General features: G+C 39.3%; 4 protein-coding genes across 8 annotated transcripts; 2 read left to right on the top strand and 2 right to left on the bottom strand.

The window, feature by feature from the left end:
• The first annotated feature begins 872 nt into the window (after positions 1–872).
• Positions 873–62,384, top strand: LOC139938473 (uncharacterized). 4 transcript variants are annotated; one of them, XM_071934025.1, is made up of 5 exons: positions 873–1,005; positions 53,778–54,651; positions 55,723–57,144; positions 57,612–57,744; positions 59,640–62,377. In XM_071934025.1, the coding sequence occupies exons 1-5, from the start codon at positions 939–941 to the stop codon at positions 59,811–59,813; spliced, it is 2,670 nt and encodes an 889-aa protein (XP_071790126.1). In that variant the 5' UTR covers positions 873–938; the 3' UTR covers positions 59,814–62,377. The 4 variants fall into 4 exon arrangements, with proteins under 4 accessions (XP_071790126.1, XP_071790127.1, XP_071790128.1 ...); XM_071934026.1 differs by lacking the exon at positions 873–1,005 and adding an exon at positions 30,020–30,419 and having other exon boundaries at positions 59,640–62,380; XM_071934027.1 differs by lacking the exon at positions 873–1,005 and adding an exon at positions 34,673–34,711 and having other exon boundaries at positions 59,640–62,380.
• A 7,046-nt stretch (positions 62,385–69,430) lies between these two features.
• Positions 69,431–76,196, bottom strand: LOC139939018 (derlin-2-like). Its single transcript, XM_071934728.1, has 7 exons — positions 76,084–76,196; positions 74,933–75,078; positions 73,817–73,882; positions 72,906–73,073; positions 72,253–72,448; positions 71,508–71,598; positions 69,431–70,698 (listed from the first exon to the last, which is right to left on the bottom strand). Exons 2-7 carry the CDS (start codon positions 75,023–75,025, stop codon positions 70,554–70,556), a joined length of 759 nt encoding a protein of 252 aa, XP_071790829.1. The 5' UTR covers positions 75,026–75,078; positions 76,084–76,196; the 3' UTR covers positions 69,431–70,553.
• A 308-nt stretch (positions 76,197–76,504) lies between these two features.
• LOC139938895 (sin3 histone deacetylase corepressor complex component SDS3-like) lies at positions 76,505–91,602 on the top strand. Of its 2 annotated transcripts, none has more exons than XM_071934548.1 (10): positions 76,505–76,720; positions 82,066–82,132; positions 83,600–83,747; positions 85,254–85,313; positions 85,717–85,813; positions 86,225–86,326; positions 86,635–86,696; positions 87,166–87,199; positions 88,545–88,777; positions 89,211–91,602. In XM_071934548.1, exons 1-10 carry the CDS (start codon positions 76,594–76,596, stop codon positions 89,304–89,306), a joined length of 1,026 nt encoding a protein of 341 aa, XP_071790649.1. In that variant the 5' UTR covers positions 76,505–76,593; the 3' UTR covers positions 89,307–91,602. The 2 variants fall into 2 exon arrangements, with proteins under 2 accessions (XP_071790649.1, XP_071790648.1); XM_071934547.1 differs by having other exon boundaries at positions 86,213–86,326.
• Positions 91,603–99,386: 7,784 nt separating this feature from the next.
• LOC139939014 (THO complex subunit 5 homolog A-like) lies at positions 99,387–111,008 on the bottom strand. Its single transcript, XM_071934724.1, has 16 exons — positions 110,540–111,008; positions 110,118–110,264; positions 109,260–109,471; positions 108,306–108,452; positions 107,719–107,833; positions 106,960–107,092; positions 106,121–106,239; positions 105,389–105,488; positions 104,749–104,857; positions 103,990–104,091; positions 103,585–103,793; positions 103,011–103,114; positions 102,501–102,588; positions 102,066–102,181; positions 101,035–101,225; positions 99,387–100,445 (listed from the first exon to the last, which is right to left on the bottom strand). Exons 1-16 carry the CDS (start codon positions 110,663–110,665, stop codon positions 100,382–100,384), a joined length of 2,082 nt encoding a protein of 693 aa, XP_071790825.1. The 5' UTR covers positions 110,666–111,008; the 3' UTR covers positions 99,387–100,381.
• Positions 111,009–121,896: the final 10,888 nt, after the last annotated feature.

The following is a 121,896-nucleotide window of genomic DNA, read 5'->3' as shown; positions in this document are numbered from 1 at the left end:
CATTACACACAACTTTAAATCACCAATAAAGTGGCACTAATGTATTTCACATAAGTGTCCATACGAACCACACCACAAACAATAGAATCATTACCCCTCACCACCTGAAATTGAAATGGGGGCGCCCTTGTAAATGCTCGAGCTGTGGGTGGGGAGGGGGTCAAATTCCTATGTTCTACATTAATATTATTTAAAAAAATTAAAAAAATCCATAAAACTTAGTGTACAAACAGTAAAAGAAAGTTACATTAATGTTGCAAATTTTAAAGCTACATGCCAATTAATTTATTTAGTTTCACCATAAAATGAGGTTTCATCCTCTACCCATTCTATCGTCAAAAATGTAACTTATGTAAAACCATATGGAGGTAGAAATAGTAAAACGTAAAAAGTTGGGCCGAAAAAGAAAACCTCAAACCTTGTAAGTTTACCTTGCGTATAACCATGGAGCAATAAACTAGTTTATTGCTCCATGGTATAACACACAACTTTAAATCACCAATAAAGTGGCTTCCCTGAATTCCATTCAAACATGAAATACTGCGTTTTATTCGACCAGAACAAATTAATAAAAGTTCACCGTTTTTAAGGTCAATATAGAAAATTTGAGAACTTTATTTGAAGAAAAAAAAAGTTCACATGGAAAGTGTACACGGCCGGCACAGTAAAGTTGGGAGGACGTCCCGTGCGTAGTTGTTGCAGGCCGCCTATTGATTCCGTACCACTCAGTTTGTACACGGGCAATGCGAGGGCTTTTCCCATTGGTTACTCTCGAGATGTCTATTGCTTAAACGTAGAAATATGACGACGGGTACCAGTGTCATGAGAAGTGTACTAAACTCGGATATAAACAACATACAACGCAACCGGCTGTGGAGGGAGGTGAAGTTACAAATGGACGGGCCACAAAATCCCTGGTTTTCCCCCATAAATTAAGGATGGAACAAGACGAGTTAGTATTCCCAATCGAAGAGGACAATCAAGCAGACATGGGAGACCCAAAAGGTGAGAATTTCCTTTACGGTTTAAGAATCTGGGGGTACTTTTGGTGGGGGACAAAACAGATGTTCAGCGGTGACCCCTGTCACTCCGTTAACTAGTGTGTGTTTCTCCCCGGCCGTCGTCCGTGTGTAACGCAGTGTGGGCCGGGGGGAAAGGCCGTTTCGACCCGGGGGATTGTCGCTACGTCATACCCCATCATGAGAAAGTATCAAATTCGCTGAACAAAGTCATCTCTAATCCCTTTGTGTCCTTTTTGTCCCGTATAAAATCGTTTGTTAAATATTATTATTGATGTCGTTGTCAGTTTGTCTGTTATTTGTTAAGTGTTGAACTTTGGTTTATGGAGAAAAGGACACTGCATGCTTTGCACTTGCACTGACAGTGACAGGATTGTTATTAATTGTCTAAAAAATCAAAAAGTTAATTGGTTCAGTATGGTTTCGTTTGGTCTGAAAGCTCAGGATTCTCAGAGAAAATTATCTGTAAAGAATAACAATACATGGTGTAATCCAGCACATGTTTAGGTATTGTATTTTGTACACATATTAATTATTTTATAATTCAGCCTGGTGTATGAACCTAACCAAGTCAGCATAGTTTTTATGGGGTTTATTATAACCAGTGCAAAAGTGAAGGATGGGTTCTGTGTATTTTCAATGTTTTGTCTGATACTGTAATGCAATAGTCAAAGAAATAGCACTTGAGGAACCGTTGCTTATTTTGATTGCCACAATTAATATTTGTAAGCCTGATAGTATGACTGAGGTTCTATCATCTCCGTCTCCGCAGCTGGAGACGATAGCGGAATGAACCTCAGAGTTCTAGGAGCCGAGTATCTACATGTACTTAGATACTCGGTATGCGTTCAATTGTACAATAATGTTGCTTTCTTCATAACATACTTGACCATCGATCGTCGTCTCATGAAACTTTCACAGGGTCGGCTATGAAAAAGTGAATTGTATGTGAACCACAAAATGACACCTAATGTAACTATGCATTCACTATGGATGAAGCTTCCTCTGTTTAACCGTCATACATTATGTACAAGCGAGGTTCCTTGTTTTAACAGAAATTAATGTAAGTTTACAGTCTGAACAAAGTCAGTACTGAACTTTGTACACTCGTCAGGTGTTTGATTTCTGATTTTTTTTTCCTGATTTCGTGATGTTCTCAAACCTCCTAGAGCCTTCAAAATATCTTGAAAGAAGTACAGCCAATGTCATCCAATGAGTCGCCAAAGGGATAACGAAATACATGTAGTCTTCATCGTTGTGTCCAAACCTGTAGTTTTGTATTTCTTGTGATGCACAGTCTGTAAACCTACGCTCTGAATTGTAACATCTGGGAGGTTCTGGGTCTAGTACAAGGGGGCAGCCCAATCCAGCAAGGCGCATTTCAATAATTTGTACATTCATCAAGTGTCATCCTAGCCCAGACACTTACATGTGGTTAGTTTGTAGAATTTTTTTTTCCCCTTCTGCATAGCTCTGTAATTCTTAGTAGGAACAAATTGTGCGATTGCAACCAGGTTACACTTTGACCTGATGCTAACAGAAAGGGAAATAAGGTTAGAACAACAAATCAGTGACCAACCATTACCTCGTTGTAGTGAAAGTTCTTCAACATGTTTTTGTGTGTTTTTGTAAAACTTCATATTCCCTCTATATATTATGTATTGTTGTACATTTGTACAGTACATGGTACTGGTAGGTCTACAATGTGCTAGACATTATGGTGAAACATGTTTGAAATTAATAAATTGTTTTGAGTCTGATTTTAGTGCTCTGTAAAAATGTGTATTTTCTTATTGTAAACAAATAAATAAACATGAGATCCTCTTAAAAATAACTCTTTTGCAATACATTTGACTTAGTTCAAGTTGGTATCAATATCATTTGTATTGATGGACGTTGTTTGCATATAGGCTTTGTTAAAGCAAAAGTTTAAAAAAAATCATACGTGGCATAACAGGTTACATAACATTAAAAGAACTATTCTTCTTGCTTCAAGTTCATGTCCGTACAGTGCTGATGTTTGATTTGCACTACAGTTTATTATGTATACGTGTAGTCCCACAATGTTATGTATTGGCCTGTGTTAATACTGTGTACAATAGTCTTAGTGGTCTAGCATAGTAAGTTAGTGGTCTAGTGGTAAAACTTACTGCTCCAGAGTGACTGGAATTGTGGGTTTGAATCACACTTGAGTCGTTTTTCCGTAGATTTGTTTCCTATAGGACTTGGGAAGGGGAGTGTGGATTTTTAATTATTTTTTAATTTTCATAAATTATTGCACTCAAAAAGTGTTAATTTATCAGTAGTACACAACAATTTTAGATTTTAAAATTAAAGTTAATAGTTTTAGAATTATAAAACTTAATGCAGTAAACTACGGTAAATTAATCCTCTCAAACACTGCGGCACACCCAAAAAGGCCACCTTAAGTTGAAACCTTTGTATAAGGATGCCAGTTCATAGTTTGTGCCGCAAAATATAATCCTACCCCCCAAAAACGTGACTAGCAATTTTTATAATAACACTAACAATTCTCTCAAGTGGAGATGAGTAATAACCTTTAGAAATATTCATCGTGTGTTATGATTGCTTGGATACTTTCTCCCTGCCCTCTTCAAAAAAAGAAAAGAAAAGAAAGAGCGCCTGTATGGTCAAGGGGCGCATGTCCTTCCTTCCTGGTTTAGGGGCTCCGTAGTGTGTAGAGTCGGCCATCCATTCCTTTCCAAAATAGAATGACACAATGCCACTACAATAACTGTATTTAACTATTGCATCCCACACTCTCACCTCCTAACTCGACCTTGGCCTGAATGGCAGGGATAATATGCAAATGTTGTCCTTGTTCAAAGCCGTTATCTTTTTCTTTTCTTCTCCCATGTGTAGCACTTCTTGTACCCCCACTGAGTGTACATATTGGCTGTGGGACCAATGCTATGGGAGTCTTTAGTAGTGTGTGTGACCAGCCAGCCAGTGCAGGGCTGGCTGCAATACCCTCCTGTTGACCCTGATTGGACTGGGTGGGGGAGAAACAGCCTTTGGTAGGCCCTGGGTCACAGGGTCATTTTGTGTATTTTTAGGTTGGTCTCATATTCCAACATTTAGTTTCCCTTCACCACCTAAAGGAAGATTTAGTGGCACATAATTATTGTAAAAAAAAATGGACCATGGGTATGAGTAACATTTTGGGTAATAGGCTATGATTATGAATGCTGGTCTGTATGACTGCCTTAATTTGATAACAGCTGTGTATTTGTGCACAAATGCAATCTAAGTCTAGTTTGATTTACTCATGGAAGTAGAAAGTATGGAAATAGATGTTGTATTGAGTTGAATTGAATTCGTACACATGAAACCACAATTTAAAACCCACTTTTGAACTTTAAATGTAGGCTTACCAATGAGTCGGGGATACAAATTTACCACTAACAGGGTGGATGTTATAAATACAATCAGGGTTTGTCCACAACTGTTTCAGTGACTAGCCAGTAGGACCAGTTAGCTTTTCATTAGAACGATTCCGTCAGCTTTTGAACGTGTCCATATTTCATACTCAATTAGGGATGCTTTTCAACACTGAACTAGCCAGCCGGACCACGTGGAGTGAATTTTGACTTGTCCTCGGGTGTTTCAACTGGCAAGAAGAGAGTAAGACCCCTGTTTCCAGTTACTTGTAAATATTTAAAAACATTTTGCCCAACTGACGTTGACGTTACCATTAGGCCTAAACCTTAATGCAAAGTTTGAACAAAATTGGGGTGATTCACAAATGAAAAAATGTAAATCCCCTTCCCAAGTTTTGATCTTGAAATTGTTTTTCAAGATTTGATTTCGTAGAATGCTAATTTTATAGTCTAATGTAATGTTTGAGTTTTTTTTGTGTTCGCTACATGAGACTCGCCTCGCACCTTGTCTAAATAGACTGGGAAGTTCCTTTACCATTGTTCATACATTTATATCTGTTTTATTGCAATTTGAGCTACCGTGTAGACAACTTTCTTTCTTTGGTGTTTAGTTTGCAAACTACCTTCCTGGGGGTTTATCTTTATCTCATCTTCACAGAAAGAGTTCAGGAAGGGAAGTTCAGGAAATGGTAGGGAAACCGAAAGAAGGACTTCGCAGTGTCACCTGTGTATACAGGCCTCCACGATTGTACAACCAGTAAATGAGTTACTTATTTAGTGGATGGTACCCAATGTTTTTAGGGATGCTGTAATTTGAAGCCGTGGATCCGGTGATTCGTAAAATGATGTAAAATGATCGAGGCAGTAGAACTGTTTGAAACAAACTTGTTGTTACACTTTATAGAGACATGTTCACTTCTGGACAATCAGTACAATAATTTGTACAGATACTTTCCTAGTATGGGTGTTATTATTGATTTGAGGTGTACATCTTAACTATTTCAGTAGAAAGGTCATAAAAAAAGGAAATACAAAACAGAATTTTCACTTTTATTTTAGAAAGTGTATATTTATTTTGGAAACACTGGAATATATCAATTCAGAATTAAGCTTGGGCGATATCACGATATTATCGAATATCGCGATATTAATTTGAAACGATTTTGATATCGGATGGATTTGGTTTTAATCGAAATATCGATATATCGCGATATATCCCGATAATCCCGATAATCGCGATATATCGCGATATCGATTAAATATCGCGATGTATTTGCTAGCTGAGACATCTTGCACCCCATAGGATTGGAGTAAAACCAGAAGAATAGGTCATTAGAACACCTCTCTTAAGCTATGACTGTCTCTTCTACAACTTTCACTTGGAGTTTGAAGACTGATGATGTCAAATTTAATTAATCGCGATTATATCGAATATCGCGATATATTGTCGGCGATATATCGTGAATAAAATAAATCGATATCGCCCAAGCTTATTCAGAATTCGACCTTCACTTTGACTTTTTGGTTTGAGTAGGAGTAGGTCATCTCTTGCAACCATTACATCTGGGGGATGTGTGCAATACTGTACATGTTACGGTACAACTAGAAGACGCATCGGCCTCTGTTAGGCCTAAAAGTACATGAGGACTGGCGCTTCAATGCATACATTGTTGGAAAGCTTGCTCATTCTTCTGGGGTCCAAATTCATAGATTTGCTCTCGCAGGAAATTGGGCTGAATTGTTTTCTGTCAAGCAAAAATGTGCAGGAAACCAGTCACAAATAGTACGTGTGGAGTGGCATTTGGCTGGTAACCTTTTTAGTCTGGTAAAGCGATATTGTTTTGTTCTAAGCTACTTTTTGTTCTGAAGCAGCTCTAGGATTCTATGAAGTTGGATCCAGGATTCAAAGGACAATGCATGATGTGTTACATTCATGTTTTCATCATGGTACTGGTAGGGATGAGGGCCAGAATTTAAAGCTAGTTCTAAAACAGAATTCTCCGCATATAAACAACTATCTGCTAAGCAAAGATCCATCAGAAAAAACAGTCACAGATGGTACATTTGGGCTGGATAACTCATTCTAGGAAGCAGAAATGTTCTGTGCTTGGCTAAATTGGTTTTGCTTTTTAAAAAAGCAGCTCTGGAATTGGGCTAAATAAGTATGGTTTGCCCTTTACTCTTTTTAGTGACTGAGTAGCAGAACCAGTTTAGCTTCTTACCATAGAGAAAGGACCACTACGATTTGACTAGCCCCCATAACGTTTTTCACTGGCCCATATTTCACTTTGAAATATGGAGGCTTTTCAACACTGAATTTTGACTTGTCCTCTGGTTTATTACATGTACACGTAACTGTTCATTGGACCACTGAAGAAAGAACGCAGTCTAGTAAATTTGTAAAAAAAGGGCACCTTAGTTTAGGTAGAATTTCAAATCATCAGTTAGAAAATTTATTGCGGTGCATGTGAATTCAAGGGCAGTAGAGTCACTGTTTCCTATTTCCTTTGGAAGTTCCTGGCCTCTACCAGGCTCTGTCAGTCCAGGAACTGTTTTTTTGTTTTCCCTGAAAGTTCCCAGGAGCTATATTTTGAGGAGGTAAGTTACAGGTGAAACTGGAAACTTAAAATATTTGCAAGCGTATAATGTCCAGTGTTGTTCTACTTGTACAAAATTGATTATATTTCATTTGGGGTTTACAATTTTGAAGTTGTAAAACCAGTGAACCCAAGATGTTTTCCCCTTGTTTGTTTGTTTGCCCTTTTGTTTGTGGGTTATTAGCTTCCAGTTTAGCCCCTTTTTATGATGTCCAGTGTTGGTCTTCTTGTATAATAACATATTTCATTTCAGGGTTTATAGTGTTGAAGTTGTAAAACCAGTGAACCCAAGTTATTTCCCCTTGTTTGTTTGTTTGCCCTTTTGTTTGTGGGTTTTTAGCTTCCAGTTCCCCCTTTTTTTATCGGACCCAGATAAAGGTCATATTTCCTGCGCCCACACCACAAGTAGCCTTGGATGAATTATGCATGCACGCCTTTTATAATGTGGCTAAAGTTCAGGTATTCAGGAATTGACATCGTACATGTTGCGGCATACAGTGAATAACGGTTTTGTAAGTTTCCAGCAAGGGGGCGTCGGTCTGGGTGTTTGGGGCCAAACCTGATAACATGTTTTGTAGGTGTGGGTGGGTCAGGAGTTGCAGGGGGGTGGGGGGGGGGGTAACATTCCATGGCAGCATACATTTTTTGAGGGATAGGTTTTTGACATTAGATTTTTCCTCATAAATTCATTTTCGTTAAAAATACTTGAGCTCTCAACATTTAAGTTTAATGTTTTCTAAACATTTCTGCAGACCTTTAAAGGCACTGGACACTGTTGGTTATTACTCAAAATAATTGTTAGCATTAAACCTTACTTGGTAACAAGTAATGGAGAGCTGTTAATAGTATGTGAGAAACGTCTCCCTCTAAAGTAACGTAGTTTTCGAGAGGTAATTTTCCATAAATTTGATTTTGATACCTCAGAATTAGATTTTGAAGTCTCGAAATCAAGCATCTGAAAGCACACAACTTTGTGTATCAAGGGTGTTTTTTCTTTCATTATTATCTAGCAACTTCAGCGACCAGTTGAGCTCAAATTTTCACAGGTTTGGTCTTCTCACTTGGTGTATCTCAACATGTGCACAAAATAACAAACCTGTGAAAATTTGAACTCAATTGCTTGTTGAAGTTGTGAGATAATAATGGAAGAAAAAAACACTCTTGTCATACAAAGTTTTGTGCTTTCAGATGCTTGATTTCGGGATCTCAAAATCTAATTCTGAGGTCTCGAAATCAAACTCGTGTGAAAATTACTTCTTTTTTGAAAACTACGTACGTTACTTCAGAGGGAGCCGTTTCTCACAATGTTTTAAACTATCAACAGCTCTTTGTGCTTGTTACCAAGTAAGTTTTTATTCTAACAATTATTTTGATTAATTACCAATAGTGTCCAGTGCTCTGAAACTTTTCCGCTCCAGAATGGGACCCTCATAACCAAGACAACGCTGTTATTGTATTATACGAAGAGGCCTGAAGGTCTAGCCTGTCAACTATTTATTGTTTGCATTGTGTTGATTCATAAGTGCACATTGTGTTGAAGAAATATGATTTTATGCTCGATTGTCTGTTGATTCAGTTATATTTATTGTATTCAGTGGAGCGTCACATGACAGTCATTCATCGCGACTCTGCTCGGATAATGTACAATACACATGGTGCTTATGGGCTCCCATGTCAGTCATTCTGTCAGTCTGTCAATCAATTCTCTAAATATACCTAAGACAGTACATGTACATGTCTATGTGAATCATCACTTTGCAAGATGCGCAATCTATATGTTGATCGTACAGCGCCCTCCCTTAGCTATTTAAAACTTGGTTAGGGTTAGGGTTGGGGGATTAGGGTAAGGGTTAGGGTTAGGGTTATGGTAAGGTGTAGGTTTTTTCTTGCTAATAATTATGGGCCCAATTTTGAAGGGCTGCTTTTAAAAGCACAAGGAACTAAGCACAACAAAATTATGCTGTACCAGATTAAGTTTACCAGCCAAGGTATCATGTCATGTGTTCAATCTGCGACTGGTATCCTGTTTAGCTTTTGCTTAAAAGCAGCTGTGTTAAATTGAGTGCTGCTGGGTCAAATTTTATGAACTGTACAAGTTCTTAGCAGAATTGATTATTTTTCTGGCACTTTTATTCGTAAATCAGAAGTAGAGTGTCCTTTTTACGTGGCATTTTATCTGTAACCAGGTTTTTGTTTTAAAAGGAAGATTTTTCTATTGTTGTCAAATACGTACTGGTCAACAAAATGGACAAATAATAAAAAGTTTGAGTAATTTGTTGCAATTAGCAGTCAATTTAAATCCCACACTCTGTTGCACTGTGCTGCATTTAGCAGGGTTATACATGGCCTTGACATGTCTATGCTTTGCGCAATCAGAGTCCCTGGCAAACTTCAGTGCATTCTGCTCAAGGTAAATGGGCCTAGTACCAAGGCTGGTGGCGTGAACCAGTTCACTTCACAATGCAAGAAAATCTTCTGTTGCATTTTGCTGCATTTACATGTAGCTGTGTTGCATTTTGATTGCATTCAGTTTGGTGCCTAGAATATAATGCCTGGTTCTTTGCTTACTACAGCCAATATAACCATGCGCTTTACAAGGTGCTGTAAGCGCAGAATTATGTGGTAAGCAGTGCCATGAAATGGGGTCCTGGGCCTGTTTTCAAATAGCTGCTTTTGAAGCAGTAAATATTGCTTAACTTTTTTTCTCGATCAGGGCCTAGTTTCATGGCTCTGCTTATCGCTGAATTCTGTGCTTACGATCACCATTCTCCACATACTGGGCGAGCACCACATTTCTGCGTTAGCTGTGTTAGCAAAGAACTGAATGGCTAGTTACGTGGATCACACATAAAAATTCCATGCTTCATGTAACTCTGAAATACGCTTGACGTTGGCACGGAATTTCCTGCTTCTGTAAGTGCAGTTGTTTTGCTAACAGTAAGCAGAGCAATTTGGCCCTGTGTAGTTAATGTACTAAAGGCTTAGTAGTTGTGTAGATTTGATTGAGAAACGGAAAAAAAAAAGATGACTGCGCTATAAACTGATCATAATACAGGAAACCCAACTCGTAACGAGACAAAACTTGATATGTTTTTTGCTGAATGTCGCATCTTTGTTGATTCAATTGCCATCAATTATTAACGACAGTTTGATGGGTCCGTGTGCAATCGGAACCCCCCTAATCCGCTTGATGATAATAATAAGCCGTCCATATTGCTTATAATATTTCATCGCCAGCGAGATTTCATACGGCCGCCTTCGTCAAAGCCCCAATTTACAAGCTTTTTTTCTCTTTTTTTTTTGGGGTGTCTCCCTCTCGTCTTTCTTTCCTCTCCTCCTTCACACTGTCATGAGCAAGCCCGTCTCAAATTTATGCCTTTCCGTATACTCCGACACCTGCCCAAAGTCATCTGAAGCCCAAACGGGGCCGTGGTCCTACTTGGGAAACGGAACAACGAGGCATCATTCATTTGTCTCAGTGTGTCAGCAAGCATCACTTTCATTACTAGCAAAGTCATATCGGTTACTGCAGTTTGCCATCCCCTGTCTCGTTTCACCGAAAGTATCGGAAAACAAAAAAAATAATATAGAAGTGTAAAGAAAAATGCATGTGCTGCGAATCTCCCAAGTGACCAAGTGAAGGGTTCATTTAGTGTAAAAGAAGAAAAGGAAAATGGAACAATTTGGTGATTGGATCTCCCTCTGTAGTAGAACCTAAATGCCCTGGAAACATTTTTAGTTCATGTAATATTGAATTCTGTTTGATCTCATTGATGCTCACTTTCTGAAGATATCGCTTAACAAGAATATTGTTGTGTTGATGGGAAGGTAAAAAGTATACTGTACCAGAGACAGCATGTGGTTTAGTGCACTCCAATGTCATGATTAATGTTTGAAATGTACTTTTGATTGTAAACAAGTCTTGTGTAACTTGTTGCATCGTTTAAATTGACTGTCCAATGTCGACCGTTTCTCTTTTTGATAAAAATGCTGTCGCCTTGTTCAAGCTGACTGCTTTATGGTTACCATTTTGTGCAGCAATTGTTTTTTTCTCCAAAACAGCTGCTGGATGACAGCAGTCTGGTTCTTTTTTGTGATATTGGAATTGAAACGGTTATTGACTTTGTGTATACTGGGTGCCTGGCAGCATTCTATTCTAATCATTAAACAAATGTTTGATCTGTAGGGTGATGTATAAGTGACTCAAATTGTTTCCCTTCCTTAATTTTTGGGGTGGGTGGGGTGGGTGGGGGATGAGTGGGTGGGGTCAGTGTTTGGGAACCCCCTCTTCCAGGTAGTCTCGTAGATGGACGGTCAGATGGTACAAGTAGATATTGATTGCGTCTGTCAAATTAAGAATTGAGACTAAGATTGGAACAGGAAGTAACAATTAGTATGGTACATCCTGTATGACTGAGAAAACAGTTCATTGAATTCACAAGGCAAGGTACCAGTCCAAGATGGTGCCAGTGTGACAAAGGTTTATTGCACTCCGTCATCAACTTGCAACCAATCAACAATAGACCAGCCCCTCCTCATCACCCTCCAGGCAGTAAGCTGATAGCTTTATTACTGTGGTCATATTTCATCAAAACACCTCAGATTGTGGATAATTGAAGAGGCAGGTTCCTAGGTAGTTCAACACTTGTTCAGTGTAGTCCTATGCGGATTCATGTAATGTCAGTCAGACTGCCCAGGAATCAGTCTTGTGTTACAAGTTGCAGTCCAGGGCCCAATTTCATAGAGCTGCTTTTTAAAAGCAGAACATACTGCTTAAAAGTTGCTTTGCTAAGCAAAAATTGAGTAGTACACCAGCCACAACATTGTTATTTATACACTTTAGTTTGGGCTGGTAACCCGTTTTTGTTAAGCAATATTTCCTGTGCTTAGCAAGTTTTTGTGCTTACAGAATTTCGTTATTAATGAAATTGAGCCTAAGTCTCTGTGTTGAGTCAATAGTGCATATGTTCACACTGCTAAGCAAAAAGAAGCAGGATGGAGTCGTAGATGGTATGTGACATGGTATTTTTGGCCGATAACCCTGTTCTGGTAAGCATCTTTTTGTTGTGCTTGGCTATTTTTTGTGCCTTTAAAGCAACTCTATGACTCTGGTGTTGTACTGGGACATTTGCAGGCATGTGATCCATCGACACTTGTCTAATTCTTTTAAAAAAAAAAAAAAAAAAAAGAGGCAACGAGGGTCATTGCCTCTAAGTCATTGCCTTGGTGCGCTTTAAATGCTTTAATAGAAATATATAATTTCCTCATCTATGTAGTTATTGCCCTTTACCAAGGAGAAAATACCTTGGTGCCCTTGCCGTTTCAAAAATTGAAGCATACAGGCCTGTGTATGTGCTAGAGTTGCCCCATCAGGGAAAGTGGCCTTGCCCATGAAAACTAAGCTGTCTTTAGTGAAGAGAATGTGGGGTTGTGGTTGTTAGCCGTTCACACACATACATGTAGTACGTGTTTGTCCCCGCTCACCTCTGTGCACATCGCAACCAGTATATCAAATAACAACAGTCCGAGTGCGCACATCATTTTGCTCTTGACGTACATTTATAGACCTATACAAAGCATGAACTCTTCGTGTATCTCTGTGCTTTTTGGGTTATGCTTTTTTATCTTGGCAACTTAGATGAGCCCCCCATATAGTGGTTGTCATTTATCAATGACGGGGCAAATAGCAAGAAATGATGAAATCCTTCCTTCAGTGTTGGGGAGCTGGCTCCCCGTGTAAGCGGAGACCAGTGTAATTCTGCGTCTGATTAGGGAGATGGTTGAGAGTGGTTCGGGGCAGGTGAGACTCTGATGGTGATTTATGGTCCGGTGTCTCATGTCTGACTATCAAATTTTGAGTGGAATGATCCTACATGGACTATGTACATGTAGAGGTGGGGGGGGGGGGAGTTAGGGGAAATGTGTAGTCTTGGGAAGGAGGTTGTTGTTGGGATCCCTGCCGGTCCACATAATGGTCTTAGCATTGCACTGCCCATATACATCGAGGGGAAAACGTGGGGTCTGACTATCAAATTTGGAGCGGGATGAATGGGAAGTGGACTATGTAATGGGAAGTGGGCTATGTATGTAGTTGGGGGTTTGAAGGACTTTCGGAGGAGGCTGTTATTAGGATCTTGGCTGGTCAACATAATTGCACTGCCCCTAGACATCACGGGGGAAGGGTGGGGTTTGGGAGGATGGGAGGTACATGTGTTATTTTTAGGCTTGTGATGGGGTGGGACAGGGGGTTTATTAAAATGGGTGTTTTTTTGCTTTTGCACCCATTGGGTGTGTGCACAATATTTCAACCCAAACGTTATTTAATTTAAGTTGGGTAAAGTATGCAACAGGCATGTTTTGTTTGTGAATGAGACTACTCTGATTCGTTCTATTCTTCTGCTCCCCCCTTTTGGAGTTGCAGGCCTAGAACTTCATCTATTGAGAGGGCAAGGCCATTTTTCAATTTTGCGTAGGGCATATCGTTTGGAAAACCTCTGTAGGGAAACTAAGCTTAAGACCAGGGGCATTAGAGATGGCCTCCGTGGTCACCATGTAGTTCCGGGCCTGCAGCATTCTCCCTCTCCGCCGGCCAAATGCCAGTTAAAACACCTGAGGACCAGTCAGAACGCTCATTTGAAACATGGACTACTGAAAAAGCAGACGGACCAGTGAAATGACAAGCTTACTGGTGCTGCTGGCTAGCCAAGTTAAGGGCAAACCCTGGCCATTAAGTCATAAATCCGAGGTGCAAAACTTGCGTCAAGGTTATAATACCGAAAACCCAAACTAAGATTGTATTATAATACACTGAAAAAAAAAGGCTACACCACACAAGTGTGCCTTTTATCTGTACAGGTTATCAACATTAAGCACCAAGTTTATTGACTTATATGTGAACTCCGTACTGTTAAACTTTTTTTTCTTCAGTTGGGTGGGTTGAGTGTGGTTTACACGTTAATCCACAGAGGGCAAGAACCTTTTCCATCAAAGTGTTGACGACGTCCAAATTATTAAATGACACCGTGCAGAACAAGCTAGCCAGGATTTAGGGATCGTTCCATCTTTTTTATCTAAACCTGTTAATTCCGATCCGAGGCGAGATGGTTAAAAAAAAAAGGAGGAAAACACGAAGTGGAACAGAGCATGGCTGTGTCTTCTGGGACAAGATATGACACCGACTGTAATTTTCAGGCATCTGCAATGCGATATGACAAAGCTTCCCAATATCATAAACTACAGCCATACTATACATCATGTAGCATTACTCTATAGACTCTCTAGCGAGGGGGGGGGGAGAGAATGCACAATATGTATTTTCATTGACAGGTAGAATTCTACCTTTGTTTTGGCTGTTCTCTGTCTAGTTTACCTGTAGTTGTGTACGTGTACGTGCACATGTACACGTACATGGTTTAAATGCACTGTGGATTGATAAATCTGTAAATACTCAAAATAATTGTTAGCATAAGAAATTATCTGTTAATGAGCAATGGAGTACTGTTGAAATTTCAAAAACCTGTGGGAACAGCTCCCTCTGAAATGATGTGACTGTTGAGAAGGAGGTACACGTAATTTGTTACTCAAATATTAAAAGACTTCAGGCCTGAATCCATTTATTAGGCATCTGAAAGGATACATGTACAAATGTGCAACAAGGGTGTTTTTTCCTTCATTATTCTCTTGCAACCTCAATGACCAATTAAGTCCAAATTTTCACAGATTTGTTATTTAAAGGCAGTGGACACTCTTGGTAATTACTCAAAAAAATTGTTAGCATAAAACCTTACTTGGTAACGAGTAATGGAGCTGTTGATAGTATAAAACATTGTGAGAAACGGCTCCCTCTGAAGTAACAAAGTTTTTGAGAAAGAAGTAATTTTCCACGAAGTTGATTTCGAGACCTCAGATTTAGAATTTGAGGTCTCAAAATCGACCATCTAAAAGCACATAACTTCGTGTGACAAGGGTGCTTTTTTCTTTCATTATTATCTCGCAACTTTGACGACCAATTGGGCTCAAATTTTCACAGGTTTGTTATTTTATGCATCTGTTGAGATACACCAAGTGAGAAGACTAGTCTCTGACAACTACCAATAGTGTCCAGTGTCTTTAATGCATAACGGGATACACCAACCAATAATACTGGTCTTTGACAATTACTAACAGTGTCCAGTGCCTAAGAGAAGCATTTATTATTATGTAGAGTGTCATGTAGAGTGTCATGGCCGAGTGGTTAAGAGCATCGAATTCAAGTTCTGGTGCTAATTCACCGAGTGTGGGTTCGAATCCCGGTCGTGACACTTGTGTCCTTGAGCAAGATACTTTACTATAATTGCTTCTCTTCACCCAGGGGTATAAATGGGTACCTGCGAGGGTAGAGGTTGATATTGTGAATGAAAAGCTTTCAGAGCGCCACGGCAGCTCGGGGCTGTATACTCCCTAATGGGAGCTGAGAAAGATTAAAGGGATGTTTATTGGCCCAATGACCAGGGGACTAATGTAAAGCGCATTGATACAGTTTATTGTGAAATGCGCTATATAAGAACTTGTTATTATTATTATTATTATTATTATGCGTACAGCATGGCTGTTGAGTGAGGGTGTGGGTGCTTAGGTTGGGGTTCGGTTGTGGGTGCTTAGGTTGGGGTTCGGTTGTGGGTGCTTAGGTTGGGGTTCGGTTGTGGTTGTGGTTATAATTGGGTAGGGGTGTAGGGTAGAGGGGATTTAGAGGCAGCTTTTATGAGTATTTTAAGCTAAATGATGTCTCAAATTTCATCTTTGAGAGGATTGGAGGCCAGCAGTATTCAATTGCCCCTTTTGCAAAGGGCAGTTCCATTGGAAAATTAGAAGCTTTATGGTAAACTTGTTAAAATGTGTATACGGTAGTTCTGTCACAGATCCCCCCTGCCTACTATGTAGATGTACATGTATCAACATGTCATATTTTCCCCCCTTCGAAATTGATGATCAGGCACTCTGTTTATTTTGTATACTAATAAATATTTGGGGCATTAGGCAATGCAAAAATAAATTAAGGACTGCGTCCTACCTGTAGCTTGTAATTAATGGCTGTAACATGTACTTGAGTAGACCTTGGACTTGTTTTTAAAATCGCAAACAAATACAGTCATGCGTTGTGATCATTTAGCTCATTTGTCAAGTTTACAGACCTTCATTTTCCAAAAGAATTGGGAACATTCATTTGTGAATCAGGGAATGTATGGATATATTTTTTAAGAGTCGCCCACTGAAGGGAAAGAGCAAGACAAGAAGCTATAGTCATGATGGCATGTGAAATTCAAGCCCTATGGTTGTGGTTTTTCTCATAATTTACTGCTAAACCACTCAGGGTTTGATACTGTACATCAAACTTTGATTGGCGGAGGTACAGTGTACTTGTTCATACGTACACTACATGTATATAATTGAAATTTTTCCAGTTTGCTCTAGTCTGCTCTTGTCTGCTCCACTCAGCTCCAGTCTGTTCCAGTCTGCTCCAGTCAGCTCCAGTCAGCTCCAGTCTGCTACAGTCCTCTCAAGTTTGTTTCAATCTGTTTCAATCTGTTCCAATCTGTTCCAGTCTGTACCACCAGTATGATGTAGTCTGCTCCAGTCAGCTCCAGCCTGTTACTACAGTCTGTTCCAGCCTGTTACTACAGTCTGTTCCAGTCTGGTCTAGTCAGCTCCAGTCTGTTCCAGTCTGATCTAGTCTGCTCTAGTCTGCTCCATCTGCTTTGGTCTGTTCTACGTACATGTACATGTACATGTAGTCTGTTCTAGCATAGAGGTCAGCTCTAGTCAACTCCAGTTTGCTCCAGTCTGCTCTAGTCTGCTTTAGTCAGCTCCAGTCTATTCCAGTCTGCTCTAGTCTACTCAAATCTGCTTTGGTCTGCTCTACATTGTACATGTAGTCTGTTCTAGTCACTATGGTGATACTGAAAGTTTGTCTTGCAATGAATTTTATTGCTTTGAGAAATCGCACCCAGGCTAGGAATTTACCTGCACGATCGGTCGAACGCGCGAAACCATTTCTGCATGATCGGTCGATCGCGCAAACCCATTCCCGCACGATTGGTAGATCGCGCAAAGCCTTTCCTGCGCGATCGGCTGATAACTGGAAAAAATACTCGTAGCGCGATCAGTCAATCGCGCAAAGATGTTCAATGCGCGATCGCCGGATTGTTGCGCGATCGACCGATTGTTGCAAGATCGACCGATTGCTGCGCAACCAATTGATCTTAATTCATTTTTTAATAGCGCAGCGCGATCCGGTTGATCGCGCAGATTGACCGATTGCGCCCAACATATACTTTTATACACATAGATTGTGAAACTTTGTATGGTGGAAAACAATCTTTAACACCAAAATCTTTACTTTTAGGCTGTGGTACATGTAGTTACTGAAAAGAACTAATGATGTAGAATTTGAATTGTCTTCAGGAGAAAACATTGGTTTCAAGGGAATAGTACATAATCGATGTTGGAAGCTTTGCATGGTGTTGATTATGAGCCAAAATCTGGTAGGGAACTTGCGGGTGCAATCATGTTTTTAACTCTTTTTTAGGGGAAGAGTTTGTTCTGAGAAGAACCGATGTGGTCTCAACCACAACACTGACACACTCCAGTGCACACATCCAGCCAGCTATAACAATAACATTGATAATATTGAAGTCTTATATAGCGCGCAGGTATCTACCAAACAAGGTACTCAAGGCGATATACAAACTTACAGAAAGATAGGTTATTGCAGTGATGAGTTCTGAGACCCAATTATGTAGCACCTTTTAAGGGTTTACAAGTTGCTGCGGCACATACAGCAGCCACAGCCAGGAACACCTGGGCGAACCCCTTCTCTTTTCGATAAGTGCACTGGGTTCTTTTACATGCGTTTACACAACACACGTCCCATCCCATGCGAGGGACGAAGCAATGGTTAAGTGTCTTGCTTAAGGACACAAGTGTCACGGCTGGGGATTCGAACCCACACTCGAGTTTGAATTTGGTGCACTTAACAATTAAATGCATGTTTACAGCGCTTACAATTACATATAGTAAAAAAAAAAGCTCTTAGTTTTGTTTGTTTATAAAATTAAATCAGGTCCAAAATGTCTCGAAGATTGTCACAGTCTCTCAGGATACTATTGCCAACTTTATAACTAAGATTTTAGAAAGTTTTGAGAATCTTACGACTGATCTCACTAGCATGCAGTGCTTTTTTTCACAGGGTGTATCAGTGCACACCATTAATGGTTGATGCAAGCCAAAAATTCTTTGCCAAAATAAAAACACACGGACACCACTACTTTGCACAGTACAGGTGAGAGCCACTGACGAGCGGCCCCTGAAATATTATCTCCCCTAATCTCATACTAGCTCCTTGGTTTGGGAGTGAGGGGGCAATAGGGGACATTTTTGGCATATCGGGCTTCATGGTGAGAACCCGCAGGGCTGCCACATATTTTTTGAGGTCAGCAGAGGTCTGTGGTTTCAAAAGAAAAAAAAAAAGCAAAAAAAAAGAAAACGGAAAAAAGAAAGAAGTGAAAATGAGAAGGTGTTTTTTCTCTAGGGACGATGAAATGTCTGGGTGCAGTAAGGGGGTAAGGGGAGAATCCTGTCATGTTTCGGTTATGCTCTGTTTGTAAGGTTAGATTTCAAGCCTGTGTATGGTTTTTATGGGAGTTGATATGGGAGGAAAATCTCATTGGAAAGTGTAATGCACAATTCAAGAAGTCTGTACAATCTATAGACCCCCTTGCAGCGGCGGCTATCGCCGAGGTCAAACAATAAGCCTTTTTGAGATATGGCGGACACAATGCTACAACACTATAAGGTTTGGGTAAATTTGTGTGTATACACCCAAACCAAACAGTACACTCCTATCACGTCCGCCGTACCTCAAAAAGGCTTAAGGAAACTAGCTGCTTTGTTTTTGCAAAGGCAAGGGCACCAAGGCATTTTTTCCCTGGTAAAGGGCACCCTGTTAGGAAGTTGTACTTGAGCATTTCAAGGGCACAAAGTCTTTGACCAGGGGGCATGGAGGCAATTGCCTTTTTTGCCTCCGTGAAGCATAAGGCCTGCTGCACGCATTGTACGCACCCCGCACACGTCTCAGGCAATGGTACATTTTCCTTTGACCTCAGTGAGGGCGCTGTTTGGGCTTGTGAAGTCATTATATAATGCTTTGTGGTCTATTGATTCTGACACCCAATCTTCATACTCCCTTCTCACAAATGTATACTACACATTGGTTGTGCTGGCAACATTAACATGCCTTCATTGTTCTTTTGCGTGGGTGTATTTCAGGCTGTGTTCTTTGAAAAATGTTGCTGGATGTTTGCATTGTCTGCATCGTAGTCCCCATGGGTGAGGTGTGGGGGAGGAAAGAGGGAAGGTAAAGAGGAGAGGGGGGGGGAGGGGGATGACTGTCCCATTCCAAGAGTAAATTAAAACCTTGCAACTAATTTTGTTTGTGAGTGGGCAGTCCTTTTTCACAGTTCTCGCCAGAATTGCGCGTGCTCAGACCTACGCACGCAATACTGAGCACATGCACGCACGCTCAGAGCCGAAAAAAAAGGATGTCTGCTGCTGCCAGCATCTCAAAAGTCTCCCATTGTTTATTCCAGAAAGTACTGAGATACGTGTATACAGAGGAGAGCTTACTGTATGGGTACACCAAATAGTATACAAATCCCCAATGTAAATTTGACATCTAGTATTTTGTGGTTACTTAAAACCTGACGGACAAGTAAAAGAATCTGTTTTGTAAATGTGCAGGGATTGTCAGTCACAATCTGATTACAGTAAGTCACGTGGATAGTTTTACAAAGTCGTCTACATTTTGAAATAATCCGTCTGCGTATGATGAGTTTGGTGTTGGGCTACATCATCTCTCAATTCAACAATGCATGCTAAACTATCCCCTAGTCAACTAGAGTAATATTAACAATTGTAATGATTAAAGGGAATGGGAAAGGGAAAGGGATCACTCTTGAAATATATGGCAATACAAACTTTTTGTCAGAAGCCTACAGCGGCTTTCGATAAAGCATTTTTTTTTAAATATTTGACTTGAAAGTAATTTGATTAAAGCTATTATACACTTTCGGAACAGAATTTTTTTTTAAAGTTCACAGATTTACAAATAACTTACAGGGTTTACAGAAGGTAATGGTGAAAGACTTCTCTTGAAATATTATTCCATGAAATGCTTTACTTTTTGAGAAAACGTAAACACATGTCATGACACGGCAAAATTTGCGGAAACATGGGTGGGTTTTCCCGTTGTTTTCTCCCGACTCCGATGACTGATTGAGCCTAAATTTTCACAGGATTGTTATTTTATATAAGTTGTGATACACCAAGTGTGGGCCTTGGACAATACTGTTTACCGAAAGTGTCCAATGGCTTTAATGTAAAAAGATCAGTTGTTATGCCCCAAAACCCAATTTCTTAATTTTGGTAAAATCAAATCAAAATCTACATACAAAGTTTGAACTGTTTCAACATCATGTTGAGTTCTCTAAAATATGATTTCAAAAATAATTTTGATAACATTTTCACCTGATTGATTTTGTGCTAACTGTTGATTGAAAAAGCTGGAGCGGAATCTACTCTTTGAGAAAACCAAATGAAAATAGCCTCAAAAACAAAGTATGCCTTTTGTTTTTGGATGTAGATCCTAGCATACAACAAAACTAATCTAAAATTTTCATGGTCGCATTTTTGAGATATCGCCGAAAATTCAGATCAGTTATTTCCATGCAGGAAGAATAATCCCCAATAGGAATACACAATCTGAGAAACTTTTTTACTACACCGTAAGGCTTCTCAAATTAAATTTTGGGGCATGTAAAAACTTATGTTGTTGTACCTAAACCACATTCCACGCAGTACAATATTTCTCAAAATGCTTTTAAAATACTATCAAAAGCTGCTGTAAGCTTTTAAAGGGTTTTGATACTTTTTTGCAGATCAAGTTTTTGGCCATGACATGAATCCCTACTCACTGTAACTGATGATGAATTTAATTTAATTTACCTCTAGAAGTTTCAGCTTCATTTGCGAAAGGTTTTGAGAGAAAAAAGGAAAAAATCACGCAATATTTTCAAGAGAATCGCATTAATAGCCTACATTGTACATGATAAATTTTTCATGACATTTAAAAAAAAAAAAAAAAAACTACAGCAGCTCAGCAAGCAATATTTTAGTGGGAAGCTTACAACCATCAGTATTTTTAAACCATGTATAAAATTTAGAGTAAATCTGTAGACATTGTGTTTTGTGTCTTACAAAAAGTACCCAAACCGTAAATACCTTCCCTTTTAAAGGAACACACTGCCTTGGATCGGTCGAGTTGGTCTTTGAAAAGCGTTTGTAACCGTTTTTTATAAAATGCATATGGGTAGAAAGATGTTGAAAAAGTAGAATACAATGATCCACACAAACATGCCTAGAAATTGCGTGGTTTTCCTTTTACCTCGTCGACTAACACGTCAGCCATTTATGGGGGTCAAAATTTTGACTCCCATAAATGGCCGACCATGTTAGTTCGCACAGTAGAAGGAAAACCACGCAATTTCGTGTGGCAAACTTGTGTGGATCATTGTATTCTACTTTTAAAACATCTTTCCAACCATATGCATTTTATAGAACGGTTACAAACGCTTTTGTTTTGACCAACTCGTTCGATCCAAGGCAACGTGTTCCTTTAAAAACGTGGGGGTTCTTGTGAGATGATTCATGCCACACCGTGGTATAATTTTCTCGTCACACCCAGCACAAGTACATGTACTCAGTACAACCATGGAGGTAGACTGGGTTCATAGGAAAACAATGTGTCCTCCAGTCAGTCAGGAGGCATAAAAAGGGGAGTGTGCTACTACCACCGTTCTAGGAACGCTGACAATTGCAACGACCTTTGTATTAAAATATGAGGTGTCCATGACCTGGGGACCCAAGTACTGAGCGTGAAGATAGGGGGGCCTTGCATTGTTCGGCAACAGGATACCGTTTCTGTGTTGTGTTAAGGGTTTGCCGGCTTGTTGACGTGGGGGTTTGTGTAGTTTGTTTGGGATGGTGGTGTCATGGTTTGGGTTGTAGGAGTGGTTTCGCTCCTGGTCACACAGGCAAGGGGGGGGGGAGTGAGGTGGTAGTTTGGTTTTGAAGATTCATTGGGAAAGAATTTGATTTGCAGGGACGTGTAGAGACCATGTAGTGAGGGCACACTGAAATCAAAATATTTTGTGTGTGTATAATAAATATGAATTATACTGCTTATAGTATTGTTATCATTCAACTGGAAAGAAACCCAAGTAATCCAATATTCAGTAGCTTTGCTAAATAAACCTTACTTTTTTAAATGTCCCAGGGTGAAATACAAAATTGGTAACAATAAAAAAAGAATTTCGGCACTTCTCTTCTAATGTTTGGAGTACTATTTTTTTCAGAATTTTTTAAAGTAAGCCGGGCAATTTGAACTACTTGCTTTTATTATTTGAATCAGCCTATAAATAGGCAAATCTGTTATCCTACACTTTTTGGGTGACAATTAATCCAGCCAAAATACCATTCAACCTGTGTACCAATTGAGACTGGTATCTTGCTAATTTTTGCTTAGCAGAAAATAAGTTGTTCAGCAATATTTTCTGCTTTAAAATCACCTGTATGAAATTGGGTACAAGACCTAATTTAATAGAGCTGATTTTAAAGCAGAAAATATTGCTGAACAATTTCCTGCTTAGCAATTAAAAATTAGCAGGATACCAGTCACAAAATGGTACAGGATAAATGGTACTTTAGCTGATAACCTTATTCTGGCAAGTAAAATTTTGTTGTGCCTATAGCTGTAAAGCTGCTTGTTTTGCTTTGTAAGCAGCTCTATGAAATTGGGGCTAGGTGACTGGTACGGTATACGGGTGAAGCACTCACAATGAAAAGTTGTGGTTTTCCTCATGTGCACACGTGCGTACGGTACATTGTTTGTATTGTAGAAGTTAATAAGTGTATTGTGTATTGGGTGGGCGGCCTGTGGGTGGAGGCTTAGCTAACGTTATAGAAATATTGTATAGTGTTGCGTGAATGGGTTAAATATGGGGTAAAAATGTGGTAGCACTGGAGGCGTCCCCATTGAATCACTGTTGGGGTGCATTACATAAACAGGCTGTGTAGTGCATGAACATGTACTAAATAGTTCGGTGGTTTTGTTGGCGGACTACATTTCATACACTTAAACCATACGCTAAGTTGTGTCACAGACTGTAACATGGGGGTAACTGAAATATGCTGGTCATGAATATCATACAATACCAAGCACAGCACTAAGACTATAACAACAATCGTGGCTGATTATGATGGGGGGATATTATGAAGCGGAGAAGAAGTGTTTGTCCAAACTGTTTGCCCACCATAGTTCACCCACTCCACAGCCCAATCCTATCCATGTCACCCCGGCGTGAAACAAAAACCCCACAAGTCCACACAACTCGGGCCCAGTAAGGGTACACCCGATACACAAGCCAAAAAGATACGCCTCGGATGCCTTCCTGTCATAAGAGGGTCGATACCGTGGTGTGGTGCAGATCCAACAACGGTCTCTGGTATCTGAGCACCGATGAAACGAACACCGTAAAACGATACACAGAAGCCTCTTACCAGCGCTTGTTGCGACGGAAAAGCGAGACTCGCGAAGCGTGCAAGGGTACACCGGCTAGTGAGAGCCCGTAAATTTGTGCTGGCTCCCACGTGTGTGCTCGCTAGTATTAGGTTTTGTCAGGGGCATTAGTCATTAACCTAGATATATCGGTGTTGTGGAGAAGGGGATCTGTGGTGTTGGACAGATTTCAAATTTTTAGGAGAGCAGAGGCGGCTCCCCAATTAATGTCAGAACAGTGGGGGGAGAAGAAACTGGAACAGAATTTCCTAATTTGGAAAATTTTCTTCTGAACTCTTCGTGGAGTTCAGAACTGATTGAGTGTTGACTATTTAGAGGGCTATTATACCACCAGGCACCAGGACGAGTTTGTGTTGTCACTGAAGAAAGAGCACCTTGTGTGTATACACAGACAATCTATATTGTGTAAACTGTAGACCGTGCTTAATAATGGGTCATCGTGAAGGCTGTTTGACAAACCCAGACGCTCTGTGGTAAATCTATACAGATACACCTCAGAGACGCCTTTTTTATTCCCTGTACAAAGTAATGGAACCAAATTGAGGCTTGATGGACAAATAGTCTGGTCACTGTTTCAGAGGTGGCGATATAGAAGTACGATTGTCATTGTGGATATACAGGGTACTGTACTTTTTGAAGATGCATGATTATAAAGGTCATGGTGCAGAGCTCTCAGACTGTAAACTTTTAGACTGTGGCTATAAAAATCAACTACAGAACCAGGAGTCTTTTGGAAGATGAAGTTTCACTGGCTCTTGCTGTCCTTGACAGCTGCCAGTCATTTGTTTCAAAACCAAGTGAGCCAATTTATTAATAGCCAATATTTTAATGTTGCTTAGAAGAAATGTTTTAAAACAATTATTAAATTTTGAGGACTATTTTTGAAGGTTTGTGGTACAGTCTGGTGCATTTTGTTCGCTGGTGGTGGTTTTTAACATCATGGCTGAGCTATGTTAAAGTGCACCAATTTTTTATTTTTTATTTGGTTGTTGTTTTTTGTTGTGTGTTATTTTGGTGATGCTGGTGGGTTGTTGGTTTTTGCTGTTGTTTTGTTTGTTGGTAGAAGAGTAGAGTAGATTCTCCTCCTTCAGTTTTTATCAAAAACACCTTGCAACAAACCTGTGATAAACTTATTCCATGGTCATGTTTTTATTGAAAACAGTGAAAAATAAATTGACATTCTTTCATGGTTTTATTGCATATTTATGTCATCCTTATCTTGATTGAGACAATGACATATTAAAAGGACAATGATTACAGGGTCTGCAGAGGCCATTTCATAGACTTTGAAACTACTTCATAGACTTTGAAACCAACTGCTCGGTGCAAATAAATCTTTCTCATAGACCTGAAACTTCATGAAGGCAATGAAGACATTTGCCTTTACATTGACATTTGAAAACAAAATAATTGTTGTAAGTTTATTGGCTTTTGCTAAAATTGCTGGCCTGGGGTCTTGCATCCAGTATAAAATATTTCAGCTCTGCATCCATACCTCCCCCCTCCCCTCTCCTGGTCCTAACAGATTGTTAGTAGGTAGAAACGTTTATCTTTGAGTAATTTATGAGACATGTGACAGGAATTTCAACCTGGAAGGGGCAAGGCCACATTTCCTGAATAAAAGGAACTGCCATTGGAATATTAGAGTGACCTTTTGTGTTGGGTACCAAGGGTGCACCTTAGTACATAACGTACATAAACCCACACAGTGCAATATATATTCAAAAATACATCACAATACTTAGAAGTTTCACAACTTTTTTACAGTACGGGAAAATTTTTCCAATGAATCTTGAACTTTGATCCTCTTTGATATGGGGAGTTGCGAGGACTGGTGAGTTATTCTCCCTCCAAATAATAACACCCCTACAATAGTTCAAAAGTCCAAGAATCGATCTTCAAAAAAGGCCCAACACTTCTGGTCAAATAATGTAGGACCACTTTTATCAGGGTCTGTGCCATAAAAAATACATGTATGTCAAGTTTGAAGTCGACGTGAATTATTCTCCCTCCAAATAATAACACCCCTACAAAAGTCCAAGAATCGATCTTCAAAAAAGGCCCAACACTTCTGGTCAAATAATGTAGGACCACTTTTATCAGGGTCTGTGCCATAAAAAATACATGTATGTCAAGTTTGAAGTCGACGTGAATTATTCTCCCTCCAAATAATAACACCCCTACAAAAGTCCGAGAATCGATCTTCAAAAAAGGCCCAACACTTCTGGTCAAATAATGTAGGACGTTTTTTTTTTATCAGAGTCCATGTCATACAAAATACATGTATCTCAAGTTTGAAGTCAACAACCCCCAGGTCACAATTAGTACATGTAGGCAAAATTTGTACACTAACCTCCTTTTATTGGGCTCTCAAATCTGTGTAATAGATATTTTGAGGGTCTACAAATGACTCTACTAAAGGCACTGGACACTATTGGTGTTTACTCAAAGTAATTGTCAGCATAACAACTAATTACATGTACTTGGTTACGAGCAATGTAGAGCTGTTAAAACATTATGAGAAGCGGCTCCCTCTGAAGTAACGGAGTTTGAGAAAGAGATAATTTCTCACTATGGCGTCTTTTTGAGGCTTCTGAAAGCACACAAATCTGTGCAACAAGGGTGTATTTATTTTATTTTTCTCTTGCAACTTTCAATGACCAACTGAGCCAAATTTGTTGTTATTTTGTGCATTATGTTTTGATGCACCAAGTGAGAATTCTGGTCGTGGATGATTACCAAACGGTCAACTTGCACTCGGTGCTGTCCCTATTTAGTGGGGTGAACCATGGTATTGCTCCATGGGTGAACCATATGGGTGTACATGTATACTCAATGGAGTGGCACAGGAGCACTGGCCTGCCTGGAGGTCAGGACTTCTGCCTGTGAAGGGTGTTTAATTAGGAGATAAACAATTAGAGAATAGGTTTGTGTGGGGCTTTTTGAAAGGTGGGTGATAATCATTGTCAGCTTAGCACACTTCACCTGCTTGCTTATAATGCTCTTCATGGTTATAACCCCTATAAATTTCTATTGTTATACGTGTTTCAGGCCTTGAATTCTGTTCCTTGAAGGGGCACAGCAATTTTCCTGTGGTAAAGGGTGCTTTCTATGCAGACAAGTTTAGTTTGTACTGCAACTTTGCAAAGGGCACCACGGCAAAAGCACAGGGCACCACGGCAAAAGCACAGGGCACCACATCATTTTGCTTTTTGGTGCTGTGGGTAAGCTTAGCTGTGGGTTATTTCGAGGCCTGGTGTTTACAAGAAGAAGCAGTTTGACTTGTGCGTCTATGGTCAGAGGGTGGTGTGTGTGTCATGGCTGAGTGGTCAAGCGCACAGGACTTTCGCTCTTGTGTTTCTTATCAGCATAGTGTAGGTTCGAGTCCCTCTCTTGACACTCACTTGTTTCTTAAAATGATTGTACTGCCTTCCAGGTTTTGGTTACTGTTTGGTTTAAGTTTAAATGTACTCATTATTGTAATGTGTTTGCTTAGAACTGCTACTGGCTTTCTTCAATACCCTTAGACCCACTTGTTTTTTAAATGTTTGTACTGCCTTCCAGGTTTTAGTTGCTGTTTGGTTTAAGTTGACTCAATATTGTAATTTGTTTGCTTAGATCTGCTTCTGGCTGGTCCAGGTTTTAAGGATGGTTCATTTTCAGACTTTTTAGTGTTTTTTAAAAATTGTATGCTGTTTTTTTTTAATTCTTAGGTTTGTTAATCTACGATCTGCTTCTGGCTGGTCCAGGTTTTAAAGGAACACGTTGCCTTGGATCGGTCGAGTTGGTCTTTGAAAAGCGTTTGTAACCGTTTTTTATAAAATGCATATGGGTAGAAAGATGTTGTAAAAGTAGAATACAATGATCCACACAAACATGCCTCGAAATTGCGTGTTTTTCCTTTTACTTCGTCGACTAACACGTCGGCCATTTATGGGGGTCAAAATTTTGACTCCCATAAATGGCCGACCATGTTAGTTCGCACAGTAGAAGGAACACCACGCAATTTCGAGGCAAACTTGTGTGGATCATTGTATTCTACTTTCAAAACATCTTTCCAACCATATGCATTTTATAAAAAACGGTTACAAACGCTTTTGTTTTGACCAACTCGTCCGATCCAAGGCAACGTGTTTCTTTAAGGATGGTTCATTTTCAGACTTTTTAGTTTTTTTTTTAAAAATTGTATGCTGTTTTTTTTTAATTCTTAGGTTTGTTAATGATTAATTATTTAGTTTAGTGTTTTTTAGCCTTTATTTTCTTAAATTTTTTCTCTATGAAGCGCCTTGAGTGTCTTTTAGGCGGACTTTGGCGCTATATAAGTTTTCGTTATTATTATTATATTCTTAAGCGAGACATTTATGGAACCATTATTACTTTATCTTTTGTTCGGAGGGTTTGTAAAGCTGTAGGTCCTGTGTGTTGTGTAAATGAACCCAGTACACTTATCGCTAAGAGAAAGAGTCCCCCTGGTTTTTCTGGCACTGGCTGCTGAATGTGCCGCAGTACCTTGTAAACCCTTGAGGCCGAGTCAAACTGCAGCGATAACGAAAACGATAACGATCATGACGCAAAGAGAACCATCTATTGGTTGAATGAGCGTGTGCGTATTCTGCATGGAGCAATTCAACCAATAGAATGAGTTCTCTTTGCGTCGTGATCGTTATCGTTTTCATTAATGCTGCAGTGTGACTCGGCCTTTACTAGGTGTTACGTGAGATGGTCTCATAATTCATAAACTTGAAAAGCCGGTCTGGAGATAAATAATGCTAAGCGCTTCAAACACCTCTAGATAAAGCACTATTTATATAAACACTAGAGTTATTCTTCTTATTGCTATAATTAATGAGGTCTAATCACAAATGTTATCTGCACAGCCAAAGTTTACAATTCAACTGTGAGATTTTGGGCGATAGAGTGCGAGAGTTCAAAAACCTTTTGACGACCTGTCTGGTGCATACATGTACAACATTTTTAACTTGTAGTTTCTCAGGGGGTTAAAAACCACTGTTGTTATATATGCATGACGGTAATGAATGCATTGAGTTCAGAGTGTAAAACACTCACCGAACCATTGACTTTGTTTAGCACAGGCCAGTTATTATAAATCACGGTCCAATGATAGTGTTGTTTTCCTAAAACAAGTGAAAACAAAATAAAATACAAAATATTTTGTTTACGTAAATTAGCAAGTTTACTAGTTTCACAGTGAAGTAGCTTTGACAAGTTACAAGTGATTTGCCTGTGGGTTTTTTTCCCCACAGAACTTGGGAAAGTACTAATACAGTACTCAGATTGGTGTTAGGGTAAAACCAAACTGATGTAAAAACTAACATCTAAAAGCTTTCTTGTTATAAAGTTTGTAATGGTAGGGTGCATTCTGTGAAATTGTTTTGTCTGAAATATCCCTCTTGGTTAGAAATTTGATTTTTTGTTTAAATACAAATTTGATTCTCCAATGTTGTGGACGAGCGATTAGGAGTACTGGACTCTACATGTAGCTGTGGTCTTTCTGATCAGCAGGGTGGGGGTTCTTGTCCCGGTGTTGACTCACGTGTCCTTGAGCAAGATACTTTATTACAACTTTGTCCTCCGATGGGAGTTTCGTGGCTGAGTGGTTAAGAGCACCGAATTCAAACTCTGGTGTTTCTGAGTTCGAATCCCCAGCCGTGACACTTGTGTCCTTAAGCAAGACACACAACCATTGCTTCGCCCTTCAGATGGGTTGTAGAGCCGTTGGTCCCATGTGTTGTGTTATCGAAAAGAGAAAGGGTTCGCCCCGGTGTTCCTGGCTGGATTGGCAGCATATTGTGCCACAGCACCTTGTAAACCATTACATGGTGCTTAAGGATTAGGTCTTATATCTCAAAATTCGCCCCACTCCTTGCAGTAATAATACCTGTCGCTTTGTATCCTTTGGCAAAAGACGCGTTATAAATACGGTTATTACTATTATTATTATTATTATTATTAAATAGGACATGAAGCAGTAGGTACAGTGTACTGAGATTGGTAATACTTGTAACAGAACCCAGAACACTTATTGTGAGGAGTAGGGGTTAGCCTTGGTGTTTCTGGTTCACATTGCAAGCACCCTTCTTGACAGGTTTCTTCAGGCTTACAGCTTCACTGATTAAGTTCACTTATATGGCATCCTTGTTTTCATTACCAGAAATATATAATAATCATGCAGAAAAACCCAGCTTTCGAAATCAGAAGTTTGTTGTTTCTTGAAAACATGACAACTATTTGAAGGTTGATTGTATCTAGGGTGTTTTCGAAGAACCTGTGCAGCAGATACAAACAGAACAAACAACCAGAACATATTCTTCCAAAGAAAATCAGTCAAATCCCATTTAAAAAAAATATTTCTGTGGTAGAATGTTATTCCGAATCGAGAACCGCTCCCAAAAGTGAAAGGATTCTTCATCAGAAACTGCAAAAAATGCTCGGTGAATAAACATGTAACACAAACCCCGCCATGTTTTCCTTCAGATATCATATTTTGGTTGAACAGGAAATGAAAGTCCCTGTCTGACAAAAAGCCTGAGGAAGTGGTGGCCGGGGTTAGGTGAAATTATCATATAACCCTACCCCTCACTCGGCTGTAACTTGGCTGTGGGAACAGTATCAGTTTTATAGGCATTGTATGTTTATCCGTGAAACAGTGTGCAACTACTGGTAGGATAGATGCTGAAACACTAGTGGAAGAAACTTACTGTTTGTGTTGTTGGTAAGTTTGTATACCTACATGTACCTATCCACAATTGTTACAGTCCTGGGGACCTGGGTTCTACATTACTACTAAGCTAAACCGCTGATTTCACAGTGACTAGAATAAGTATTGTCGTCTAGTTACTGATTCACAAGTTCTTGATTTGTGCAATTCATAATCATAGACGTTTAAACCAATGTTTGTATGAGAGAGATTGGCTGAAGCAGACTTGGTGTTTATATATATCCCCCTGTGGGAGTTTGCCAAGTTCCCTTGATGGGAAGATCATCTAAGTAAACAAACAAATAAACAAACTAACAAGCCTGTGTTGTTGATGGATGATTATATTGTCGGACATTATCTGCTTTTTATAATGCTTTTTTTTTTAGAAAAAGTAATTGACAAGTTACTTGAATTTGTGTGGTACAATGGCTTGGGCAATCACATGAGAAAACTCAAGTTTGAGTTCTCACTGTACACTTGTTGAACCATCATTAAAGACACTGGACAGCCTTTGGTAATTGTAAAACACCAGTTTTTCACTTTGTGTATCTCAACATACGCATAAAATAACAAACCTGTGAAAATTTGAACTCAATTGGTCGTCGAAAGTGCGAGGTAATAATGGAAGAAAAAACACCCTTGTCACACGAAGTTGTGTGCTTTCAGATGCTTGATTTCGAGACCTCAAATTCTAAATCTGAGGTCTCTAAATCAAATTCGTGGAAAATTACTACTTTTTCGAAAACTCTGTCATTTCAGAGGGAGCCGTTTATCACAATGTTTTATACTATCAACCTCTCCCCATTACTCGTTACCTTGTGATGTGATGTTTTACATGTATGCTGATAATTATTTTGAGTAATTACCAATAGTGTCCACTGCCTTTAAAGCTGCTCTATGAAACTGGACCCAGTTATTACAGTAGCTTGCTCGTTCACTGTCCACCAGCATTTCCCTGAATTTTCACTTGGCCTAATCTATCTGGAAAGTTCTTTTCTCATCCAGCCCATTATATTTTGTGTGAGATTTGAGTGTACAGCCATTCAGTTTATGTACATGTATAGAGTACATTGAGCACTTGTGTAACATGGTGTCCACGCAGTAAGCGTGGGGTAAGCTGGGTGTGTGAGACAAAAATGGACTTAATTGTTCCATCAAACCAGTGCGCCTCAATCAAGGCTAGATTTGGGTCGGCAGTGCTTATCACAGGGTCAGGTATTTCCAATCTTTTTCAAGTCCAAAAAACTTGTTGTGGATTTAGATATAGGAGAAGAGGAAATAGACGAATCTAGGCCTCACTCCGTCTGCCGACGTGGCTTGGAGGCCATGGTCTCCGGTGCCCCCAGGGTCCAATTTCATAGAGCTGCTTAAGCACAAAATTTTGCTTAAGCAAAAAAATCCTTGCCTAATAAAATCAGATTACCGGCCAAGACTCCACTCAATGGTTATGCTAAGTAAACAACAGATAAATACCAGTCACAAGCAATGTATATGGCATGAAGTTTTTGCCATTAACATAAGCGAGCTATATTTTTGCTTAAGCAGCTCTATGAAATTGGCCTAGGTGCCCCTTCAAAAAGTGTCCCATAAACCCTTAGATTGTACAATGGATGTACCCCTTGCAAAATGAAAATGGCCTTGCCCTCTCATAGTTGAAATTCCAGGCCTACCTCAGAGAAAAAAAATAACTTCAAGAAGATGTAAAAAAATGTGTTTTTTCCCCCTTGTTACTTCCTTAAAGGAACTGGATACCTTTGGTAATTGTCAAAGAACAGTATTCTCACTTGAAGGAGTATCCCAATATTGCATTAAATAACAAATCTGTGAAAATTTGGACCAAATTGGTCATTGAAGTTGCAAAAGAATAAATTAAGAACAAAACACCTTTGTTGCACAAATTTGTGTGCTTTCAGATGCCTACAATATGCTTCAGGCCTGATGTCTTTTAATATTTGAGTGAGAAATTACCTCTTTCCAAAAATTAACTATGCTACTTTAGTTTCTCACAGTTATATCAACAGCTCTCCATTGCTTGTTACCAAGTAAGTTTTTATGCTAACAATTATTTTGAGTATTTAACCAATAGTGTCCAGATTAAAGATTAGTGTAATTTGATATGGTTTATTCTCAAACTGGGTTTTCCCTTGACTAGTGTGCTCTAAAATGACATCTTTTTCCTGGCAAGGTGGAAGGCTTTTTGTGTTGTTCAAATTTTCAGAATGGTTCACCACCAAGGGCAACCAGGGTTTGATTCTGTTGTGACAAGGACCGCGTTCCCACTGGATCCACAATTGCGAGATCGGGATTCCGCAACAAGATTAGTTGCAGGCGTGAAATCGCAGTCGCGTTCCCACTTGAGTACGATCGCGCACTGATCCCCTTTTTGGGGAACGGAAGTGGGTTCAAAAGAACACTGTTCGCCAGCAAATTGCAGGGTCTGATCGCCCTTTGCGTTCCCACTAGACTTTTGATTGCCCATTAATCCACAAGGGCGATCAGATCCCGCTTTGATCTTACTCCTGAGGAGGATCAAAATTGCACGGTAAAATCCTGATGGCACTCGCGTTCCCATTGGAGCTTATTTTTTCTTTGATGGCCCTTTGATCGCCCTTTCGGGGTCTTGATCGCCCTTTTCTCGAATTGGGAGATCAATGCGGGGTCCAGTGGGAATGGGGTCAAGGAGATTTCTCCAAAATATTTGGATGGTCTTGGGTTAAACTATCTTCTTTTTGTCACTGTTACTCAAACCGCTCAACATTCTATCACAAATTGTCTAATTTTACAATTTCCTGTAAAATGAAGTTGACCAATTTAGGGTGTCAATAAAAGCAAAGTGTAAGTTAAAGGCACTGGACACTATTGGTAATTACTCAAAATAATTGTTAGCATAAAACCTCACTTGGTAATGAGTAATGGGGAGCTGTTGATAGTATAAAACATGAAAAACGGCTCCCTCTGAAGTAACGTAGTTTTCGAGAAAGAAGTAATTTTCCACTAAAATATTTGAATTTGATTTTGAGACCTCAGAATTAGAGGGTGTTTTTTCTTCCATTATTATCTCGCAACTTCGACGACCAATTGAGCTCAAATTTTCACAGGTTTGTTATTTTATGCATATGTTGGGATACACCAAGTGAGAAGACTGGTCTTTGACAATTACCAAAGGTGTCCTGTGCCTTTAACAGATGAATTATAGGGAAGGAAAACACTGCCATGTCATGTCTAGTTTTCAATTTGTTTTCACGAGCCTGACATTTGATCTATTTTTTTGTGTGTGATAATAAAACCCATCCAGCTAAACAAAGTTTTTACAAGCCCATAGGGAGTTTAACTAGTCATTTTTGTAGAGATGCTTGGCTATACAGTATAGTGGCTCTGTGTTTTTGTGAGTGATATTAATATTGTTAGCTCTTTCTGGTGAGAGCGGAGGGAGAGACGAGAATGAGGTATAAGGGCACAATCTACCGATGATGTCTTACCCCCTTTTTCCCCTCCGACGCTCAGGCCGTTTGTTGTATCGGGTTTCCGTCTGCATCTGGAGATAATTTAGATCGGTTTTCAAGTGCTTACAGCCCAGTGTTCAGTGGCTGATAGTCTTAGTTCTCCACGCCCCTGATTAATAACTCATCCAAAAGTCATACCGCTGTGACGACTTTCCCCAAGCTCTCCGAGAGGAGAGGAGGAGAGGAGAGAGCTGGGAAAATGCAGCCATGCTCCGACGGTAGTGGTCTACATATCAGTGCAGAAGTGGACACATATCCGCACCGCCCCACTTGTTACAGTATTGGCTACAGCCAGCCCTAGGCGCAACACCGGTTCTGGTTTCGCTGCACAATTCGCCAAGTACGACTCCTTCCGGCGCCCGTGGCTGCCCGGGCTGCTTTAGGAAGCACGGCGTGCGGTGTAAATGGCGTTTCGGTACCCGGGCAGAGTGGGCTCTAGTCTTTTTTGCAGCTTTTTCTCTCTTCTGCGTTGCCTCTGAGGGTTGTGTGAGGTTTGAACCACGGAGATAACATGAACGACAATCAAAAAGACTTGACATTTTCGTTCAGGATTTTTCCCCCCCATTAAAAAACACCAGTGTTTTTTTTTCTTTTCTTCCTGTGTTTTGTTCCTATTTTTTTGCGTTGTGATGATGATGGCAATGTCTTACTTAGTGGAAAAAACGCTGCATGGTTGAGATGCTCAGAGCGATGGTTTACTCATGTTATTGATTGAGACATTCAAACTCTCAGAGCCTTTCCTTATGAACATTTGAAGGTGTCCTGTGGTGTTTGAAGATCGAGAGATTTAATTCAACAGAGTCGGTGAGTTTGATGCTTGTATTTTTTACCGCTGAGTTAAATATCCTTTTGTGGTGTAAACCCATTTCTTCTTCTAATTGCCTTGAATTTTGTGTCAAATCTTTGCCTTGTGTAATTTGCGTTTGTAAATAAAATAAATGCACACATTTATAGGCCTGCTAGAAAATGTTCAACCTCAACAGAAATCTGTACATATTTTAAAATTATTTGGGTTGGGGTGGGGTGGGGTGGGGTGGGGTGGATTGAGGGGTTCATGGAGGGGGTGGATTTAAAATTTGGTCACACACATTATTTGAGAAAATAGAATTAGCTGTTGCAAGCTGCTTACAAACCAAAATTGACCTGACGATACTGTGCATGGCCAAAGCCCAATTTATGGAGCTGCTTAAGCAGCAAAATCCTTGCTTAGTAAAATCAGATTACCGGCCAAGACTACACTCAATTGTTATGCTAAGTAAACAACAGCTAAATACCAGTCACAAGCAATATATATATGTTTATATGGCATGAAATTTTTGCCAGTAACATGTGAAAAATAAGCGAGCTATTTACGTGCTGAAGCAAATGTTTTGCTGAAGCAGCTCTATGAAATTGGCCACTTATGTTTGGACCCCAGCAGAGTCTTTTTCAAAGGCCAAATTTATTTGTGTACAGTGATATACATGTCAGTTTTGAATGAGTATTTGGATACCATGGACTAGTTTTGGCGATGAGTAAGGTTCAAACAACAGTTTGAAAAAAAAAAGATGTCATTTGGACACCCCTGCTTGATCTTTATTTAGGGGAGGTTTACTACCAGTTGAGACTCACTCTGTAGCAATTGGCCTGGGGACGGTTAAAACACCTACATGTACTGCATATCACTCTGTAGCATTTAACTCCATAATGGTACGCAGCTTCACATTTTTGGTGGATGAGACAAAACAAAATGAGTAACTTTGTGCATGAAACGCTCTCTAAATCAAACCAAAGCGTTTAGCGGAGGTTTACCAGCCAGTTTCAGAGACTCACCCCATAGTATTTGGCCAGGGGACAGTTAAAACACCTACTGCATGTACATGTATAGCTTTCCAGGTTTTTAAAGATTTATTTTATATGCTCTGTAGCATTTAGCTCCATTTTGTTTCACAATTGGTTGACAGAGCGAAACAAAATGAGTAACTTTGTGCATGAAGCGCTCTCAAAGTCAACCCAAAGTTTTTAGGCAGTTAGGGGAGGTTTACCAGCTGGGGACAGTTAAAACACCTACTGCATGTATAGCATTCCAGATTTATTTTATATTTATTTTATATAACACTCTGTAGCATTTAGTGCCATGAGGTTTACCAGTTAGTTTTAGAAACTCACACTTTCCGAGCTTTATGATGGGTACACAGCTTCACAATTTGGTTGACGTGACATAACAAAATTAGTAACTTGTGGCTGAACGCTCGACAAGCAAAAATATTTAGGGGGAGGTTTACCAGTCAGTTTTAGCATGGTTTTTAGAGACTCGCCCTGTAGCAATTGGCCTGGGGACAGTTATAACACCCACTGCATATTGTATATAGCATTCCAGATTTTTTTACATTTATTTTATATGTAACTCTGTAACATTTAGCACCATGATGATACACAGCTTCACAATTTGTCAAACAAAATGAGTAATTTGTGGATGAAACGCTCTCAAACCAAAATATTCAGGAGAGGTTTACCAGTTAGTTTTAGAAACTCACACTTTCCGAGCTCCATTATGGGTACACAGGTTCTCAATTTGGTTGATGGGACAAACAAAATGAGTAACGTGTGTATAAAACTCTCTCAAACCAAAATATTCTGGGGGGAATTTATCAGTCAGTTTCAGAGACTCCATTGACTAGTTTTGGCGATGAGTAAGGTTCAAACAACAGTTTGAAAAAAAAAGGTGTCATTTGGACACCCCTGCTTGATCTTTATTTAGGGGAGGTTTACTACCAGTTGAGACTCACTCTGTAGCAATTGGCCTGGGGACAGTTAAAATACCTACTGCATGTACAATGTATTAGCGTTCCAGGTTTTTTTCCCTTTATTTTTAATATCACTCTGTAGCATTAAGTTCATGATGGTACACATCTCCCAGATTTGGTCGATGGGGCAAAACAAAATGAGTAACTTTGTGCATGAAATAATCTCAAAGTCAAACCAAAGCATTAAGGGGAGGTTTACCTGTCAGTTTCAGAAGCTCACATTTTCCGAGCTGCTCCATGATGGGAACACAGCTTCATAATTTTGTTGACGGGCCAAAACAAAATGAGTAACTTTGAGCATGAAACTAAAGTATTTAGGGAAGGTTTATACCAGTCAGTTTTAAAGACTCACTCTAGAATTTGGCCTGGGGACAGTTAAAACACCTACACGTACTGCATTCCAAGTTTTTTAAAATTTTATATATAAAATGGGTGAGCTAGCTACAATGTAGACTTTCAATTCAGGGAAAGTGCTTCTCCATTTAGCGCAGCGTGCATTCATCATTGTTGTAGCCCTGTCAGGCCCCGGGGGTGAGGGAGTTTGTAACCACTGCCGCTACCATTATTACCCTGATAATTATATCATTTGTGCATTGGCACATTGGGGAATCGCCGCATCCGCGATTACAGTTATCAATCACTAAACAATTTTACGGATGGGATCAGCTTGAACGCTTCGCCCGGGGACGGCTAGACTGAGAGTGTTGTTAGCGTCCTCCGCTGCGTGTGTGTGTCTAGCATGTGTGTTGATCACCCTGTACATTGGGGGACATCATTTATGGTGTTCGGTGAAAAAGCATCAAGTGTAATGGCACGGGGAATATCTTCCCCGGTTTAAGTCTTGTATACTTAACGCCATGGGCTGGTGAATACATTGGCTTGTCTCAGCTGATGCGAACAAATCCTGACCATTGCACTGCATTCACTGATGCAATTGTTACACAAGACAGTAATAGTGTATGAGGCCTCGCAGGCTTTGTCGGCATTTTTTTACCTGGTGGTCAGATTTTGTTTAAGTTTGTTATGAGGGTCTCGGAGACCAGATGTGATAACTTTCAAAGTACAATGTCACATACAGGTACATGTAGCCCTTCGTCCTTTACCTGTGTTGTTGAAATGCTTACCATAGCTGTGGATAATGGGTGGATGGCATTTTTGAAATGAAAAGTACAGTGATTGGCTCCAGTTAAAAGCGTTTAATTTGGTTTGAGGCAATATTTTTGTAATTGAAATGGAAATTCAACTCAGTGTAAAGCAAACTGATGCTGCGTGAGCTTTTGGCGATATATGACAGGTTTTTTCTTTTGGTCATTATATAGCATAGGTGGTCGGGGTTGGCGTTGGCGTTGGTGGTCTGGTTAGCATAGTGGTATCTTTCCTCTCCTTCCACCTCTAGGACCCTAGTTCAAACTATGTGGATTGGGTTTTCAGTTCCTACCTGACTTTGTGGGTTACAAGAGACAAGAACTGGTCTCGAACCCTGGTCTGCTGATCAGAAACACCAGACCTCGAGTTCGGTGCTCTTAACTGCTCAGCTCCGACCCATAATTTTCCCCTGGTGAGAGGCAATGCTATGCAGGGTTAGAAATTAAGTGTTCCCCCTTCCGTCAAAGCACTTTCAAGAAAAACTTTTCAAAAGTAAACTTTGTAAATAATTTTTGCAAGAGTAATATTCCGATCAATCAATTTAAAAAAATAACCCAATGTTTTGGAGTTGCTCTTATTATTCAATCAAAGTTTTCAATTTCTTTTAAAAGGCAGGTTCTAAAATCGTAGTATTTTGGGTTTTTTTAACCAAGAAGACCAAGATGCAAACCAAGGCCTTGGGAGTTGAAGAAACCAAATCTAAAAGGAAGCCTTGTAAACCACACTAAACCCCGTGACTGGTTTTAAAGTCAAAGAACACCACCAAAGATGTGTACAACACTTCAATTTGGGTATCGCTCATTTATCTGGCGTTTTAACACACCAGGCACGTACAGGGGAAAAGAAGAAAGAAAAAAAAAAAACCGAGGGGGGAAGAAAAAGAAGAAGAAGAGGGGCTGCAGGCTGAGACTTCTAGACTCTTCCTCGAAGCAAATTTGTCACTTTGATTTGTACGTACATGTAAGGGTATACACCCCTTGTACTGACCACGAGAGAGCCAGAGGGTAGTGTGTGGGATGCATCCCTTTAGTTGTAACTTGATGGTTCATTCAGACGCTATCCTCCCAGTAAGGCACGATGTCGAAAAAAGATGAAACTAGGCAAAGGACTGAGATGATCTACCTCCCTATGGCCATCGATGGATGGATACAGCCTGGAAACACCCTCGTGCGTTTACAGCCTGTCCGCTCTCTCTCTCTCTCTCTCACTGTATCGGGGCACAGGTCCTTCACGGTGTAACTTGAGGCCTGTTGGCTGTAGTTTGGTGGTTAGTGACTGGGTGGGATTATGAGTGGGGAAGATGGTGCGTGGTGAAGTACATATGTAGAGAAGGGGCAAGGATGATTTGTCATTCATGGTGTTTAGGGCGAGGCGATTTTTATACCATAGTATGAGGCACCACAGTGCGGGAATTGTACGATTGTACTGGACCATTCCAAGGGGCACCAAGGCAATGACCAGTAGGGCATTGAGGCAAGGAGAAGGGGCAAGGATGATTTGTCATTCATGGTGTTTAGGGCGGGGCGAGTTCATCCTGTAGTAAAAAGGCACCTCAGTGATGGAATGGTAAATTTGTACTGGAACATTCCAAGGGGCATCAAGGCAATGACCAGTTGGGCATTGAGGCAAAGAGAAGGTTCAAGGATGATTTGTCATTCATAGTATATAGGGCGAGGCAAGTTTGTCGCGTAGTAAAAGGCACCTTAGTGAGGGAATGTAAGTTTGTGTTGGAACATTCCAAGGGGCACCAAGGCAATGACCAATGCTGTGGCCCTTCAAGAATGAAGTTCAATTATAGAGGTATTCATTATTTAAAAAAACACAAGAACAAAGGATTTGTTTGGTTGTAAGTTTAGTGGCCTGATGCTAAAACCACTGGCCTCGGGCCGGTGGTCCAGTGTAAATTCCCAGTCCCGGTACTACATGTAAATTTGTATGCATAATACAATGCACTTTTTGGTACTGTACTTTGGAAGGAAGATTTGATGTGACTTGGTTTAAATGAATAGTTCATGACAGACAGGAGACAGAACTGTTGGGTGCCACACTGTATCATTGAGCTTCATGCAAACCTGCAGTACAATCATGCTGTCTTGTTCCCTGTCTGTTTCAGTGATAACCGATTATAGACATATCTGATTTTTCATGTATCAAAAGAGGTGGTCAGACTTTTTGCCTCAGCCTCGTTTGGGTGGTAACACTGATTTGGATTGAAAACACTACGCCTGCAATTGGAGAAAAATGTCCAGGAAATACTGTATATGGATGTAATGTATATGTCTATCAGTGTATGCCCTTAACAGTACTCCACCGGCCAAATGCCAGTTAAAACACCCGAGGACCAGGCACAAGTGGTCACTCATGCTGGCTTGTTTAGTGTTGAAAAGCATATCCGTAATTTATATGAAATATGGACTAGTGGAAACGCTAATGGACTACTGAAATGTATAGTTAACTGGTTCCCCCTGGCCATTTTGTGCTGGATACGTGGAATGGTGCACCCCTGTCCTTCGGTTGTCTTCATTGTGTTCTGGGAATCTCAGAATTTTTTGGGGGGGTTACTTCTGTACAAGAGGAAAATGGTATGTTATTATAGCATAGAGATCCTTGCTCTATGGTTATAGAGAAGGTAAGTTTGGTAATCAATGTGGAAGTGTTGTGGTTGAGCAGATAAAGACACTGGACACTAATGGTAATTGTCAAAGACTAGTCTTCACAGTTGGTGTATCTCAACATATGCATAAAGTTACAAACCTGTGCAAATTTGAGCTCAATCGGTCATCGAAGTTGCGAGATAATAATGAAAGAAAAAAACACCCTTGTCATACCAAGTTGTGTGCTTTCAAATGCTTGATTTTGAGACCTCAAATTCTAAATCTGAGGTCTCAAAATCAAATTCTTAAAAAGAATTGTATTGTATTTATCAAACGAATCCAAAAATCAATGGTATACTTTTATCAATCAATGGTATGCTTTTATTTTAAAGTATGGGAACATTGGGGGACCCCCTCTTTCACACTAGGCTATACATGTATACACTGAAAATGTCAAGGGCAAATTTAATGCCTCTGGGATGATTCAAATTTCTCAACAAGTTCTCAAGCAAACAAATGAGGTTCGACATCCAGTGTAAGGCCTTAAAGCCATTGGACCCTTTCAGTAAACAGTATTTTCCAAAGCCCACACTTCGTGTATCACAACTCCTATATCAAATAACAAACCTGTGAAAAATTGGGCTCAATCGGTCATCGGAGTCGGGAGAAAATAACGGCATAATCCACCCTTGTTTTCGCGCGTTTCGCCGTGTCATAACATGTGTTTCAAATAAATCCGTAATTCTCGTTAACGAGAATTTATATTGTTTTGCTGTTTTCTCAAAAAGTAAAGCATTTCATGGACTAATATTTCAAGGGAAGTCTTTCACCATTGCCTTCTGTAAACCCTGTAAGTTATTTGTAAATCTGTGAACTTTTTTTATTTTTGTCTGAACCGAAAGGGTCCAATGGCTTTAAAGGAACACGTTGCCTTGGATCGGTCGAGTAGGTCTTTGAAAAGCGTTTGTAACCGTTTGTTATAAAATGCATATGGGTAGAAAGATGTTTTAAAAGTAGAATACAATGATCCATACAAACATGCCACAAAATTGCACGGTTTTCCTTTTACTCCGTCGACTTACACTGTCGGCCATTTATGGGAGTCAAATTTTTGACTCCCATGCGTGTAAATGGCCGACCGTGTTAGTTCGCACAGTAAAAGGAAAACCACGCAATTTCGAGGCAAACTTGTGTGGATCATTGTATTCTACTTTTAAAACATCTTTCCAACCATATGCATTTTATAAAAAAGGGTTACAAACGCTTTTTATAGACCAACTCGTCCGATCCAAGGCAACATGTTCCTTTAAATCTTGGTCTTGAAGGGGCACTGCAATTTCCCTCTAATAAGAAGCACTTCTGTGCAGAAAATACAAAGTTTGTACTGAACTTTTGTAAAGGGCACCACGTGAAAAGTACAGGGCACCATGTTGAGTGCTGCGGTTGCCATGGGTCATTTCGAGGGCTACAGTGTATGTCTTTGCTCAAGTGTCAACAATCAAATGTACATGTACCTGGAAATGGTTTACCAGAGGAGAGGCTGTTTTTCTAAGAAGCGGCTGACTATTAAAAAAACACTTGTACTGTACTTTCACTCAATGTACATGGTCGACTGGAAGTTTATACCAAAAGGGCATTAAATGAAAAATGCGTAATAATAATAATAATAATAATAATTATAATTATAAAAATAATAAACCGCTTTTATATAGCGCCCTTAACCCCAAAAGGGCCCCGAGGCGCTTCACAGAGGTTAAAAATATTAAGCAGATACAGACCAATTAAAGGAAAAACCAATTTAAGAAAGAAAAAAAAAAAACAGATTAAAAATGCTTAAGAAAATTACAAAACGACCAAAGACAATTATTAAAAAGTTAAGCAAGTAAGAACAATGCTGGACAAATGTGAGGATTTCTTTTTGTTTAACTAAATTAGCTGCAATTCAAGTTTCTTCAGAATAATGCAAACAACTGCTTAGGAGACCACTCTTGATCAATAAACTCCATTTTACCATGAGCTCCAAAATATGCAACATTAGTTTCATGACATCCATACACTGTACATGACCCAGTTGTCCTGAGCATATGACATTCTGCATGGATGCAAATTATGACATCATTATAAAACATAAATTGAATTCAGTGGTTTTTGTTGTTGAAAACTGTGCATGTCTATAGACCATGTGAACCTTGTTTACATCAAGTATGACCATGTACATTCTTTCAGTATTCTGGCAGGCAATATACTACACTGGTCCCATGGGAAAGTTGACATTTTGTGTCGTAATTTCCACATAAAACCAAGAGTTATGAAAGTAAAAGCTGGACAAGTTTTGAGATGTGCCCCCTTTCATCATATCAAAAGTTGATAAGAATTAGACAGGGCAGTCTCCATAAAATATAAGATTTTATGTTTTCTTCTGTTGAGCTGTGTACAAATCATGCCTGCAGGAAGTCCAGGCCCTGTGGCTCTTTTGTAAACATGTGATGTCACAGGTCACATCATCTATAGGCCCTACTCTTTAACTCGTATTTAACAAATAAAAGCAATCACTCTCAGTGATCGTGTGACTGTTTAGTAACTTGATGGCGTGCAGAGTTCATGATGACCATGTACTCTGACACAACGTGGTAGACCATGGCCTGAGTGTTGCCTGGTCCTGGCCTTGACAGCCCCCTCTAAAGGCTACAGTTGCTGATTAAGAATGTCTAATTGAAGTGCCCTTTACTGGGTGGCCTTGCCCCCTTCAGGAGTTAACATTCCTGCATTGTTTGTGCCTCCAGAGTACATGTTCTACTGTACTGATCAAGAGTGCCAGCATCCCGTTTTCATTTTACAAGAAAATAATCCCATGTTTGTAGTTTATTTAAAGGCATTTGGTAATTGTCAAAGACCAGTTTTCTCACTTGGTGTACAATGTATCTCAAAATAATAAACCTGCGAAAATTTGGACTCAATTGGTAATCGAAGGTGCAAGAAAATAATGAAGAAAAAAAACCCACCCTTGTCGCACAAATTTGTGTGCTTTCAGATGCCTGAATAAAAAGCTTCAGGCCAAAAGTCTTTTTTTTTTATATTTGAGTGAGAAATTACCTCTTTCGCAAAAACTACGTTACTTAAGAGGGAGCTGTCTCTCAAAATGTTTTATACAATCAACAGCTCTCCATTGCTTGAACCAAGTAAGTCTTTATGCTCACAACTATTTTTTAGTTATTACCAATAGTGTCCAGTGTCAAATAGTGTCCAATTTAACACAGAGATTCTCCAGATTGAGTTGAGGGTTCACACTCATTTTTTCAGGCCTGAGAAATTCTCTGGATCAATGAACCTGAAACTGGCTTAATCTGGGTAAAATTTAACCGTGCCCAGGACTAGGGTAAATCCCTCGGTTTTAGTTTGGAACTGGGTTTACTTTTCTCTGGTTAGATATTGTTGTGTGAAAGGAATTTCGGGGTGAGTTTTAATCTGTGTAGAAGACTTTTTACATGGGTCGCCAATTACACGGATCAAAGGTAGTTGTGTGAAAAGGGCTTTTTGCAGAGCAAACAAACGGTTGTTGGTAGTTTGTTAAAGAGGGGATCCAATGTCAAGTTTAGTTTTGTGATCCACTCAATGACTAATTGAGTCCAAATTTTCACAGAATTGTTATTTTATGCAGGTTGGGATACACTACTCCTAGAACTATTTCGGTTTCGTCTGGCTATGGTCTCCCGTTACGGGAGACGATAGCCGGACGAAACCGAAATAGTTATAGGAGTAGGGATACACCAAGTGAGAATATTTGTCTTTGACAATTATCGAAGGTGTCGACTGACCACCTTTGGTGTCTAGTACCTTTAATGCTAGTGAGTTAGAGTGAGAGACACTTAAAGGATTTGAGTACTTTTTCAAAATGTCCATAGATTTACATTAAACTTACAGGGTTTGAAGATAATGACAGTGGAAAGCTTCCCTTCAAATATTACTTACTGAAGTGCTGTAGTTTTTGAGAAATGAGTAAAAAAATGTTATGAAAATACGTTTATTAATTTTGGTTTTTACCCATACACCGATGTGTGTTAGCACTGTATACTCAGTACTTTCCCCGAGTCCTGTGAAAAAATATCACAGGCATGTTACTCGGGTGGGATTCGAACCCACGACCCTTGCAATTCTAGAGCAGTGTCTTGCCAACTAGACTACCGAGGTTGCCGGCAGCTAGAGGCAGTTCGAATCCTATGTTTTTGGCAGCGGGTACCGCAACGATATAATAGATGTTAAATTTGCATCGGGGATAAAGAATATTAATTTTGGTTTTTACCCATACACCGATGTGTGTTAGCACTGTATACTCAGTACTTTCCCCGAGTCCTGTGAAAAAATATCACAGGCATGTTACTCGGGTGGGATTCGAACCCACGACCCTTGCAATTCTAGAGCAGTGTCTTGCCAACTAGACTACCGAGGTTGCCGGCAGCTAGAGGCAGTTCGAATCCTATGTTTTTGGCAGCGGGTACCGCAACGATATAATAGATGTTAAATTTGCATCGGGGATAAAGAATATTAATTTTGGTTTTTACCCATACACCGATGTGTGTTAGCACTGTATACTCAGTACTTTCCCCGAGTCCTGTGAAAAAATATCACAGGCATGTTACTCGGGTGGGATTCGAACCCACGACCCTTGCAATTCTAGAGCAGTGTCTTGCCAACTAGACTACCGAGGTTGCCGGCAGCTAGAGGCAGTTCGAATCCTATGTTTTTGGCAGCGGGTACCGCAACGATATAATAGATGTTAAATTTGCATCGGGGATAAAGAATATTAATTTTGGTTTTTACCCATACACCGATGTGTGTTAGCACTGTATACTCAGTACTTTCCCCCGAGTCCTGTGAAAAAATATCACAGGCATGTTACTCGGGTGGGAGTAACATGGAAAATACGTTTGTAAATGATGAAAATAATTTTCGTCTCATGAGACGAAAATTGCTTTCATGACATTATTTTACTCACTTCCCAAAAACTAAAGCACCTCAGCACGTAATATTTTCAGGGAAGCTTTCTACTATCATTATCTTCAAACTGTGTAAGTTTAGTGTAAATCTGTGGATATTGTGTTTTTTGTCCTACAAAAGTTACATAGACCCTTTATGGGTAAATTATTTTTGGACAGTAGAACAGGTTTTTCGGCACAGCATTGGTATTTACATGTATACACGATCGGAGGCTTCTGGCTGGCTTTGTATAGTTTTCAACTTGTCCTCATTGCATGGAGAGCACAATTACACATATACTGTATAGGGAAAGGGGTATGGCGGGCCAGTGGGAATGGCTGACAAATCTGTATTTCCTAACTAGACATGGAGAGCACAATTACCCATATACTGTATGGGGAAGAGGGTTTGTTTATGCATCATGTTTGGTTTACAGAATGCAGCTTGATAAAATCATGAACTTTCCACACATTATGATTTGTTAAAGTACATGCAATCCCAAGCGTTTGAGGTTGAAAGAAGTCAACTAGAATGTCTGTTTCTACCTGCAAAAAAAATTGAAAATTTGATGACCCTGAGGTACAGTAGGCCATCATATGGCTGGAGAAGATGGTACCTGCAGATACATGTATGTCCGTTTCTAATAGTGTTGACTTTGGCGAAGTGAATAAACTTCCAGTTTGGTCTTGGCAAGAATATTCCCCCCCCCCAAAAAAAAAAATTAAAAAATTCACTGGTCGAGAGAAAAACTTCCCGTGGGGCATGGCAAAATTTTGACTCTGCGCGCTCCCGGAGTGACATTACCATACAGACGTTTGTTGCGCTCTGTAAAGCGCATGATTCTATGGGCAGTAAGCGCAGAATGCTACGGTAAGCTGAAGCCATGACATTGGGTCCTGAAAGGAACACTGAATCAATGTTGATGAATGCTTATAATTTAGAGGATTGTGGTTACTAAGTCTGTGGATTTATAAGCAGAAATCTCATCACTAGCAGTGAAATATTTTGGAAGTTTTGAGATGATTCTTGTGAGTGTGGAGGAACATGGCACTTAGTTAACATAATCCTTTATATAGGAGCTTCCCAACATAATGTTTATGTAGTCTTTTATTGAAAAGTATTCAATAGATCTGTAAATGTTTTCATGGGGGATAACGAATAGTTTTGATTTTGTTGTTACCCTCACACTGATGTGTACAAGCACTGTATACTCATTAATGTCCTATAATAATATAAATGATTATATCGAAGTCATATAATGCACGTATCTAACAACAAGGTACTCAAGGTGCTTAGTATATACATTACACAGAAAGATTATTGAAAACATAGGATTCGAACTGCCTCTAGCTTCCGGGCAATCTCGGTGGTCTAGTTGGTATGACACTGCTCTAGAATTGCAAAGTTCGTGGGTTCGAATCCCACCCGAGTAAACTGCCTGTGATTTTTTCACAGGACTCTGGAAAGTACTGAGTATACAGTGCTACTCACATCGGTGTATATGGGTAAAATCCAAAAATTAATATTAAGATTATTGAAGTTATGAATTCTGAGACCCAATTATGTAGCACCTTATGCATTTAGCAGCCACAGCCAGGAACACCTGGGCGAACCCCTTCTCTTTTCGATAAGTGCACTGGGTTATTACATTTGTACACAACGCATGGGACCAATGGCTTTACGTCCCATCCGAAGGACGAAGCAATGGTTGAGTGTCTTGCTTAAGGACACAAGTGTCACGGCTGGGGATTCGAATCCACACTCTGCTGATCAGAAACACAAGAGTTTGAATTCGGTGCTCTTAACCGTTCGGCCACGACATCTTTATAAGAGAGGAACAAAAAAACTAAAAACCTAGTCTCGAGTGATTTGCCTGTCGATTTTGTTCACAGAACTCAGAAAGTACTGAGTATACTGTGCTTAATACACATTTAAAAGGTAAAAAAAAAGAAATACTTAAATATGTCGAAAAGTATTTATTCAGGACATGGGATCTTTGGAAAAAAAAAAACTTCTGCATTTCCTTTGAAGTACCTTTGAAAGATTCCCAGACTCTCTGCATTTAGTCTAGAGTAAATTAGAAATGTGTTTTCCTGTGTAGATATCTTATTCCGTGTAAATATCTCTCTTAAGATGGAAAAAGATTTGAAAGAAAGAGCCAGCTTTTTAAATTTTACATATGTGTATGCGTAGGTGTGCCCAAATATCGCATCTGTCTTACTTTTGTCCACCAGAGCTGGTTGTTTAACATTACAGCATGAACGTAATTTAAAGCACTTCCCATTTATCTTAAAAGTGTATCACATGTACAAGGAAAGTTAAAGAACATTTTTTCTCGCAAACTTGCAAAACTTGCGCTGAGTGCCAACTTAAGTTACCAATGCTATTAAACCAGTTGTCACTAAAAACCAAGCCCTGTTATTGCAGAAAAATTTAATCTGGTTAGAGCAGAACTTTGCGTTTTTTTCTTCCCTCCTCTTTCCCAGTCTCGCTCACTTTTCTTCTTATTCTTCGTTTAATGGTGATGGCTTTTCAGATGTCCGTATTGCATCCGATACGTGGCTCTCCAAATTGCCTTAATTTCCTCGACCATCGCAGGACTTTGGAGAGTTTCTTAACAGGAAGGCAAGACTAATAGCCCCTCGGGGGCCCCTACGGCTCGCTACTTTGAATGCTAAAGACAGGTATAGCATGGCACACCCTATCCCGTGCTACCATCCATACAGTGTACCTGTCTCCTCACACGCTTACCCGTATAGATCATCGGCCAGAAATTCTGCAAGTGGCCCATCCTAAAATTTCTCATCCAGTCGGGTCTTAATCATATCGCTTTACGTCAGGCGAATTTCACTGGTGAACGCGATCCTGGCAGTGATACACTCGCCAGTGAGGATATTTAGTAAAACAAGGTGGCAATTTCTTTGTTGGCCGGTTGAAGCGCACCGTGGACCACGTGACGGCAGCCGAAGACAGATTTACCTACTCGAGCTGAAATGATAGATTTGTTTGTCGCGGGCCAGGCTGTAAGATGAGCAACCCCTCGTTTGCGGAGAGCGATGATCGTAGATTTGTTTCATTTTTCGGTGTCCACGCTCCTTGCACGTATCTATATATCTCTCTCTCTTTGCCTCTGCCCTGCGTGGATCCCGGGCTTTTTGGGGGAAATGGTTGAACACGAGTGGGCTTCTAATTACGTCCTATCATCCCTTTTTCACTTTGAGTGACTGACTAGTCATTCCTTAGTGACGGCACCGTCACTGAGCATCACCGGCTAGAGACTCCCGGGGAGGTAAATCGGCGAGTGAACGACTGCATCCCAGCCCGGTGGTTACAACAGCACGGCCCTGAGTTTCTCCACGCTGCTTCAAGACAGCGGGCTTCATTCAAAACTCCAATGTGTTCCTTTTGTGGTCGCCGTCGGATCGTTTGCTGAATAGAGCTGTATGCAAACAAAACACAGAAAGACTGAATACCTCAGACTGAGCGTGATGTTTTATAAGAGACTTTGCAGAGGGTCACGTGTTGGTATGTATTTTTGTTTTGGTCGCCCTTCGCTGCTTTTGTTAGTTTTTGTGAAGTGGTTGTTAAACAATTTTTGGCATTCATTGTTGGAATTACTGGTGCGTGGAATTTTGTCGTCATGCCCTGTTAACATAGATTAATATTTGTGTGTTTGGGGAGTTTTTTTCCTGATCAAAATGTAATGTTGGGAAAGTTGGAAATGTTTTTCCCTATTTATTGAGTTAGTTACATCATGGAGGTAGGATTAGCTGTAGTCTGCTTGAAGGGTAAGCACAAATGTCTAAGATGAGTAGAATACATAACTACACAACATACTACTTTCTTATAGCACACCATGAAACACAACCTGTGAAAATTTGTTGTTCAAGGGATGCAGTTCAGTGAAAAAAAAAAAAAAAAATTGTAAATTTGTAAATTTTGCAAAGTTGTAAATCGAGCCTTGTGGCAATTAAAACAAGCATCTGTTTGTCTGTTGTCTGTCGACATAGTTTCAGAGACAGAATCATTGGCAATGAAAAGAGAAAATTGGACCCCGATTTTGATACAGTTTGAAGTTAGTGGCGTGTCATGGGTGAGAGGTCTAGTTCACCAAGCCCAAGCTTTGATGAATTGTCAGCTGCAGAAGTGTGGGTTCAAATCCCGGCCATGACACTTGTGCCCTTGAGTAAGACACTTGTCAAAATTGCCATTAAAAGTTGGGAAGGTAGCGCATTCCACTCTACCAGCCAGGCTCCTAGTGGGTGATACATGTACCTATGCCCGCATCCTTACAGACTATGAACATGGTGCAGGGCGTAACCCTGTTTCAGCCCCAGGAATAGTTGGCAACGTGGCTCTGGCATGTCTGGTGGGAGTTGATGTGGGTTGATAGCTGTCCAGCCATGTGATGTTAGGAGATGTCACATTAAAAAAAAGGATGAAAAAGAAAGTACTTTTATTGGATTGAGGAAGGACTAGGGTTAGAAATAATCCTTGAACATTCGACTATGTGTAATTTGTTGAAACAGGCAAGCAAGTTTTTCAGCTATCAGCTGGTTTCCTCTTTTTTTTTTTTTTTTTTTTAGTGCCGTAGAAAACTTAACACGGAGTTCAGTAAAATTTTATGTGGTTGGCAGTTTCCTCTAGTAAAGTTGCATGTCTACTGAAATTTCTTCAGGTGTTCGAAGTTACAATGGAATGGAAGAATGCACACATTATCTCCATTGTTTAAAACTAAATCTCATAGCTCTACATTGCTCGTTTTTCTGTCTTTATAAACCTATAGGGGGCCAATGATTGTGTGTGGTGTTATGTTTGTGTTATTTATATTCTGTTGTTTTGTTTTGTCACTTATGTTAGTGTTTTCGATCTTGGTTTATCAGAATAATAACTTTTTTACATTTGTATCTTTTCCCAAAATTGTTTTGACCTACTTTCCTACCCCAAACTTAATTTGTTTTAAAATACTGACTGATTCTTTTATTAATCCTATACACTGGAAATACCAAGTAGTGCCTGAAATGAAGCAGTAAAGTTAAAACAAATATTCACCCAGCTTGGAAGTTTTTAAATGGCTTTTCTGAGAGGCACGTAATTGCAGCTTTTAGGCACCCCAACCAATGCATGTCTGATACTTCACGGAGGCAACAAAGGCGATTGCCTCTCTTCCCCCTGGTCATTGCCTTGGTGCCCTTGAAATGCTGCAGTGGAAATTTACGATTTCCTCAAAGGGTACCCTTTACCAAGAAAAAATGCCTTGGTGCCTTTGTCCTTTCAAAAAGGATGCATACAGGCCCGCCAATGTATTGTACATTTGATCACTTCTGTATGAATTTGTGAAAAAAAATTGTCTGTTAACTTGTTGTGCCCTCAATGGCCAAGCCATTGAACAACCGTTTATCTGCTTAACAGAAGCACTAGAGCTTGAGTTCGGTGCTCTTATCCGCTCGGACCATGGCACTCCCGTAAGACCTACATCCCGCTTTTGTACTTGTGTTTATATGTTTAAATGTGTGTTTTGTTGTCGGTTAGCCTAGGTGAAAGACTACGCTAGGGTCAAAATGAAGGCCAATAACTACATGTATTGGATTTGAAACCGTACACCCATAGGTCCTTTTGGTAAGCAGTTTGCAAAAGCTAATTCTGCTTTCTCTGAATTAAAATTGAAGCAGTTATGTAGTTGTAACAGAAGCAAATCATCTCAGACTTTATTGAAGTTTACATACAACTCACATGGGTTAATGAGGAGGATGCCCTTCACTACATTGATTAGAAGGAAAATACTTCAGAAGGAATGTACTAAGCAGGGACGTTTTGTAATTAACAATTTAGGTGTACGGCTGCTCAACATGTACACTATGTAGATTATTTGTTTGGTTTCTGGTCTGTGCTCTATGGGTTTAAAGGCAATGGATACTATTGGTAATTGCTCAAAATAATTCCTAGCGACAAAACTTACTTGGTAACAAGCAACGGAGAGCTGTTGATTGTATAAAACATTGTGAGAAACAGCTCCCTCTGATGAAGTAACGTAGTTTTTGAGAAAAAGGTAAGCTGTCGCTCAAATAACAACAAACTTCAGGCCTGAAGTCTTTTTGTTTAGATGATTCTGAATGGCCCTTTTATAATGTGTCATGTACCGCACAAGCACACAATATGGGGAAAACACAGTTCCTGGAATTGATGTTGTGGTGATGTGGGGAAAGTCCTGTTCACAACCAATGTGCTAGTTGATGGTTGAATCCGCCCAATTTCATAGAGCTGCTCAAGCGGCAAATATTTATAAAGGAAAAACTGAGCAGGATACAGGCACAGTTTGATACGTTGCATGACATTGTATTTTTGCTGTTTGTTGGTGAGGATATTTTTGTTGGCCTTGGTTACTGTCTGTGCTTTAAAAGCAGCTGTGTGAAATCTGGGACTGGCTGGCTGGGCAGGCTGATATTTCTTGCTTAAAGGCAGTGGACACTATTGGTAATTACTCAAAATAATTATTAGCATAAAACCTTTCTTGGTGACGAGTAATGGGGAGAGGTTGATGGTATAAGACATCGTGAGAAACGGCTCCCTCTGAAGTGCCATAGTTTTCGAGAAAGAAGTAATTTTCCATGAATTTGATTTTGAGACCTCAGATTTCGAACTTGAGGTCTCGAAATCAACCATCTAAACGCACACAACTTTGTGTGACAAAGGTATTTTTTTCTTTCATTATTATATCGCAAGTTCGATGACCGATTGAGCTCAAATTTTTACGAGTCTGTATTTTATGCATATGTTGAGATACACCAAGTGAGAAGACTGGTCTTTGACAATTACCAATAGTGTCCACTGCCTTTAAACTTTAGGTCTAATTTCTGATTATTGTGCCCTTGGAAAAATCAGAAAATTTGTGATTAAATAGCCTGAAAAGTCCATTAAAACCGACACCATACACCATGTATATATAATGTAGACCTACTGTTAGTAAGCCCTTTTACTTGGATGAAATTTTCCTACTCCTTCATGAAGCAAATATCATGACTGCTGGTGCATGTTTGAGCATTACTTAAATGGTAGCATGTTTGTGTACTTGAATCAATGCTTGAATATCAGGGCCCAATTTCATAAAGCTGTTCAGCAGAAAATTATACTTCTCAATTTCTTTGCTAAGCAACAATTAGGTGGGGCATCAGTTGCAACAATGAAAACTTAAGGAATTTTGGCTGGAACACAGTTTTTGCCAAGCGTTGTTTTTCTGTGCTGCTGAGCACATTTTTGTCCTTACAGACTAAATGAAACTGGGCCCTGCACACATTCAATATGTATCATTTGATATCAAAGACAGAACGATTCATGGTTACATGAAGTATGCCGTTTTGATGTAAAACCTTTTGTCAACTGGAATTTGTCCTTTGTAGTGAAAACAGTTTCAATGTCAAGTGAAACCAAGATCTAGCCCAGGTAACAATCCTCTGTGTACAAAAGGGTGTGGACATAAATAAATAACTCCATGACAAAACATACAGTAACAAAATTGTTTTTGGCCCGAGGGGGAATTTACGCTCACACAAACGTATTGATTGATGAACAGATTATATAGGTTAACAACCTGAGCTTGCCTGGGGCTTGCGGAGGCTGTGTCTGGCTTGAAACTTATGCAATCTGTTCAGACACTCGTGTTGTTTTTTTAAAAGATCTTTTGGCAACAATAAGAGCAAAATGATCTTTTTATCGTTGCTTAGGTGCAGTCTTTAGTAAGGGAATAAAAGTGTAGCAATGACCCCAGTGCAAGGTTTTTAAATGGCCCTTTAAGAACGAGTCGCGTCCCTTTTTATTCCACTTCATAAATTCTTCTTCTTTTTTTTAAGTGAAAACTTTATACAATTAAACACAGTCTGTGACAATCTGTTTCTTTAGCGCATTTGTTTAATTTTTACATTAATTTTCAAAAACTTTAAAAAAAATTCTGTTTGGTGCGCTTTGGTTTGTGTATACGAGCATATACAATATAGATTACGCACTGGTGCTAATACTTAAGCTATAAGTTGTATTCTGCATTATAAGTAAATTGGCACACGAGCTTGCACACCAAACACAGAAAGCTAGCTGGTCTTAAACAGCTCCATCTATGTCTTTATCAACCGTTTAAACACCCCCACGTGACATGCCCTCCACCAATATAGTGAAACTTTTTTTTATGAATAAATCATAAAAGTTTTCAAGACGTAAGCTGCACAGTGTAGATCATGTCCAGGCCTGATACTTGGTTCTTGCAAGTGTGAGGCAGTTTTTTGGTGAAGGGGAACCTCAGGGGAATTGAGATAGTCTAGTTCACCATATTGTCTTTGATTAAATTTGTATATCTTTTTGTTCTCACTCTTCTGTGTACAGATAACGACAGTACTGCAACATTAGATGCCAAAGATATGGATTTGTCACGGACCAAAGCCAGTAACCCACCATCTCCAGGCAAAGCGCCGGGCCTGCTGGACGACTTCCGCAAATGCATCGCTGGTTACGATGACATGGAAACAATGAAAGATGAGGACTCGGACGGCAGTTTATCAGAGACGAAGACCATGAATGGCAATGGGAAGGAGACCCCCGCGGCAATGAATGGATCATCCCGGAAACGGCGACACGTGAAGGGAGACGGCGTCCGGGAGGTGACGAGGTACAACATCCTGGATGGTACGATCTCACATCACACCGAGCTGAGAGATTTCAAAGCCGCGTTGGTGCAGCAGGAATCACAGATGGCCTCCACGCCAGACGGGAACGTCCTGCGAGCGCTTCTCCAGCAGTCCGGCTCTGTGGTGCGACCGCGGACGCCGGATATCGACAGCGTCTCGACCGGCAGCCCGAGCCAGGATCCCGAATCGCCGGAGAAGTTCTACCCATGCAAAGTCTGCAAGAAGAACTACGTCAGCAAGTCCAGCCTGCGCAAACATTTCTGTATGCCGAGTGCCAACGGCAACAACAACAGCAACACCCATCATCAGCAGATCAGTGAGGATGAAACTAGCATCAGTACAGCAATACATGCCAAAGACGAACAATACTGTAACGGATCGGTGGGCTCACCAGCGATACTCACACCGGTGCCGTCTCCGTACGAAGACGCAGAGAAAGGAGATGACATGGCTGAGGATGACATCCCGACTCCTGGAGATTTGTCCATAGATACTGAGTATGGTGGAAAGAGAGTCGAAGAGGACGACATGGGACCTATCTACACCTGCCCTTTGTGTAGTATGACTTTCAGGTAGGACATTAAAGATGTTGCGGCCAAACAAACACAAATTTATGCTAGCTGAAATTAGATCTTATGAATGTATCCAGTAAGAGTGTACATAACAAAGGAATGTCCACACAGTGAAAGTAACACAGATTAATGTGTGCTGGGGTTTGTTATTTGGCTATAAACCAATATCTGTTTCAATTATTGTCCAATGAGTATTAGTAAAGGCAAGTAAACCAACAGTCATTGGTTACAACTGCAACTCCCCCTCCCCCCAGTATGTATTCATAGATGATGCACTCACCCATGAACACAAAGTATATCTCTGCACTTTGACTATCAAAATGGCACACCATGGGCAGACAGCAGCCCTGCATTGGCATCAGTGCTAGGGATCAATAGTCCCGTCTAAAACTAGACTTGATTCAAGTCCCATTCTCGTGTGAGAGGTCCCTAAGCATACATGTATACCCAAACTTACTATAACAACACGTAGCATACACAGTACAGTGCGCGCTCGCCGTCAAAATGTGGTCCCGAATGCAGAACAGGTTTGGGAATGCAGAGCATCTCAAAACAGTAGTTTCCTGGGGATGGCACGGGATTGGGACTTGAGTCAAGTCTAGTCTAAAACATGTACTCATAAAGGTGTTATTCAAAAGCTTTTCTTCTCATCTGTTTGATGAGCAAATAACCCAAGTTTTGAGTTTTGGCAGCAATTGTAATGAATACTTGAATGTTTTCCATAGCTTTTTTTGTTTGACCTTTTGCTCTCACCAGATGTCAGAACTTCTTTACATTCTGCACTACTTAGGTAGTTGTTGGTTAGTTACTTGCCCTAAGGGGGATGCACATTCGATATTTTAGCTTTCCTCAAAATTAGTTTTCAAATGTCAAGTATGTTTTTGCTGAGCAACTAGCTGCCGTACACACAGTTAAGATTCCCTCGAATAAATTGAAATCTTGAAGATTTGATATCACTTGTCTCTTGGGGAAAGGGATTCAGAAATGGATCCCTCAATTTTGAAAAGTTATTTGAAAGATGAAGTCAGGCTGGACTTGATTGGTTTTTTGTTGGTCTTTATTCACCCTCAGGCATACTAGTCAGTTACTGCGTCACCGTCGTACCCACACCAACGAGCGCCCTTTCGAGTGCGTGGACTGCCATCAAGCCTTCAGACGTAAGTGCCACCTGAAACGGCACTGGCAGCGCATACACAGCGGCGAGAAGCCCTTCAAGTGTGCCATCTGCGGGAAGGCCTTCAGTGATCGCGACCACCAACGCCAGCATGAGACGATCCACGGTCCCGAAACCTACCCGTGCTTCCATTGTAGATGTGTGTTCCCGTCCGAGACGTACCTCATACAGCACCTGTCGGAGAATCCCGAGTGCAAGGCGGCCTTCGCTAGGGACGGCGAGTCGCCGCCGAAGCGGACACGGGGTAAACACAAGGGTGCAATGACTTCGTACAAGTGCGGGTTGTGTCTGGAGCAGTTTAAGAAACTGCGACAGATCCAGACGCATCAACGAGTCCGCCACCACGATGTCTTTGAGAAGAAGTACAAGTGTAATTTGTGCGGGAAGGGGTTTGACCTCATCTCCGATCTCACGCATCATCGGAACAACCATGCAGTTCGGAGCAAGCTGGACGTTGATAAGAACGGAGATTCAGGTTACCGAGTGCCGCATCTTCACGCGCAGTCTGCCTCATCAGCAGCCACGACATCCAAGGTGGTTCAAAACAAGGCGGAGCTGCTTCAGATGCTGCAGCAGTTGGAGAAACGCATCCAGCAGCAACAGCAGCAGGTGAAGAAGATTGAGAGCCAGCAGGAGGAGATGGAGAAGGACGAGAGCGACGGAGAACCAGCCAATACCGAGAACCAGCATCCCCACAGCCAGATCCGTTACATCCTGGAGACGTCGCGGATGGCGCGTGAAGGCCACTTAACCAGGATGGACGGTGAGGGCAAAGTTTATCAAAATGGATTCGACGAACAGGCGGCTGCAGCACCCATCTCACCGCGGTCCACTCTCGGAGTGATAGATCTTTCAATGAGTCGTAGCGCCTTAGAAGGAAGCGATGAGCACCACAGTCCCCCGGTCAAAGCGTCAACCTCGGCGGCAGAAGACCTGACCAAACCGTCACCTACCTTGCTAGATCTCATGACGAACAATCGACACAAATGTGAACAGTGCGGCATCTCCTTCCTGCTGTACTCTGAATTCCGAGCCCACAGGAAGCGACACGAGAGAGCTCGTGTTGCCATCAAGCAGGAACCCATGGACACATCAGAGTATCTAGACGGCAATCCCGATGCGGACAAGAGCTTGTGTCGAGACTGCTGCAACCAGAATGATGCAGCCTCGTCACTGTCGCCTAGCACTAGCCCCAAGCACTCCCATATCAGCGGTGCTTCGTTGTGCTACCGGCATCAGCAACGGCCCGTTGCAGCCCTTAAGACGAAGGATGCTAACAGCCAAGATGACCGGTATCCCAGAACCAGACGCAGATCAAGGTAGGGTTAAAGAGAGCTTTATTTTTTTAAATGTAAACCTGAGTTTATTTTTATCCCTTAAACCTGAAATTAATTAGCTTCTTTTCCTTGTCAGTTGCTCTCTATGTAGATTTTAATAGTCCCAATTTTTGGAGGCGGTTCCGGTTTGAAACTTCCTAAACCGTTACGTTTTTTTAATCATCTTTTTAAATCTTGTTTTTTTAAATTTTGTGTTTTATATTTGATTGTTTTCTTGTATTTTGAACTTTTTGAAATGTGTGTATTTGTTTTCTTTTGTAATTTGACTGTACATCAGTCTTTTTCAAAAAGATTTCTCAAGATTGTTTCATGGAAATTCAAAGTAATCTTTATTTTCTTTCTTCATTTTTATTTGTAAGCAATATTTTTGTCTGAACAATTTTGACAAATGATGTTGTTTTAAAAAAAAACCTGCAAAAACTTTATTGGATGTTTTATGTTTGTTCAAGGTCTTGCGATCTTCAGGCGTTATCTGAGTCGATTCCGGAACAAGAAATGCAGCCCCAAGCCCTATCAACGCCACACCACGAGAGCGTACTCTGCTGTGAACAGTGTCTTCTACTCAAGAAACAGCTCCTCAAGGTAAATATTGTAAGAGGTTGGGGGCTGTTTATCGGTAGATTTTGTGCTTACTCCGCGATTTCTATTTCATAGCGCACTAACCGTAAGCAAACGAAAAAGGCATGCTAACCTTCCAATGCTTAATGTATGAAAAGATGGCCGCCTAATTTTCATGCTACATGTAACTTTTTCTGCCTCAGTTAGCACAATAATTTGCTTCCTGGTTAGCAGGGCCATGAGAGTGGGCCCTGTTTTTTTAAAACAAAGTCTTACCAATATTGAAAAGGCCTTCAAGTGGGGGCTAAGTCAGGTCAAGTAAATGTCCCAAAGTATGTACAGAACTAAGCAATGGGAGAAGAGAACAAATGTCCTGAATTTACTGGGCCGGCAAAATTTTTGTTTCGGCAGGATGTTGAGACAGCCAATGCTTTTGGTGGTCCTGTGGGAAGCATCTACATTTGTATATTTAAAACTTTATCTTTGTCAAGGTGTCAACATATTGCTAGCCATTTACGTTTTGTTATTGTGTGAGATTAATTTCTCTGTGTCAGTCCAGAAGGCTATGGCCTGTAATCGTACCCAGCTTTCTCACTCACAACAGGGAAAGTGAAACTCCTATCACTTTATACCTGGAACAAAATGTGCCTGGTGTTATATAAAGCCCTTCCCCTTTGTTCCAAAATGGTCTTGCGTTACATGGCCGTGTATATTGTTTTCGCTGTCAATAATCTATTTGTGCATTGCTTATTGTTGAGACATTTATATCCATTGCGCATTCTGTGATATATTTGATTGCATTTTTCTTTGTACTGCTATTCTATTCTATCGTATGTTATTCTCTTTGTACTTTTTACAATCTTCCACATGTGAATGTATATTATTGTCTTCATTGTCAATATTTTTATGTGCATTGCTTATTGTTGACCCATTTATACATTCAGCATTCTGTGATATATTTGATTGCATTTTTCTTTGTACTGCTTTTCTGTTCTATCGAAAGTTATACTCTCTTTGTACTTTTTACAATCTTCCGCATGATATATGTATATTTGTCTTCAATGTCAATAATCTTTTTGTGCATTGCTTATTGTTAACCCATTTATACTTTCAGCATTCTGTGATATATTTGATTGCATGTCTCTTGTACTGCTATTCTATTGTACATGTATGCTATTCTCTTTGTACTTTTTACAATCTTCCACATATATATTGTCTTCAATGCCAATAATCTATTTTTGCATTGCTTGATCCATACATTGTGTGATATATTTGATTGCATTTTTCGTTGTACTGCTATTCTATCGTATGCTACATGTATTCTCTTTTGCACTTTTTGCAATCTTCCACATGATTTATGTATATTGACTTCATTGTCTATTTTCTATTTATCATATATTCTATTTTATCATATATTATCTATTTGTGCATTGCTTATTGTTGATCCATACATTGTGTATTTTCTGTGATATATTTGATTGCATTTCTATTTGTACTGCTATTCTATTTTATGCTATTCTTTTTAGCATGATGAAAGTGATTATTTTCGTTTACTGTTTACCTGAAATCAATGTTTAGGCTAACTGTTGTTCTTTTTATGTGTGCATTTATCTCTATTTAACTATTTTAAGCTATCATATGTTGATGTATTATGCTAAAATTTACAGTTTTATTTCATAACATGACATCTTTTTATTGAAACTTATTCCATTTAATCCATAATTGTTGTTGTTGTGGGATAACATTTGAACTGTATTTAATTACTAGCAATAGGCCTATCCATAACGCTTGCCAACAATTAAAGAGGCCTAAATTTCAATTTCACACGGATTAACTGTGTGGTAGCATTCGCCCTATGATATCCTTTCATCAAATTGATGTCTTCTAATTTTTTCTAATTTTATCTGATCCCTCCTCAGGAACGCAACGACAAGAAGGCCATGCGAATAGAGATTGAGCGTCTGCGCGAGGCGTTGGTCAGCTTCGCTGAGGCTGCGGCCAATCACGCGTCACCGCTACGAAGCAGCAGCGAGTTGGTGGCGCTCTTCAGTAAGAATGGGGACCGAAGCCTGGACGGCAGGGAAATTGTATAGTGTGAGGTCCAGCCAGGGCCGGTTCGTCGAAACCAACAACCTCAGAAAATATATTTTTTATTTTTTATCATCTAGATAAAATGAGTGGGCTCGATGTGTTGATTTAAGGACGAAATCCATACACGATGAACTTTTACCATCGTTTTTAAAAATATTCTAAACATATTAAGGAGCAAGGCTAACTGCTAATCTTAGTTAACTAAAACAGTTTTGCGCTCTATACCTGTTTAAATTGCGATGGTCAGTTATGGTTATGTTGACTACTGTAGCTGTAAACCAATTGGTGGGTTTTGATTTGGTTAGGCTGGTACTCAATCATGGTTTCATCCTTTACCATAGGAAAGAACGCAGGGAACCGTGACGCTGTGGATTTAAAAATGCAGTTTTCAAAAGTACTTGTTGATAGACTTTTAACTATCCTCTAAGCAAGTACTGGATCGTTAGGCTTAGGTCAAAGGTCAACCATTACAATGCATGATGGGGCTAAACAGTTTATTAGTGTTGAATACTTTTTCATATGTTGCCTATTAAGATACAAAATAATGAATTTACACCATGAAAAGTACAAATAATATTTAAGTTAAGTTTAAAAAAATAAGAGTTCCATTTAAGGTTTGTTTCCAAAGCAATTAGTAGTACTGATGCTAAACAAGAGTTTGCCGAGAGAAATATTTTTTGAAATAAAATAAATTCTTGAAGAGTATTTTGAGAACTATAAAAAATAATAATGCTAACTTAAACAAAAAAATTAATGCTTTATAGTAACAAAGAATACAACTATAATGCATTATCTATTTAAATGCAAGTTTTTGTAATGATTGTTTTTTGTTTTGTTATTTTTACTTTGTAGATGCCAGTAAAAAAACAGAAGAAAATTGAAGAATATTCTACCAAAGACAAATGAGATTTTAAGTAGTAGTTTAAACAGTACCAACTTTGTAGAGTTATATTTTGAATTTATATCAAAGATTAAGAAATCTCAAAATTATTTTCCTCGCAAGGATGTTGTGCTTGCAATGCAGTTATAACCGAATCCCCCAGGGGAAGGGGTTCCTCATTATTATGTTGTTTTGTTAGTTCAGTTGTGGTAGGTGCTAGAGTAGAATGGTCTCTATGCTTTTTTTGGTGCTGGTTACATATACAATGCAATTTTTCGGTGGAATACGAAATGCGTCATAATGCATGGCCCATGTGTAGGTATTAATTTTGACGGGTGCCGATCCAAAGATTTGTTTGGTTTCAGGGGGACGTGATAGGTTGGGGGCTAATCCGGCATGTCCGGAGGTCGCGGGTTCATACCCTGTTCTAGTAATTTTTTCTTTGTCAATCCGAAAACTGAAACATAACATAAAACAGAACTTTGGTCTGCTTCAGAAATGTTGACCATGTGCTTTGTTAACATGCAAAACATTGGAAAAAGAAATTCAGCATATGATCTGTAATTTGACCTTTTTAGATGCATTGAAGTTGTCAACACTTTGCAGCCATTTGTGGCAGAATTGTAATGTAGGTACATGTGCTATGTTAACATGCAAAACATTGGTAAAGGAAAAAATCAGGACATGACCTTTGCTTTGACCTTTTTGGGTGCGTGGAAGGTGGCAAAATCTTGCAGCCGTATGCGGCCGCTATGGCTCTTTCGTACAAGTCGCTATGGTAACTAAAGGGTTAAGCGAACTGCATCAAGGTGCTATAGCTACGTAGGGATCATGCACTAGTGGACCCTAGTCACAAGTTGGCCATCTTTTATCTGATTCCCTGTGTACACAATGGTAACAATTGTAGTACACACTCCAAAAAAAGGGGCCAGACTACTTTATCTTCCACCCTCAGCATATGAGAAAGCACACACAAAGGCGCTGGATACCTGTCAATAAATATTTCTTCCTCGTTTTTCGTTCTTCTCATATCCAAACTAAGAAAAGAAAGTCTACAAATCCAGTCGGTATTTAAGAGTTAATTTCCAAGCTGCTTTGTCCAAGTTCTTCAGACATCAAATAGGAAAAGTTTTTAAGTTGAAAACTCTCCAATGGCGACTACGATGTCTTCTAGTGCGATACTTTATAATTTCTCGCTACAGTACTTGTATTATGTATCATAGTGTGGATTTGTATCATAAAATATATTATAAAAGATAGGTCATTATTTGTATATTAAACATCAGTACATAAGATTAAATCAGTACGTTTTATACACAAAGCTTAGGATGAGAACAGGCATTGACTGCTGGTTGGGTTCATGTATGTGGTTGGTGGCAGCAGACGGCCTGCTTCAAGTTTAATTTTTCATCTTTTTGGAAACTAGTTTTGGTTTAAGGAAGACATGCAGCCCCATGATTGCAGCATGTGATGGCTGTTGGGCTCCGGGTTGGGCTCCAGCTTGGCCGCTCAGGCTTGTGCTCTAGTTGGGGCTCCAGCTTGGACTCTGGCTTGGGCTCCAGCTTGGGCTCCTGCTTAGGCTCTGGCTTGGGCTCCGGGTTGGGCTCCAGCTTGGGCTCCGGCTTGGGCTCTGGCTTGGGCTCCGGGTTGGACTCCAGCTTGGACTCTGGCTTGGGCTCTGGCTTGGGCTCCTACTTGGACTCTGGCTTGGGCTCCGGCGTTGGCTCCTGCTTGGGCTCCTGCTTGGGCTCTGGCTTGGGCTCTGGCTTGGGCGCCAGCTTGGGCCCCAGCTTGGGCTCCGGCTTGTGCTCTAGTTGGGGCTCCAGCTTGGGCTCTGGCTTGGGCTCTAGTTGGGGCTCCAGCTTGGACTCTGGCTTGGGCTCCGGCTTGGGCTCCTGCTTGGGCTCTGGCTTGGGCTCTGGCTTGGGCTCCTGGTTGGGCTCCAGCTTGGGCTCCGGCTTGTGCTCTAGTTGGGGCTCCAGCTTGGACTCTGGCTTGGGCTCTGGCTTGGGCTCATGCTTGGACTGTGTCTTGGGCTCCGTCAGCCTTGGTGCTCCCTATCCAACAAACGAATGAAGCCTGGAGTCGGAGCCTGACAATTTGGAAAACCTTTTAGTTTTCAAAATTTTTGTTTGCGACTTCTAATTCAACTTTTGTTGTTGGTGTCAACTTCAGTATATTAAGTAAAACAAAAATATTTAAAAAAAAACCTCCTAAAACAACCCTCAAATTAACAAAATCAAATCAAAAATAAAATAAATAAATAAATAAATACAATGAAATAAATTAATAGGCAGGAAAATAAACAAATTATGAATAAATGAAACAAAAGCAAATACAAAACAAAGCCGCAACAAACTAAAACTATTATGTTTTTAAATATATTTGATAGCATGAGTCATCATGGAATTGTTTTTTTTTATCATTATGTAAGAATGATTAGTTTTAAGCCTGTTATACTTTCCGCGAAAGCAAAAGCGAATTTTCTTGCGTCACAATTGGGAAAACAGCGTGTAACATTCGTTGTGTAACCTAAATTTACTTTAAGTGAAGTGTAAACCAGGCTTAAAGGAACACGTTGCCTTGGATCGGTCGTGTTGGTCTTTGAAAAGCGTTCTGTAACTGTTTGTTATAAAATGCACATGGGTAGAAAGATGTTGTAAAAGTAGAATACAATGATCTACACAAATATGCCTCCAAATTGCGTGGTTTTCTTTTTACCTTGTACACTAAGACGGCGGCCATTTATGGGAGTCAAAATTTTGACTCCCATAAATGGCCGACCGTGATAGTTCGCGACGTAAAAGGAAAACCGTGCAATTTTGAGTGATACTTGTGTAGATCATTGTATTCTACTTTTAAAACATCTTTCTAACCATATGCATTTCATAACAAACGGTTTCAAACGCTTTTTATAGACCAACTCGTCCGATCCAAGGCAACGTGTTCCTTTAAGAACAGGATGGTATCTTTGGTTAGAAAGTCGTGTGGTATAGTTCTCTGAAATAAGGCCCATTGTACAACAATTCCTTTAATTATTAGCTCCAAGGTGCTGAGTTTATGTGTCGATCTTTAAAAGATCCAGAAGAAAATCTCTGTAACTTTGCAATTGCTGCGTTTTTGGCGATAAAACTAATTCCCCGGTTTGGATGGTTTCAGTACTAAAGTACCGACCACAGTCATGCTTGGCATGGGGTTGGTAGGGGTGGACCCTAAGGATCTGTTGTTGGGGTGTGGGGGTTGGGGTGAGGGTCATTTGCAAGGGGGGTGAGGTGGCCCATTACTCAACCCTTCAAACACCCAATAGATCCACTGGCTTGCCACTCTCATCTGCAACCTAACACTTTTTTATTGTTTGATATTCTGTAAGAGTCGATCAAAGATTTTTTTTAATGCACACAAAGTTTAGGTGTTACACTTTTACTTTGGCGCAACATTAGAGTAATCGTCAGATTTGTTTATGAAGTTTCTCCCATTAACACTAGCCGCGATTTTGAAATAATATACACATTTAGTTATTATTATTATTATTATTATTATTATTATTATTATTATTATTATTATTGTTGTTTATAAATGCTTTAAATTTACTGTACATAGATAGATTTCTATAATGCAAAAATGTAACGAGATGTGTAATTGGAGTTGGCAAAAGTTTAGATTTATTTTAGTTGATGTGGTTCTATATTTGTTCTGTTTTCTGTTTTATTTGTTGATTTTTTTTGTATTTAGTACTATTTATAGTTTGAGTTGAGGTTAATTAAGTCAAACCTGTTTGTGGTTGGAACCTGGATAATGGGGACACCTGAGTGTACTGAACTTCATGATGTGGCCAGAGTTTTAAAATCCTTAAAATAATGAAAATGTAATTTAGGGTTGTGCACTCATAAACAATGTGTACATGACTCTTTTAACAACAGTAAGCCTTAAGAACTGATCACCTTGTTCAAATATTAACTATGTGTTTTTGAGAGAAAGCACACTGCCAAAATGTATGCACTCTAGAGGTACAATTATAACCACCCCCCCCCCAAAAAAAAAAAAAGTAACCACCCCCTCCCTTATCTAGCCAAATTACACCCTTTTACATTGCAGTAGAGACTAAAATAAAAACAATGGGTTAACTCTTCTCTACACACTGACCTGGGGGATGTGGGTTGAAAATCTGCCCTATCAAAATTTGAAAAATCACCTTTCTTATAGAAAACCAAAATGGCCGCACTATTGTAAACTTCCAAATTTCCATTATGGAAATTATTAAAAACTCCTTGAACAACTCTTCCCTATGTTTTCCCCCTTCCATTTGCACAAATTTATCTATATTTTTATGAAGGTTTAAAACCAAAATAACCAAATGTGTAATTTAAATCCAAAATAATATGTAATTTAATTCAGGTGCCCCTGTCAACTGGAACCCAAAAGTCTTACCACAACAACTTGTCAATACCTTGAACATTTTATGGTGATGGTTTTGATAATTAATGAAGGAAAATGAACTAAATAATATTATGTCATATATAGAGTATTTGGTAACTTATCGTAAAATAAAATATAATTTATGACTACTTGGTTTAAAGCAGAAAGTGCTAATTGGTCTTCCTACAAAATGAGGTGCTGTTATGTGGAACCAACCAAAAACCCCTACAAATACTTTTTGCGATGGCCCAATGTCATAAAACAACTTTTGAAAAGTATTGCTTAATAAAAACAGGTTGCCAGCCAAAATTACAGCAAGTTTTTATGAATGTAACTGGTGCCCCACTCTATTTTTTCTTAGCAAAGAAATTTGTCATGCGGTATTTTTTAACTGCTTTATAAACTTGGGCAAAGTAACCAGTGTTTGTAGGCTAAAATTTGTATGTGCTTGGCAAATTTCCGTCATTAACTCGTTTCTATCTTATGTTTCCTTCCGTTGAAAAATTCATGAGGCCGGAGGTTAAATAAGAATAGTCTGTCACCTTTTGGGGGTATTATGAGAGTCTGTGTTCCTTATTGCTACTGCAAAACAGGGAACTTGACCAAAATGGTCGCAGCGTGAAATGAAGTGGACTGCGCAGTTCCCAGCCACAAAGGCTATAAAGTTTTAAATATTGTTTGCATTATTTTATTTCCAGTACTCACAATAAAGTAATTCAAATTTTTTAAATGAAAATTATGATATAAAATGTAAAAATGATTTCATCGCTTTTACTATTTCCTAGTACTTTTCTCAGTTCTTCTACAATCAAGCTAGTTTTGTTGCCTAATAAAAAATTGTACTCATTTGTTTTTCTACTAGATATTTATTTTAAATACAGCTTATCCTTTTAAGACAGATAAAAAAAAAAAAAACAGACACCATTGACTAATGCTATTTCACACTTTGAAGCAGTGCGGAGATGTTTAACAGTCAAAGACTTAGCCATTATTATGAGAATGTAATCTTTCATATGACTCATTAATATCTTTATTATTATTATTGTATGATTGTTCCAGAATGGAACAGCAAAGAGATTAAAGAAATTAGCATATTATAATCCATGTCTTTCATTTGTTTGGTGTTTGTAAAAGTCAGATTTGACGTTGAGGCATGTATTTGGTGTGGACTACAGTGGCATAACTTTGTTTTGTGTTTGTAAAAGGCACTATATAAATGGTACTTAATCAAAATAATTGTTAGCATAAAAATTTACTTTGCAACGAGCGATGGAGGGCTGGCAGTGTTTCGTGGCGGATCGGTTCAGAGCGCCGAATTCAAACTGGGTTCGAATCCCCAGCCGTGACACTTGTGTCCTTAAGCAAGACACTTAACCATTGCTTCGTCCTTCGGATGGGACGTAAAGCCGTTGGTCCCATGTGTTGTGTAACGCATGTAAAAGAACCCAGTGCACTTATCGAGAAGAGAAGGGGTTCGCCCCGGTGTTCCTGGCTGTTGCTGCTAAATGACCCCGTAGCACCTTGTAAACCATTATAAGGTGCTTCATAATTGGGTCTCATAACTTAAAACTTCAATAACCCTTCTCTCTGTTTTATGTATGTACTAAGCACCTTGAGTACCTTGTTTGGTAGATACGTGCGCTATATAAGACTTTAAAATTATTATTATTATTCTTCTTCTTATTATTAACATGGCATAGCCTAACCACTCTGCAGAATCCCCCCCCCCCCCTCCTCAATGGAATGTCTTTGCCCAACTTTACATTTTGGTTGGTAAAAAAAGGTACAGAACTTTTTATTGAGTACAAGGGCTACCCTACATGTGATGTCCTGAATCACAATTTTTCTGATTTTTCCCAAGAACAAAAAAAGTAATAAAAACATGAAATACCAAACAAGTTTAATCGGAAAGGAACAAAAATCGTGATGATCACAGATTTACATAAAACTTACACGGTCTAATTATAATGATAACAGAAAACATCCCTGTCATATTTGATGAGAAATAAATAATCTAGTTTCGCGTTTGGAGTTTATTGCTTAGTGAGCGTTTTATTCATTTTTGTTTTGGCATCGATGCACTGCAAAATGTGTAATCGTTTTTTCACTGTTCTCTCGTGACCTACATGTAGATGGCCGATCGATCTCAAACTTTGACAGGTTTGTCAGTTAATGTATAGGGTGGATTACATAAAGTGCTTACAATGCTAGCAACTGTTTTGTTAGCAAAAACCAAATCGTTAATGTTCCTTTAATCGGTTATCACAGTCACAAGAAATATTGCCTCATCATACATTGTATGTTTTCCCTGTTTTTAAACATCAGGTTTTGGACTTGCAAGATCAAAAGTATTGGTGTACTTCAAACAACTGGAAAGTTCGAAGCAAAAACGTTTCAATGCAGATTTTCCATCATTATCATCTTTATACCATGTAAGTTATGCGCAAAGCTGTGAACAATTATGTTTTCAATCTAACCAATACTGTGCACATATCCTTTAAAGACAGTGGACACTAATGGTAATTTTCAAAGACCAGTCTTCTCACTTGGTGTATCTCAGCATATGCACAAATGACAAACCTGTGGAAATTTGAGCTCAATCGGTCATCGAAGTTGCGAGATAATAATGAAAGAAAAAACACCCTGGTCACACGAAGTTGTGTGCTTTCAGATGCATGATTTCATTACCTCAAATTCTAAATCCGAGGTCTCGAAATAAAATTTGTGAAAAATTACTTCTTTCTCGATAACTACGTCACTCCAGAGAGAGCTGTTTCTCACAATGTTTTATACCATCAACCTCTCCCCTTTACTCGTTACCAAGTGAGGTTTTATGCTTATAATTATTTTGAGTAATTACCAATAGTGTCCATTGCCTTTAATCCTTGCTAAGGCCTTGTCGAACAGTTTGCCCCTGTTACTTCTTTATACACCCTGTTACTAACATCTTCTTGGAATGCATTCAGCAAACATTATAGATCCTTTCATTGATCAATAAGAGACCTTGTAAGAATTACACTCAATCACAATACACAAATATCCTTCACTAAATCTTTGCCATTTTTATTCATAAATATTCCAACAATGCCAGCAGCTTAATATTTTACACAATAGGCTTTATGGTTAGTACTCAGTAATTAGGGAGTCTTCAAGATCACTACTTCCAGTGAGTGGCAATTTGTAATAACTCTTCCGAGCGATTAAATTAGAAAAAGATTTTGCAGTAAAATGATATAACAATTTATGAACTTTAACCCCAACCCTACCAAATCCTCTTCAGGAAGTTGCCCAATTTGTGGCGTGTCATTGCCTAGCAGTTAAGAGCACCGGATTCAAGCTCTGGTGTTTGATCAGCAGAGTGTGGTTCGATTCCCGGTCACGACACTTGTGACCTTAAGCAAGACACTTAAAATAACCCTGATTGCTTCGTAAAGTTGAGGAGGTAGAGCTTTCTGCTCTACCAGCCAGGCTGTTGATTGATGATACCCAAACCCTGTTTCAGCCCAGGAGTACATGTAGATAGCCTTGAAGTGGCCTTCTGGGCCCAATTTCATAGCGCTGCTTAACGGTAAGCAAATTTGCGTGCTTACTGTAGCAGAAAAATTTGCTTAAGCCTTAGCGAATTTCACAGGTTAGCAGAAAAATTGGGCGGCCATATTGCGTGTTTACCGTGGATTTACATTGTGACGTCATTTATTTTCGTTCGGTAAGCATCGGAAGGTTAGCATACCTTTTCTTGTGCTTACGGCTAGCAGCGTTATGAAATAGAAATTGCAGAGTAAGCACAAAATCGGCCGCTAAGCAGCGCTATGAAATTGGGCCCTGGCCTTGTGTGTCTGGCGACTTGCATACACAAACTTGTTTAAAAATTGCAGAGAACTGGGGGTTGTTGGCCCAAATAACAAATACTCATCACTGGGCTGGGCATACTGGCCTTTTTATGGTAGGACAAACAATTCTACAATGATCACAGAGTGAAGGACTTGGAGGACTGGGGTTGCATGTGGGCAAGTGGGCCTTGGAAGCAAGGCTTGAGATAGTCCATCCCTGGCTTTTTGGGAGAGTAAAATCTGTTCCTCTTACTTTTAAAATTCTTATTCTTTTCCCACTTGTGGCTTAATATTAGTACTTACTTCTTTCTTTGCATGAACCTCTGTATAAAAGGGAAATGTGTTTGAACGTTTACTGCACTCGCAGCTAATTCAAGAGAAAAACTGTGGTTAAAAATAACTAACGGAGCCAAAGCTGGAACCAAAGCTGTAGTTTTGAAAATGGCTTACAAAATTTAATGCAAGAGAGACAAAATGGAAGCAAGACAAGGAGTTCATTTTTGTAATTATACCGAGTGTTTTTATTTGGCTCACTCAGTACAGACCTTTTAACCCTCTAGAAACCATTTATTTATGTGTAGTACTCACTGTACCCCAGACTTGCCAAGTTCAGTCATGGTCTAAATTCAATAAATAATTTCACGTGTGTGTACAGAGTGCTCCCTCTTGTTATATTACATGTATGTAACTTTATGCATGTATCTCGGATGTACAAACAAACCCAATGGCACCAAGGTACAACATTTTTGTGCGAGACATAACAATGTTATGAAAAAATCAAGATAGCACCTGTTCTGATGCATGACACTATTCTGCATTTAAGTGTTTTTACCAATAGAATGAAAAGGTCTTAAACAGCAGTTTGGGACCAGCAAGATTGTGGCCCTGTGATTGAAGGACCAAGTTGAAAGCTTGCAGCCTACATCTTTGTGCGTCAATACACCTATCTTTGAGCGCAAAACATTTAAATCTATGAGCACTGAATGCGCTTGATCCAGCCGCTCTTAATAACCCCCTTTAATGTCTTTATTGGTGATATAAGACCAGTAAAACACAACCATGTGATTATGTTTCGACCAATTAGAACTCATAATCTCCTTAAGGTGTTCATGAATGTCTTTTCACAAAATATACTTTCTCAAAATATGTCCAAAAGAAAATGGAGATGAAACCCATCACCTACTGCCATGTCTTAAAATGTATTAGGGAACCAGTGAAAAACTGGTCCCAGTTGTTCTTCACTTCTCACAGTTGACTGCAGAAAACCACTTTATTGATTGTTCATATGACTTCCAATTCAAGTCCCGCACAAATGGCAATGATGAAGGAAAAAGAACTTTTTTAAGTTCGGATATGGACAAGTAAAAAAAAAAGCAGACTTGTGCAACGACAAGGTAATTTGCCCTGTTGGCTTTAAGTCACTGAGGAAGGACGGGCAAATCTGACCCGATGCTTATTTCTTGGCATGTACTGTCAATGGTCAGGGGTGGATTCGAACCCCGTTGGAGTTCCATGTCTTGCAGTCTAATCACAATGCCTTGGCCCTTGAGTCCAAAGAGCAGCATACACACTTCCGGTTTGATGTCGGGTGTGGTTTGACATTCCGAATAAACAACTCATTGGTCTGGGGCAGCATTCTCATCTTCGGCTGGTTGATCTTGCGGCCGTGTCCCTTCCCCCCAATCGAATCCCCCTGGTCTATCTTCCTCGGGGAGGGGGTTATAGTTGGTGTCTTCTGGGTTGGCATCAAATATTCTTTTCCTGTCGTAAAAAAAAAAGGGATGGCAAAGTCTGATTAACTTTCTTCAGAGTAAGACTACACCACCATTTATTAACCCTCCTACTGTCTGACCATTAAATCAATTCATTAATTCTGGTTGTGAAGCCAATGATTCTCAGAGCGAACTTGATCACTATATACTAGCCAAAGAACCCCAAAGGAGAGAGGACAAGGAAGGAAGTTTAAGTTTTAATTGTGGGAAGAAAAATCCCAGGGAAAACCCACGCTGTCAGGTTGGGACTGTAACCCAATAAACCTACATGTAGTGCCCACAGGCGGGATTCGAACCAGGGTCCTAGAGATGGAAGGTGAAGAAGGATACCACTAAGCCAACTTGCGAATTGTGGTAGCACTCAAAAACCAACTACTTGCATAACAAAATTGCATAAATGGGCTTTCATAGCCACTTCATCAGATGCATGTGGTCTTGATTGACAGACCAACTTTGCCCGACTGCATACAGTGTGCAAAATGTGCAGGAAAACTGTTGCATACACAGTACACAGTCAACCCTCCTACTGTCTGACCATTCAATACCGTCTTCACCATTCAATACTATAGTTATGTATGACTTGCACTGTGCATTTAAACTTCACAATCACAGTTTATGTGCTATACACGGAATGATCTTATTATCCGCCAAAGTTATTTTTATCTTCCCTATTTTATTCCAGTAGCCCTTTCCCAAGACGGGCTTTTATATTGAATATTATTATTTTGATGTGTGTTAGGCTTGCTTGCCTTGTTTGGGGCGAACTTGCATACGAAAAGTACACATTTTGTGACTTACAGAATTCCTGGTGTTCTGATGATTTTAAAGCCTCCTTGCTGCATGGGGAATACGTCTTCCAGAAAGAAATAAACATGCCCAACGGCAATACCTGCATTCAAAATAAAATCCAATCACAGGCATTAGATTTCTGGTGACTTTGAACTTGTCAAAGGGAAGGTATACATTTGGTAAATGGCTCTTAAAATTAAAGGCAATAAAACTTTTGGTCAGAAGCCTACAGCAGCTTTCGTTAGTATAAAGTATTTTGAGGACTATTTTTTACTTTGAAAATGAGTTTATGTAAAAAAAGGTTGCAATCCCAAGGTTGTGGGTTTAAATCCTACTAAACCGCTGATTTCACAATGTCCTGTATTACTGGATCACAATTTTCTTATTTGTGCAACTCATAATCATAGACGCTAAACCAATGTTTGCATGAGAGAGATTGGCCGCTGCCAGCTCAGCGTTTATATCCCCTTGTGGGAGTTTGCCGAGTTCCCTTGACGGGAAGATCATGAAGGACAGAATTTGAACCAGGTCCACAGAGGGGAGAAGCCGGGATGACACTGATAAACCAACTTCACAGCACAACCTGTGATCGTAATTGGGTCTCAGAATTAACAATTTCAGTAACCTATCTTTTTGTAAAAATGTATAAACTAAGCGCCTTGAATACCTTGTTGGTTGATACATGCACTAAGACTTTGATATTAATATTATCATCATCACATCACCTTTAGTTTCTTTACTTAGTATGACTCACCTATGAAGTCAACTATAATTGGGTTGCCTAGTAGAAGAGAGAATGCCAGCAGCACCCAGGGTAGATTTGGTGCCTGGAAGTTCATCAACCCAAGGAAGTTCATGCGGACATATGGGTTTCTCCGACTCCAGACATAGACTAGCATTATCGTGAAGGCCTGGCCGAGAAAGACTAAGTTGACAAAGAGTGAGATGACCTGAGTTTAATAGTTTGAGTCAAGGGCAGATAACAGTCAAACCTAAACGGGAGTTATTTTGGTTTGATAATTACAACCTTAAAATGTATTTGTTTGACTTTGAAAACTCACATCATTGATTCAGCACTACATATAAATATTTCAGGCTAAAGTAATGTCAAAGTAAGAGGGGAAAATAACATTTGAATACACTTCCAAACTCATCCCGGTTTTATTTTGATAGCCACAATCAAAATAAGTGAAAACAGGACAACACATAATCAGTTTTATAGTTGTTTTCACCAAGACAATGTGACCACCTTTAGTTGATGACATTTTCAGTTTTAGAGAGGCATGTTAGATTTACTGGAAACCAGAGGCTAAAAAGTAATTTAATTTACAACTTCCATCACAGAAGGCATATTAAACTGAAACTAGTTTGTGGTAATATTTATTGGAAATCTTGATTAAAGGATACAGTCATTACAAGTCCACCAAGGAAAAACATGAAGAAGAAATCAGCAGTGCGACCTCTGAATGACCCCTCCTCCAGCATGCGGCAATATCGATATGTAAATATCATATTGAATAGAAAGTTGAATCCGATGGGACCGAAGAAGAGAAAATTGGTAACGAGTCGCCATAACTGTATGAGGTAAACACAAAATGAAAATATTTCAAACATTTGACACATGAATTGGTATTGTAAAGAAAAATTAATGAAATATTTTGAAAGCATACTTCCTCTAAATTTAAATACTACCAGTAAACCATTTTGTGAGCTCAGATTGAAAATTATCTTGCACAGTGACTCGCCCTGTCACTCCTTAAAGGAAGTGGACACTATTGGTAATTGTCACAGACTAGCCTTCACAGTTTGTGTATCTCAACATATGCATAAAATAACAAACCTGTGAAAATTTGAGCTCAATCGGTCATCGAAGTTTCGAGATAATAATGAAAGAAAAATAACCCTTGTCACACGCAGTTGTGTGCGTTTAGATGGTTGATTTCGAGACCTCAAGTTCTAAATCTGAGGTCTCGAAATCAAATTCGTGGACAATTACTTCTTTCTCGAAAACTATGGCACTTCAGAGGGAGCTGTTTCTCACAGTGTTTTATACCATCAACCTCTCCCCATTACTCGTCACCAAGAAAGGTTTTATGCCAATAATTATTTTGAGTAATTACCTATAGTGTCCACTGCCTTTAATGATCAATTTGAATTCTTCAGCAGGATGAAAGTATTGTTTTTACAAAATAATAGTAATAGTAAGCATTCAGCGCACCCCTTCTCTTAGCAATATAAGAGTAATTGGGTTCTTTTACGTGCATTAGCAACAAGTTATATTTATTGTTGTTTTGTAAAGAATGAAGATAGACTAATACCTGATACTGGTTGAAGATCAGGTCTGGATTGAAGTACAGCTGGAACGGAGTTATGATTTCCAATTGCTGTGTAGAGATCAAATTATTAGTTACATCGTCAAAGTATGAGGGGGAAAATTGCTAAGCACCATTTTCTGCTTAACACTGTATACAGCTTTATGAAATTGAGCTGTAACTGTAGAATGAGCATATATACACATCTATTGTATATTGTCATACAGCCCTCTTGTGACTAGTATTGGTTAGGTGTCACATGTAAACACTTGGTGTACATGTAAGTGGCCATCTTGGATTTAGTCTTGATACAATAAAGATCGTACTCTCAGTCAGAGTCTCTTGCCTATTATTACAGGGTGACAGCCCTGGGATAGTTCCAATGATGTTTAATTCTTTTTAGAGTGAGGAAAGATCCTAATAAATCCATTAAGGAAGATACAGGGTTTGTTGCCCTTACATCACATTGTAGCTTTTTCTGTGACTGGCCAGCAGTAGGCCTAGCAAGCAGGACCAGTTCAATTTTCATTTCACTGATCCGTCAGCTTTTGCACTTCTCCACATGGATTCGTATAAAATAGGAATGTTTTTCAATACTGAACTAGCCAGCCGGGCCATTTGGAATTGAACTTTGACGGGTCCTCAGGTAATTTAAGTGGTGTTTGGCCAGCAGACCACTTTCGAGAACGTTGAGATAGTGGTTAAAGGAACACGTTGCCTTGGATCGGTCGAGTTGGTCTTTGAAAAGCGTTTGTAACCGTTTGTTATAAAATGCATATGATTAGAAATATATTTTAAAAGTAGAATATCATGATCCACACAAGTATCACTCGAAATTGCGTGGTTTTCCTCTTACCTCGTTGACAAACATGGTCGGCCATTTATGGGAGTCAAATTTTTGACTCCCATAAATGGCCGAACGTGTTAGTTCGCAAAGTTAAAGGAAAACCACGCGATTTCGAGGCAAATATGTGTGGATCATTGTATTCTACTTTTAAATCATCTTTCCAACCTCATGCATTTTATAACAAATGGTTACAACACGCTTTTTATAGACCAACTCGTCCGATCCAAGGCAACGTGTTCCTGTAAATGTAGAAGAATCTCTACTATTATACCCACCACGGCAAGTGTTGTTAGCACGCACGATGTGCAATAAGCCCTGGTGATCGGCGGTGTTTGAATATACTCTTGTTGAAATGTCTGGAAGGCCATCGTTGCTATGAAAACTGCTTCACTAACTTGAACATCTGACTCCGTTTGCTGGCCTTTGAATAAGAATTTATCAAGACACTATTTATTTATAAATTATAAAAACACAACATAAATTGAAGAAATCTTTGTTCTGTTTTGTCCGAGTGTCAGTTAGTTATTTTGTGCACAATGGTATCATGGCAACCATGAAATATTTTATGGCAATGGACTTTATTTGAAAGTATTTCTCTGATTATCTGAAGGATTGGTAGCCTATACTATACATGAACTTTACAATTGAACCAGTGAATGAGTTTCCATTCAGAATAGCGAATGATTTGTTTTATACTGACTCCAGTTTTGTTTTTATCAATTTGAATTTGTCTAACTCTAACTCTAAATGTCTCTTTTTATATATTTTAATTTAAATTATTCATTTTTTTTACAATCATAAATTCTAATATAGTGATTACTGAGAATACAGTGAATGTTGCTGTTTAGCCCACCTTGTTGAGCTGTTAATGGCTCCGCTTTTAACATCAGTCTAATCACTGTCACCGTGACAGTGATGAGACCGATGTTAAAAGCGGATCCATTAACAGCTCAACAAGGTGGGCTAGTTGCTGGTAATGTTTTTTTTTGTTTTAACTATGTCAACAAGGCTCTGTTCTAGCATTTGTACAAGTATTAATCTTGTTGTGTATTTTAATATTTATTAAATTTCAAACATTTGAACAACATACAGTACATGTAACAAACAACAATAAAATAATAAATAACAACCTCAAGGAAAAAATTATCAAACTCATTATTGAATGATTGATCATTGATGTCTTCAAAATTGTAAAATTTTTAGTTATGACAATCAGAGTCAAATATTGATTCCTAATATTTCAAAAATATTTGTTTACTTTTGAGAAAAATTCATTCATAGAATTAAATTGATCATTTGTAATTTTTCCACTGAAAATTAAAAAACCATAAAACTAAAACAGTAAACAATCATTCATAATCACAGAAATTTAACATCACATCGAAACTACACAACAAGTAAGCTGTTTATTTCAGACAGCACTCACCTTTTTACTTTTAAAAAGAGGAAATTATTTCTCGTTGTTTCACACACAAGCATAAAATAAACAAGATTTTATTACTCAAATTGCAATGATACGTGTACTTCTCACAAGATTTCCTGAAAATGGACAAAAACAGTCTGGTACGCTGGAATATTTATACATCGTTCAACATTGTTGCATAGGGGAACCAGACTTTAAACGGAGCATCAAACTGTTAGTCTCTTACACAAGCATCTGAACACAATCTAAGTCACGAACAAACGCCTTGTGTAGAAAGACTAATTTTAGAGAGGTCAGCGTAGGGTTGATTGCGCATGACTAATCTTGTTAGTTATTGCCTGGCACCCGCCTCTTTGCTATCGAATATCCCAATGTAATAGTGTACAAATGCCTTTTTTGTTACCAGCCTAAAAAATATGTTTTGGCAAAAACTGTGAAAGACGGGGACACAACGCGCTACTACACGCTAGTGTCAGAAAGCACATAATTTTTCAGTCTTTTTTGGACCACACAATGGTGTCAACTTTAGCAAGAATGTCAGCACCTAGCATGCCTAGAGTGTTTGACCCAGCGTACGAGTATGACTTCAGTGACGGAGACGACGGCAAAGATATTTACCACGAACAAGAGTCGGACGAAGGTGAGTCAAAATTGTGTCGACTGCCATGGGAGTCCGGAGGTTTGGACAAGTCGACCTGGTCACAATAACACGACTACATCAAGCAAGTCTGACCTCCCTCCAAGTCGACCTTTTAAAAAGAAATTCAAGTTTATTTTTTTATTTAGGATTTGTGCCAAATATACCAACATTGGTGATAGTCCGAAAACCCTTTTTAAAAAAAACCTATTAATTTCATCAATGTTGTTTTATTTTATTTTTATTTTTATTTTCTTTATTTAGTTTGTTATGTTTTTGCATGGTTTTTGTTTGCTGAAAACGTCTGCCACTTTATCTAAATTCAATATCAAGTGACTACACAAACGCAGTTGCACAGCCGGTCATCTAAATCTTAATTAATAATTACGCCAGGCATGGGTTGCCCTTGACTTTTTTTTCAAACTACGGCTAGACAGCAGGACCAGCGCAGCATGACCTGTTGGCTTGATTTTATTTTTTAAATTGGTCCTGCAGGTTTTTTTATTTTTACTTGTTCGTAATTGTTTTTAAACAGATTGATACAATTACAATATCCTACACTAGGGAGTCCGGCACTTTTGAGGTTTTTCCAGAGCACCTACACAAAATTGATATCAATGGAAAGCTTGTCCCATGAGTAATGTGATAGTAAAAAAATTATTGCCGGAAAAGTTTCCGTATGGCGCCACCACTTTTTCATTCGATATGAAATAATATAGTATCTAATTTACCTCAATGAGATATCCCTTTTTGTAAAAATTAGTGAAAAAGTGGTGGCGCCATACGGAAAGTTGTCCTTATTTAGGCAGTTTCATCAAGTTGATTTTACGTGTACCAAAACACACACACACACAGCCCCGAAAAAAAGAACGAAATATATTAAATCATAACTCACATTTTGTACAACTCATAACTATGAGACTTAACAGCAGGCAGGAGCATTCTCTCCTCGTGCTTACATTTTAAAAATATTTGAAAATCGGATGAATAGTTTCGGAGATATTGTAAAAAAAAGAGAGCAACGACAAAAACAAGAGGCTTGGCCTGGCGTGCAGCGCCCATTCGTTTGTGCATGACGTCAACTTTGAACCCCGTGGACAACGGATTTCGGAAATCTTCGGAAAGCGCCGAAGAAGCCCGAAGACGGTTTTTTGCGATGCGGGAGCACATGTTTACACAAAATGAGATAACGATTACATCATCGTGTAGCCGATAAAATTCCGCACATCGTACAGCTAGTCGCATAGCTTTTACCATAAAAACCTATTTTTGTCGGCGTTTTCTATTTTTTGAATCAAGATTTCTTCCAGAGACAATCATCAAAATTGAATGCGACTTTGTCAGTGCTAATTCCCATACTTTTAAGTTAAACTTGTGAAAATTTGGTGTAATTTGATTATGTTTTCTTCTCCCGCAGAAAGGTTTTGTTAGACCACTTCTTGCAAAGTTGTCCTAAATACGCACGATTGTACATGTACGTTGTACTCGTACATATTCGTGTTTCCGTGATGTGCCACCACAAGAGGGCGTGTGTTACAATAAGTTTGATAGGCCGGGGCTCTAATAATAGAAAGCTGGAAAGCTGCCCGATCTTGTTTCTTTGATAATTTCTACGTTCTGAATTGATAATAACAGACTGCTCATCTTGAGTCAAAAGAAACTAGTATTGTAACATACTTTCAAAGGCCTATACTAATTGAAACGAAAGTTGAACAAAAAAATTGATTGTATATAGCCATTGGTTTTTAGAAATTGTCTTTGTAAATATAACAAAAATAATCGATGTATACCAATGCCTTCATCCTCAAGTTTTTTAAAGATTGTTCTAAATTTTTACTGTGTTAATGCTACAATTTTAAATCAAAGGATCAACTGATCTTAAATCTTCTTTAGAAAACACCAGTCATAAACTTTTTAATTTTATTCCATTCTGGTTAATTTAATAATGTTTTTTCTTGACATAATTAATAAAGAATATTCACACAAACACCCGCAAAACTTAACACATATTTAATTTTTATAGTTAACAATTTCCCCCACGATGCCGCTCCTCAGTTTTATTCACAAAATATCACTTTTTGCCGTTCATAAAAAATCATACTAGCGCCTCCTCAAAGCACAGTTTGTAAACCTCCCCAGTGATAGAGGGCGCTCGCCTAGTGTGCGCCCTCTATTGCCATAGGCTGTGCATTAAACTGGGCCGTGGCCGATATGAAGAAAAACATAAGAATTGAACTTGAACACGGGTACGTTTTTTTCACGATCCTCGCTCATTAAAAACGGTATATCTCTGCAACCAAACATCCGATTTCAAAATTTTAAATTGATTTTTACTTCTAAGAATACACCTTAACAGACCACATCTTGTCAGAGAAAAAATCACCTGCATTAAATTTGACTGAAACAGTCTACCTTATTGCCATAGGTTCATTATTCACAAAGTTATGCTCGTTTAAACGTTGCTTTTTTGGGGGAGGGTGTCTGTCATATATTTGAATCAATTTTTTTTTAGTGCACATACACACAATTGGTATCAATGGAAAGCTTGTCCTATTTGTAAGTTGATAGTAAAAAAAATACTGCCATAGGTTCATTATTCACAAAGTTATGCTCGTTTAAAGTTTTTTTTTTTTGGGGGGGGGGGGTGTCTTCATGTAATTCAACATTTGTTAAAACCAGGGACAAAGCACTTGACAACAAAATTGGTCGATCCATTCCTGCACGATAAGTTTCAAAATAAATAAATAAATAAATTTTAAACATGAGTCATGAGTGTTAATGATAATCTGATGTCACTTTTGAGTAATTTTGTTTGTTTTGTGTTCCCTTGAAAATAAAACCATGATAAAACACTATAAAAAAAATTTAAAAATAATAATTGACGATGTGCTTCAAGTTTAATTACTGTTTCTCCGTTGAGGATGTTCTGTGGGACCAGCAACAAAATTTAATTTTAAAGTTTAACCACGTAACCATGGCGTAATCGCTAACACGCAATTCAAAATGGAGGGGCTGTAATACTTGCCGTCAACCTGCCGTCAATTCGCTTGGTGCTGTCAACTAAGCTCTTACTGTCAACTTGCCGTTTACTCCTCCAATATTAATTTAAAATCCACAAAAGAGGCAGAGAACTGAAAATATTTGCTACAGAGAATTTTCATAAGTTTGAGGTTACATTTCAGTTCTATAATTGAGTTTTTCCCTCGCAAAAAATCTCAATCAGCAAAGCCGTTGGCCGACATCTTGCTTTTCACTTAACTTGCACAGGATGGACAACAGAGGGCGCTTTCCTGCACATGGAATAGTCTTAGCTCAAGACGTTAATGATCGTTACCGTGAATATCAACCTCGTCCCCATAGTTTACTTTTTAAACCATCTTGACAAGCACCCTTCTAGCAACCGCTCTCGACACATCCCGGGGACGAGGTTGTGTTAATCATAAAGTCGGTTGCGCGATGGTCGCGCGAGGGAAATCTTGCGCGCGATCCTAAGACTGAGGCCTAAAAACTGTGTCTTTTTATGATTGCGCAACAAGATTTCCATCGCGCGACCGACTATAAACCGACACTTATGTACATCGCTTCCTGTAATTTGCTCACTGACGTCTTCTGCCAAGACTAATCAAATACTGCCATCTGCGTAGTGGTTGTTTTGACGGCGGCTTGACGACAAATAGTAGAACAGAAAATGGAAAACTCAAAATGATAAAAATGGAGTCTGGACCTGCCTCCAAAAGATGGGCTTGCGATAAAATGCGCCAGCGTTTACAACAAAACTTATGGATTCATTTTGTAGCGGTGACCCTAACACATATGATGATACCCCTATTGGACTTTATTTGGTTTTAGATTTTCAGTAATCAACGAAATGAAATGAACCTGACACCAATCTGGAACAAATTTTACAAACAATACAAAGTTTGAGGCAAATTTTCTTACCTTTTGAAAGCCTAAATGTTTACAACTTTCTCACGATCGGGAACGCTTATTTCTCTACAACATTTGTGTGAAATATAAATATTGTGTCACCATCCTCTCACGAGATATTAAGGCGAAAACGAGAACACATCGTCACGTGAAAAAAATACAAAATGGATGCGCCCACGTTAGCGGTGGTTGTCTGAAAGGTGAAAGTTAATCGCAAATTTTCTCATCTTAAGTGCACGTAAGTTGAAAAACAAAACAATAAATGATCACAACTCATGATCCTGAACAACATATGGTAATTTGGAGCAACTAAAGCGCCGTATATGTAGCACTTTTTCATCGATGTAGTTTGCCCTTTTTTACGTGTGACAGATACAAATACCCAAATGGGGCGGATCGGTGGACTTGCTACCTACACTCTAAAAACTACAACAGCAAATTAACTGTATTGGTTTATTTATTATGTTTTTAAAGACAATTATTGTGTTCTTTACATTTTACTTGTTGATGGTGTAACTTGTTTTTTTTGTCATTAACAAAATTATTAACAATTATATTAACTTACTTGGGTCAGATTATTTGTCAGAAGCACATTGGAAATTTTTCTCAAGTAAACAGACTCAAATGAACAAACATACTCTTAAGGTATTTCCGAGGGAGATGTAATTTGTCAGATTATTTGTCAGAAGCACATTGGAAATTTTTCTCAAGTAAACAAACTCAAATGAACAAACATACTCTTAAGGTATTTCTGAGGGAGAAGTAAACATTTTGTTTTCTGGGGTATTGTGGTTTAACTTGTGCAATTTTTACATTTTAATATTTTATGTGTTGCTGTACAAAAGGATTTTAAATTTCATGTGTTTTTATATACTTAACGAATAGGCCTAAACCATTCAATTCAATTCAATTTAATTTTTAAAAATGTTTTTTTTTTTTTTTTTAAAGGGCTGGGTACTTTTTGTAGGACACAAACACAATGTCGACAGGTTTACATAAAACTCACACAGTTTGAAGATAATGATGGTAGAAAACAATTATTTTAGCATGTAAAACATAATTTGTTGACATTGTTTTCCTCATTTCTCAAAAACTACAGCACCCCAGCTAGTAATATTTTATGGTAAGCTTTCTACTATCAAAAACAGTGTAAATTTATTGTACATCTGTGGACATTGTGTTTTGTCTTGTAAAAAGTTACAAAATCCTTTAACTGCAAACAAAAAAATAATTATAAGTTGCTCCCAACCATGTTTCTTTGTGATACTTAATTTAATTATTAATAATTAATTTAATGTAAATTATTGCTAGAAATATAAGGGCCTATATCAAAGTAAAATTTAATGATGATTTAAATTTAATGAATTAATAGCAAACTATTTGTGAATTGTTTCATCCATGCAATGTTATTTATTTGACAGACACTGAGGATGCCAGTGAAACGGACGCAGCTAAGCTTGAAGAAGAATTCACAGAGATGAAAGAACAGTAAGTTCTTTTCACACTTGTTTGTGTTTTATTTGAGTTGGTCAGGTAGATTTTTGCAAAGAGCTTAGATTTTTCTTAACTGTGTACCAATCGTAGTTGCTGAACAAAGTGTGATGTTACAATACACTGACCATGTATATAAGGCATAAAAATAAAAAACTGACCGAAAAGTCAGAAAATGTTAAAACACGACGATGCACTCTGCCACATGGTTCGATCTGTCGCCCACACCATGGAAATACCCACTGCATGCAAAGTGCATTTAAACAGTCTGCACGCTTTGATTGGCCGTTGATAGACTCCAACACAATACGCACATTCACGAACTGAGAAAGAATTGCCACGCCTGTAGAATGGTGCAATGTACAGCCTTGAAGCATATTCAAATATGTATAACTTTCGCCGATTGAGGGCGTGCGCGATGTGGGCAAAGTTCATTGATAAATAATTGTTCTGTGCATTGTTACTGATCGTTGAATCTCGAAGATCTTTAATGCTGGAACCGCTTAATCACTAATTCATGAAACAAAAAAATTTGGAAAAAGTAATATTTAGGGCCAACATTTGGGGATAAAGATCGTCAAAAAATGTGTGAGGTTTTTTTCTCCTCTGACATAGGCCCTATTGGAATAAAAAAAATATAAAAAAAACGACCGACCGACGCTCCCGATTTTTTTTATGCCTAATTAAAATGGCGTTCGGCCAGTGGACCACTGTTAAAGGGTTTGGGTACTTTTTGTTTGACACAAAACACAAGCATCCACATATTTACATTAAACTTACCCAGATTAAAGATAATGGTGGTAGAAAGCTTCCCTTTAAATATTACGAGGTGTTACAACATGGCCAGACAACAGATTTACGCGACTCTCCTGAAAACATTGCTATGTGATTTTTACTTTATTTCTCAAAAACGACTATTGAATTTGAAAACTCCACATATTACAGACATCTTCATTCAAAGTGAGTAGGTATTCATGTCATGGCCAAAAACTTACAAAAAGTACAACAAAAACCTTTAAAGCCATTATACACTTTCGGAACATAAAACAATAATAAAAGTTCACAGATTTACAAATAACTTACAGGGTTTACAGAAGGTAACGGTGAAAGACTTCTCTCGAAATATTATTCCATGAAACTCTTTTCTTTTTGAGAAAACATTAAAACAATTATCAATTCTCGATATCGAGAATTACGGATTTATTTTAAAAACATGTCATGACACGGCGGAAAACAAGGGTGGGTTTTCCTGTTATTTTCTCCCGACTTCGATGATCGATTGAGCCTAAATTTTCACAGGTTTGTTATTTTATATATAAGTTGTGATACACGAAGTGTGGGCCTTTGGACAATACTGTTTACCGAAAGTGTCCAATGGCTTTAACCTGGAGAACACTGATTTTCATTGCCCAACTTCGGCATTCTTATCATTGTTGACTTCCAAATGTTTTCATGCTTATTCAGGATGTACAAGGAGAAGTTAGCGTCACTGAAGAAGCAGCTGCAGAGTCTGAGTGACGGAACGCATCCTGAACTAAACCGCAAGCTCAAGAAGCTGGAGCAGATGTACAAGGAAAGATTACGTATGGCAGAGGTGGCAAGGTGCTATGAGGTAAAAGAAAGATACAGTTGGTAATTATTCAAAATAATTATTTGGTAAAGAGTAATGGGGAGAGGTTGATAGTATAAAACATTGTGAGAAATGGCTCCCTCAGAAGTGACTTAGTTTTCGAGAAAGAAGTAATTTTCCACAAATTTGATTTCGAGATCTCATGTTTAGAACTTGAGGTCACGAAATCAAGCATCTGAAAGCACACAACTTCGTGTGACAAGGTTTTTTTTTCCGTTCATAGTTATCTCGCAATTCGACGACCATTCAAGCTCAAATTTTCACAGGTTTGTTATTTTATGCACATGTCGAGATACACCAAGTGAGAAGACTGGTCTTTGCCAATTACCAATAGTTTCCAGTGTCTTTAAGGCGAATATAAAAACTATACACAAGTTATTTTCTACCCTGTAAAGGCACCGGACACCTTTGGTAATTGTCTGAGACCAATATTTCAACTGGTGTATCCCAATACATGCATTAAAAAAATTAATCTGGAAAAATTTTGACTCAATTAGTCGTCGAAGTTGCAAGAAAATCATAAAAGAAAAAACATCCTTGTGACAGAAATTCAGTTGCCTAAAAAAACTTCAGGCCTGAAGTCTTTGAATAAAATTTGAGTGAGAATTTACCTGTTTTTAAAAAACTGCACTACTTCAGAGGGCACTGTTTATCACAATGTTTTATACTATCAACAGCTCTCCCTTGCTCATTACTAAGTATATTGGCCTTTTTGGAGTAATTACCAATAGTGTCCAACAGTATATATTTTACAAGGAAAAGACCAATCCATCAAGCCCTGCTTAGGAAAAACAAAATAATTATATTTTGCATCCCCGTCTGATTTTTTATTTCATTATTCCTTTTTAAGACATCTCCAAAGAAAACCCCCTGGCACCTATCTTATAAAATAGCCAGGCAGGTTATCTTGAAAAATGTGTCAGGATGTCATTTTGAAAAGGGGGGGGGGGCTCCTCCTTCCTTTTTTCCAAAAGGCAGGATGCTAAGCATAATAATAATAATAATATCAAAGTCTTATATAGCGCACGTATCTACCAAACAAGGTACTCAAGGCGTTGAGTATATACAAACTTTCACAAAGATAGGTAATTGCAGTGGTGAATTTTGAGACCCAATTATTTAGCACCTTATAAGGGTTTACAAGGTGCTACAGCGCATACAGCAGCCACAGCCAGGAACACCGGGGCAAACCCCTTCTCTTTTTGATAAGTGCACTGGGTTCTTTTACATGCGTTAGACAATACATGGGACCAACGGCTTTACGTCCCATCCGAAGGACGAAGCAATGGTTAAGTGTCTTGCTTAAGGACACAAGTGTCACGGCTGGGGATTCGAACCCACAGTCTGCTGATCAAAAACACCAGAGTTTGAATTCGGTGTTCTTCTTAACCGCTCGGCCACGACACTTCCAAGCATGTTTATTTTATTTTGTGGCCTTAGTACCGGTTGTCTGATATTATCACCTTGTTGTTTTTATTTGTTGTTTAGATCGAAGCTGTGGAGAGAGAATTTATCCGAGAGAAGAAAAATGCTGTCAGAGATCTTGATGTAAGAGACTTGTGATTAAAAAAAAAACAATCTTTCAAATCTTAATCCTAATTCCTTTGATTTTGACTTGTAAATCTGAATTCTAAACTTGCTTTGTGTGCCTGGCAGGGAAAGATCTTTGCTCATCACTTATTTTCTAGAACTAAGCCGCTGACGCAAACCATAAAAAAATACCGATGACGGTGTGAATGCGGCATGTACATGTATAACTTTGCAATCTGCCCTTACCTTGTGTCACCGGGAAACTGTTCAATACAACTTAACTGAAACTTGAAGGACAAAATAGTGTGGCCCCATTTTGGCTTATTGAGAACCTGTATTCATTATATGCATTTTTGATCATTATTTTGACAAATGTATGTTTAGAACCGTTTTTTTGTTTTTTGTTGTTGTCCCTGAATAGCAAAAGAAAGTGGACCTGAAGGAAAATCTATTGATTGAGCTGGAAGATAAAAGACGAATGATAGAGGGCGACAGAACGGCCTTGGAGCTGACGGGTGGTGAGCATTGAATTTTGTTGGAATTCTTATCTGGTTCCTAGAAAGCACATATCAACAGTGACTTTCTAATTTGCAAATTGTTTGTCAATTCACTGAAAAATGTTACGAAAAGAGGAGAAGTTAAACCATACACATAATCTGTAGTTGTCATTAACAAAAAAGTTGTTTCTTTGCAGATCTTCATCTTGCTGCCACCATCTTGTGCTGTGCCTTGTGTCTCCTAACTGATACTCAATACATTAAAGAAGGGATCAGACTATAATTTTCCACTCGCCCTCAGTTTGGTTTTGATTTGGATGGCGTAACAAAACAACCAGTGTCAGAAGCATTTTGAAAGTATTACTTTAAGCCGGGTTTAATTTGTTTTCTTCCGTTTTTTTGTTTGCTTTCTTAATTTTGATTTCAATTTAGCGGTGGATCCGTTGGAGGTTAAGCCGGCCAGCACCAGGAAGCTGAGGAGGAGGCAGAACGAGCCGGTGCCTTTACCCGAGAAGCGGAGGAAACCCTCACCTGATATCCTTTGGAAATATAAGCTTTATGAGGTTTATAAACTTTACAAACTTCATAAAGTGTACATGAAACATCATAAACTTTACAAACTTTGTCAGCTTAACAAACTTTGTCAACCTGATATGATGTCGCTGTTGAGTCTGTACTATTTTTTTTAAACCATACAAACTTCACAAACTTTCAAACTTTACAAACTATACAAACTTTATAAACTTAACAAACATTTAAATCAATGGGCTTACTACATTAACCAGATTTTGTATTCTTTGATTTGTTTCTTGGAGACATTTGTTTCTTTGACTTTTCTTCACCTCAGTTCTGTTTCTTGCTGTTGGATGATGAGATAGCTAGCGATATGAAAGCATTAAACAAAGTAAGCAAGCCTGGGAAACATGTTATATTGTTTGGTATTTACACTATTATTGTGTTTCTTCTGTTTTGTTTTTGTTTTTACAATTTCCTCTTGAAATAACAAATTTATATCTCGAATTCAAGAGTGTGTTGTGATTACTAAGCACATCTGTTCTAGTGACAATTTTCAAAGGATACATAATATGTTTTAAATTTTGAAGTAGTTAACAACATCATATTTTTGCAATTGCCATTGGCAATTAAAAATTGCTTGTTTTATCTAAGGGTAGAAATCTTTGCTGTTTAATCCGTGCGCTGACTTGTTATGATGGTATAGATATTTGTATTGCGCTTTTGAACATTTTATTGTGATATGCAAAGAATAAAGGTGGTTTTATAATTATTATGAATGAATGCAACCTGAGAACGATAGAAGAGTCTGCATCTAACTAGATTGTTTTTTGTTTTTGTTTTTGTTTTCTTGTTTACAGCAACTAAAATCTTCATCCACCAAGAAATCCTCAGGTGAGTTTCTTTTTTAATTATGAGTGAATTATTAGTTTCATGAATAATGTGTGCTTTGTAATATACAGTGAGTGGTGTATTGATATGATTTCAAATGCATGTATATAAATACGCGTAAGTGCGCGAAGTTGCAATGAAACTAACAGGGATATAAATAAGCGTGCGATACAGTGCAACGCACAAGGTTTACACAATGTATGCTGATTTAGTGGCCACTTATTCGCTATTTTCCAAAGCCAGTCTTTATACCACCGTTATCACTCCCACACGTGACCGGGTTTTGACCAATCAGAGACTTGAAACCGTCCAAGGTATTTATTAATACTTGATACTGTATATTTGATTGATGTGCATTTTTAATGGTTTTGTTTTTATTGCCCAAACTACCCCAATTGGTGTGTACTTTTTATCCTGCTGTGATTTTGATCTCCCAATGGGGAATCCCCAGGGAGACAGTCGTACCTCGTTTGATGGTGCATTGTGACATTTGATGCTGTATATTTTGTTGATGTGCATTTTTAATGTTTTTGTTTTTGTTGCCAAAACTACCCCAATTGGTGTGTACTTTTTATCCTGCTGTGCTTTTTGCTCTCCCAATGGGGAATCCCCAGGGAGACAGTCGTACCTCGTTTGATGTATTCATTTGATGTAATTGTGTACCAATTTATCAATGTGATTTTATAACTTTATTTCTCTTTGCATATTTGTGTATTATTTTATGCTTTTAAAATGTGTTTTAACTTTTGTGCCATTCCTTTATTTTAGCAATATTTACGATTTTAGGAACTGTTTTTACTTTCGTTTTGTTCTCCGCTCGGGGTACGTTAATTGCCCCCAGGTCAAAATTTCAATTTCAATTAAATTGTGGCTACAAATTCCCCCCCCCTTCACTCTGCTTTCTTCCCCTTTAACTCAAGTCATTCTTTCAATTCTTTCCATTTTATTGCAATGTTTGTTGAAACCAAAGGTTCTTCAAAAGTTTTTGTGACAGTTACTTGTCTATCCCTTTTGTTGGAAGTTTAATAATTTCTTTGTAAAACATTTAGTGACCTATGTAGTGTTACTTACTTGCCTTCAAATTATTTGACATATTAGGCCTAATACATTAAACTAGTGTAGGATAGTTGTAATATGTTTCTTAGTGATATTTGCTCTAGGCCTACATAATGTTTATTTAAAGTATTTTATGTAATTATTCTTGATAATTTGTTTACAAAGAATCTTGATTTCAACCAGAATGTTTCTACTCTCAAGCGTATGGTTAACGAGAGTCAACCATATATCTTGTGTAGACACTTACGATTCCTAATGAAGTCCATCTCTTGTTCCATTTCCATTGATGCAGCTAATTCCAGTGACAAGCTTCACACAACGGCCAACAACCACAGCGGTGGCGTTCCCAGCGGCAGTAATGCAGGCACCAGCGGGGCACCTTCACAGCCCAAGTATATCGTCCGCATTGCAGACAGCAAGCTCTTCTACGAGAAGCGGTGGTTTCACAGGGGGCAGAACATCTACGTCGATTCCAAAGACACTGGTAAAGTCAGTGCAGTCATCAGCTCTATTGGAACCAATGAGGTAAGAAGAGAATTGTTGCTGTTTTTATTTGAACGCTCTAATGATGAGTAATAAGATTTTTTTTAAAACCATACACAGATATGTGTTAGATCTGTATACTCAGTACTTTCCCGAGTCCTGTAAAAAATATCACAGGCATGTTACTCGGGTGGGTTTCGAACCCACGACCCTTGCAGTTATAGAGCAGTGTCTTACGAACTAGACTACTGAGATTGCCTGGTCACTAGAGGCAGTTTGTATCCTCTGATGATCGGTGGTTGGGTTGGCGTGGTGGTTTCTTTCCTCGCTCTCGACCTCTAGGTTTGAATCACGCTGGAGAGGGGGGTGGGGCACATGTATTAATTATTATACAGAAAATCTTAAAACAGTGTGTTTAACATTTCTCTTTTCCTTCAGAATGATCTGAAACGATTCTCGTTGTTTTCTTTGACAGGTTTGGGTGAGGAAAACAGCAGACAATCAGAAGATGAGGATCTACGTCTCTCAGATGCAGAAGGGCAAATACAAGATTAGGAAAAGGTCCACTTGAGGGGCGGAGTCAACCCCCCTCTAACCATCCTCTTCCCAAATATGATTCCTTCCCCATCACTGGAATATTGTACATATTTTATAAGTATTGCACTCACCCCCTCCGTTACACCATATGAAAGCTACTGAACTATTGGAACTAACATTGTGCATGGCTTTTGTTTGCCTGTGGTCTGCTAGTTTGGGAGTCAAGTTGTTTGTAACGATACGGTTCCAATTTAAAAAAAAGCCTGTAAGCGCAACAACTTGCTAAAGCACAGACAAATATCGCTAATAGCAGGAACTGGTGAATTTGAATTGTGGTGACTGGTACTGGTGCCCCACCTATTTTTTTGCTAAGCAGAATTTTCTGCTTAACAGCTTCAGAAATTGGGCCCTTGTGACTGTGTGAATGCGGACTCTACACAGGGCTCAAAATGAACATTAAAGGGAAGGCACACGTTTGGTAATTACTCATAACAAATATTAACTTAAAAACTAACTTGGTAACGAGCATTTGAGAGCTGTTGATAGTATAAACTATTGTTGGAATCGACTCCCTCTGAAGTAACGCTGTTTTTGAGAAAGAGGTAATTTCTCACTAAAATAATAAAAGACTTCTAGCTAGAAGTCTTTTATTCTTATCTGAAAGCACACAAATTCGTCCAACAAGGGTGTTTTTTGTTTCATCAATTTTTCACAACTTCGGTGACCAATTGAGCCCAAATTTTCATAGGCTTGTTATTTTATGGTTATGATGGGATACACCAAGTGAGAAGACTGGTCTTTGACAGTTACCAAACGTGTACCTTCCCGTTAAGCCACAGGATCTGAGGCCAGTGATTATAGCATCTGATGCGATGCGGGTATCCGTTTTTATCGGATTATAATCATAACCAGATCCAGATCCAGCATCAGGCCAGTGAACTCAAGCCTGGTGGTATTTATTTTTACAGTTTATTTAAATACCTCATTTTGTAATAATAATAATATCTTTGTGTAAAAGTCTATACTTTTTTTAAAATGTATTATAATGCTTTTGAGTATTGAAGTACACTATGACTTTACACACAAGATAAATGAGAAAGAACTTCTTTGAATGCTTGTTCAACTCATTAAGAATCTGGTCTTATTAAATTCTGGTCCTATGATATTTTGAGCTACAAGCTCTGTGGTCTCGTGGACTTTACCTGTAAATTTGAGCCGTGCTACAAGTATATATTACAGAGAAACTGACTCCCAAAAAGGTGCGACTAAGATTTGTTGTTGTGATGACATCAGATGAATCTGGTCAATAGACCCCTTGCAATACACGCAGCGTACTTTTTGTGCCTATCCTGGGTGTAATTTTATTTTGGGTTGCAAAGTCGTATACAAACATGCACAAAAGAGAGTTGACACCCAAATATACGCGCAATGTTTGGAGGCGCGTTCTATATTGTGTATAGAAACCAATAGCTCCCCTTGCATAACGCAAAACGCCACAGATACGCTGAGGTCACGCGCACGTTTTTACGCACAGAGAACAGCTATGGTCCAATGATCTGCCTCCTTTTTCGAGAGTTTGACGCTGTGTGCAATGGGTCTATAAACTTGTATCATGCTGCTATGGTACTTATGCCCTGTATATTAATCATGGATATTGATTCCCATTTGCGAAAGGGACCAGACTAGTTTCCTTTCAGCCTCAGTTTGGGTCAGTGATTGAAATGGGGGGCAAATGAAACGGCCTAAGGTGAGAATGTTGAGCATGTAACACATGCAGGTTACTGTGTTTTTAGGTTATAAATCTGGGGAAAAAATTGTTATTGAATGCAGTTCATCGCCATTATATACTCGTTATTTCTTTACTGAAAGGCAATCCCAGGTTTGTGTTTTAAGTGTACCTGGATTTGTTGGCAGTTCTCATGAGATTCCATTTATCTTGTAAATTTTCTTGTTAATTTGCCAACGCCTTTTATTATGAAAACCATCACGATCGGTGTCCCACAAAACAAGAAACTGGAACTTATGTCAATGCAAATTTACTTTCACTAAAATAACACGTTTCATTGAACAAGTGATCTTGTTATACCTCGGTAACAAATTGTGAAGTTTTATTGGTCGAGAGCCAATCACGTGGTGTCTTACAAAGCCATGAGTTTTGTTTACCGCTGTCAATACCTCAATCGTTCCTACTGTTGGCCATTTTTAACAACTGTTCGTCTGCAATAAACTATGCCTACTCCGTTGATAATGCTTGAAGATTGACAACAGAACTTTGAGAAGAGGATTATTGTTATTTGAACTGCATTTGAATAAAGACGTACTGTACATAAACTAACCAAAAAAGAGTAACTTTGTCTCGTGTCAGTTTCAGATGTCTATGGTTTGGGACATGCAGTGGGGAAGCCCTGTGACTTGTCTTTGATTCACATTTGCCAGTCTTCTGGCGTTTCTGATCAGCAGAGTGTGGGTTCGAATCCCCAGCCTTAATACTTGTGTCTTTAAGCAAGACACTTAACTATTGCTTTGCCTTCGGATGGGACGTAAAGCCGTTGGTCCCATGTGTTGTGTAATGCATGTGAAAGAACCCAGTGCACTTATCAAAAAGAGAAGGGGGTTCGCCCCGGTGTTCCTTGCTGTGGCTGCTGTATGCGCTGTAGCACTTTGTAAACCCTTTGGTACAGAACAATTGGGTCTCGGAATCCATCACTGCAATAACCTACATATATCTCTCTGAAAGTTTGTATATACTCCGCGCCTTGAGTACCTTGTTTGGTAGATACGTGCGCTATATAAGACTTTGAAATTATTTATATATTAAATACGGTACATGTATATGAACTTGTTGACTTTCCCCATCCAAAATGAGTTCCCTGTCTGTTTTGCTTCTTCTCAATTACCGTAATAAATGTCCTTTTTTGGTGGTGCTACAGGGGTTAAAAGGAGTAATTTTTCCTTGCCCCCCCCCCCACAACAGGTTTAAATAGAATACTTTTGTATCATTTTTTAAGCTATGTAAAGGAATTGGTCTCGTACTTGAGAACTGTAGCTCCACAATACCATGCAGGGAAAAACGACATAAACTGACCATAAGAGAGTCACTCTGCTTATTTTTTAGGTGTCTATTATAGTTGTTTGGACATGCAAGGCGGAAGCCGTGTAACTTGTCTAAGGCCAGAAACTTACTCTGAAGCGGTTTTTCCCGTTTGTTTTACAACTTCTGACACCTTGTGATTGCACCAATATCTTGACAGGAAGAAAGTACAGGATTTGTAACTATTGGCAGTTTTGGTGCTTCCTCTTGGTTAGTGTGCACTGAATTGTGCTGCTGTGGCCTTCAATAGCCCTCCAACCATCTCTGCTATTCGCCATGGTGGTTACTGGCGTCTCTACTGGTCCAGTCCACCATCTCCTGCTTCTCTTCCCCTCCATTCTTCTCTGCTCTATCGTCTTCTCGAAACCATCTCTTCTAACCTTGTGTCTAAAGAATCTCACCTTCCTCAATGCAGTTCCCTTTCTGACTTTCATCTCTTAACACATCTTTTGCAAAACCCATTTGTCTGTTTTCTTGTCTTTCCACTATATGCTCGGCAGCCTCCAATGGCATCACATGTTGAATGCGTCCACCCTTTTCGCGTCCCTCTGTGTCATAGCCCATGATTCTGATCCATTTGTAGCGATGAGAACACAGACACCCTCATGTAGGCGCAGCTTAATGATTGTAGATACACCATTGCTTTTCCATATGGTATTCACTTTGATAGCTTGCCTTTTTCCTGCAGTTGCCAGTCTTTTTCAGATTTTCCTTTCGCTTTTGCCTTTACAGTTGATACTCGTTGACTTCCCCATTCAAAATGAAATCCCTGTCTGTTTTTCTTCATTCTTTGTCAAATGACCTTTGTCTCTCTTGTAGTGCAACAGGGGTTAAAATGAGGCATTTTCCTTTGATTGCTGTGGGTATAGGCCTAGTACTTTGGTTGCTGTGGGATAGTACTGTAATTGCTGTCATTATAGTACTATGGTTGCTGTCAGTATAGTACTGTGGTTGCTGTCGGTAAAGTACTTTGCATTGGTTGCTGTCGGTATAGTACTTTGGTTGCTGTGGGTGTAGTACTTTGGTTGCTGTTGGTTTAGTACTTTGGTTGCTGTTGGTTTAGTACTTTGGTAGCTGTCGGTGTAGTACTTTGGTTGCCGTTGGTGTAGTACTTTGACTGCTATCGGTGAAGTACTTTGGTTGCTGCCGGTATAGTACTTTGGTTGCTTTGGGTGTAGTACTTTGGTTGCTGTTGGTATACATGTAGTAATAATAATAATAATATGGATTTATAATGCGCACTTTTCCAGAAAACCGATCAAGGCGCCTACACAAAATGAAAACATACAATCGAAAATTAAGAATAAACAAAACATAATGAAACCCAATGAAAGTCTAAGTGAACAAGTGTGTTTTCAGTTCCCTCTTAAAGTTGTTGAGAGATGTTGTTTGGCGAAGTGAGACTGGGAGCTTATTCCAAAGGGCAGGAGCAGCTTTGGCGAAAGCACGGTCTCCGTAACGAATTGTTCTAGACCTTGGCTCTACCAGCAAGTGAGATCCAGCAGACCTCAGAGCACGACTGCTGTGCTTAGTGAAGATGACTTTACAAAGATACTGTGGGGCTTGTCCATGCAGAACTTTGAACACAAGGAGGCAGATTTTGAAGGTGATCCTCTATGCGATGGGGAGCCAATGTAGGCGTCTTAGGACTGGCGAAATGTGATCGTATTTTCTGGCTTGGACAATGATTCGAGCGGCATTATTGTGAACACGTTGGAGACGAGAAGTAGATGTAGCTGGAAGCCCAAGCCGCTGTGATAGTCGTTGCAGTAGAAGTTGATGGTCCACTGTATCAAAGGCAGCAGATAGGTCCAGCAGAACTAGTAAGACCATCTGCCGATTGTCAATAGATTGCAGAACATCGTTTGAAACTCTGACGAGAGCAGTTTCAACACTGTGTCCTCTTCTGTATGCAGACTGCATGTCTTCTAGAAGATGGTTGTCCTCCAAGTGACTTGTGAGTTGGCGTAGGCAATTCTCTCCAGAACTTTGGTGATAAATGGCAAGTTTGATACCGGTCGGTAATTGTTCAGTTGCTAAGGATCAAGGCTGTCTTTCTTCAGCAAAGGTGTAACATGTGCTACCTTGTATTCTTCCGGAACCTTGGTAGCTGCCAGGGAAGAGTTACTTTGTTGTTGGTATAGTACTTGGGTTGCTGTGGGTGTATAACTTTGGTTGCTGTACTTTGGTTGCTTTGGTACAGTACTTTGGTTGCTGTTGGTATAGTACTTTGGTTGCTGTCAGTGTAGTACTTTGCTTGCTGTCGGTAAAGAACTTTGGTTGCTGTCGGTATAGTACTTGGGTTGCTGTGGGTGTAGAACTTTAGTTGGTGTGGGTGTATAGTACTTTGGTTGCTGTAGGTATAGTACTTTGGTTGCTGTCGGTATAGTACTTTGGTTGCTGTGGGTTTAGTACTTTGGTTGCTGTCTTTATAGTAATTTGGTTGCTGTCGGTATAGTACTGTGGTTGCTGTCGGTGACGTACTTTGCATTGGTTGCTGTCGGTATAGTACTTTGGTTGCTGTGGGTGTAGTACTTTGGTTGCTGTTGGTGTAGTACTTTGGTTGCTGTTGGTGTAGTACTTTGGATGCTGTTGGTATAGTACTTTGGTTGCTGTCGGTGTAGTACTTTGGTTGCTGTGGGTGAAGTACTTTGACTGCTATCGGTGAAATACTTTGGTTGCTGCCGGTATAGTACTTTGGTTGCTTTGGATGTAGTACTTTGGTTGCTTTGGGTGTAGTACTTTGGTTGCTGTTGGTATACATGTAGTACTTTGGTTGTTGTTGGTATAGTACTTGGGTTGCTGTGGGTGTATAACTTTGGTTGCTTTGGTACAGTACTTTGGTTGCTGTTGGTATAGTCCTTTGGTTGCTGTCGGTGTAGTACTTTGGTTGCTGTCGGTATAGTACTTTGGTTTTTGTAGGTATAGTACTTAGGTTGCTGTCGGTATAGTACTTTGGTTGCTGTCGGTATAGTACTTTGGTTGCTGTTGGTAAAGTACTTGGGTTGCTGTGGGTGTAGAACTTTAGTTGGTGTGGGTGTATAGTATTTTGGTTGCTGTAGGTATAGTACTTTGGTTGCTGTCGGTGACGTACTTTGCATTGGTTGCTGTCGGTATAGGACTTTGGTTGCTGTGGGTGTAGTACTTTGGTTGCTGTCTTTATAGTAATTTGGTTGCTGTCGGTATAGTACTGTGGTTGCTGTCGGTGACGTACTTTGCATTGGTTGCTGTCGGTATAGTACTTTGGTTGCTGTGGGTGTAGTACTTTGGTTGCTGTTGGTGTAGTACTTTGGATGCTGTTGGTATAGTACTCTGGTTGCTGTCGGTATAGTACTTGGGTTGCTGTGGGTGTAGAACTTTAGTTGGTGTGGGTGTATAGTACTTTGGTTGCTGTAGGTATAGTACTTTGGTTGCTGTCGGTATAGTACTTTGGTTGCTGTGGGTTTAGTACTTTGGTTGCTGTCTTTATAGTAATTTGGTTGCTGTCGGTATAGTACTGTGGTTGCTGTCGGTGACGTACTTTGCATTGGTTGCTGTCGGTATAGTACTTTGGTTGCTGTGGGTGTAGTACTTTGGTTGCTGTTGGTGTAGTACTTTGGATGCTGTTGGTATAGTACTCTGGTTGCTGTCGGTGTAGTACTTTGGTTGCTGTGGGTGAAGTACTTTGACTGCTATCGGTGAAGTACTTTGGTTGCTGCCGGTATAGTACTTTGGTTGCTTTGGGTGTAGTACTTTGGTTGCTTTGGGTGTAGTACTGTGGTTGCTGTTGGTATACATGTAGTACTTTGGTTGTTGTTGGTATAGTACTTGGGTTGCTGTGGGTGTATAACTTTGGTTGCTTTGGTACAGTACTTTGGTTGCTGTTGGTATAGTCCTTTGGTTGCTGTCGGTGTAGTACTTTGGTTGCTGTCGGTATAGTACTTTGGTTTTTGTAGGTATAGTACTTAGGTTGCTGTCGGTATAGTACTTTGGTTGCTGTAGGTATAGTACTCTGGTTGCTGTCGGTATAGTACTTTGGTTGCTGTCGGTATAGTACTTGGGTTGCTGTGGGTGTAGAACTTTAGTTGGTGTGGGTGTATAGTATTTTGGTTGCTGTCGGTATAGTACTTTGGTTGCTGTGGGTGTAGTACTTTGGTTGCTGTTGGTGTAGTACTTTGGTTGCTGTCGGTATAGTACTTGGGTTGCTGTGGGTGTAGAACTTAAGTTGGTGTGGGTGTAGCACTTTGGTTGCTGTCGGTATAGTACTTGGGTTGCTGTGGGTGTAGAACTTTAGTTGGTGTGGGTGTATAGTACTTTGGTTGCTGTAGGTATAGTACTTTGGTTGCTGTCGGTATAGTGCTTTGCTTGCTGTTGGTATAGTCCTTTGGTTGCTGTGGGTGTATAACTTAAGTTGCTGTACTTTGGTTGCTTTGGTACAGTACTTTGGTTGTTGTTGGTATTATACTTGGGTTGGTGTGGGTGTATACCTTTGGTTGCTGTACTTTGGTTGCTTTGGTACAGTATTTTGGTTGCTGTTGGTATAGTCCTTTAGTTGCTGTCGGTGTAGTACTTTGGTTGCTGTCGGTGTGGTACTTTGGTTGCTGTCGGTGTAGTACTTTGGTTGCTGTCGGTATAATACTTTGGTTGCTGTCGGTATAGTACTTGGGTTGCTGTCGGTATAGTACTTTGGTTGCTGTCGGTATAATACTTTGGTTGCTGTCGGTATAGTACTTAGGTTGCTGTCGGTATAGTACTTTGGTTGCTGTCGGTATAGTACTTGGGTTGCTGTGGGTGTAGAACTTTAGTTGGTGTGGGTGTATAGTACTTTGGTTGCTGTAGGTATAGTACTTTGGTTGCTGTCGGTATAGTGCTTTGGTTGCTGTGAGTTTAGTACTTTGGTTGCTGTTGGTGTAGCACTTTGATTGCTGTCTTTATAGTAATTTGGTTGCTGTTGGTTCAGTACTGTGGTTGCTGTGGGTGAAGTACTTTGTTTGCTGTCAGTATAGTAGTGTGGTTGTTGTAGGTATAGTTCTTTGGTTGCTGTTGGTATAGTTCTGTTGCTGTGGGTATAGTACTTTGGATGCTGTCGGTATAGTACTTTGGTTGCTGTCAGTATATTACTTTGGTTGTTGCTAAAGTATTTTGGTTGTTGTTGGTGTAGTTCTGTGGTTGCTGTTGGGGTAGTACTTTGGTTGCTGTGGGTGTAGTACTTTAGTTGATGTAGGTGTAGTACTTTGGTACTGTGGGTGTAGTACTTTGGTTGCTGTCAGTGTAATACTTTGGTTGATGTGGGTATAGTACTTTGGTTGCTGTGGTTATAGTACTTTGGTTGCCATGTGTGTAGTCGGTTGGTTGCTGTGGGTATAGTACTTTGGTTGCTGTGGGTGTAGTCTTTGGGTTGCTGAGGGTGTAGTACTTTGGTTGCTGTCAGTGTAGTACTTAGGATGCTGTGGGTATAATACTTTGGTTGCCATGTGTGTAGTACGTTAGTTGCTGTGGGTATAGTACTATGGTTGCTGTGATTGTAGTACTTTACAGTAGTACTTTGGTTGTTGTGGGTGTAGTACTTTGGTTGCTGTTGGTATAGTTCTGTTGCTGTGGGTATAGTACTTTGGTTGCTGTGGGTATAGTACTTTGGTTGCTGTGGGTGTAGTACTTTGGATGCTGCCGGTATAGTACTTTGGTTGCTGTCAGTATATTACTTTGGTTGTTGCTATAGTATTTTGGTTGTTGTTGGTGTAGTACTGTGGTTGCTGTTGGTGTAGTGTACTTTGGTTGCTTTGGGTGTAGCACTTTGGTTGATGTGGGTGTAGTACTTTGGTGCTGTTAGTGTAGTACTTTGGTTGCTGTGGGTGTAGTACTTTGGTTGCTGTCAGTGTAATACTTTGGTTGCTGTGGGTATAGTACTTTGGTTGCTGTGGGTATAGTACTTTGGTTGCTGTGGGTATAGTACTTTGGTTGCCACGTGTGTAGTCTAAAGGTTGCTGTGGGTATAGTACTTTGGTTGCTGTGGGTGTAGTCTTTTGGTTGCTGAGGGTGTAGTACTTTGGTTGTTGTCGGTTTAGTACTTTGGATGCTGTGGGTATAATACTTTGGTTGCCGTGTGTGTAGTACGTTGGTTGGTGTGGGTATAGTGCTATGGTTGCTGTGATTGTAGTACTTTACAGTAGTACTTTGGTTGTTGTGGGTGTAGTACTTTGGTTGCCGTGGCTGTAGTGCTTTGGTCGCTGTCGGTATAGTACTTTGGTTGCTGTTGGTGTAGTACTTTGGTTGCTGAGGGTATAGATCTTTGGTTGCCATGTGTGTAGTACGTTGGTTGCTGTGGGTGAAGTACTTTGGTTGCTGTGGGTGTAGTACTTTGGTTGCTTTGGGTGTAGTACTTTGGTTGCCGTTAGTGTAGTACTTTGGTTGCTGTGGGTGTAGTACTTTGGTTGCCGTGTGTGTAGTACGATGGTTGCTGTGGGTATAGTACTTTGGTTGCTGTGGGTGTAGTACTGTGGTTGCTGTCCGTATAGTACATTGGTTGCTGTCCGTATAGTACTTTGGTTGCTGTCGGTGTAGTACTTTGGTTGCCGTCGGTATAGTAAACTAGTTGCCAACGGGTGTAGTACATCAACTTCCAGATTGCGTGTCTGATAGAAATAACCTGGAATTGCTCTAAACCAATCAGCTTTCCTTCTTTTCATCCTTGGGGGCCAGTATCATGCCTAGATAGTGGTACTGTTTGAATTTGTTACAGTTTGCAGTACCTATCGACCCAAGAAATGCCCTTTATGTATAAACATGTAAAATGTATTGCATTTGAAGCGCAGCCTTGCACTTTTTGATTCATCCTTCATTATTTGAGTTTTGCATTTTGTACATGTCGCAATAAAAAACTCTAGAAACAATAGCTACAGTCGGGGCAGACACAAGTTCCAAGTGAACTTACAAAACTTTATTTTTGTCAGAACTTGAACTTTACACATGTCACCTTCATTGAAATGAATCCTATCATTTAAAAAAAATCAATTCTTTGTTCAACCCCAAAAATCATTTACAAATTTACCCAGTCAGTTTCCCTTGTGGTTTATATTTACAAAAAAAAATCAAGATAACACTTTAAGTTCAGGGTGATAAATGAATGGAAATTTATTCAACAACTAATTAAACGTACATACTGTACACGTAAGGTACTTGAATTTTTGTGTGTTGTACTGCAAATTGTCTCCTGGTTGGCCCCCACAAATTGTTTCCTGTAACCCTCACAGCCACTCGAAGCCTGCTCACTGTCCAAAACATTTGTTGTCAGTAAATTGAAAAGGTTCTTTACCAACTGCATATTTCACTACTATACCAACAGAATTAAAAGAACTTACTAAAAGCTCTCATCAAATCTGCTTGCCAAAAATAAGAATCCCTACATGTTCCCGTACTGTTTTTTACTTACTTGTGAAGATGTTAATGTGTTTCTTTAAAAAAAATTGTTTTCCCAACCTATCGACCCTCATTCCCCCAGCATGTTACAAGAAACAAAAATATTTGTTTGTTTGGCGTTACTTGCTAACTTTCAATTATAAAAATTTGCATGTCCCTATACAGTTAGTCCAGTTGTTCATTGTTTAGAAAACACTTTCCTAACAAAGTATTAGCCAGAGGGGTGTCTGGTTGTCTTTTTAGCCACCCTGTTTTATCTGTCATTTACATGTACATGTGCATGTATTTTAAGTTAACAATTTTGACACCCAGTTTTTAAATTTTTAACAAATTTTGACTCACAAATTACCAAATCCTGATTTTACCTTGTTTCCTAATGCAGTCATAAACATTTATTATTAACCAGTAAATTAATTGTAGTGGAACTCTGAATATTTAAACCCCCTAAATTAACCAAAACACCAGTTTTTATTTTTTTAAAGTAACTAGTAATATAGCTATATGCCAATCATGCTTAGGGGCATAGTGTTATCAGCATCCACAGGTTCGGATATTGTGTTGCTGTTTGATCGTAAGATTCAAGGGTCCACAACTTCCATATCTAATGTAATGAGGGCGTAGAACTAGCGCTGAGTGAAGTAACGATATTGAGCGCTGTACTTGTATGGTTTGGAACGTCCACGGCCCCTGTTGAGAAACAAAGAAAGGTGAAAGGATTCTTAAAGAGGCATTGCAAGGACAAAGCACTTAAACTAGAGCAGATTAGGCAAAATGTTGAGACCAATAATGTCTCACTCCATAGCAGAATTAGAAGTCCCCTTGATCCAGTAGATATAAGTTCTTATCAGAGCTACAAAAACTTTCCTAATCTACTTCGCTGAAGTAGACAAATAGCTGGACAGTTTTTACAGGGACAGTTTACACAGCAAATGTTATACAAGCAGAAGGACATTTTCTATCTGAGAACAATAACTAGGGATGAGATTTGCTGATGAATGTGAAAATTCCTGAAAATGGCTCTAGGCCTGGGTTTCCCCCTTATTCTAGACCCAGAATCTCCCAGATATTACAATTCAGGTTTACAGACTCTGTACATCACCAGAAAGACAAAACCATGGGTTTGTGGACACAGTGTTAATTATTTCTCTCTCCCTTTGGTGACTGCTTTACTTCTCAAATTAATTTGATGTCTCAAGGAGGTTTTGAGAAAAAAAAAATCCTGAAGTCAGAAAAAATCCTTCGAAATTACACGTCTGTAGTTTTGTTATGGTAATACCTGGCCAGTCGGATGAACATCTTCTCTCGAGCGAATTCTGATGGTCCCTCCGCCCCCTCCCCTTCACCCTTTGTCTCGAGGAACACGTCAAAGCACATGAGTAGACGCTGAAGCTGATTGGACAGCAGATAGTCATGTGACTTGGCTGTAAAGAGCTCATCGTAGTACAGGTTTACCTCGGCCTCCATGTCCTGTAGGATTTAAAAGTCAATTTGAAATAAGTTCACTTGGTTTCCAGTTGTTGTCGTTTTGTCTTCTATCTGTGAAGTTCAGTTTCTTTTGAGTCGTCCAAACTCGAGTGTTGTCTTGCAGGTTTTTAATTCTTCATCCATTGCAAGTTCTTAACCCCTAACAGTCCAAAACTCAATTCAATTCAACAAACTTTATTCATCCTTAAACGGCAATTGCATTAGTAATTTGGAGTTCAGGAGAGTCTTAAGCCATGATTAAGAAGGTTGTATGACTTTGTAGGATGTTGGGCCAAATAGCAATTGCTTGTAAATGAGCAGACGTATTTTGGAAGTTGGGAAGGTCTGTAGCTAAAGACATCAACATTCAACTCGATATTTTATTTGATGATGTTGAATTGAGGACTGCACTAGCTATTAACTGATCATGCTTTACATGGGATCAGGTATCCCACAACAATTCAGGTATTGAGTTACCGTAAGGTGTTGGGATTTTGTTAGTTGAGGAAGGAGCCATGTTGAACCCTTAATTTGTTGGAGTCAGTTTGGCACAGGGGTGCCTTGTTGCGCCTTCCACCTCTTGGATCCTGGTTCGAATCCTACCAGGGGCACTTTGTGGATTTGGTTTTTCAGTCCCTACTTGACTTGGGCTTTCCCTGGAATAATTCTCTGGGGTTTTCCCCCAACATCTAAAACTGAAATGTCTCCATTGTCTTTTCACCTTGTCCAAACTGAAAAGGCTTTGACAAGTATTATCATAGATGATAGATAGATAGATAGATAGATAGATAGATCTGTGTGACAGTTTATGACTGAGAGTTCTTTGACTGGTTTCCCGCTTACCCTGATGTTATTGTCATTACTGCTGTTGTGGTCACCAGTCTGGGATACCCCAACGACGATGTGTGGTGGGCAACGTGGGTAGTCGACATTCAACAAGACGGCAGCACTGAGGGTGGCTGTGGGAACAAGTAACGGATGGTGCGAATAATTTAAACTGCAATAATAGTTAACATCGCTTTTTTACATCCGTCAGGCATCTTAAAGTGCTCATTTGTTTTTTGTGAAATTATGCCGAGCTATGTTTGAATTATTGAGACCACTTTTTTTCATGTATCAACATGCAAGGATTTTTAAGATGATGTTAGTAGCTTGGTGAAATTGGGGTAGTTTGGTGGAATTCCGTTAGGTTGGTGAAATGTGGGGTAGCTCGGTGAAATTGAGTATTTTGGTGGAATTGGGGTAGCTCGGTGAAACCTGACTTTGTTTGAGACTTACCAGATCCTCTGGTACACGTTGCTAAAAAGAAATACTGATACTGCTCCACAAGGTCCAAAGCCGGTGATCCAATTACAAACGATAATGCCTAAAACAAAAAGAGAACAAATAATCAACCACAAGGGAAACTGACAGGGTACTTTTAAGGAGTAGCTATAAATAGCAAACTTGCGGGTAAACCATGTGTGTAAAATCTCTCTTGGGAGTGGTGTTGGCTACGAGAAGAACCGTTTTGGTCCTGACGTTCGAACAGTATACTCTGCTCGTCTTCATGAGGATGGGTAACTTTGATTCAATGTTTTGGTCAGCAATGAAAATTGACTAGAACCATTTGAACCTCCAACCTCTACACTCAGCTATCTAGCCCTATTCCCAAAAGGGACAACCTCCCACTTTAGGAGACAGTCATTTTTTTTCAAACTTGACAATTTCTTAATTATTAAAATTATATATTTCTTGTGATGAAACCAAGGATGCCTTATAAGGAGGGTTAATTTAAGTTCTCTTTACCTTGTACTCTTCCATTGTGATGGTCTTCCATGAGGACAGTCTGGAGGCCACCTTGGCGGGGAACAGATTCATGGACTGGGCTTGTATGGGTACTGTGTTACGCTCTGTCATAAAATATCAATCAGATTTTATTTTGTTAGTGAGTCCGGACACAGACCTTTTAAGAAGGATAACATCAAGATGTTAAACCTTTCAATAATATTCACTGCAAGCTGTTGTATGGTCGGTGATGCATGGGAGTTGCAGGCCTTGAAAGGATCCACAGGATCCAGACTAATTGTCGTGTTGCCCCGTGCTTTTGCTGCTTTGCAAGACTCCAGTACAAGTGTACATTTTCCTCATATAAGTGCCCCTGACCAGAGCGAAGTTGTTGTGCCCCTTCAAGAACGAAGTCCAAGGCCTTGAGTTGGCTGCTGGCTGGATGTGTGTGCATTGGAGTGTCTCAGTGTTGTGGTGTAATGTAATTGAGGTTGGGTTATAAGTTTGTTGTATTAACAGTTACATGGATTTGTGTGCTATCTAGCCAAGGTACGATTCAAATCAACTAAAGTGAACTTAGCTGATCTGTACTCACCGAGAGATGCCAGCTGCCTGGTCAGAGCCAGTCTAGCCCGTGTACGAGACCTGAGTGCTTTCAGGGTGGACTCCATGTGACTGGTGCTGATGGAGGTCTTTGCATTGGGCTCCTGACAGTCCTGGGGTAGGAAGTCCAGTCCAGAGAGCCACTGGGCCCAACGGTACGGGTAGCCAGTTTTCTTGATGTAGGCGCTCATAGCATCCATGCTGTCAGGAGAGAGTTGTGAAATATACAGGAATTGGTTATAGATTTTTTTAGCTATTGATCATCAGTTGCATTAAGTCTGCGGCGACAGGGTCCCCCGTTTGATTCGCTGCACGTGCTATATAAAAATTGATCCGCTGTGTGCATCCCTAGACCTCGAGTCTGCCAGTAATAGACCGTTTTGGCTACCCCACTTACCCAAGTTTGCTGAACTGATATGCATTGGTTGTGTTGGGTGACTCCATACCAGTGTCATCTGGGTACAGACAGCTCAGCAGATGACTTGGAGATAGAAGATCGCTGAAAGGAAAGAAAAGCAGATGTAGTTTTCCCAAAGCACTTTTCGCTATCTTTTCTATGAGGGATCGCCCACTTCAACTTGAGAGCTTTACTCAACTAATTTGGGCTATCAACCTAAATCAACTGCTACCAGGAGCTCAGTGCCACCTATTCCTAAGGCTGGAACAGGGTTACCCCCTTTACAGTTCATAAGGATGTAGGCTTGGGTATCATCAACCCGAAGCCTGGCTGGTAGAGCAGAATACACTACCTTCCCAACTTTTTACGAAGCATTTATGGTTAAGTGTCTTGTTCAAGGGCACAACATGACATGACCAAATATCAAACCCACACTCTGCTGCTGGCAACACCACAGCTTGGGTCTGGTGAACTTTATCGCTCAGCTACGACATGCCACAAAGACCAAAAGTTTGCAGAACGTGCAAAATTCAAACAAGTTTAAGTGAAAATGCGAAGGAAACTATGGTCAAGATGAACATTGTCGGCATGGAGCCACTAGGGGGCGCTATTTAGAACACTCTGTCTTATTTGACATCTTTGGAGATGACGATTCTACCATTCTACAAAACCGACGGTCCTACTAAACCAAAGAATCCACACTAATATGACAATATGATTCAACAATTATTTCCCAACAAATGTTACTTCTTGGCGTACCTAGCACAAGCTGACGTCTGGGCCGAGGGCGACAATTTTAACTCCACTCCTACGGTCACGACGTGGAGTGACATCAAGTAGGAGAATGTTAAGGTCAATACGGAGCCATCTACAGAAAACAAACAAAATAGTTTGATTAATTGTCTAGTACCTGGACTTCTAAAACATTCATGCTTTGATCCTGTCCAAGACAAAGAGAATCATTAGGTGTAATGCTTTAGTATTTCTTTCTGTGAGACAGAGATTGTGTGAGGTTGTATTGTTCGTCCCACACATGCATTTGCACAGTAATGTCGACCTTCTGCTTGTTTCGCGATAAACTTATTGGGTTTTTTACACACAGAATATCGAGATTTGAAAAAACTTTACACAGGTTTGAGGTGTAGAAGGTATTTGTTGGTATCAGAGGCGTTCGTATTCATTTCTAAAGGTATGTTGTGATTATTTCCAATCACTTTTGTAGCCTAGTTTCCCTCTGAGACGACAGTAGATTATTTTGAGAAAACAATTAATGGTCGCTTCAAATGCAAACAATTTGTTTCATTTTTTGTGTTGATCTCTTTTATGTTTTCAACCTCAACACTTGAATTTGGTTAAACGCAAACGCAACAACTGTGAAAATCTTTCAAAAAAGTTTCACCTTTGCACTTCAGGGTCATGATGACCTGCAGTGGATGTTTACTCAACAGCTTTTCCCGTCTCTCCTCCATTTTGTTGCCGATGGTTTTCCTCCTTCGCTTCTGTGCACAAATTCAAAACGAAACTGTAACTTTACATGAAAGCTTCATTTGCGAAGTTCCCTTGAAGCTAATTATCTCCTCTTTTTCTCCTCATGTTCTCATTATCCCTTGTCCCAAAATACCACATCTCCTCATTTACCGTTTGGCAGATGGAGATTCCTTGTAGCTCTTTCTTGCACCAAAATTATCTCCTCTTTTTCTCCTCACATTTTCAATATCCCTTGTCCCAATATACCAAATCTCCTCATTTACCGTCTGGCAGATGGAGATTCCTTGTAGCTCCTTCTTGCACCAAAATTATCTCCTCTTTTTCTCCTCACGTTCTCATTAACCCTTGTTCCAAAATACCATATCTCCTCATTTACTGTTTGGCCTCACCAATTGTATCCACCTGTACGCAATTCCCCTGTACACACATTGTCCCCCATACACCTGTTGTCCCAGGACTTGAATTTCATTCTTAAAGGGGCACAACAATTTTCCTCTGGCAAGAGGCATTTCTTTGAGGAAAATAAAAAACATATTGGAAATTTGCAACGGGCACCACATTTTGAGGCCTATTGTCTAAGTGTCTATGATCTAATATACCCATTATCCTAATATACTCATTGTCTCCTTATACCCATTGTTACCGATTGAGTGAGGGTCTCCTCATTATCCGAATCACTGTCTTCCTCCAGTACTGGTGAGATTGACCCGGCAGACGTTACAGCGTCTTGATCTCCGGCAATCTTCAACGACATCGAGGAATCTGCAAACCAATGTAAAAACACAGATTAGAAAAGAAATACCCCAGGTCTAGAATCTTTTTCAGGCTGGGATAATACCGAACTACAGTGTGCACTTTGTATCCATTGGAATTAAAAACGCATTCTTGCATAAGAGAGGTTTGCTGTTGTCTGATTGGCATCCATATCACTTCCGATAAAACTTCCAATGGTCATAAAATTTCTATGGTCACAAAGCTTCCATATTCACACAGCTTCCATGGCTGCCCAACCTTCATGGCAATGCAACTTCCATGATCATAGAACTTCCATGGATTGTGAAACTTCTAGTTCCACAACTTCCATGTCAACAGATCTTCTATGATCATACAATTTTGTTGTTATTTATACAACTTCAATGGTCATACAACTTGAGGAGCCCAAAGCTTCCTTAGTACTACAACTTCAATGGTCATACAACTTGAAGAGCCCAAAGCTTCCTTAGTACTACAACTTCAATGGTCATACAACTTGGAGGGCCCAAAGCTTCCTTAGTACTACAACTTCCATGGTCATACAACTTGAAGGGCCCAAAGCTTCCCTAGTACTACAACTTCCATGGGTATGCAATTTCCATACTTCATCAATGCCCCAAAGCTTCTATGGTACAACAAGTTTCGTGATTATGGAACTTCTATGGTCATACAACATCGATGGCCCTAAGATTTCCTGGTACTAAAACTTCCATGGCTATGCATGTATACCTCTTGCTTCCTGATAAGCGCTGGCTTGTACGAACAAGATGTAGAGTGGTCTTGGTAGAAGCTTGGCGGTCTGGTGTTGAGCTTTGATCTCGTGTATCGGCATTGACAGGTACTCTTGTACTGGGATTGTAGCCTGTGGGGATAAAACACAATATGATTTGTCTCAAAGTTCATCGAGAAATATTTTAATCTGTTTTTTTAATAAGTGGCTAGAGAGAATTGGTTCTCAGACAAGAGATCTGTTTGGCTGTCACTATATTTGTTAAGTTTCCAAGTCGATTGAGTGGCCACCGTAAAGTTATTTGTAAGCTTATACAAATTTTGTTTGTGTCCATTTTATGAACAACACTTTGAAAACCAATGATGTAGCAGTTGTGTCAATAGTATTTATTTATATATCAATTAAAAATCACTGTGTCAATGATGGACTAGAAGTGCTCAAGTTTGTCGAATACAAGATATGTAAAGAGTTACTCAATATTTATATGTTGTTCATTTGTAATACAAAGTGTACCCATGATTGTGTCTGTGCTCAGCAGCAAGTTTGGGTTGTCATGGTTGTTTAATATTAACCATTAATTGTCCTACTGCTCTACTCAATAGTGTAGGTACATTGTGCCAACCTTAAAACTGTACAGTAAAGGTATTTGCTATGGTCTAGCATAGTTAACTTTATACTTGATATGTGATGGCTTTGTAAAGGTTCAAGGAGAGACAGTTTTGTGGCTAGGAGTGAGCTCACTCAATGGGTTCCCCTACCTTTAAGATGCTAGCTAGCTGTGGCTGCAGACTGTCCAGGTACTCCTCCTTAGAATTGATCTCCTTAGCCAGGATGTCCGTATTGCTCTGGCACTCCTTGTACTTCTCAGCAAGCCTGCATTGAAGATGCAAATGAAGATGCATTTCAAGAACCATTTTAAAAAGCCACAAACTATGGAGCACCTCCTGAGATGCCCCCTACTGGAGCAAGAATGCAAATCTGAGGACCTTGCAAAGTACAGTGATATTGCTAGGAGCTGTGTCCAGTTCTGGCTGAAACACAATATCTAGTGTGTGGGCACGATAACAAGAAGAAGAACCATGAAGGATATTTCAGAAGGGGGAAGGTATCCTTTCTCCTGCTTGGAAGAGGGATGCTAATCTATAGCAGGCCTCCCGCGCTTAAAACTCCATTGATTGCCATAAAATACAATTATCAAATTAATCATTAAAGGGTTGATACCTTTAGTGGGTCAAGTTTTTGTCCATGACATGAATCCCTTCTCACTGTGAATGAAGATATTGTATGTATATAAGTTTCAGCTTCATTAGTCGTCAAGTTTTTTAGGTAAAACTATAAAACTGACCTCTTACGCTGCTCGAGTTCCCAGTCCAGCCTGGCTAGTCGTTGCTTATGCAGATTTTTCTTGGTGGATTTGGGGTTTGTGATCTCCATCGGGGCCTCACTGTAGAAGGTTTCCAGGTCAACGAGTTCGATGTCTTCATCTTTAGATCTGCAGGAATAAAAGGGGACATATTTATAGTTTCTTTTCGACAGCAAAAGCAATGTTATTGCAGAATAAAAAAGGCCTGGAATTTGCATGGAGGCCCTGGTCTGGGCTTTGGTGACCGTTAGATGAATTCACACAGACTTGGAGCATAATCTTGTTGTGCTTAGCTACATTTTATGCTTAAAGCTGCTACTATGAAATTGGGCCCAGATCACCGAAATCCCTGTATCTTTATAAAGTTTTGAAACGTTTCTTTCAAATCAAAATTTTGAAATATATGTTGGTGTCACAGAGTGAAATGAAAGTAGCGAAATTACTCCAGATATTATGGTAAATAACATAATATATTTTGTGAATATACTCGTTTCTTATATAGTGCTTTATCACACCCCTAAAGGGTGTATCAAAGCGCACAGTATTTTTTTCTGCAAGGTATGTGGAGCTACGATTTGAAGTAAGAGACCTATTCATTTAAAGCACCGTGTAATGGTTTACAAGGTGCTGTGGCACAATATGCAGGCAATCAAACCAGGAACACCGAGGTGAACCCCTTCTCTTTTAAATAAGTGTACTGGGTTCTTTTACATGCGTTACACAACACTCGAGACCAATGGCTTTTTGTCCCATCGGAAGGACGAACCAATGGTTCAAGTGTCTTGCTTAAGGACACAAGTGTCACGACTGGGACTCGAAACCCATACTCTGCTGAACACTGAACAGAAACACCAAAGTTGCAATTCGGTGCTCTTCACCGCTCGGCCACGACACTTCTTGAGAAAACCCCCCAACAAATTACTGCCACTGTCATACTTGAATTCCCGACACTTCTTGATCTCCTTCTGTAGGTGCATGACTTCGTACAGTAGATTCTGCAGCTGTAGGTGCAGGCTGTCTACTCGCTGCTTGCCCAACATCGTCTTCTCCCGGGCGCCCTTGCAGCGCAGATGCGAGAGGCGGTTTAGCTTTTTCAGCGACACAAAATGCAAGGATGCTGCCATGCGCTTCTTGGCAATGAAGGACTCCTATGAATAAAGAACAAATAATCATATATAAGTGGTTGCTGATGAAATTAATATTATTATCTTGTCTCAGGCCTGTATGCTTTGTTTTTTAAGGGGGCAGGGGCACCCAGGTATTTTCTCCTCTGTAAATTTCACTTGCAGTTTTCAAAAAACATCTCAAAACTTTCCTGTTCAATGATTGATTGCTTCGACTGTTTTCCCATTATCAGTGCCATTATTTATTTGCTTATTTTTTTAGTTTCTTGTAAAGCGCTGTGGTACGTTGTTTACGAGCGCTATATAAATGTATCTTATTATTATTTTTATTATTAAACAAAATAACTGTTGGATAAATATCAGATAGTTGAAAAACAGTAGTAGTGACCTGACCATGCAATCTATAGTCTAGTTGCGATAACGTGCGGGAGGAGGGTTACGTTATTGCATTTTTTTATAGTCACAATGATGACACTAGTCACCCAGCCGTCGATTTTGCCAAACTCTTCCTATACTTAAGAGTAATCTTAGGACCTACAACGGGTCCCAACCCTGCACTGTACCATGCAGACATTAAAATTAATCCTAAGTTAGGACGAGTTACTCGTCCTAATTCGAGATAGGATCAATCCTAGCGTTTTGTGAAATCGGCTGCAGGCTCAGTAACCACCTTGTTCTCAGTATTTCCAGCTTTGGCTTCTTGGATGTCGTCCATGATCTGACGTAGGCTGGTACACTCACTGCGGTGGAGTTCCAAGTCCTTCTGTGCATCTCGTTTCTCTACTTCTTTCTCCTCGCTATACACACCAGAAAGATCCTTTAATAAAATAGCAACAACTTATGTCAAAATAAATTATAAATATTGAATTTGAATATTTTTCAACTGGTAACTTAATTTTGGTATATTAATAGTGTTGTTGGGCTTAGCAAGGTAGAAAAATTAGAATGGGCTTACTTTTTGTCCTTTTAATTTAAATTATAAAGCACTCTGGGAATGGGCCCAGGTGTCGGAAATAAGTAACTTTCCGTACGTTTTTACATTACATTTTTTACAATGCACAATCAACTCGCTAAATAGTAAAAAATACAAACCTGTGATAACGAGTTAGAATCTTGCGATCGCTTCAACTTCTTGAGCTCCTTCGGTGGCGACATCTTGGAAGTCTCTCCATCTGTTTTGCTAGTGATTCTCCGTTTCTTTATGGCAACAGTTGACATTTTAAAAACATCTAAAGTTCCAAACCTTTTTGCAAGTCCAACTAACTTCGAAGTGTCGAAAGCAAGTCAAAACGCTGGCCGCTTACAACTTACAGTGGCAACTCCCTTAGGCCTTACACTTACAGTTTATCAATATAAACCACAAGTTTACAGTTTACACAGTGCAAATTTGGAAGCTCATACATACACTAATGGGCTGATTAGAAAGCTATTAACCAATCTCCTTTCCTTTTGTATACAAGCTTCCCATCAACTGAGTGAAATAATCCGTCAAGTGATTCCAATAATTGTTGTAAACTGAAATTTTAAGACGAGGAGATAATTTTCTTGTTACGCACGGAACGTAGTGAATTTAACAAACTAAAAAACAAATGACACTTGGTGGCGCTATACATACGGCTCTGTTTTGGAGCCATAGCCGGTTGGAGACCCTCCACCCCCCCCCCCAAAAAAAATTAAAAAATATAGGGTTTCAGTGGTAAACAAACACAAAAAATGTGCCAAATAGTGACCTGCTAGTGTTCTTGACATCCAACTTGATGTATGTTGGATGGGATTGGTCACCCACAAATTGGTGAACGGCAAGGAAATTCATGGAGGTACACCTGAGTCAGTGATATCTCGGAATACTAGGGGTGGGTTGGGGGTGCCGTGTGCGCCTTATCAGCCCCCCCCCCCCCATATCACCAAATTACGGGAGAGCGCAGCTGGCGTCCCCTAGCCGCACATTCAGAAAATTCAGGAAAGAGTATAATAATGCATTAAAAGGCGGTAAAACTTTTTGGGTCTGCCTCTCCTTTCTTACTTTAAAGATTTTTTTAACTTTCTGGCTTTATCGTTATTATTTTTTTCATAAATTTGAATAAAATATCATTGACCAAATTAATTCAAAGGGAGAACTAGATTATTCGGCTGCATAATCGTGAGCAATTTAGCCACCGTAATTAATACCGCACCGCATCCAGACCATAATAAACAGCTACTAAAAAAACTTGCACTCACCCCTAAGTAACTGTACCCTTTTGCATAAAAGACAACATTTTATTCCATAGACCATACCTCTGGGCACACTTCACTTTTGGAGGAGGCTAAATCGGTCCACTAATTAATACATAATTAGCCGCTCGAATACACGCCATTTTCTACACACTACGTTAACCGTATAGCACAGAGACCACCTTTGACGTAAAGTAAATACACCCTTCACGGTACATAAAAAACGGAATATTATTTCATAATCTGACAGCTCATACCCATAGAGCTATTGCTCTATGTTCATACCTCTAGGCAGACTTTATTATTATTATTATTTTTATTTTATTTGGGGGGGGGGGGGGGGGGGACTGATTCGGTCCACTAATTAGTATTACGAATAGCCAGTAGACGATCAGAGCATACTGATCGAAACGTCGAGTTAGAGATAGTCAGTACATGGTATTACCGCAAACCTTTCTATATTGTATTCAATCCACCATGCAAAGTTTCAAATCCTACTTAATTAAAATTAGCCCTTGGAATACACGCCTTTTTCTACCACACGTGTCACTTCAGAGGGAGCCGTTTCTCGCGGTGTTTTATACGTGATGACCATTTCTTCCTTGCTCATTATCCAAGAAAGTTTTTATACTCTGAAATATTTTGAGTAATACCAATTTAGTGCCTTAAACCGGTTTTGTAAACTAAGTAAACCGCTCTATGAAATTGACCCCGCCCCTGGACGTAAGTTACATTCTGCCTCGTTTCAGAGGTCACCAATCATAACACAGAAAGTAAAAGCCCGCGAAGTTTCCATTGATTGCTACTACTACGAGATCGCAGTGATTAAAGACCAGCGCTTTCAAGATCCAGTTTCTTTGTTATTTTGGGTGTGGGGCTTGCATGCTCCCTTGGCTAATTTGAAAACAAACACTGCATGGTCCAGTGGACTCGTTGCTACGCCATGGTTGGGAGTGCTTGTGTGGATCCCAAGTTAACTGTAAAATGGACGGCACCATGTTACTGTAAAATGGCTGCAGTTAGTCGAGAGTGATTTGCCTTACTTTCATTAGTGCAATTTGTGATGTGTGCTGTGCTTTGTGAGTACTCTTTTTTCTTCGATAATAGGTGTATTTCATCTTTTTTCCTCAGGACTCCTAGACCTATACTACAATACCCAGTGGCGTAACCAGAGGGGGGCAGGGGGGCCGGCGCCCCCCCCCCCCCGCTCAGAACCCTTGCCCCCCCCTCTTGCCCCCCCCCTCTTGCCCCCCCATATGAAATCAGAGATAAGTATATTCTTATAGGCCTTATATATAAATCGTTTAAGGCTGCATAAAATGCTGCCGTAAAACGGAAAACTTTGTTTCATTATCAGTAGGCCCTATGTGGACTATAACATGAAAAATGCGTGGAAACGCGCGCGCGATCGTATTGGCGGTAAATGTTTGTTGTGGTTTTGCGGTTACAGAGAGTGCAGGATGTGACAAAGTTCTGTTAAATAAGTGGTGGTCTGAACGCAGACCAATAGCTCCGTAAACACAAAGTCAGATCATGGAGGTAGACATTTCTACCTCCATGGTCAGATGCACTACAGAGAAATTTACTACAGCACAAAAATGGCCAGCGAAAAAGGTTGCTTAGACCATTTCTTCTCCTTTGAAGCAAGCGGTGCAATTGAGAGGTAGGCCTATTATTTTTAAATATCCGTTTCGTAACTAAAATGTGATTATTAAACACCCACAATTTCGATCCTGTATTTTTGGCTTACACTTGTTACAATAAGGCCGAGTAAAAAAAGAAACATGTTTAGTGTCTGGGTTTCTCAAAAATAAGGAAGGAGGAGGGGCTTTTTATTTTTTATTTCAAGATGGTCGCCATTAATGTCAAATATCAACTGTTTTTTTTCTGCTGCTGAAATACACAAAACATTAATGAAACAGTTTGGTCAAGGCATTCAGACAAGACATTCAGATTTTTATTTTTTTTTGCTGAGATCATTTAAAGTAACCCTTTTTCAAAAATAAAAAGAAAAAAAAAATGTGCATAAAAAAACTTAAGAAAAAAAAAGAGGTGTCCTGTATAAAGGAAGCGGGCGGGGACGCTAAACATTTCTATTTTTCTATTTTTACTTGGCCTAATATTATTATGTTTTGGGTATTTACACACCCACAAAGCCTAGTTGAGAATACCGTGTACAACTCTAAATTGGTACTTGTTGACCACAGTTGGTAATTTAATCCTTTTATACAGTCAAAAAGTTTTATCTTATACAAAATGACATGTTCTCTAAGATTTTGTTGTTTTCGCAATCTTTTGTTACATGCTGACTATAGACTGTTTTAGAACTGCATTGGTGTGTATCAACTATATATCAGTTAACATATTTAATAATCATCTTGCACTTCTTTGGCCCCCCAAAATTTAATCTTTGCCCCTCACTTGCCCCACCAAATGAAAATGTCTAGTTACGCCACTGAATACCAAATGAATTTCTGCTAGTGCGCCACTTCTTTTGCTACCGAACCCCAAACATTTTGCTCTTCATAGTTTTGCACCTGGAGTGCTATCTAACTGGATCTCACGCAATAATAAGTCTCTATAAGTTCTTGTCGAGAGCTCAGCAGCGTGGGTCCAGAAAAAAAAAATCCACCCTGCAAAAAAGAAATTGCAAAATACATTTTCACCGTTATTCAAAATCCTCGCCTGCCGTTTACAATGGCCACCGACAACAACCCCACCGCCCGACCCCCACGCCCCTACCCCCACACCCCAACGCCCCTACCCCCACCCCACCCCCAATAATAAATCGTGTCTTCACTAACGTTTTAAACCTTTGTCTGCGGAGCCCTCTATTCACATCACAATTGAATTGGTTCAAATTTAGACTAAGTTTCATATAAGTTATAGTGTCCGCCTCGTGTTTGTTTTCTTGTAGTTCTTCTTTTCTTAGAAATCCCCTAATCCAAGTTACCAGTAATAGCTTAAAGGCAGTGGACACTAATGACTCAAAATAATTACTAGCATAGAGTCACTCCTTATTGCAAAAGCGACAGATTTAAAACTTCAATCAAAATATTGCTGCTTAATTACATGTTGACAATATGAAAAGCTGAAACTCAAAGAGGTTATCACAGGTGAATGAGCTAAAACAATGAAAACCATTGAATGGTCATCACTTAATTATTAATGTCTCCACCCCTTTGACCATGATCACTGATTGTTGTTTCTGTCATTGGTTCTATATCTGGCGAGTGACCCAATCCACAAGTGGGGCTCTTGGGGCTGAGCCCGAGGTGCACTGACGTCACCACAGGAAGGCTCACGTAGTGACGTGTCTGGGTTTTTTTTCTGGTTCGATGATGAACGTGGGGTAATTGTGTGCCCACGTTCGTCCTGGAAAAAAATAAAATACGCAACACCGGGGTCGACCCAGGGAAGCTAAACGAACGCACCCAAAGGATCCCAAGTGCGCCCTCAGTGTTGAACTTATATAAAGTTAACTTTTGGGATTGCATGTCACATTCACTCTTTGTTTCTATCACAGGGTTTTAACAGCTTCGTTTTCTTGAAAGAGCATTTCTCTCTGTTTTTATAGAGACCATTGCTCTGGCCATGCTCCTAAAGCTTAGTGACGTGAAAGGGACAAGCTCATAGAGCCACTCGTGAGTATTGTTTAAACCCTCAGGGAAAAGTTTCCGTATGGCGCCACCACTTTTTCATTCGATATGAAATAATTTAGTATCTAATTTACCTCAATGAGATATCCTTTTTTGTAAAAATGAGTGAAAAAGTGGTGGCGCCATACGGAAAGTTATCCCTTAATTGTTTTCAAGGTATTATTATGGCTTTTTCTTTGAATTGGAAAAAAATAATTATGCCACATAAAATGATGCCCTTCCTTCGTTTTGTTTATAAGAAGTATGCGCATATTTAAATCTTTTTAGACATTAAAGTTTTCCACACCACACACCGATCTTTGATGATTTCAACAGCGTCCCATTTCTTTCGAGTTTTTCGTGTTTTCGAGGCAAACGAGAAAGTATGGTTGCCCGGTGAAGCCATAACGTGGACAAAACATCAAAATATTTTTTATGACATTTCTTTTTAAAAATTACCATGGTAACTTGCGAAAAATTAAATTAATTAAAAATGTGAATAGTTTTTGGCTTCAAATCTGATTTTTATTAAGTCTTTTTTCCCCCTTAACATTCATAATGAAGCTAATTAATAAACAGTAATAATTCAATCACCGAGTCGATGTTTAAATTTTAATATTAATAATAATAGATATGAATATTATGAGGTTAACAAAAAATCAGAAAAATTAGAAAATTATATAAAGGCAATTGGCTTCTTTATTGGCCTCTGTATTTTTTCTCCAGTATGCTCAGCAGAATGTTCAGTCACATGATTTGATCACCGTGAATTGTGAATTGAAATATTTTGTGGGCAATTTTTTTTAATATTATGGCCCCCAACAATATGACATATTTATATACCGTGTAGAAATGCCAAAAACACAAAACCTTTTTGCATTTACAACTGCAACTAACCAGAGTGGAGCCTTACGTGTTTCTAAGTTTTTGTCAAGGGAGTGGAGACTCTTTGCTTGGCAAGTCAAACCAAAAACGTTGGGAGTGTTTACATTGTCGGAGAGAGGTAAAAGATTTGCCTGGATTTTAGGGACACGAGTTACCAATAATGTAAAGTCTAAAGTTTAAAAAATATATAGAAGTTTATCAAATGTACAAAGTTTAAAAAATATATAAAATTTACAATTATATAAAATATATTAAATGTAATAAGTTTACAAAGCAAAGTTTACAAAACATATTAAGTTTAAACAAAATAGTTTACAAAAATATATGATGTTTAAACAATGTTTGATGTCGACTTGAAACAGCACATGTCATTCTCACCGGGACGTTGACTGAACCATCTAACGGAAGTGCTGGAATCGACCTGTTCTTCTACTTCAAAGGTGGATATTTTCTCTATAGGCAAAGAAGTTTTTAACAAATCCAATCTGTTCAAAGCTATATTTAATTCAGAACCTTCTTTGTTTTAATTTTTCTTTTGATATGTTATTCAGGTTGCCTTTTGATGACTGAGCGGGACGTTGACTGAACCATCTAACGGAGTTGCTGGAATCGACCTGTCGCTGTATTTGGACGCCTCACTTACTACTTCCAAAGGTAGATAATTTTTTCTTTAGATAAAGAAGTTTTTAACAATTCCAATCTTTATAAGGCTTCTTTTAATTCAGAAACTTCTTTTTTAAAGATTTCCTTTCATGTGCTTTTCAGGTTGGCTGCTTGATGTCCGACTGGGACGTTGACTGAACCATCTAACGGAGATGCTGGAATCGACCTGTTGCTGTATCTGGACGCCTCACTCTCTATTGCATAAGGTAGATATTTCTTCTTTTAGATAAAGAAGTTTTGGACAATATCAATCTGTAAAAGCTCTATTTAATTCAGCATTTTCCTGTTTTAGTTGTATTTGATGTGTTATTCAGGTTGGCTGTGTAATGACTGACTGGGACGTTGACTGAACGGCCTATCGGGGTCACAAGGATTGACCTGACGCTGTATCTGGCTGCCTCATTCTCTACTTCAACAAGTAGATTTTGTTTCTGTTATTTTTACATTCAAGAATTACATCATTAGTATTTGGACACAATCTCTAAAGGTATGCCATTTTATTCGTTTCTCTACTAACCAAACTTTCACCTCCATCCGTCATGGTTCACTGGGTCATATGTAACAACCACCCACACCATATTGCACCGAATATAATCCCAAACTAATAAGAAAAAACCTGGTTTCTAAATGTATTTGTTGATTGTATCCATTTGTTTTTTATTTCATGCAATGATGAAATGTGACTGAACCATCCAACTGAGTTGCTGAAATTGACCTGTCGCTGTATCTGGATGCCTCACTCTCTACTTCAAAAGGTGGATATTTTTTCTTTAGACAAAGAAGTTTTTAACAAATCCAATCTGTTCAAAGCTATATTTAATTCAGAACCTTCTTTGTTTTAATTTTTCTTTTGATATGTTATTCAGGTTGGCTGTTGATGACTGAGCGGGACGTTGACTGAACCACCTAACGGAGTTGCTTGAATCGTCCTGTTGCTGTATCTGGACGCCTCACTTACTACTTCAAAAGGTAGAGATTTTTTTGGGGGGATAAAGAAGTTTTTAACAATTCCAATCTTTATAAAGCTCCTTTTAATTCAGAAACTTCTTTTTTATAGATTTCGTTTGATGTGCTTTTCAGGATGGCTGCTTGATGTCTGACTGGGACATTGACTGAACCATCTAACCGAGATGCTGGAATCGACCTGTTGCTGTATCTGGACACCTCACTCTCTACTGCATAAGGTAGATATTTCTTTTAGATAAAGAAGTTTTGGACAATATCAATCTGTAAAAGCTCTATTTAATTCAGCATTTTCCTGTTTTAGTTGTATTTGATGTGTTATTCAGGTTGGCTGTGTAATGACTGACTAGGACGTTGACTGAACTGCCTAATGGGGTTACAGGGATCGCCCTGACGCTGTATCTGGCTGCCTCATTCTCTACTTCAACAAGTAGATTTTGTTTCTGTTATTTTTACATTCAAGAATTACATCATTAGTATTTGGACACAATCTCTAAAGGTATGCCATTTTATTCGTTTCTCTACTAACCAAACTTTCACCTCCATCCGTCATGGTTCACAGGGTCATATGTAACAACCACCCACACCATATATCGCACCGAATATAATCCCAAACTAATAAGAAGAAACCTGGTTTCTAAATGTATTTGTTGATTGTATGTATTTGTTTTTTATTTCATGCAATGATGAAATGTGACTCAACCATCCAACGGAGTTGCTGAAATTGACCTGTCGCTGTATCTGGATGCCTCACTCTCTACTTCAAAAGGTGGATATTTTTTCTTTAGACAAAGAAGTTTTTAACAAATCCAATCTGTTCAAAGCTATATTTAATTCAGAACCTTCTTTGTTTTAATTTTTCTTTTGATATGTTATTCAGCTTGGCTGTTGATGACTGAGCGGGACGTTGACTGAACCATCTAACCGAATTGCTGGAATCGACCTGTCGCTGTATTTGGACGCCTCACTAACTACTTCAAAAGGTAGATATTTTTTTCTTGAGACAAAGAAGTTTTTAACAATTCCAATCTGTATAAAGCTCTATTTAATTCAGAACCTTCTTTGTTTTAATTTTTCTTTTGATATGCTGTTCAGGTTGGCTGTTGATGACTGAGCGGGACATTGAGTGAACCATCTTACCGAGTTGCTGGAATTGACCTGTCGCTGTATTTGGACGCCTCACTTACTACTTCAAAAGGTAGAAAGTTTTTTTCTTGAGACAAAGAAGTTTTTAACAATTCCAATCTTTATAAAGCTCCTTTTAATTCAGAAACTTCTTTTTTATAGATTTCGTTTGATGTGCTTTTCAGGTTGGCTGCTTGATGTCTGACTGGGACGTTGACTGAACCATCTAACGGAGATGCTGGAATCGACCTGTTGCTGTATCTGGACGCCTCACTCTCTACTGCATAAGGTAGATATTTCTTCTTTTAGATAAAGAAGTTTTGGACAATATCAATCTGTAAAAGCTCTGTTTAATTCAGCATTTTCCTGTTTAGTTGTATTTGATGTGTTATTCAGGTTGGCTGTGTAATGACTGACTGGGACGTTGACTGAACAGCCTAATGGGGTCACAGGGATTGACCTGACGCTGTATCTGGCTGCCTCATTCTCTACTTCAACAAGTAGATTTTGTTTCTGTTATTTTTACATTCAAGAAATACATCATTAGTATTTTGACACAATCTCTAAAGGTATGCCATTTTATTCATTACTCTTCTAACCAAACTTTCACCTCCATCCGTCATGGTTCACAGGGTCATATGTAACAACCACCCACACCATATATCGCATCGAATATAATCCCAAACTAATAAGAAGAAACCTGGTTTCTAAATGTATTTGTTGATTGTATGTATTTGTTTTTTATTTCATGCAATGATGAAATGTGACTGAACCATCCAACGGAGTTGCTGAAATTGACCTGTCGCTGTATCTGGATGCCTCACTCTCTACTTCAAAAGGTGGATATTTTTTCTTTAGACAAAGAAGATTTTAACAAATCCAATCTGTTCAAAGCTATATTTAATTCCGAACCTTCTTTGTTTTAATTTTTCTTTTGATGTGCTATTCAGGTTGTCTGTTGATGACTGACCGGGACGTTGAGTAAACCATCTTACCGAGTTGCTGGAATTGACCTGTCGCTGTATTTGGACGCCTCACTTACTACTTCAAAAGGTAGAGATTTTTTTTTTTGGATAAAGAAGTTTTTAATAATTCCAATCTATATAAAGCTCCTTTTAATTCAGAAACTTCTGTTTTAAAGATTTCGTTTGATGTGCTTTTCAGGTTGGCTGCTTGATGTCTGACTGGGACATTGACTGAACCATCTAACGGAGATGCTGGAATCGACCTGTTGCTGTATCTGGACGCCTCACTCTCTACTGCATAAGGTAGATATTTCTTCTTGTAGATAAAGAAGTTTTTGGACAATATCAATCTGTAAAAGCTCTTTTTAATTCAACATTTTCCTGTTTTAGTTGTATTTGATGTGTTATTCAGGTTGGCTGTGTAATGACTGACTGGGACGTTGACTGAACAGCCTAATGGGGTCACAGAGATTGACCTGACGCTGTAGTTGGCTGCCTCATTCTCTACTTCAACAAGTAGATTTTGTTTCTGTTATTTTTTACATTCAAGAAATACATCATTAGTATTTTGACACAATCTCTGAAGGTATGCCATTTTATTCATTTCTCTACTAACCAAACTTTCACCTCCATCCGTCATGGTTCACAGGGTCATATGTAACAACCATCCAAACCATATATTGCATCGAATATAATCCCAAACTAATAAAAAGAAACCTGGTTTATAAATGTATTTGTTGATTGTATGTATTTGTTTTTTTATTTCATGCAATGATGACATATGACTGAACCATCCAACGGAGATGCTGAAATTGATCTGTCGCTGTATCTGGATGCCTCACTCTCTACTTCAAAAGGTGGATATTTTTTCTTTAGACAAAGAAGTTTTTAACAAATCCAATCTGTTCAAAGCTATATTTAATTCAGAACCTTCTTTGTTTTAATTTTTCTGTTGATATGTTATTCAGGTTGGCTGTTGATGACTGAGCGGGACGTTGACTGAACCACCTAACGGAGTTGCTTGAATCGTCCTGTTGCTGTATCTGGACGCCTCACTTACTACTTCAAAAGGTAGAGATTTTTTTGGGGGGATAAAGAAGTTTTTAACAATTCCAATCTTTATAAAGCTCCTTTTAATTCAGAAACTTCTTTTTTATAGATTTCGTTTGATGTGCTTTTCAGGATGGCTGCTTGATGTCTGACTGGGACATTGACTGAACCATCTAACCGAGATGCTGGAATCGACCTGTTGCTGTATCTGGACACCTCACTCTCTACTGCATAAGGTAGATATTTCTTTTAGATAAAGAAGTTTTGGACAATATCAATCTGTAAAAGCTCTATTTAATTCAGCATTTTCCTGTTTTAGTTGTATTTGATGTGTTATTCAGGTTGGCTGTGTAATGACTGACTAGGACGTTGACTGAACTGCCTAATGGGGTTACAGGGATCGCCCTGACGCTGTATCTGGCTGCCTCATTCTCTACTTCAACAAGTAGATTTTGTTTCTGTTATTTTTACATTCAAGAATTACATCATTAGTATTTGGACACAATCTCTAAAGGTATGCCATTTTATTCGTTTCTCTACTAACCAAACTTTCACCTCCATCCGTCATGGTTCACAGGGTCATATGTAACAACCACCCACACCATATATCGCACCGAATATAATCCCAAACTAATAAGAAGAAACCTGGTTTCTAAATGTATTTGTTGATTGTATGTATTTGTTTTTTATTTCATGCAATGATGAAATGTGACTCAACCATCCAACGGAGTTGCTGAAATTGACCTGTCGCTGTATCTGGATGCCTCACTCTCTACTTCAAAAGGTGGATATTTTTTCTTTAGACAAAGAAGTTTTTAACAAATCCAATCTGTTCAAAGCTATATTTAATTCAGAACCTTCTTTGTTTTAATTTTTCTTTTGATATGTTATTCAGCTTGGCTGTTGATGACTGAGCGGGACGTTGACTGAACCATCTAACCGAATT

Source organism: Asterias amurensis, chromosome 6 (genome assembly GCF_032118995.1).
Source record: "Asterias amurensis chromosome 6, ASM3211899v1".
Lineage (NCBI taxonomy): Eukaryota > Metazoa > Echinodermata > Asteroidea > Forcipulatida > Asteriidae > Asterias > Asterias amurensis.
This window is presented reverse-complemented; position numbering and strand designations above follow the sequence as displayed.

Bases quoted from the DNA above. Each gene is read 5' to 3' on its own strand.
- LOC139938473 (XM_071934024.1), top strand. From the start codon at position 48,851: ATGCAAACAAAACACAGAAAGACTGAATACCTCAGACTGAGCGTGATG. The intron at 54,652-55,722 runs GTAGGACATTAA...ATTCACCCTCAG, and splicing joins TTGTGTAGTATGACTTTCAG to GCATACTAGTCAGTTACTGC. The intron at 57,745-59,639 runs GTAAATATTGTA...ATCCCTCCTCAG, and splicing joins TCAAGAAACAGCTCCTCAAG to GAACGCAACGACAAGAAGGC.
- LOC139939018 (XM_071934728.1), bottom strand. From the start codon at position 75,025: ATGGCCTTCCAGACATTTCAACAAGAGTATATTCAAACACCGCCGATC. The intron at 72,449-72,905 runs GTATCCTTTAAT...TATTAAACTCAG, and splicing joins TTGGTGGACTTGTAATGACT to GTCATCTCACTCTTTGTCAA. The intron at 70,699-71,507 runs GTAAGTCACAAA...TTTTTACGACAG, and splicing joins ATCAGAACACCAGGAATTCT to GAAAAGAATATTTGATGCCA.
- LOC139938895 (XM_071934547.1), top strand. From the start codon at position 76,594: ATGGTGTCAACTTTAGCAAGAATGTCAGCACCTAGCATGCCTAGAGTG. The intron at 86,327-86,634 runs ATATCCTTTGGA...ACTTTTCTTCAC, and splicing joins GCGGAGGAAACCCTCACCTG to CTCAGTTCTGTTTCTTGCTG. The intron at 86,697-87,165 runs GTAAGCAAGCCT...TCTTGTTTACAG, and splicing joins ATATGAAAGCATTAAACAAA to CAACTAAAATCTTCATCCAC.
- LOC139939014 (XM_071934724.1), bottom strand. From the start codon at position 110,665: ATGTCAACTGTTGCCATAAAGAAACGGAGAATCACTAGCAAAACAGAT. The intron at 103,115-103,584 runs GTGAGTACAGAT...ATTTTATGACAG, and splicing joins CAGGCAGCTGGCATCTCTCG to AGCGTAACACAGTACCCATA. The intron at 100,446-101,034 runs GTATTACCATAA...GTTTCTCAACAG, and splicing joins ATGTTCATCCGACTGGCCAG to GGGCCGTGGACGTTCCAAAC.